Below are 106,755 nucleotides of genomic sequence, written 5' to 3' on the forward strand. Positions count from 1 at the left end.
TGGTGCATCAGACTTTCAACCCCTGCAGTCTGGGATTACTTTGACTTTCCTGAACTCTCTCTAGTTCATAAATGTGCCAGTAGCCATGGCTTCTCTTAGTTGCATACAAACCGGTTTGGTTTGTGTTTTTGTTGTTTTGTTTTTAACATCAACTTCCACCCTATCCATCTTGGATAGATGAAAAAGAATTGAAAGAATTCTCCCATGATAAGACACAGACATTCTTTTTCTGAGAGTTCCTCTTTTACTCCAAGTAGCTGTTTTGTTTCCAGAGTACTAATCGCTGCCTAGTATTCACCTGCTTTTCAAAAAAAAGACCTGAAAAATGCCCAAATCATCACCAACAAACCCAACCGTCCTGTTCTTAAGGTGTGTCTATGTTTTGCTTCTTAGCTGTGATGGGTAGTTAGATACATAAGATTATTGCTGCATCCTGTTCATCACAGTTTGGGTTTTTAATGGGTGCATTCTAGAGTAAGCTGAAGCAGGGTTAGAATCAGCTACACTTTTTTCTTTCCAAGGGCAGAAGGAGATTCAGAACTAGAGGAGATTGCTGGAATTGAGGCCTGCTCACAGTCAAGGAAGCAGAGATGCACTTACATTCTCCACTTCTCCTTTGAAATGAAAGCTTTGAAATGAAGCAGTATAGAATCTGATCAAGGGTTTGGGTACACAGTGTGCATTTGATTTGGTTCCTGAGCAACTTAAAGTCCATTTTTAAAGACTTTCTAAGGTGACACTGCATTGATCTGTTTGGGATGCACAAAGAGTGTGACACAGGTGCCAGATCTATGGGCTGCCCAGGAACAGTCAAATGTGATGATGCAGCAATCTTTTCCAGGTGTGGTGTGCTGTGCTTGGGGCTCTCCGGAGTGTGGTATCAGTTGTCTGTATGGCGATGCTCAAAGTTCTCCTTTTATCCATGTGCTTGGACAGTTGTTTCCAGAATCCATGTAAACTTGGTTGGAAAGGAATTACCATGAGTTACCACTTGCTTTGTGAACCTCTCTTTTTTAAACTTGGTGTCTGCTGATTTGGTGACCCCTCATTCTGGTTGAGACAGATTAATCCGTTTCCAGTATTCCTGTGCCATCTAGACTTTTGTAGGCTTCTTTTCCTTTCCAGGGACTCATTTTCCTTTACCAGTATCTGTAATAGTTGATTCTACTTTTTCTGAGTGCTATTGAACTGATGTTTTTTATGGAGCAGTTATGCAAGGCTGCAATCAACTTCTGGATAATTTCCACAGAAGAAGATTTAGCTAGATGTATAGAGCTTTGATATATAAATATATACATATATATATAAAGCATAAAGGAGGTCATGATTTAAGTCTGCCAGTACAGTTACGTAAAAGCAGATCTCGGGAGAAATTGCATCTGTAAAACTGTTCAGCAGTGAGCTGATCTGTACTGTAAAATATTCCCTACTGTGCCCTGTTAACAGAAGACGGCACAGTCACAGTGCTCCCTTTTGAATCCATCTCTGTATCCGCTAGGGGATGATCAACTCCGACCTTTTTAATTGCAGACAATCACTAAGGGATGCTCAGAAAGGAAAGTAAATCTTTCGCACTGAAGTTTCTTATGAGCAATGGAATGGTCCAAAATTACTTTCGAAAGTGAGCAAAAAATACTACTGCATCTCTGCCAGGGAAAAGCTGTGGTTACCTGCACTGTCAAACTCCTAAGGAATTCATTGGCTGGCCTAAGTGACTTCCACCTTGAATGCACCAAGAAGTTGTAACACCTTTAGGAAGCATCAAAATCACTATTTAACGTGTGCTATGTGCAAAACTGCCACTTAAGTACGTGTTAAGGACGTAATACAACCTCACTAAATGACACAGGAAACACCTCTGGAAGATGATTGCTGAGGACTGATGGGTACGTCAGAATTTTTGCCTGGGGAGTTTTGAGCTCGTGAGTCTCCCTGAACTCCCTACAGGGCTGTTGATTGTTTTATCTTTAACCAGCCCTTGCTGGGGTGGAATGCAGGGAGAGCAATTTGAGCCGCTGACTCCTTTGAGTGTTTCACTGCGAAAGCTGAAGGGGCAGAGGGTACCAGTCAGTCAACTGCGCTGTCCAGTGTAATGGCCGGAGGAAGAGTTACGTGAAGAAGGAAAATACAGTACAAAAGAAAAGAGCCTACTTAGTCTATTTGCATTTGAAAAGGAAAGTAAGAGGCTAATGAATATAAAGGGAAATCTGAGGTGTTGCGCAGCAAGGCGTGGCGTATCAGCACCCTGGGATGTCTTGCAGGCTGTGCTCTGCGCGGTGTGGGCACGCCGGTGTTGTGGAACGGAGTTAAATCCATCGACTCTCTCCACCTCCAGTACCAAGGGAAGTGTTGATATGTACCTGCAGCAAGGAGAGCAGCATAACCCACATTCTCCGCGTTCCAGAATCCACAAAACTGGGCGTGGACACAACTCGGAGGTGCCCTCGGGTGCGTGTTAAAGAGAACTCTTTCCAGCTGCTCTTGTGAGGAACAAATGCCTGGGAACCCCTGTCCTCTAAGTCAGCTAAGTTGTCTCCTACAGTAGGAGATAAATACACTTCACAGCTGATAACAGCGTATTGAAGATACCTGTGAAGCCACTTGCTGTTTCAGTGGATTCTTGATTCGGCTTTTTAAGGCGCAGCCTTAAAAAGTAAAGGTAAATTATCTCAGTAAAGTGTGTAAACGTCGGCGTTATCCCGTCTGCTTACCACCTGCGTCAACAGGCCCAGTTCCGATCAGCCGAGGGTGTTGTGCTGCCAGGACAGATGTTTTAAGTGATCGCTCAGCATCCTATAAACAAGCGAGTATTTGGAGGGTATTTTGTGATGATCTTCCCTGAGAGGGTGTAAATGATTCTTTAAATGCTTTTACTGCAGGAAATACCCTTCAGCAGAAACCAGGACAGAGCTTCGTCTGCTGCCCAGCAAGGCTCGTTTCAGCCACAGCTCGCTGCGAGGCCTCTCTGTGCCTGCAGCAGCCCGGTGCCCGTGGTTGGTTTGCAGGGGGGGCGGCAGCAGGGTGACCCTCTGTCCTGCTGCTGAGGGAAGCTCCTGTAGGAGAGGCTATCCTCTCACACTTGCTTGGTGGGTTATTTTGCAGGGGCAGTGCAGCTCCTGCTGCTCACACGCGGTCAGAGCGAGTCCTGGCCCTGTCACCACCAGACTCAGCCCGTGCCGCCTTCCCCTTCAGACTGCAGAGCTCCCCTTTGCCCACCTCGGGTGTGAGTGTCCTGTCCCTGTGCCGGCGGAAGGGACGAGCTGCCTGCTTTTCCTGAAAGATACTAGCATTGCTGCTTTCCTCTCGAACATGAGGCCGTGTGCTCAGGGTTACACAAGAGGAGAGGAGCTGAGCCACGGGACGTGGAGAGGAAGGAATACAGGCCAGGCTGTGGGGGATAATAAAGGTTTTGGGTTTGGTATGTGGCACTTTCTAGGTCTGAGGTTCAGCTCGACCTCAGGCCAAATGAATGATGAGTTCCTCCACTGCTAGGGCTGAGGTTATCCTCCCTGCCCAGCAAAGGACTGTTTTGATGATGAGCCTACCAGGTCGTGATGAAGTGTAAGCCACGCTTGTTATCTCCCTCCTCGGGGCACTAAAACCAGAATTGTCCACCTGGGGCTGAAAATCCAGCGGTGCTGACCTAGTGAGGGACAGCCAGCACTAACTGGCCCCTGCAGGAATCTCTCCCGGCCATGAGAGAGTTCGGGGGGCGATGGGGCCTCGTGCGCCGGGTCAGTGATCCAGGGATCCCCGCTGCCTCCCGTGGCCTGGGCCTCTGTTCCGCCGCCAGTGCGGAATCCCGGGTGCCAGCCGGGCCCCGGATCCGATCGGGAGGTGACCCCGCTCAGCGCCAGGGGGCGCGCGGGGCTGCCCGGTGCATTCCCGCGGGAGCGCGCTCGGTTCCCGGCGTTCGGCACGGCCGCGGCTCCCGGCACCGCTGCCCGCCCGCCTGTGCTGCTGGGTCCCTCTGCCCCGCCGGGAGCCGCGGCCGTGCTGCTCCTTCCCACTGAGCTGCACAGGATTGAATCCTGGCGTTAAAACACTGGGAAAAGCCGCACGTTATGTTTCTGAATAAGTACCAGAATATTCTCCTAAGCATGTTCCACTCTTTGTTTAAACCACATTTTTAACAGGAAGATACTTGAAAATGTCGCAAATTTTGGTTTCTTTATTCGAACTGCAAGATTAATGGTATGAATTAATGGCAGAAAGTCAGACCTGTGCAGTGGGTGAATCATTATCGAATCCACTCATAGGTGAAGCGTGAGACGTTTTTGTATTTTTCTCTCATTTCCAGCTGACTTGTCTCCATTGATCCACAGACACCTGAGCAGCACGAGAGAGGTGGGAAGAGTCATTCCTGATGAGAATTGGATTTTTTTCCCCCCATGCTCATTATTGTAGAGGACTGTCAGTTTCCCTTGGCAGCCTGTACAATGGGCTTGCTCTCTAGTAAGTGCAGATAGCATTAAATTAATGTTTCATTCCCACAGTGACAAACAGTGGCATCCAGTTCCAGCACAGGATAATTCAACCACAATATGGCAGCAGACATGGACCTCACCTGTTATGGGCTAATCAGAGATGCAGTATTCAAATTGAACTCCAAGCATCCATGTAACGTGGAGTGAGTTTATTAACCTTTATTAGCTGGTGAAAATGAGCTGGGAAGTGGGAAATGAGAGAATATTAATAAAAAAGAAAAAAAAGAAAGAAAAAGATCCAAAATGCATAAGAATAAGCATAAAAGCATGAATCAAATCTAATAAAAATTTTCCTTCTACTCTTCATCTAAATGCAGGAGCTGTCAGGGGAGGGGAACTGTATCCACAACTGACTGCAGGCGTGTAAGCATATGTGGAGATGAAGAAAAAGATCCTTGGTTCATATGCTTGGCTGATAAAGCTGGTAGAAGCTATGCTGGCAGCCTGGGAAAGGATGGAGTTTGGCTTTGTCGTTTCTTGGCCAGAGTTTGGGAACCTCAGACAAAGCAAGGCTGGGGAGAAGGAGACCCAGAGATATTTGGAAACTGTTTCACGAAAGAGCTTCAGTAGAGAAGAGCAGATACCCATTGCAGGGAGACTCCAAGGGCCAGTGAAGGGTGAGCAGAGCCCCTCATCACCCTGCCATGGTGCTGGGAAGGGAGCTGCTGGCCCTCAGGCAAGACTTCCTCTCTGCTTCTCCTCTGCTGCCTTTGTTCCTTCCTGCTGATGTGCTGATGCATGGCTGGTGGGCCTTCGTTGGACCCGACCGTGAATGCATCTTTCTTTTGGAGTTACAGTACATATGGGAAAACACTCCAGAGGGAAGTGGATACTGAGGTTTTTGAGACAACTTGCAAAGAAGAAGAGATTTTGCAAGGACAGGAAATTCAGCCTTCACTTTTACAACATGCCCCGGGATTTTGTTCTGCACATCAGCAGTTCTGCAGGAGGGAAAGGACCAGTGGCAGCCTCTGAAAACACAGGGTTCCCCTTTCACTTGTGCTCAGCTTTCTGGGCTGTGTGTTTCTGAAAGGCTATTTTGGTGCATATGTTCTCAGTGAGAGCAATGCTTCAGTTAGTGCTTAGCATAAAATCTTACGGGTGTTAGTTGCTTTTTACTTTTCATCAGATTAGATATTTAAAAGCATCTCATTTGTGTCCCCTAGAATTAGTCTGAAGATTCTCATCACACTTGGTTTTTTATTAATGAAAGCTCTTGGAGACACATCTGGCATATTTTATTGATCATAATCTCATGACTGGAAGCTCATCTTGGTAGCTATAGCAACAGAACTTTTTTTTTTTTTCAAACATCAACATAGCTCCACAAAAAGTGGAATAAGGGGGAGCAGAACATTTAAATTACTAGACAGCTAATAACTCCTTCTTCTATAATAACTCCTTCTTCTGTAACCAGTTCTGAGATTTCTGATTTGATACAGTAAATAATGGATAGGAACTAAATCTTTTGATGACTACATCTGCTGTGGAAGCTTGTGAAAGCGGAATAGCATGGATGGATGTGGTGTCTAAAGAGTCTTTTTTTGCTGGTTGTCCATTGCTCCCATCCTCTGTTGGGGGGCAGGGATCATGAGCAGGCTGAGGGCACAGACCATGGAGGTGCAGCAGTACAGAGCATGTATTTGCAGCCCTCCCTCTGCTACCCAGTTGGGCAGGGGTCTCAAACATTGCCCACAGCAGCAGGGCTCACTCCTGCTCTCAGGGGAAAGAGGCACTCCCAAAATGTGCCTGGGGGTTAAGGTGAAATGATACAGACTGAAATTATAACCTTCTGTAAGTGTGCTCTGATGCCCAAAGACTCCTGCGAGGTTGGCACCACCAAGTTGTTCTTATCAGAGATCTTCTCCAGTGTGTCTACTCAGGCACAAGTGGGACCTGCAGGTAACCTGGCCTGCACTGTGGGATGGCTCTTCCCTCTGCTTGCAGCTCCAGTGTTTGGCTCTGAGAGCATTCCTAGCAGTGTTTCTTCATCCTGCCTTACAGCAGCATCCTGCTAGCACTTGAAAATGGTGATGCTGGGACAGCCAAATAAAGCAGTGGGTGGATGCTGTTGCCTCCCTTGCTTTCCCTTAGGGCTTTCCAGTAAGTGCAGAACCACCCTCAGCCTCCAGCCAGAGCAGAAAGTCAGATCCTGCTGTGGCTGCCTGACTTCTTCAGGTCTGCAAGAAGCTGCATATGGGTATAACCAGTATTTATAAAAAATTTCTAGACATTCAAACCTCCACATCATCATTTCAGCAATTGAAAAAAATAGGCCTTTGGAAGTGCTGGAGAGCACAGCCCTGAGAAAATTGCAGAGGGTGAAGGGCAGACTCCTTTCCTGGGGCTGCAAATGCTGCCGGGTAGGGGCTGGAAACTGTTCCCACCAGCTCTGTGGCTGGTGAGCAGGGAAAAACACTTCGGGTGTCCTTAACTTGTTTGCCAATTGCTGATTGCATTCCCCAAGTCCCACTCCTGGTGTGGAAATTTTCTGGGCCACACAACCTCCAGCAGGGCTGAGGTTCTTGGCAGCTCCCTACAGGGCCTAGTGATGATGATGGAAATCAAAATCACAGCTGGCAGGCAAGTCATCCAGGGCCTTTGCTGCTCTAAATATCACCTATTTGAACCCCCTTCTGCACAGTCATCTCCTCAACCCCAGCAGCAACTCAGCATGAGACTGTGCAGACACCCTTTTCGCCCAAGAAACTGTATAGATCACCCTCTCCAAACCCAGCGTGGGTTGGGTTTGGGGGTTTTTTTTGCATCATCTCTTCTGGGTTGTGTTAAACCTCCACGCACCCCAGAGCTGCGGGCGGTGCAGATGTCTGGGGCCAAGGCGGGTGCCACTGCCGCCCCGGCATTTTCCCCGTGCAGCCGATGCAGCCGCTCATGCGTGTTAATCCCAGCGCCAGGTCACTGAGCGGGAACAAGGCGAGGATTGTTCCTCGGGAGCTGGGGAAGAGCAGGAACGCAAGGCACGGGGAGGGGAGAGAAAAGCCGCGCCGCCCCATCGCGGACATGGCAGAGGGTGAGCTGTGTTTCCGTTTTGCCGTGGGGAATGCCAAGGGCTGGTCCCTGCAAGGGATGCTGGAATCGATGCTGAGACCTCGTTGCTGCTGAATGAAAGGGTGACTTGGTGCGGGTTGGCGCTGACTTGGCGAAACACGTTTCCCCTGAGCTGCACCCATGGAGCACCCTGGGAGAGGAGATAACTATCGGGAAAATATGCGGCTACGGTGCTGCCAGGGATTTGACACAGCAAAATACCTGTGCTGTTGTGGGTTTCTGCTGGTTGGAGTGCACCTCCCTGCTGGGACAGGTCCCTCAGTGCTTTAACACTTAGAAATTCGGGGAGGTGATGCCAGGGGGAAGCACCAATCTGCCATGTGGTTAAGTGTCAGGTTTTTGCGTGCTAGCTCAAAGAGAGCCCGGAGGTGTAGCCGCAACCCAACTGCACTACGGCAGCACACACAGAGCAGCGCAGGCAGACAGGGGTGCGCTCCTCACCCGCGGGAGCCCTCCCTAAACAGGCTGTGAAGGCACGCAGGCAGAGGAAAAGAAGGGAGAGAGAGGGGACTCTCCGTGTAAGTTCCACGCAGAAGGTTTATTGCGGTGAAACAATGCTGGGAGGAGACGGAGAGCCAAGGATGTGACAAGGGTCCAGGGATTTTATAGTGGGGATAGCAAAGGCAGGGATAAGGATACTTGACAGGAGGCAGGGTTGAGGGCAAGGGAACCAATGGAAATAAGACAAAGGAGGGATTTAGGGAAGGAACCAATGGGGTGTCGAGTACTACAGAACTTTCTAGAATTAATACATATTAACTTAGGGGAAATGAATATTAACAAATTTATACATAAAACGGGAAGGGGAAAACGTGAAGCTATCACATAAAAATATGTGAACTTTGGAACTGGGGGATTACGGTCTCTCACCCTAACCAGGAGTGAGGCATTAAGCTTCGGTGCCTGACCACCACAGCTTGGTGTCTGTTGGATCTTCAGGGGTCAGGGTGGCCGTGGCCACTTGCATTGCTGCAGTTAAGGGTGGGCCCCGTGAGGTTTTGCTTCCAGTTCAGTCAGTCATGTGCACCACTGTGAAGAGTCTGCACTTTTCTATGGTGAGAGCAAATGTGGAAGGATAAGGTATGTCCATAAGAGCAGACAAAACCAGTGTGCCTGAAGAGAATTTCAAAGACAAAATGGCTCATGTGGTTGGGGAAAGTTGAGGGGGCTTCTTCAGAAAATGAGTGTGGTGGTGTACTTCAAAGGAATAAAGGTGTATGGAGTGTTTCTTTCCTCATTTTAATTTCTTCCCCTGCCTTTACATTTCCTGAATGCTATCCTGGGAAAAGTCTTTCACCTTAAGCAAAGGTTTTGTTGCATTAGCATGGCTGAAGGCCTCTGATGGAGCAGAGCTGGAAGAGTTGCCTGGTGCTACTACTAGCAGTGGGTGGCATCACTGACAGGATCATCAACAGAAACCTGAGCATCCACTGGGAAGTTTTGAACTTATACAGACCTCAGATATTTTAGAAGACATTAATGAGGCCACCTTTTGTTTTAATTCCTGTTGTGTCTTTATAGCTGTGCAGATTGCACACCACTCACTCATATCTAAGAGGAGCCTCAGACAAAATCATAACCCAAAATTTAGGTGTGTCACAGCAACCTGCCCTGACCCAGTAGGGATCTAGTTCTCTTATCTCCTGCTTTTCCACACTTGCAAGCATCAAAGTCCCTACCTATCTGTCACCTCCCAGGACACCACAGCAGGGGAGAGGGGAGGTGCTGACCCCTCATGCACCCAGATTACGGCTTGGTGGCCGGGAATGTGCTGCAGGCAACATTACAAGTTACAGTACTTGGTATTCAGCATTTTCAGGAGTCAGGATGGGAAAGGACTTTCCAACCTCTGCTGATGAGCGGTGACCTCTAGGCCAGAGACTCACATTTATGGACTCCATGCAAAAGCAGAGAACTTCCACCGGAGGAGCTGAGAGGGCAACAAGAGCTTGCAACTGCCCTAGGGCAGAAGAAGGGCCGGACCAGGGGTTCCCATGCCTTGGGTATTTTAACCACAAAAATAACTACTAAACCAGTGGGCAAATGTAGCAGCAATGAAAACCAAACCCAGAAGCTAAATGAACTGGAACAGAAAGTAATGACTCATGTATGGTGTATGGGTCTACACCGAATTTCCTACACTCACTTCCCATATATCTTCAAAAAGCTGAAAAACCTCCCTTTTGGTTTTGTTTTTTTAAGTTTAGTTTAGAAAGAATATTTGCAAAAAAACTATTGTTTAAGCTCTCATGAAGAGCAGGGTTGGGCTCTACCCTCCTCAGCAGCTATTCCAGCACCTGCCTGGGGCACACTGCACTCCCTGCACTGGCTTTTCATCTTGTGGGTGTTTACCTATCTCCTTGGCATCCCCTGCGTAGTTGGGATATTATGAATGCTAGTCAAAAAGTTAAATATCACAGGGTGGTATTGCAGCTTAAATAATCCCTGTGACTCTGGTCTGTGCTTGCAGCTAGTTGTGTGGTGATCGTTGCAGGATTGTTTTCCAGGCTTGGAGCCTGTAAATGCCAGCTAGAGAAGGAGAGCAGGGAAATAAATTTAGCTAAGGAGTTAGGTTTATCTTCTGTACATGTTACTGATATGATCATTTGTATTTGACTCAGCCAGCATTCATTTAGTACACAGGCATTAACAAACACTCATTAAAGTCAGGCAGAAGCTGACTGCTGCCTAATACACCAAACATCTCAGGCTACTCATAGCACTCCAAAATGATTGCACTATTTATTCAGGTATATATATATGTATATATATAAACACATATGTATGTACACACAAAGGTGTGTAGATGCATGCATGTGCATGTATGCTTGGATTTCTTATTCCTTATGTTCTGCTGATCCTTCAATACAGAGACATCCCTGTGGATGCTCTCCAGCTGAAATGACCTCACTCAGTTTACACCACGAGTATGGGGTGAGGCAGGGCTGTTCTCACTGTCAGTGCAACCCTGGCCCACACAGCCTGAAGTCAGCAGCAGCCCCACCAGTGCCCGGGTGACCGTGGCTGGAGTTCCTCCCACTCCAGGGAGCAGAGCAGCTGTAGATGAGCATCCCTCTGGAAGGTGGGAAAGGAGCAGCTACTCTGCCCCAGCAGGACATTAGCTGCATAAACCAACTTGCAGACTGGGCCTGGTACCAAGTGTCAGAAGAGCTCACATTTTATTTAGTGTGTCTGTTTCCAAGGCAGACCCTGAGCTGGCTGCAGTCCTACATTGAGAGCTCTTTGCTGTCCACTCCACAGGGCACAGTGAGTGCTCCCCAAGAAGCAAAACTACCCTGAAATTGCAGTGTCTCTCCTAAAACTGTGGTCACACCACCAGTGCTGGCAGCAGCAACCCACCAGCTCCTCCTGCCAGGGCAGACCGAGGGGGCAACTTGCTGTCTGGGACCAGCAGTGGCTGCTGTACTTCTGCACCAGGGCATGGGATAGGCAGCTGCTTTGTGCCACCTCTCTTTCTGCACAAGCACCTCCAGAGGATCAGTAAAGTGGAAGATCTTGTCCAGCACTCTGATTTACTTGGAAAAAGATATGTCACTAAATATTGACTCATTCTGCAATGACACTAATACTTTCCAAACAGCTGCAGGTCTCTCCTACCCTCTGAAATATTCTTGTAGGGGAGTGACGTGGAATATGTTCCCCTCTGAAATGTTATTTTCATTTGATGTGTGTTCTAATGTGTGTGCAATACTGTCAGTGAGATTACCCCAGACTGTCACGTGCTGAAGACTCTGTGCAATTTGTTTCTCTAATGGCACTTTTTACTGCTGAACATTTTAAACTATTTTTTTAAAAGCAGACAAATAAATATTGGGAAAGTATTGCTTGAAACAGAGAAAGCAGCTCCTGTGGGAAAACCGTTTTTATTGTTTTTGGTTTATGGAACACTTCACAGAGGTCAGACTGCTTTTCTGTGTAAAGATTGCACATGGGGGTACAGAATGATTTTTCGAGTCTCACAGTATGTTAGTAGCAGAGGTACAATGTCATTAATTAAGCATTAAATAATTAATGTTAATAACCAAGATGCTGATGGAAGGGATGAGGTGGTAGGGCTGTGTTCAGACTAAAGCTCCTCGCTCCTGGTCTGCCTCTCAAACTGCTCCAAAGCAGATGCACACAACATCTTGCCTCCGCCTGTGCACTTCAGCTGCCCTGACTGAGCTCCACCCTGACCTTCCCTTGCAAAGAAGAGCAGGCTTTTGCCCACAGGGAAAGGAATGTTAAATGAAAACAAAACAAAACAAAAACAAAACCAACCCCCAAACCTCAGGACAGGGCATTGTGCTTTGAAGGGAAGCAGGTTGCTCACCCTCTGCCCGGTGACTCACATCCTTGGTGGCTGTGAGGAGCAGCCGTGGCATGACCCGGAACCAGGATGTTGATGGATGCCACGGGCAGGCGCGGACACATTTAGAGGGAAGGGGAAACCGGGGTAGCTCGGCGGTGGCACACATGGTCCTTCCTGTCACAAACAGGCACACCCCAGGCTCGGCACAGGCAGGGGCGCTGCCTGTGCTTTGCAGGCGCTTTTTGGGTGCCTCTGACTCTTTGCCACAGCATCCAGAGTGTCACCTGCGCTGGAGCCATGGCCTCAATGGCTGATGGCTCAGAAGGTCCAGAGGTGCAGGAGGGGTGAGCGGGAGGTGTCCAGCAGCGAGGCGCAGTGACTCCATGGAGGGTCCTGCAGCTCCCGGTGCCAAGGAGCTGCCCCAGGCAGCTGTGAGTGCCCCAGCTGCCACAGTCCTGCCTGGAAGGAGCCTCGCTGCTCCTCCTTAAAAATTAGGAAATTAGCTTGTGTGAAGAAGTATTATTTACAGTCATATTTCAGTAGGTACACCTCCAAGGTGGCTGTGATGCCAGGAAAGATGTGAGGTTAACAAGTCAGGGAGTCAAAACCTGCTCTTCCTATTTGATGAAAGAATTTATGAATTTCACCCTCACACTGTGACTTGGGGATGGACCTCCGTCTGGCCCTCAGCCTTTTGCTGGCACTACTTGCCTAAGATTCATTGCAACTTTATACTTCTTGAATGGCTGGCTTGGATAGAGCAAATCTCTGATATGTTCCTACCAACCCTGAGTGTGTGAACCAGACGAAGTACAGAAGCACTCTCCAGGACAACAGTAATTAGCTGCAACTTCTGAACCAAAATGCATAATTAATGCTGTGTCACATACTGAGTATCAGTCATGCAATGAGAGGGTTGTGATGGCAATTAGAAATTCCTGAGGTTTAGGGCCAGTGCTGTGTCAAAAATCCTGCTCAACTTGTACAAATTGTCTGGGCAGTATCAAGCCTTTGTGCAGCATCAGGCTGAGGGACTGCTTGCACCTCAGAGGAACCCTGTTGCAACTCTGTCTCCAAAGAAATGGCAGTTCCTCTGTCCTGAAGCACATTTCTAGGTGATAGAGTAACCCTGAGCCCAGGTGAGAGCCAGCTCTCTCCCTGCAAAAAGGGAATATTGAAGGCCCTCCTGCTTACTTTTTCTTTTTTGAAGTCTCCTCCTACACAACCACAAAGAGCTCCCTCTCTCTCCTACGAGCTTCTCCCATTCCATGGAGTGTGGGGAATGGTCATGCCATGGCCCAGGGCTTCAATCTGATGTGTGAACAAAACTGCTCTGTGCCTGCCCCAGTGCCCATGGCATGGCAGTGCTGGGCTCTGAAACCACCGGGTGCTGCAGCTTGTCCATGGGTGTCCTACCTCCAGTGTTGCACATCCAAAATGCCCGTCCAGGGTCTGAGGCACCTTTGCAATGACTCAGCTCACGTGTTGCCTGTCAAAAACATTTGCTGTTGCAAAAGACATCCTGGGCTGATGCCACCCTGTTTTGTCCTCTGGTCCTGTCAAATATTTCCAGCATCACAGAGGCACTGTCAGATGTGTTTGATTTGTGGACCCAAACCAGTATTTACCAGTATTTGGGTTTTCTCAATGGTGGTTAATGTTGGGGCATTTTCCTGGTCACATCTGAACACAGGGAAAGGATGGACTGCCTGCCAGCAGGGGGACAAAGAAGTGATGTCCCCACTGAGGCTGAAGTTTAAAATCACACTGCTTGTAATACCCTAAGGCACTTACTAAAAGAAGGAGGTTGGTGCATGTGCAGACAGCACAGTGTTCCATGCCTGCCAGAGGGAGGAGAGGAATGGTGATCTCCCCAGCTTCCCCATTAGCACCACTCCCACTCTTCCTTAGTGATTTTTAGGAAGAAAACTTTGTTTTGCATCAAATGCCTCAGCCTCTATATCCCACACACTTCATGGCCTGCTGCTGTTTTTCCTGCAGCATTTTGAACTAAATGCTGCTTTCAAACATGTCCCCAAGCTCTCCTGGTACTGCTGGATCATCTTTTTCAGCCATCCACCCCTTAATGGTCCTCTTACAGTATTAATGGTTCACACTTCTAATAATATGAGATTAATCTAACTCTGCATTTTTTTACATAGTAATTGTTATTAAATGTCTGAATCCTGATGAAATATTATCAAGGGCCTTCTGCCAGCTGCTACAGTTGTAAGGCCAGACCTGCAGACCACTGATTTCTTTTGTTTTGTGGAAGCCGTACAGGACTGAAGAAGAACCACATATTATTTTTACTGTAGACTTTCCACAGGTCACTAAACTGACACCTACACTTATCAGACCACCATTATTATTCCGAACAGGGAGGCAGCCCCAACCCAGCATTATAAACTGGTTTGAGAAAATTACTGGTTTTTTTTTCAGTTCAGCAGCTGAACCAAAATGTTAATAAAAGAAACAAAGAAGCAATTACCAGAGTGAGCAGTATGTAAAATTTGCAGGTGTTTCTTTTAGCTAAAAAAAGCCTTGTCCACAAAAACCATTCCATCTGACCCACATTAAAACATTTTATTTCCTTACATTTATTAAAAAAAAAAAAAAAAAAAAAAAAGAAGAAATAAAGGAGAGGCTCCATGCACAGATCTGTTCCTACACATTCAAGGTGCCAGCCAGCACCACGCTGAGAAAACCTCCCTCAGAAAGCAGCTGTGCCTCCACTGTCCTGGGTGAATGACAAGGATCTCACACTGACCCAAAATGCTGCTGCTGTGTCCAACTGACCAACAAAAAATGTCTTGTGATCTCCTGAATAGCCAGGCAATCGCTGTTCCTTGGCTAAATGCTCCCTAATTAGGTGGGGATTCGTTTGGAGCAGATGTGAGTCTCTGATGCTTTGTTGGGTGAGGGTTTTTCAGTGCAAACTGAAACGGCCTCCAAGGGAGTGGGGCCAGGAGCATGCTGCAGTATCCTCTCTCTGTAGTGGGAATCACCCACAATTAATCATGTTTTTGTTTGCTTGTTTGTTATTTTTCCCCACAAATTTGGGTCAAATTTATGAACAGCTTTGGGATAACTGAATTACTTTTTAGGGAGAATTTGTAGTTTCCTTCTAAGAAACTGCTGGGATCTACCTCAGCAGATTATTACTATTAGCAGCTCTGAGGATCCTTTGGGCAGCTGGAGACCATGTAGAAGAGACAGAAGTGAGACTAAACATTTTCCAAGCAAAGATATAATTAGGGATTAGAGAGACTGATCCTACTGCATAGTGTAATTAGGAGATTATGGTGTGGCATTGGCTGGGATTAGATTTGACAGAAAAATCTGTGCCCTGCTATATAAAACCTTCCAGGTTTTGAAATGGAAACCTATTAACAAAAAATCTTCACTGTTTTATACCCGTGTTCTGCAGCAGCCTGGCTGCATGTTGAGGAGTGAAGGGAAACTTGTGTGATCTCCTGGGCAGAAGTCAAGAAACCCCTGACAGGAGGTGACCACAGCTCTGCCTGCTGCTTCCCCTTCCCTGCACAGAAACTGGTCCCAGCTGAGCCTCCTCTGGTGTCCGCAGCACCCCCTCAGCTGAGTCTTTCTTTGAGCACCTCCTGGGCGGCAGCACCATGGGGCAGTGACTTGAGGAGCCCCTGCTTCTCCTCTGGCTTCTGGGCAGGTTCCTGCTGGCATCTCCCCTAGGGTTTGGGAAGAGGCTTGAAGTGCACCTGCAGAACTCAGTAAGTGGGGCCAGTGAAGGCACCCTGTGGGCTGGTGGGCAGGGAGAAAGGGAGAAACTCACCTGAGCACAGCCCTGGTGTCGCAGTGCTCTGCGTCAGCCAAGCCAGCCCCTAAATCAAATGAGCAAAAAGAAAGTTGTGAGAACCAGCTACACGGATCATATTCCCTTATCTCCTACCCTAAAGCAGTTCTAAAATCAGTAACTCGAAAAAATCCCTAAATTATACCTCTAAATGAACCACCAGCAGGATAGGCTTGGTGTGCTCTCAGTAAATTAATTCTTGCTAGAAGTCAATAAAACAGTCCAGTGAAGCATCCCACAAAACCAGCAGTAAGACCAATTCAGCCATTCTGCTGTGGTATCTTTTATGCTGCCCAGAGATGTAGATTCCCTGGGGAGAAGAGGGAAATTGGGAACCATAGTGCCCCCCTGCAGCTCCAAGCACTGTGCCATGGGTTTCTTTGTCACACACTACAGCTGCAGCACCAGGGCTGTCCAGTTCCCACAGCATCTTCTATCTTTTATGTAGTATTAATTCTTCAGCACAGGAGCCACCTTTTTAATGTGTTATATCTATTACTAGCTTTTCCTGGCAGTGTGGATTGTAAATGTGAACAACTCTGAGTACTCCACTTCCCTCATTATATTCTCCAGCACAGGAGTTGGATAATAAAATAATAACTTCATTCTATGGTCAATTAAGAGGAATAAATCTGGGGATGAAATACATGTGACAAATCCCCAGTGTGAGAAGGCCCTGCAGCCTCTGCAGATCGATTTTTTTGTTTATCAAAAATCAATGTATTGTAAAGTTTCAACAGCATTCACAAGAAGATCTTGACCAAATCAAAGGCTTTTCTTACTTTGAGGAGCATTGATTTTAGCAAGGTCAGTTGCCTTTCTCTTGCTTTGCAATCACAGAATGAAAAATTGCAGAATTTACAGAACACGGAGAGTCATCAGCACATCATCTTGTCAGAGTATGATTTGTCTGGAGACAAGTGACTGTCAGATTTCCTCAGCCTAGGAAGTTAATCTGAACACTATCTGTCATCTAGTAATTGTGCTAAACTTCACAGCACTCACATCAAGCCAAATATTCAGGATACTAAAATGAAGATTAAACATGTGATGTTAAGTAAAAATTATTCCAGAGCAAGTGCTTGTATTTTCAAGTATTTTAAATTACTATTTTGAATTGGTTTGCAATTTTATCTCTCTTATGAACTAAATCTTTTTGATACACCATAGGCTTGTGTAGTAGATACTGTTGTTTCTCCTCTACATTGTATTTTCCTTGGTCAGGATTATTACCCATTGGAGTACCTTGCTTAGCCTTTTTGCTATCTGACAAGCTAATTGAAAAGTTACTTGATGTTGCAAATAAAGAAGTAAAAGGTTTAGAACTATAAAAAGTAATCTGTATGCTTCTATAAAAGCATCTCTCTGGGGAATACAAAATGACTGCAACATACAGTCAGGAATAAATGGTAACACAGCAAATCAGAGCTGCAATTTCATCTCCCATTTAGAGATTAATTAATTTTCCTTTGACAGTGATTGCAGCTGAGCTTCAGCATAGCTGAAGTTGAGCTTCACATCTGAAGGACGGGATGTCATCCAGAGGGACCTGGACAGGCTCAAGAAGTGGGGCCATGGGAACCTCATGAGGTCTAGTAAGAACCAAGCTGGGTTGGGGCAGCCCCGGGTCTCCTGTACATGCTGGGGGATGGGCAGATCGAGAGCAACCCTGCTGAGAGGAGCTTGGGGTGAATGAGAGTCTGGACATGCCCCAGCCATATGCCCTTGGAGCCCAGAAAGCCAACAGTGTCCTGGGCTGCATCCACAGCACCATGGGCAGCAGGGGAGGGAGGGGATTCTGTCCCTCTGCTCTGTTCTGCTGAGACCTGTCTGGAGTGCTGGATCAGCTCTGGGTTTCCAGCACAGGAAGGACATCGACCTGTTGGAGCAAGTCCAGAGGAGGCCATCAAGATGATTACAGAGATGGAGCACCTTTCATATGACAAAAGGCTGGGAGAATTTGATTTGTTCAGTCTGGAAAAGAGAAGGTTTTGGGGTGACCTGATTTCAGCCTTCCAGTACCTGAAGGGAATGCATGAGAAAGAGGGAGAGGGACTTTTTACAAGAGCATGTAGTGACAGGATAAGGGGGAATGGATTCAAACTGAAATTTAGATTAGATACTAGGAAGAAATTCTTTACCGTGAGGGTGATAAGGCACTGGAGCACGTTTCCCAGAAAAGCTGTGGATGTCCCATCCCTGGAAGTGTTCCAGGCCAGGCTAGATGGAGCTCTGAGCAACCTGGTCCAGTGGAAAGTATTCCTGCCCATGGCAGGGGGTTGGAACTGGATGATCTTTAAGGTCCCTTATAAGGACATATAATATAAAAGCATGAAAGCTTGTTCTAAAAGTGTTTGTTGACAGTCATCTGTACAAAGTACAGTAGACTTTTCCCCCCACATTTGGCCAGCAGGACCATTAAGTCATTTGCCAGAAGCTGCAGAAATGGTCAGGAGCCCCTGAAATGGGAATTTCATCCCTCTTTCCAGAGTAGGGCTTTTTGTCTTTTGTAAGATGTTGAAGATCTTACTGTTCCTAAAATACTTGCTTGCTTAGGGGAATTTTAAATGCGAGCCTTCTCACTTGTGTTTATTTATTGAACCATTGGGAGAAAGAAGTCTTCTTTTATATCTAACAAAATGCCCTGAAAAGATCTGTGTTTAAACCAGGCCTATTCACCTGCCTGACAGCCCAGTTCTGTGGAATAATCTTGTTGCTTGGGGTCCACCCAGAGCCCCGGGGGTAACTTGTTCCCCCAACACCCCCACAGATGTCACTTGTACTGCAGTGAACCCCAGGTCATCCACCCAATTTAAGGGGCCTGACCAAACTTCCGGGGACTGGGATGAGTTTCCCTGGCAGTGCCCCCTGGCTTTCCAGCAGATGGCAATAACCCATAATGGGTGAGTGGGACGAGCGAGGTCTGTGCAGGGCCGGCACAGGAGTCCCCCCAGCAGCCCTGCAAATCCCTGCGGTGTGGAGAGAGGGAAAAGCAAGGAAGAGAGAGCAAGGCAATGAATAATAGATTACTAAAATCTAGCCAGCGAGAAAGTGCATACACAGGAGAGGGAAAGAGTGCATAATTCATCTATAATTGCTTGGGGGGGGGGGGAGGTGGGCGGATTTTAAATAAAGAAGAGAGCTGGGTTGTACATTCCCTTTGTTTCTCTTTTGAATTTTCCAGCAGTGTAAATGTGTTTTTATTCACCTGCCTTGGCCTTAGGGCTCAAAGGTGACCCAGCTACCATCCTGCCATCTGTCAGGTGATGGGGCTGGTCACACATGAGATACCAAGGTGTGACTGAAGCATGACCTAAAAATGACTGTAGCCTGTAATACTGCAGGCCTAAAGTAGTGAGCGTTGAGGATACACCTTTAAAAGGGCCGGGACAAAATACTGATACCATCTTGTCAATGGCTATTTCACAGCTCCTGAAAATACCCTGAAGGAATTTCTATCTTGTGATTCATGGTTAATCATCCTGCTCACTTTTCAAGCCATAAAATTTAGTGAGGTTGACTTTTGTCACAGCAAATGAAAACCTGTTTAACTTTCTGCAGAATGAACAATGGAGCACAGGTTGGCTAACTTGGAGTCTGTAAAGGATGTTTCCTTGGGAATTGAGTATGTTTGTGTCTCAAAGTGATGCTACTATGTGATAACTTACACCCTGCATTTGTCAAGATTAAACGCCACAAAATTCTTATTTGTGTTACAGAAAGTTACATAAATATAGGCCCATGGTCTCAACTCAGAGTTCTGTTTGTGCCAATATCCTGCCTCTGAAAGTCAAAAAAATTAAGCTCTTCTGGAGGAATAGCAAATGAGACAACATGCCCTGGTTTCCTAATCACTGGGGGAAGGGATAAAAGGCTGGTCTGTGCACAAATGCCTGAGCATTTGTGACTGCTGCTGTTCCAGGGCTACCTGCCTAAAGTGCCTTTTGTTTTCTCATCTTGCTACACTCTTGGCCTCGGTGAAAGACTTTGGCAATAAGTTCCATGTTCTAGCTTGTGTGAAAACCTTTCTCAGTTTCTGCTTTGTAGCATTTCAGTATCACTAGATGTTCCCTTCTTTTTTCTTTTCTTTTTGTGAAAAAATGCACTTAGAAACTTTTGATCTGAGTTGTCCTTTCCATGATGATATATTTTATTTCAGGGTTTCCTGGTACTGATCTCTTCCAAAGATGAATGTCTTCAATGTGATAAAAAAAAGGGCACAATAAAGTGGGAAGAAAGGGTATTCCCGCTCAGAAAACATGCAGGAAAATACAGAGCTACTCATAGAAGAGAAGGCAACACTTCAGTTTTTATGTCTCCCCTGTCCTCTTTCAAGAAGCAAATGCAAAGGACTGAGGAAAGTAATTGTTTTGAGTGGGTATCTGATTGCAGGAGCAATAGCTGAAGACCTATAACTGTTGGAAATTAGTAACTGTTTTCTCCATTGCTGTATCAGCAGTCCTGTTTTAACTTATGCTGTTGTGGCAGCCTCTCAGCCTCCAAAACAATAACCTGTTCCACACTTATTGCTGAATTATGGTGTGTCCAGCACCTAACAAAACACTCAATTTGTGGCATGAACAGAGTACCTGGTCCAGATTACCAGCTCTGCGTTTCTGTTACTATCCTGCTAAGATGGAGCTGATACAGTGAGTGCCAGAGATCACTTAGTGCCAGATGGACTGGCACAGAAAACTGCACTTCGAGAGACTTGCTCAGAAGTAATTGTCCTGCCCTTTATTTTCTGACCAAGAGATGACTGTAGATACTGTGGTTCTTTTAAGGATAACTTGTGATTATTAATGCCCAAAACAATTTCCATTAAACAGAAGTGGAAATGGGTGATATATTTCCCAGTGAATAGTAAATGAACAACAAATTTGGCTTCAGTCATTCAAAAAAATCAGATTTGATCTGAATTCATTTGAACGATGCTGCCTAGGGAGAGCAAAGGAAAAGCGGTGTCATTTATTCCCATCACAGAGCTGGGGGAGGGGGACGCTTCTCTTTGAACCTTCACACTTGCCATGAAAAACACGGGTTCAGTATCTGCTTGAGGGGATTTAAGCCCCCTCTACCACCTCTTTCTCAGTCCTTCATCACCAACAGCCGCGCCATTTAGTATTCTGGGGTGCCTGCAATCCTGTTGCTGCTGTTCCACTTAGTATTAATAATTAAATCTTCACTGCAGAGGGACTGAGCTTCAGATATCTTCCATCCTCGAGGAGTGCTCCAGGTTGAGAAGCATTCACACCCTTTGTTTAAATGACTGCTCATATATTTTCCATACACCAAAACAGTGGCAGTCAGAGGGACCAAAGGTGGCCCATTTAGAGTGACTCTTGTGGTTAGGAGGCTAATCTGCAAGAGATTATAAACATTATTTTAAACCCAGTTTCTGCTTCATTTGAACTAAACTACAAGGTCTTTGTTTTGCTATAAAAACTTTCACATTTAAATTTGTTTTGACCCTGGTCAGGGCCTGGATTTAATTTTGTTCTCCCTCCCCCCCACCTTGCTTTTTTTGTCTCGGCAGGAAGCCTGAGAACTCTCCCTCCCTTTTCATTAATTGCAAACATAATGCTAACAAAACTCTGAGCCAGTGAACACCTCTCACTTGGCTTTGGAGTTTATTCATCCCTAAGGTAGAGCTATTATTGCATAATTGGAAGCACCTTCTAGGGACTCTTTTATCAGTAGTTTAATAGATACTTACAGCTCTGCCACTACTTCCCTGTGATTCTGCCTTGGTGTTAACAGCTTTTATCTTGGCTCAGCTGTTTGCACTTGCTCTGGGGCTCCTCCCTTCCAGGACATAGTTTCATCCTGACCGAAACCAGGCCAGCATCCTACACAGCATCACTGTCATTGGGGCAGACAGGTGCTCACCATATTTCTTCCCACTCTGCAGGAAGAGATCATGACCTCAGTTATGTAAAACAGCGGATGGAGTGAACATACTATGTACTGGTAAAGTCATGACCTAGTATGCACAAGGCTTCTAGACTTTCTAATTAGGGACTGAGCTAATTAGAATTGGCTAAAATGCCCATATAGTGCACATGTTTTTATTTCATGGGCTTCAAAAGAGATATAAGCCTCTAAAAGGTTTAGCATTTATTAAATTGTAACCTGACTTTTCAAATGAAGTCTGTGATTACAGGAATCAGCAATTTTTATGAGAGTTTGGGGATTGCCTTAATGACTTCGATAAGGGTAAGATATTTTCATGAACATTTTAGGGCGTGCCAGCTCAGTGGATGTCTAAGGCTGGGGGAAAAGGCATTAGACCACAGCTGTGGCAGAGAGGTACAATGCAGTGTCACAGCCAACACAGCCTTTGATTTCTCCCTTTCTTTATCACAGAGCAACTGTAATGGTTAAACCATGATCTACCTGAAACATTGCAGGGGATCCTTCACACCAGCTTGGGATGTAAAACTACTCTAGCTGAGCCAAAATACAAAAAAATTCCATTCTTTCTAATGAAACTTCTATTTTACTATTTGAAAACCACATGAGAACAACAAAGACCCAGCCAATCCCCTTTTATCACTTTCTCCCATGGTTTCCTCTCTAGTGAAAAGCTGGAATGACTCATTTCTGGCTAGAAGCAGGTGAGACAGCAGAACTAACAGCAGCGTTGACTGTGACTGTGTCACCTATGGCATTATTGCTAGGCCAGCCTTCGAGCAATGAAATACTTTTTAAGGGTTTCTGTTCACATTTCGATGGAAAGAGGAAGGAAAACCAGCAGGGAAACTTGCAGGAAAGCAAACATAAGAGAAAAAGTGGACTTGGATTCCTTAAGATATCTCTATTTGAAGGAGTGACGGGATTGGAAAGGGTTTGGGCCCTGAACTCTAGTGACTCCTTGGGAATGGCTATGGTATACTGAAATTACTAAGAACTCTGAGCCAGCACATAGTTTCCTTCATACCAGCCCACTCAGGGACTTGAAATAACTTTTTTTTTGTCAGAAACAAAATACAGAAATGAAAGATAGAAACACAGCTTGTCATGGAAATGTTGTGACCTTCTACCTGACTCTTTCTGCAGTAGCTATTGGCACAGGAGGATTGTTTTTTTCTTTTATGAAGCAGAATGCAATACAGAAGAGTTGGTGCAGGGGCTACGATGGAACAGAGGAACTGGAGAAGGAAGAATAAAAGGTGGCATATGTGCTAGTCAATTTAACGTAGTCACAGGTGTTGGAACTTGATCATCCATACTGTGAAATTGTGAAAGCAGTCCTCCCCATGGCTTTGGTGAAAGGCTAGCTTGCCATCTCCCACTGCAATGGGACCATTCCCAGCCAAGCTTTAGACTGTGATTTGCAAGAATGTTTACTCAGTTGAATATCACAGTTACCAGATTAAGTATTTTTCTGAGTCACTGGGATCCATAGAGTGAAACCTCTTCCACCAGGATTGCTCTCTAGTTCAGTTTTCTTCAAGACCACCCCCATGGTGACCAGGCAATACCTTTATGAGAAAAGATCATACTTACATAACAAAAGAATTCAGAGAAAATCTGAAATAAAACATGTGTGTCTATTTTTTGTATGACTGATTTCAGGCAGCTGAAAATTAAAATCTAGGTCACTCATTTTTTTCTCATGAATTTGTCAAATTCTTTATGAACATGAAAACTTTTGGCATTCACCATTTCCAGGGGCAGTGATTTCCACTAAGTACACGAACAGACTCTAGAGGGCAATTGATCTGATCACATATGGGCACCTGCTTTACAATGAGATGCATTAATTTCCAGACTCCTTTGATTGCAATAAATAGACATCTATCTTTGATGTAGATACACACTAATAGACACCCCAAAAAAACTTGGGTAGTATGAACCTCTCCCCTGACTTTTAGCTATGCTTGTTAAGCAGAGATGAAACCCATCCAGTCTATCAGTTTCTGCTGTTCCTCAGAAAAAACCACCCAGTATTAACCAGACAACCTCACATAACTTCACTTTGGCCGTCCACTGGGAACTGTGCTGGACCTTGAGGAGCCTTTGTGGTTGCATGGGACTAGCAATGGGCAGTTTGAGTTGGAGCTTCCAGTTTCAGAACACCCACCAGTGACTGGGTTGTTTACCAAGTCACGCCAGGCCCTTGCACTGAAGTAAATTCTGAACTTGTGTGGTTTGAGGAACCAGAAACTCCCTTGAGAATCTTCCCTAAGCCTGAATTTGATGCAATATAATAAAATGAACTTCCACATAAGTAAAACATTTAACACACTAAGTTTTATTTAATTCTTTTTGCAAAGCTATGTAGTATCTTTATTTCAATACTGTTTATCAGTGGTTGATAACCAACCCTTCCTTTTCATTAGGCAACACATAAGGTACTTAGAAATTAAAGACACTGATGAAGTGCTATCCTTAATTCTCCAAGGTATAAATGGACATTTACATTGTGCCTTTGAATATGAGCATTTTTCATTATAGATTCATAAAAACATGTATTACTATTTAAAGGATCAATTGCCTGTTAGCTCAAACCATGGTGAGATCAAGACATGACTAGCTGTGCAGAGATGACTAAGATTTAGCTTAGGCAAAGGTCTTCGGTCAAGGTAGCACAAAGAAATGTCTGCCTTCACCCACTGTAAGCTTTAGCTATTCAGTCAGAAAATTATTCATTATTTTTCTCCACTTTTAATTCTGTGCTGTGACTCAGAGGTATATTTTCGTGCTGCAAACAGAAGTGATACAGTTTGGAATACTGCGCTCAAGAAGAGAAAAGCGATAAACAGTTTAACTTCACAGGTAAGTGGGAGCCGGGTCTTGGCAAGAGCAGAATCAAAGGATCAGTTTGACCAAAATAAATCTCACTTTGTTCTTTAGTAAGGCTGACAATTATAGTTGCAAAAAAATGTCCTTTACTTGCAGACTGAGACTGCAAATACAACTGTAAATACAAACAATAGTATGTTTGAATTTTTGTTACAGCTTCCACTGGTTGCTCTGAGAGAGATGTGAATACTGAAGATAACAATGATGATGTGGCTAACAAACAGAGCAAAGTAAAAAAGCATGTGTTGGCCACTGTCCACTCTGCCTAATACGATTTGCAAAAATAATCTGCTGGCAAAATGGAAAAACTTTACAAATTCCTTGCTGATTCTTCACAGTAAAACAAATAATCTTCTCTGAACTGTGGATAAAAGTTCCTCCTTAAGGCAGAAAATTCCTTTGTCATGGTGAAAAAAGTTCTTTACTGAACTCGTGAGAAATCTGGGTTCCTTTTTCTATATTCTTTACTTTAGTTGTTCCCTTTTAAATTGATTTTACTTATAACACACAGTTATATAAATAAAAATGGTTCATCTATTAGTTGAGTCAGGAGATGGGGAGTAAATTGACAAGTCTGTGCAAAAAGCCCACAGCATCTGCACTTTGTGAAAAAGTGCTTTTGTAGTGCAGAGAAAGAACAGACAGAAGGAATTGATTCTATGTCTATGTGTAGGTGGTAAGAGTATTTTTAGATAGAGGTGAGAGGCTGGAAGCTGTCAAAAACCTAAGAGTAGGAGCAGAGTACACAGAAGATGCCCCAGGTAATGTGTTCTATATCAGGCAAGTTGAACCATTTTATAAAATACATTTTTAAGTAGTATTAGAAGTAAAATAAAAATATATTCTATTTATATAAAAATTATTTGCTGAAATAAGTGCGTTTGTCTAAATTCAGAACGGTTTCTCTAGAGCATATCACTGCTGAGGTTATAAGACCAAAGAGAGAAAAGGTCTCTAAAAAGGAGTGAAAACTCGAGGAAAGAGCAAAATGAGCAAGGTGGATGTTTGCAGTATCTGCCTGTTAGATGTGACAAAGCTTTTTGTATTTGCCTTCTTGGTCATTTCCGAAAGAAAGAATCAACACAGTTCATAATGAGATTATGTTTGGTAAGGAGGGGTGGCAAACAATGAATAAACAACCCAGATTTAATACCAATCACGTTTTCAGCAGCACATTTCTGCTGGTTACCTAACACCAGTTCTGGCACTATGAGTAACAGGATGGCAGCAGCCACTCTCAGATATGCATTTATAATTAATTAAAACATGACACATATCTAGAATTACTGTGACTGAGGCATAAAATAATGGACAGCTGAACTTGCAGAGATTTGAAATAGACTCAGAAGAAAAAAAATAGAAAAGAAGTAAAATGGGAATTTGCCCTTCAAAATTAATAGGCTCTGCTTTTTATACATACAACGCTAGTACTTGAGACCTTTGAATCTGAGGAGAGAAAGCAACATTTCTATGTCTAATTTGAACACCCAAAATGGATTTTTCCAAGACTGGATTTTCAGAACTGTGAAGCTTGTTTCCTATGGATTTGTGTTTTATCACGGATAGTAACTATCTTTTCTCCACAATTGCAGCATTTATAATGTCACTTTCTTATGTGGATGTTTCTCCACCTCTACGTGGCTGACTGCTTCCACAGACCTTGTGGGAGGTTAACTACCTTTAGGGAACTCCCTTTTGGCAAACACAGTTAAATTTGGACAAAGGTTTTGAAGGTTTGGCATAATAGTTCAAACACTAATGTTTCATAAGGAATCAGTTTACAAAGAGAGAGATTGATGTCATGTGCAAGGAATGATACAGAACAGTCAGAACACATTAGATACATTAATTGAATCCTGTACTTTCTACCATAGCTTGCATGTACTACATAAAGCGATTGTAGTTGGCAGTTCTTTCAATCTGAGATTTGTGAGGTCAGTACATGTACTGGATGTTGCCAAATAATATATACATGTAGTCCCATCTGAGGTATGAGTATGGCAGCATTCCTACATCTCTGGGAAAAACAAGTCATGGTGACTAAAGGTTGTGAACTTCAGCTCTTTCTGCTCCAGTGAAATGACAGAGAAATCCTTCATAGGCAGAATATGCAACAGATACTAAAATTGGAACTTGGGCTGGACAGTTTATTTGTAATGTGGAATCTTTCACGACTGCACTTGGGCAGGGACTCCAAATTACATATCTTCTGGCACCTTCAGCTCTATTATGCCTGTTGATCTTATGTGGGACCATTGGTTCAACACTGACTCAGAGGGAAGAGTGCCTCAGACTGAATCACTAATGCCATATCCTGCAGCACTCTAGTGAAGCCTTGGCAGTAAGGAAGGATAATTACAATGTGGTTACTATGACTGATTTTTAAGATGTTTTTATATATACCTCAGGCATGTCAGCAGGTAAAATGCAGTCAGCTTGTTCAGAAATACCCTAGTGTCCCAAGTATATTATTTGTAACCACAAAACTGGGCATACAGATAGAATCCTTCTAGACACAAACATACAAGAATTATTCTATATCTTTTTCATGAATGTGTAATTTACAAAAGAGTAAGTGTGAATAAAAAACTACTGTCCTTTTACACATTTCTTTTGCCTTTTAATGATAAATAATGGACATCTATACATAACATGTTATTTCCCTTACAATAGAAATGCTGGTGTCTAGTCTGTTTTTCCAGACTCTGTGAATAACTGCTGAACGAGTGGGTGTGACAGTGTTATCAGCCTTACAACACCAACAGAATTTTAATAATTATTTTTTGTGAACAGACAGCCCAAAGTCAAATGGTCCTTGGTGTCAAGGGGACATTCTCACTAGTATTCGGGCAAGAGAAGAAAAATCTTTAAGGTATATGCAGTGTTTTCTACTTGTCTTGCATGTTTGTTGCATAACACATATGAGATTTCAAGGAAATATCAATATTGGAAGTTCAAGATGGATTGCAATTCCATATGAAAATATGTCCCCATGTTCAGTTATGCCTGTTGATGTTGTTCTTATCTTTTCCTCAGTTAAAGTCTGTTTCCCTCTCTCTCTTGCTGGCACTTCTCAGGTCTTTTCCCATTGCTTTTCCTTCCCTCAGCAAACCTTTTCTTTCAACCTTTTGATGGTTTAACTGTCTCCTTCCTTCTTCCATGTGTTAAAATAGTGAAAGAAGAAGTTAGACCAGCATTACCCTTCATTAGATTAATAGAGTGCAGACAGTTTACACATCTCTGTGCCATTGTTTCAGGAGGTTTGCAGATTCATTCAGATACTGCTCTATCAGTTACAGTCGGTTCATGCTTTCAAGGTTATCTTTGCAACCAAGAGAACTAGATACCAGTTTTTCAAAGAGAACGATAAGATTACTTAAAATTTGAAAACGTTATGAAGGCCACCTAAATATTTTCAAACAATGTTTGAAAACTTTTTTTAATTTAGTAAGAGATAATAAGCAATTTAACTCGAAATAAATGTCAAGGACTAATTCTTATTATTTCTCTTTGGGCAACTATTTAAAAAACGTGGTTTCTTCAGGTATCATCTATTAAACGGTCAGACGGATCCCTGTTTGCAGCGAGGAGGGTGTGTGGTTTTTGTTTTCCCTCTGTTCGTTTCATCAGGGACAGAAAGGTCTGGGTATTTCACACGACCACGTCAGTTAGAAGTTGATGGGATCGCTCCAGCAGCCGCAGCGGAGCACTGCAGCAGCCCACGGTGAGACGGACAGCAGGACGGACGGACCGGCCGGTGCGATCACCAATTCCTCACCGGGGGCCGGGCGGTCCCGGGCACCGCCCCCGCCCCACCCCCGCCCGGGCCCGCCCCGGCACGTGACCCGCGGTGACGCCGCCGTGCCCCGGAGCCGACACTCGCCGGGGCCGCGGCGGGAGCGGAGCGGGAGCCGCCGCAGCCGGAGTGGGGCCCGGGCGGCAGGTGGGTGGCCGCGCCGCGCCCCTCGGCCCGCCGGGGAGGGGAGGGTGCGGGCGGGGAGGAGCGCGGCGCTGCCGCCGGGACAATCGGGCAGGGCTGGGTGGCCCCGCGGGGGCACGTCCGCGCCCGGACTGGCGCACGGGGCCGCAGCCCCCCGGCGCCGCCCTCCCTCCTCCCGCTCCCCGGGCGCCTCACGGAGCGCTCTCCGCACCCGCTGGGGGCCCGGGCGGCGCCGCCCCGCGCTGCCCCCGGCGGTGGCGGTGGCTCCGTTCCGCGGGCGGCGCCGGGAGCGCCGAGTTGGCGGCGCCGGGAGGCAGCTCCGCACCTGGGCGCTGCCGCGGGCCTCGCTGCCGGGGGCGGTGGGGCAGGGCCGCCCGCGCTGCCGTGTGCGAGCGGCGCCCGCTCACCTGCGGGAAACAAAGGGAGGCAGCGGCGGCCCCGCCGCCCTTCCCGGGCGCCCCCGCCGGGCCGGCGGGGTCTGGCGCCCTTGTGTGAACTTGAGCGCGGTAACTCGGGGTGGTGGGCCGGGTAGGTCGGGGTGGCCGTGCCGCGCTATTTACAGGCGGCCCTCGCAGTCAACAACTCAACAAAAGCCCGCGCCGAGGAGCGAGCGGGGCTGGGAGCTCGCTCGCCGAGGTGCGGGGGGGGGGGGGGCTGCAGCGCCGCTGAAAAGTTGTCCTGACACTTGTTTAAAATGCATCGCTTATTCAGTGCACTGAGTCATGGGCAATTATTAAATGGTTGCTTATTATGCCTCTAGCGTTTAAAGGTGTTTGAGCTCCGGGTAGGTAGTTTACTTGAAAGTAGTGCTCGATTTCTAACTGTGTTAGTAATCTTTGAGGAAAGAGTGAAGGGCTAAGCTTGTTTTCATACAGGTTCTGAGTTGTCTGTGTTTCGGTTATATATGTTACTTCCATTTGCCTCTATCTGTATGCAACTTTTGCATGCTCTAGATGCAGACTTTGCAGAGGGTGGCTCTTACAGGCGTCGGTGAGGACTGGTCTGCATGAAAATGCTGGCTGCGGAGTCAGGTGTGCTGGACAAGCAGTGGTGCCCCTTGGGAAGAAAGGTATGAATAGGGTTGAAGTCTTACAAGGGACCAGTCTCCCAGGCAGTGGTCATGCAGATACAGCCTGAACTTCTAAGAAAACTGCCCAGGGAGAAGCAGAATCATGGACTCTATTGAGGTGTAGCCAGGCTATCTCATCTGGCCTGAACTGTTAAGAATTTATCTTAATTTAGCCTTCATAATTGAGTTTATTTCTGTATCAGCACTGCAGAAGGGCTCGTTTCAGTAGTCGGTGAAGTTTGATGCTGAAAATGGAAAAAGATTACACAAGTCAACTCCTGCTGCTTTGTAGGACACTGTGAACAAGGTGACACAAAGAAATTTAAGGCAATCCATTAATACTCAGTGGCATTTTTAACAACTTATCATCTGCTTGTATTAGAAAATAAGTAACAATTCCCTATCCCCAGTAAGGGTTTTTTTTTTTTTTCCTAGAGGAAAATAAACAGCAAAAAGTGTTTTAGGTGATTTCCCAAGTCTCAGTTACCTGGTTCTGGAAGATGAGAAGTAAATGGTCTGTGCCTGATAATTTCAAAAGAGAGGATGGGAGGGGATCTTGAGTTCTAGGATAATGCTGAAGGGAGGGGTGATCATATCTCATACAATACGTGAGCATACTATATGTGTATCATATATGATCATATTTATGATTCTGTGTCTTAGGCCCATGCATCTCAAGCATTTGCATGTACTTGAGAATGAATCGAGAGAGCATCATTCTGTAGTTAAGACTGGATGCTGTAAGGAGGTGAGGGTGCAGCTGCAGGGTTTCGGTTGCTGTAGGAAAGGCTTAGCTCTGAGCAGACGTACAGCTCTCCGAACCCTGCCTGTCTGAGGGTGACTGGAGCTGTCACATCGGGTCTAGATAAAAACCGTCTCGTTTTGTGGGGACGCACATAAAATCTAGCTAGAGGCAAGTGCTGGCATGCCGAACCCCTGGTGCTGCGTGTGCATCCGCTTGTGGCGAGAGCTGCCCGGAGCGCTGGGTACGGAGCGGGCGGTGCCGGCCCGGTGCCGGGAGGAGCCGAGCGGGCAGTGCCGGCTCGGGCAGGGGCGCGCCCGCGGGCGGAGGGGTGGGGGAAGGGAGGAGCTGACCTCTGCGAACACCCAGGATTGCCAGCCTTACTCAGCTGGCTGCGTAAGAGATGGGAACGGTTCCATGGCAGCCGGAGTCCGGAGGGATCTCTCTGCCCGGGCGTCGAGTGAAAGCCCTGCTCGCCTGTCTCCCACCGGCTACCGCAGCCGGCGCCGTGCCTGGCATCGCCGGGCTCTGCTCCCGTGGGACAGCGTGACTGCTCCGTGAAATGGTGGTTTGTGTGTCCACGTGGGGATGTGACCCACCTTAGATGAATTGCCCAGTAGCAATTGGGGTTTTCTTCACCAGGAGGAAAGTGAGGCCTGAGTCTGTTTTTTGGTGTTCATGAATAAGTTTTCTTAGTAAGGCCATTTGCTATTAATCTCTTCATCAGATACTGAGACTTTATTTAAGGTATGAAAGCTTACAGATGTTCTCTGTGGAAGTAAATGGTTTTTCATACTTCTCATCCTCTAATTAGGTTAATTCAACCTTCTTTACCAATGTGGGTGCCATCCAGCATGAGAGGTAAATGGTAAGGAGTAAAAAATACCATGAGGTTACAAGGACTGACCAGCCATATCGCTTCAGTTGTTGACTAGTAGCACAATAAAGTCAGTAGTCCAAGTGTCAATATTGTGCATTCACACCTGCATTGTTGTAGGCCCCTCACAGCAGAGGTTTGACCAAGGCTCCCTTGGCTCTTTCAACTGTATTATATGAGACAGCTTCATGAAAGGACATTACAATTAGCTGTGCCCTGGGCTACACAGAGAGTACAGGCAGTCTACCTTTTGTGACACAAGAGCTGCATTACAAAAATACAAGCAAAATAAAAATTATTGCATTTGAATCTGTGAAATCAAGGCCATGGTAGTTGTTTGCTGACCTACAGGGTTAATTTCCCACCTATACAATACATATTTCTTACCTTTTTGAGTTGAGGAGGAGAATTAGAGCCTTGCTCCATCCTGATGATGTGATCTGTTTGTAAAACTGTTTTAGTGTTCTGGCTGAACACAGCCTGTCTCTCTTTTATCATATGTTCAACATTACCAAATGTTTGCTATTGACTTGATAGTTTTGCAGCTTGGATGAAAGACCAAAAATTTTGCTGCTTATTTTTGTTGTTTCTTTTTTGTTGTTGTTTTTTGGAGAGGGATTAGGCTGCAAAACTGACTTCAAAAGTGGATAGAGCTATTTTTGTATCAGTTCTGTTTTATTTGAGTTGTACTCAAAATTTTGGGTTTTTTTTAAACAACATACAACCTGTTGAACCTTTCTGTCTTGAAAAAATGTTAAGCATGCATTCTCAATAAATAGTCATATGGAACCAGCAAGAGAGGAACGAATAAATCCAAGCTTTTAAACACTTGTTAGCTCTGTGGGAAACCAGAGGCTTATGTTCTCTCTTTGGTTTCTGTGTGGGAGAAAGAGACTCTGAATGGATCCTTGTCTTATGTTTCAGCTTTTTGAGGTAACAGAGCTTTGGGATAGACTGCAGCTTGGTAAGACTTGCAATTTCTGGTGTCTGACCTGGAAGCCATGAAGGGGGTTGGTAGCAGCTTTGAAGAAGTGTTGGAAGGAGTCAGGTTTGCTAAGAAGAAAAAAATAGCGTTTGCATGGCAGAGCTTCCAAAACTAGGAAGAGAGTGGGAATGGCTGCAATTCGTTCATGTTTATCTTCTGCTGCTGTTGCTAAACAACTGCAGAGCTGCACTTAAAAACACCTATTTATGTAGAGTAGCAGGTAAGCAAGTTGTTTTGTACAGAGGCTGTAAATAGACTGTGAATGTCACTGCACTGCTTTATGGTAGAGAGTAAACACCAGAATCCTGGCATTCTTTTCTACTGCTTTGTGTTCCTGTTGTCAGCTTTGTTGAATGTGGTACCATCATTCCTTCTGCCAAGTCTGATAAAATTGTCAATCTGACTTTGTGATTCTGTTTGGAGCCTTGAAAATGGTGGTGGCTTCCTGGGAAATGCTTCTTCGAAGTAAAAGAACATGAGCTGTGGGAGAGAGACACAGGTTAAAGATGGGCACTTCTGTCTTGGTGTAATACTTCAGCTTTTTACTTTCTATTTTATCTCTGACTTATGTGGCAAATGTATTTTTTTCAAGGCTCAAATCAAATACCAGAAATGGCAAAAGAAAACGGAACAATTCGTGGTGGTTTCTGCTTTTGATCTCCCCAGAAGTTCTCTTCTGTTGTTATTTCTGTCCTTAGTCCCATTTAGCAGCTGAGTTCACTCTGCATGTGTGTGCCTGCATGGAATTGCATTAGTTCCACTCTGTGGCAGGGTAAAGGCTACAAATCTCATCACAAAGTCTTAACTTGCAGAGCTGCAAGTTTCTACATAAATTTTCTCATTTGTGAAACATGCATTTAAAAATAAAAAGATGTGCTTGTTAATCTTTATAAGACTAAATATGGCAGCATTTTACTTGAATTCTCCTACGTTCTATGTGAATGATGGAAATCTTGCCCTTTACTTAAATGCTTTGATTTTCAAGATTAAAAATCCTACCTTTCATGTTAGTTTACTATATTGTGTTCAGTGCAAGTTGGCAAGACTGATGTTTACCCACCCATGAATTTGGACATTCATGCTACATGATTAAATAGAGAGAATTTGTAGTTTGTGGGTGTGGATGCAGTGGCAGTTGTCTGGTTTATAAAGATGCTGAAAAGTACTTTTCAGAATTTTCATGTATTAGTAATTCCTTCATTATCCATTTTGGTTCATAGTCCTGTTTTGTTACTGTTGAGATTTTTGGTTGCATTTTCGGTTCTAGCCCTTAAACATTTGGTTAGATCAGGTTTTCTGTGAGGTAAATAAGTCTTCTTTGGATTATTTTGATTAAAACTAGTGTAGTAACAGAGTTTCACAAAGAAATTAAGCCTATGTGTAAGCAAGAGATTGACTCAGATCAGCCCCCCCACCAAATCCCCAATGATTAATCAATGTTATTCAGTAATAGAAACAATAACTAATTGATTAATTAAGCTAATGAACTACTTGATAGCAGGAGGCTTGTGTGAATAGGACAGTTAAGTCGGTGACCTAAGTTGTTTTACTGATTTTCTGTTTCAGCACTGATAAAGATATCTGAAAATACTGCATTTTCCCATCAATTAATCTAAGGTTGACATAAATTGAATTGGCAGGATTTTTTAAAAATTATTTTTCTCCACAGTGCTCTTAAACAGCCACTTTATTACATACACTTTCTTTATTTTCTTACAGCTCTGAATATTAACAGGAAAATAACACCGAAACAGAATGTCGCTTACCTTTTGTCTGAAAAGGTGAAATCTTTCCAGATAGAAATGGCTGATAAGGGTGGGAAGATGCTTCCAGGACAATTTTACATTCAAGTGGAGTATGACTATGAGTATGAGGCCAAGGACAAGAAAATTGTGATCAAGCAAGGGGAAAAATACATCTTAGTGAAAAAGACTAATGATGATTGGTGGCAAGTCAAAAGAGACGAAAATTCCAAACCCTTTTATGTGCCAGCACAGTATGTGAAGGAAATACCCCGGAAAGCACTGATGCCACCTGTGAAGCAGGCAAGCATGCTGCCAAATAACACCTTGAAGTTGACACATGGATTACAGAGATCCACAGAAAATGTGAATAAGTCACCAGAGCTTTCTAGTTTTGGGAAATCTTCTCCAGTTCAAGTGTCTTGCTTAGTTCGAGATGCCAATCAAAATCTGGGACCGAACAATAGCCCCTGTCAAACTTTTGGTTTGAGTCTGGACCTTACCCAAAACAATGGAAAACTTAACAATGAGTTGCAATCTCCCAAGGTTTCCAATCAGTTTAGAACCATTTCCATGGGTCATTTCCCATGCCCAGAGTTCTTGGAAATAGAGAAGACTAGCTTTTTGCATGAACAATCTTGTGATTCAGCAGGAGAAGGCTCAGAAAAAATTCACCAAGATTCAGAGTCTGGAGATGAACTCAGTAGTAGTTCCACAGAACAAGTGCAGGTAAGCTAAAAAATGGCCCCCATGTCTGGTTTGTTTTGTTATTGCCGTAATTGTCTGCTACTGTTTTGAGATTTATTCCCCCAAAAATTCTGATTGTTTAAGTAAAAATGTCTTCTCTCAGCATGAAATCGTTACTGAAATCGAAACAGTTGATGTGTCTAGTCCTTGCAGAATTACTGTCCTGTGGGAATTAATTCCAGGTACATTAGCCTGTGGTTTAAAGTTAAAGAACAGTAGTGTTTCTGTATTAAGATTGGTTTAATATGACACTGATTTTGGGTTATATTTTCTTTCAGTGGAAGGGAGCCTGCTGATGTAACTCCTCACTACTTGGCTTATTGAAATAATAGTGCTAGTTACTGTCAGTTTTCCCTGTGTATAGATAGCATAAGAACTGTTAATTAATGTCTTAGTGGGTTTAATTACACTTAAGATTTACATGGAGTTTAATTTCTGGCTTGATCATTTTATTTGTAGACTGTTTTAATGAGTCAGCCCTGCCAATTCCGCTTCTCACAACTTTACTCTGGATTAAAACTCAAAACATGTGAGTTTGTTAATTAGTATGGAAGAATCTCAGGAATGATGTACTCCTACTTCAGGCTAAAACTGAGCATTGACGGCCTTTGTCCTTAATAAAGCAGTTTCTCTCACTTTTTAATTTTTTTTTTAAACAGGCGTCCCCCACCCCCATCAAAAGATTAGAACTCTGACTTAATCAGGTCACTTCTGGTACGGGTAACCAAGTTAATTAGTCTATTGTAATCCAGGTTTGCTCTTAAACCAGTGATGTATGTGTGCTTACACATATATTTATAAATGTGTGTATATGTAGATAGTTCCCCCACCTCACACTTGCCTCTCCCGTCTTTCCGTAGGGACATGTTAAATTATTTTAAATTCTGTTAAAAGCTACCTACTCTTGAACTTAATCTGTAGTGTGAAAGTGTTTTTCCTTGGATAAAAACTGATTGTTATGGTAAATCCCACTTGCCAGCACGTGTTCAGAGTACCAGAGGATCTCAAATCAAACTTGATGCTAACTTTAGACATGAAAAGTCTTAGCACTGAGAGCTGTGAATCAGTACTTTGCTAATAAGAAACAATGAAGACAAAGCTGCTTAGGAATGAGGCAGTGTGGGAAGATCTTAAAGATACAAGATTGATTAGGTGAATTACAGAGTCTTGAACTGTATGTATGTATATTTATTGAAATACTCTGAATCAGTAGCTTTTCCGTATCCTACTGTATTCTTGGCGTCATTCTTGATATTCAGAGTTTCTCTAGTTATGGGACATCATGTCTCTAATATTTGTATGTTTTATGTTAGTTTTAACTTCATCAGCCCTCCCCCAAATAATAATAGGATTACTGAATTTAATTTCTTCAGTGATGTCCTGCTTATGCAGTGTGAGAATCCATGAACCTTGTTGCACTTTCTTTACAGCACTGCCCTAGCTCGGTGCAGTTGATATGAACAGCTTAGAACTTGGCACGATAAAATGATTATTAGATATTTATTTTAGAAGCATGTGTTGGCCTGTTGACTGCCATATTAATCAATTGCCAAACAAATTATGAAAATAATAAGGAATGTTTAGATAGTATATCATACTGTAAAGAGCTTGCCACATTAAAATTTATATTGCATGTTAGGACAGTTCCTTCTTCTGTGTTGACTATAATTTGATGCATTTCCTTCTGTAAAGCAGATGGAATTAATATTACATGGGTGTCTTTTGTCAATAATAAATATATGGCCTGCAGCTCAGTTTCCACCGGACTTTGTGCCTCTTGATGCAGTGACACTTAATCTTTTCACCATTCTCCCCTCTCCCAATCCACCCCACTGTATTTATTCAATGCTACAGCCAATTTATAAATTTGTATTTGAGCGGGGCAGCAATGCATGTATTGCAGACACTGTGTTATGGGAGGTCTGAAGGGGGGAGTTTTCACAGTGTTTAAAAATAACGAATGCTAAAAATGCCACATTTTGACTGTGGAAAATGCTTCTCAGTTTCTGATTGATGTTACTGAAGAACTTGCCAGTATCAGAATTCTTGGGCAACAAGAGTGTGGGTGTTCACTGTGCCTTGCAGTTTGCCTTATTTTGTAACTTAATCTCATCACGTGTAATTGCAAACTCTTTAAATACAATGAAAATGTTTGACATTTAGTAGCTGTGGGGATTAAAGCAGTGGTAGAACTGATGTCACCGTTAGCTCAGTGTAGATGTTCAGAGTGCCAGTCTTCTCACTGGAACAGCCTGCAGTTTTTTTAGAATTCTTTCAATAATGAGCATTGTTTAGTAGAAATCAGCTGTGCAGAAATTAATGGCTCAGAAAGCTGTTTTTATTGCTCTTAGTCTGTAGTGAGAACATCAAGTTCCTGGCTTTCACACACAAACAGGATTTCACTTCACAAGACTGACTGCTTCTCCCTCCTCTGCCTGCTGTGGAGTTCAGTTTTATGCAGTCTGCATTATAATAAACTCTAAACTACAGGTGTTTTCTCTTAAATTTGTAAGATTAGAAGCTAGAATTACCTTAAAAATACCATCATGTAAGTAACTTTTTGGTGGTGTTGAGGTGATGGTATTCAGTTTTAGCCTGACCTTCAGTGTGTTTTTACTGTCCTTGAGTACAAGTATATGAGATACAGAGGAATGCTTCTCTTGTGAGATCCTTCTAAGAAGTGGTTACATTATTCCCTGAAGATTATCCTCCTCATCCTTTCTGGTAATGAAGTGCAGGTTCTGCAACTGTACTGTCTTGAAGTCATAGGCTTGCTGGCTGTGGAAATACTGGGAGATCCAGAGCCTCCAAAGTAGTGCATAAAGAAGGGATTTTTTAGCAGATGAAATATGTGAAGTAAAGGACAGAGAGGTGGCAGTGTGAGCAGAAATATTTGCTGATGATGATGTAGTGAAGGGTCTGGTCAAGAGAAATGTCAGGACTGGATAATGAGCATTCCTGGCATTTTATGCAAAGAAATTAAAACTGTTGGTTGCCACTCTGGTGGATAAGGCATTGTACAAACCATATGTTAGTTTATAGACTTGAACTGTAGGAAGGCTAGAGGTAATTAGAGGAAGTAGGGCTTGAGAGGAAACAAGCTTCAATTTAACCAGATTTAAATCTCTGGTGTAGACAGTAACTGCAGGTAGAATTGGAACTGGATGAAATGGTTTGAGTGAATGCACAGCTGGGTGCATTCATGCTGAGAATATGATGGCACTAAAAGCTCTGACAATCAATGAAGTTCAATGAAATTTTATGAAAATGGTGTCAGGTGTGATGCCATGGTCCCAGGGAAAGGGCAAGGATATGGAAAGTTCTGAAAGAGTCATTCTTTAGCAGATATGGACAGTACTTGAAAGAAGCAGATGGGATGTCTGAGCAGTATGCAGCAGAAACAAGAGACCTGAGTAATTTTTCTAAAGTATATATAAAAAAAAAAAAAGAAACAAGAATTTCATGTTCAGGCATGCCTAAACAGGCAAGAAAAGCTGAAGCAGAAGAAGACGGTATTAAAAGTGGTCTTTAAAAAGCACCTTGGGCAATGTTTGCTGGTAAAATCTACTAACAAGTTTTGAGACAGAGGTATGCAGACAGGGAGAGAGAGAGTTGGGTGAGTTCAGAGATCATGTCAAGAATGTTTAGGTGTTATCTTTGAGGATGATACTTTGGAATAAAATCATTACAGACTGAAATTAAAATCTGCTTTTGGCAATGCTAATTCACGACCTGTGGGAAGTAACTTTGTTTCTGATGCATGTTACCTCCTCTTTTGTCATAGGAGACTTAGAATGTATTTAAGAGTAAATACATGGCACTGTCTTAATGTTACTTTTTATGCTTATTAAAAGTTACTTTTAGCAGCAAGCTGGTTTTAATCATTATAAATATAGACAGTGACCTATTTGCAAAGATTGTTCTGTCTTTCATCCTCTTTAGTAATTGACTATTGCATAAACTGTGAAGCACTAAAGGGGATTATCACTAGGATGGCTGTTTTGCTTTGATTAATTCTGAGTAGTAAAGATTTTGAAGAGCTCTTTCTGTCTTGCCTTTGCAATTTCTGTGGGATTGCAGTAACTTTTTAGTCAGGAAAACAAAATATTTTGTGTTTCTGTAGATGTCAGATCGCATCTTCTGGAGATCTGGGCATTCTTGACTGTCACTGGTGGCAAATCATTGGTGTTAGACTGCCTTGCTGGTCAAACATTAAACCTCTGAAATAAATGGCTATCACTGTTTTGTGGGGCACAGAATTAGTTTGCTTCTACGATAAGAAATTTCATGTTGTTTATTTTATTTCATTCATTTGTCCAAGAGATGAGTAACTCGACAGTGTGAAGGAAGCATGCAAGATTTTTTTCTTAATAAAACTGAACATGTTCATGATGATATGTATAATGTAATAGTTTGAATTATGTTTTAAGTACCATCCTTTAATCTCTTAACTTCTTAAAAACAGCATTTGTTATTCTAATGATGTTAAATGCTGAAATACGCCCATTATAATGAGGCGAAGAATAGCTTTCAATGACAAGGGACTAAAAGCTTTATAATTTAAGGAGTTTTATAAAACATTAATTTAATTTTTTTTTTTTTTTTGTAATTTCAGTAGCTGCTGCTGGAACTTTGTAAACAGCTTGAAATGGTTGCTAAATTACACTAAAAACTCAAAGGTTCTGGACAGATAATATTAGGGAATACTTTCCCTGGCTGGTTTTGTATATGTGGGGCTGGGGGGAGTTTCCTACACAGCGTCAACAGGTCTGGGTAGTTTCACTTTACAGTGGTGCTGTTTGTGACCAGCTTGGTCTCTGTAGTTTTAATATGTAAGTCAGGTAGCAGATAGTTCTCCTTCTTGGTCCAGGTGACTGATTCTGGATTTAGGTGCCCTAAAATGAGAAGCCCCTGTGTGTCACTAATACTGCCTACAGCCAATATCCTGTTTGCTCCTCTGAACATCCCTGCTGCAAATCAGATTGACCTTCCTTAAAAAAATAAACAGCAAGCACAAGAGTTATCTCTATGAGGCAGTTGTCAGAAAATCATGACCTATGAGACAAGTTGGTTTTAGTTGACTGGCTTGTTCTATCTAATACTGGTGTTTGAATGCTCAGCTGACTAAGCTACAGATCTCCTTGGTACATGCAGTTTCGTGTTGTGCTTTCAGAATTGAAACGAACATCTAGTGCACTGTTAAAATTCTGCAAGTGCCAACACAGTCTTTTGACTCTTGCACCCGTATTTACCCTAATATCATGCAGAAAACGATGAAATGGAACTTCCAGTGCACTGACTTACATGAATAAACCTGTGCTTTTAATCCTGGTGGAATTACTTACTAGCTCAAACAAAGCTCAAGCTGCACTACTTAAGGAATAACAGTCATAATATGGAATTGATTTTTCTGTTTTTATCTAGAAAAGTGTAATTTCTAGTGTGTGATGTGAGTTTTGGTGCATGCTGTCCCACCTGCCTTTTCTTTTGAATTAGTGCCAAGTGCCAGCCTAAGCAGGGTGATGACAGAACCTTTAGGGATGGTGGAGTAAATGCTTAAATAGGAAAGCAGCCGTAGGAAAAGGAATGGGTGTTTTGTCTCACTGCTGCCGAAGTTGAAAACAGCTGGAGATACTGGGACTTGCTTTTTCTCTTTGGCAGTGCTTCTGTCATTTGAAGTAGGGACATAGAAAAGACTGTAATAGGTAAAACTCTGCTTGAGACTGTTTTGAGAATAGTTGATCATATCTTGTTCTCTCACATAACTCTGGGTACAAACAATTGCTTTTGCTATGTCTTTACCTGGTTACAATTTAGGCAGTTGTTCGATATTGCAGTGCTTGCCTATAGAACAAAGGTGCTGTTATTCTGTAGAATCCTAAAGAAAGTATCATTTGTTTCACAGCAGTATGACAAAATGGCAGGGAACGTATGACTCTGTAGAATAAAATGCAAAACACTTTTTCCCTTTTTTTTAGGCAGCTCTCTGGAATAGTAGACATTTGTGCTTAAAAAAAAAGAAAGCAAAATCTGTGCATATCTAGCACCCAAGCAGCTGATATGTCTCTGACATGCCTTGCTAGGTATGTTTGATTTAAAAACGATAGAGAGAAGTAGGTTTTGCCTTTATGTGGAGTTTGTTATAAAGCTAAGGACAATAATTTTGGACAAACCAGTCTTTCAGGATAATAAGAACTGAGGATTTTCAATTGACTTCTGTGATTGTGAGTAACTGGACAATGTACTTTTAGATTACGTGTATCAATTTTGAATTTAGCCTGTCTTAATAGGACTTCTGACCTAGTTCTTGGGAAAGACAGTAGATTTCTAATAGATGATGGTTCTATTCTGGTAGATGTGAAAGTGCTAGGTTAGTGCAGAGAGGCATTCAAACAAGCATAGAGAGTGTCCATAGTAGGAAATAGTGCAAAACAAAAATGCAGAATGCAAATTTGGTGGTGTTTCTGTGTTCTAAATAACAGGCAGTTGCTGACCTCTCTCTCGTTGAAAAGGAAGTGTAATAGTGCTGAAAACAGTGTAGAAGAGCACAAGCAGAGACATGGAACAGTTCCTGAAGGCTTTGCAGAAATCTTACATGAGAGTGGGTGCACTTAGTGTGGCATGCACAGGACTCCTGACTTCAAGGTTGTTTGTTGCTGAAATGTCTGAGGGATTGTTGAGAAGTAAAGCAGCCTTAATTTTGGTATATTCCCCCTTCCCCCCCGTCTTTTGATAGTTTGTATCTGCTTGTCCTGTCTTTGTAAACTCTTTTGACCGAGACTTGGAGCTTGTGTACAGTGATGCTGTGAAGACTGTCATGGGTGTTTGGAGTCTGTATTTTAATTCATTCCAGTAAGTTTTGTGAATGAAAGCTAGAAGTTGAGGAGCTGTCTGAATGAATTTAGGATATTACTTATGTTGAGTTTTGATGTTACATTATCTGGCTTCAACTTCTACTTGTAATCAAAATCATGATTAGAAACTTAGACTCCTATTTTAAATCTGGAATTACATGTTACGTTTTGAATTTCAATATGAACCTTTTAAAATGGTTCACCTAAGGCTTCTGGATGATCTTCAGATCATCTAGTTAAATGAAATAACTTCCCTCTATTTTGTTTAAATGCAGTGCTGAGGAGCAGAGTTTTATGTCTGTTTTCTGGTAGTGTGTAGTGTACACAGTTGCGATCTTTTGCTTTTGTGGGTTATTGTTCAGCTGAATCACTTTGCTCTAGTCACCACCTGGCTCTGCAAATATTTATTTCCAGTGCTGCAGGGAGGTGGTGGTGCTGGCCTACGCAGTGTTGTGACGAGTGTGTTAGTAGCCTGTAAGTAACTCCTTTATGGCAACCTGAATAGTCAAAGTCTAGTGCAAAGTCAGCAGATCTGATGGACTCGAGGACACATTTGTCTTTTTAGTGTCACTGATGTGATGGGACTCATGGAACAAGTGTCCTTATGTAATACTGTAATAAAATGTTATGTCTGATAGAAGCAAAAATACAATTAACAAACTTTCTGAACTCTCAACTGGTTGGTTGATGTGTCTAGTAATATTGCATGACGTTTGTTTTCTAGAGAGCTTGAAAGATCACTGGGATATTGTTTAGAAATGATTAATGATACAACAGAAATGTTACAGTGTTGCACATAACTATGGTTTGTCTTTTAAGTATTTAGAAGAAGGTTTATCCTGCAGTAAAGTGTTGTAACAGTAAATGAGGTTCTTGAGTGACTTTGCTTTTCCTGCTGAAATTGAATACAGGTGCTCCCTCCTCCCCCCAACCCCACCACTGAACTTCTATCAATGTGCTTGGCACTATCCATATCAGTTCTTGGTTATCTGCATCCAGTTGGAAAAGCTAATAGATGTTTGTCATGCATAACTGTATTGTGCTTTAGGCACAGGGGACTATGTATGTGTGTGGATATGTAAGTATATAGTTTTATTCTCTGTATATATGGGATATAAAAGAAAATCAGGGGCAACTGTTCTGTTTCTTGATCTTGATTTGCATCTCATACAGTGTGACTACCAACTTTAAGCTTCCTCACAAAAACTTCATGAGATGTACTCATCAGTACTGTCTTTTTTCTGTCATCCAGATAAGTCCATTTGTCCTGGCTGTGACTTTGTACTGATCATCCCTCTTGGGTGCTGCAATCTAACTTGTTATGGCATTTTCATACTTCCCTGAGGCTTTGTGCTTTTCCTGCTGTAGTATGTGTTAGCTCATGGGCACGAGCACCACAGAGAATGCCAGAGGACTGCAGTGCTTCCTCCCGGAGGGCTTTTCACAGCCAGGCTCTGTGGCTGCCTTGCTTTAGGCAGGGAGCTGGAGCTTGAGAAGAGGCAGTGTGGCCCTGTCAGTGGCCCAGTGGTCACACAGCGCTGTCCCTCTGACCCTCTGCTCATCACTCATCCACTCGCTGAGCTCATCTGCTCGCTTGTGCCTGTGGCAGCTCCTCATCAGTCATCCACTGCAGCCTCCTCAGTAAAAGCTACAGCCTTCAGCTTCACTTGCTTTCCTTCCTCTTGCCTTTGCCAGCCTGAAGGGTTACGCTTATGTGACTGCCTGAGAAGACATACAGAGTGAGGGAAGTTAAACTTGAGGTAGTTTTTCTTTTTATTCTTCCATGCTTCAGTCTCAAAGAGATGCCTGTCTTGGTGTTTCACAAGGTTGGGAGCACTTGTTCCCATAGCAGGAATATGGAACATGCCAACCCACAGGTTGGCATCCCTAAAGGTTCTGTTGTCACCCTGCTGAGGCTGGCACTTGGCACTAATTCAAAAGAAAAGGCAGGTGGGACAGCATGCACCAAAACTCACATGACACACTGGAAATTACACTTTTCTAGATAAAATCAGCGGGTTGTGGGTTGTGATGCACCAAGGTGTAAATTCTACTTTCAAGTTTTGTTTACTTTTTAGTTAATTATATATGTAAAAACTGTATTGCATCCCTTTTGGCTGCTGTCACAGTCAGTTGATCAAAACTTAGATACATACTTGGGCTTGTGGGTTTGTTTGTTTGTTTGTTTTTATGGAAAAACAGAAAAATCCAAATCCCAAGTGCTGTGCTAAAAATCTAGCTCTAAACTCTCTTATTCTTCTTTTCTTGTTTTGTAAGTCTTTAAAGCCTCAGCAGATTGTGTCCAAACTTAAGGTGTGATGATACCCTGTACAGCATTTGGGAAGGCTGTAAAAGAGCTCTTTCCAGCTGCTGCAGGTCTTTGGTGTGCTGTTTTATATTAAAACAATTGAAGTGAACGTTGTGGTAGGATGATGCTACACTGAAAAATTCTTTCTCTGCAGTCAATTTTCTGAGGAAAGTAGCTTGAAGAGCTGTATTTAAATTCTGTGTCCATAGATGGTCTCAGGAATTCTGTGTGCTTATCCTTCTCTCGCATCATCGCTGTCTGTCCATAAACTGCTGGTTTGCTTCTCAGAGAATTTTATATTAAATGGTGATTTGAGCCCTGAGCCAACCTTTTATGCTGTCTTTGGTATGGTTGGATCTGCTTGAGTGCAGCCTCAGAATTACAAAGTAAATAAAATTCCACAAATACTGAATCTTTTTATATCTTCTTAACTGCCATCTGAAACAAAAATTGCTGGTTTAATATCTAATTTCATTGAAGTAAAGTGGTAGTTGCAGACTAACATTTTAATGTTGAAACACAAAATTCAATGACAAAGGTATACTTCATTTTCTGGATACTGATTTGCAGAAATAGCTGTTATTGAAAATGAAAGACATTCTTGCTAGTGGAAGGAAAATAAAGGGGAAGAAAAACTGCAGAAATGCATGGCTGAGTGTTTCATGCTTTCTGTCCTTACACTGAGTGCCAACAAACTGTCTGCAAGTAGAGAGAAACAGACGAAGAAATACAGTCAAAGAACAAATACTTCTATTTTCAGTAGTTGTAGGGAGAAAAAAAGATGCAACCTGGTTGAGATTCCTGTGAGAATTTTATTGCTTTGCTTAATTCTGCTGTAAGCAGCTGACTATTTCTGCGATTTTGAGAAAAGTCTTTAACTATACAATTGTGTACTTGCCTTTAGCATTTTAAAAAGCCCTCAAAAGTGATCTTAAAAAAATCTCTAACTTCTTTTAAGTTAGGCACAGTGGGTTGAATATACTTCTAAAAATATTCCTCCTGCTATTCAGTATACTTTTGCAGAACAGTGTTAAAACTCGAGTGAACGTAGCCTGTTCTAGCTCAGTTCAAAGTTGAAAATTGAAAATATCTTAGCCGCACCATGGCATAATGATGTACAGGCTTCTTTTTGTGTGGTCTTAAACTGAGGGAAATATTCGTTCTCTGCTCAAAATTTGAAACACCTCATACTAATACATAAATATGCTAACTGATAACACTTATTTTATTCATCCTATTACATCTTTTAAGGCAAGATTTTAAACTGAAGTCTTGACCTAATGTTCTCTCTATGTCTCCTCTGGCATGAGACTTGGCTTTCTAGTTTATCCTTCATTACCAGAAAAAATGTTACACATGATGTAATAGGAGGTGTTCTTTGTCCTAAGTCATTAAAATACACGAAATTGAGGGGGTTCAAGCAGCACTAACAAAACTTAGAGTTTTGCTTGCATGCTGTAGCATGTATATTGTCTTGAGAATAGAGGCAGTGTCTTGGGAATTTAGAAGGACTTGTGGCATTTTGTCTTAATTCTTTATATCTCTCTCCCCTCCAATATAAATGAAGGATGCCGATAAATGTGGGATTTTTATTGTTTAATTAGAAATTTCAACATGCAAACTAAACAGCTGAGTAATTATGCATACTAGAGGTGACAATACATAAAGAGCCTGTAAAGAGCCCAACTGACAATGGGAATTTAATTTTAAAACACTTCTCTAGTGGAGTTGTGAACTTTATTTCCATAAGTGCCAAAATCGGAAGTATTTTTCCTGGTCAGAGGAGTTTAAAACACAAAACACATATAAAGTATTGGAAAAACAAGAAATATATTCATTTTAATGTCAAGCATTTTTCCCATCTATTGCTTTTTACCTTAAGGCTTGTTTGCTTCAGGCAGGCCAGTGAATGTCCTGCTCCAATATAGTGGGGGACGGAGGATTCCAAAGAAATGCAGTGTCCTAAAATACCAAAGACTCCTTTGAAAATGAAAGTGTAATCTCTTCTCTGAGTTGTTATACAGTGACTTTGTCTTGCACCTCGTAAAAAAGTCTTGCTGTCTGTCATAGAACCCACTAATTATATTCAGCGTTACACAGTAAACATGAGAGGATACTCGATCTGAATACAGATTTAAAAAAAGATAATCTAATACAGGGACTAGTGGGTTTTAAAGATAGGAAAGTCTAATGTGTTGACTGTTGCTTGAAATCTGCCAGGTGAAAATGAATTTTGATTTTTAAAATAATGAAATTTTAGATTATTTATTTTAATAATAAGATAAATGAGTAAGTGGGAACATGATGTCTTAATTTTAATTTAACCGTTTAAAAGATTATTTGTTAGCTGAAATTGTTTAAATATGTTAAAAATTATGAATAGTGTGGGGAAAATGGCTTTTGTATCATCTCTACGCTTCAGTCTTTCTTGAGGGAGGCTTATGTGGAGAAAGAAGCCTATGAAAACAAGCAATCAAAAACATATCAAACAGCTTCTTGGCCTGAATATCCTTCATATTGAAGGATCTTCTCATATTTATGCATTATGCTAAGAATCTCAATAAAGGGATGATTTACAAGTGTGGTTTTTTTTTTATTTTTTTTTTAATTGATACTTTTAACTTCTTGGAGCTACTAGATGCATTTTGTCATAGTATGCCAACCATTACAAGCTCTATACTGCTGTGGCAAAAGGGGGCATAAAACTTCAGTTTCTGCTCAAAATAGATGAATCTGTATGCTAAAATGAAAAGTATGTGTTCTTAGCAGAGTTTAGCAGTTTAACATCTCCCTGCATTCCTCTGAGGGGATTTATGGCTGCAAGGCTCATCTTGAAGCTTGAGGCTTCATTGGAGGTTTTGTTACGATTGCTGTACTGTTGCTGTGCCAGATTGTTTGCCCATCCTCTAATCCCCCATTTCAGTGGCAATCTGAAATGCACAGCTATAACATTTCCAGTAAGTGTTATTTAGAAGATACAGCTAATCACCCTCCACACTCAATTACTGCTCTTGTGGAGACAAAAGCATTTGCAGCAATGTTAGCCTAAAGCCTATTCAGGCTTTATTTATATAGACTTAAATTTCCCAACAAGGTTTATATCTTTAATATACCTATTGTACTATGTGACTGGTGTGACTGAACAGCAGAATCGTAACAGTCATCGAGCAGAATAAGCTGTACTGACAGCAGTGTTGCAGAAGGCTCTCTGGGCAGTGGACTGGTCAGTTTTCAGCACTGTTACTATACAGATCCTCGTGGGACCTGGAACCTGGAGCTCCTACAATGCCTGCAGTTGCATAATTCACCTTTGTATAGGAGCTGAATGGAAATCTCCCTGGAAAACAATGTAGAAATCAATGGCAAAGTATTCTTGTATCCAGTAATTCTAAATACATAAATTTTTCTGTCTGTTTTATTAATGGAAAAATTGTTTTTCCAGAAATAGCAATGCTTTAAATGTCACTTGTTTGTCATATTCTGCTTTATCTAAATAATCAAATAAATGCAACGGGCATCTGAAGGTGTGCCATTTACTCATGACCATTGTAGAAAAATAACATGCCCTTTATCCTACTGTGTATTTCTCTTGGATGCTCCCAGCAAGTTCAGCTTCCATTCCACCTGTGTTTTTTGCAGATGAACACCTGCTTTCTGTCAGCTTGCAAGAACAGCTTCATGTGCTGAGCATTACTATATACTCTAGCGTACATATACGTCCTTTAAAGCATTTTTTTTTTTCCTGACAGCTTGGCAGATAGTGCTGCCATACTTTATTATACTTGTAGTTTCAATGAGAATGTTCTCTAAAGGCTGGTGGCTCCAGCTGATCCGCTGAATGCTGAGCACGGAATTATAATTCAGCAGCATGGGGGAGGGCTATGCTTGCTGTGGCGGGCGCAGGGCACCGCTTACTGCCTGTTGCTTAATCAGCATGAAACTATTAGCAAATTCTTGCCATCTCAGCCATAATGTACTGCTAATAGGTTTGCTTTATTGCATAGGACACTCAAAAAAGCCTGGAATGTTTTAGTAATATTGAGTAAGCACAACATTCTTCTTAATGAAGTTTGACAGTGTTTCCAGAACTCCCTCACACTGTGTGTCAAGAGTACCGTAATGCATTCCTGTGTACAAAGTGCTGGTAATTTATTTGTGTCTTTCTTAATGCAAGTCTTCTTGCATGAAAGCTTTTAACATAATTTTAAATTCTAGTGTGTTTTACAAAATAGATTCCTGGCAACAAAAGCATCTGTATATAATTAGTCCATTTAAACATACTCTCTACATTTAGTCACAGTTTTACATTTGTCAGAAGACTTTGTAAATCCTACTTCAGTGAAAAAAAAAATCACAGAAATTATTTGGGGTTTTTAAAATTAATTTAGATTACATCTCACCCCCCAGTATTTTGGAACATGCTTCGTAATCTGGAGCATGCAGTGCACAGGGGAATGTGTGTGCTAGTGTGGCCTCTTTCACTTGGATCATCAGGAGTAAGTTTCAGAGTGGGTTAGTGCCAGATATCTGAATCTGACTTCCTTTTTCCTTCCTGTCTTTTGTTTAGGGGCAGTATTTTCTTTTTAGGGCAGTTTAATAAGTCCTTCATTTTATTGATGAATTGGAATGAATCTCTGATGTCTAGGGCTTGAGATGATTTTCAGTTTTTCTTGTCAGCAGTGAAAAACGGTGTTGCATGGCAGAAAGAACTCAATTACATCAGTTCATTGTACTTTTAGTGAGTCTTACAATCATGGGAGAAGTGAGAGGGATGACTGTGTTTTCCTGCTCCCCGGTGTGGTACCAGTCAGCCCAGGCGGTCTGCATGATGGGCAGGGATGTGACAAAGAACTCTGCTTCCTATTTTTATTGCAGGCTCTGGTTCACTTGCAGCTGCTCTCGCTCATTTCTCTTACTTCTGAGAGTCTTATCTCATTCCTGGAGCCCAGAATGCCAAAAAGGTTTTATGGTGTTAATCCAGCAGTGCTGCTCGTAGTCAGAATGACTCCACTTTGAAGGCAGTGCCGTCCCTGGGAAGACCAGATGCAATCTTTATGATCAGTGCATCTTTAGCAGACCCTGTCTGGATTGATACAAGCGTGACAGCAGGCCTTGGGAGATGGAGTCTACTTCAAATATCAGTATATTTGACCCCCTTCCCACACACCACCACCTCATTTCTGGCAGGCTGTTACCTCTTTGTTTCAGCTCTTCATAAGGGGTCTTTCATCCTCAAACTTTGAGAAGGACCTGCAAACAAGCAGGGGGATTTCTGTTAAACATTTAATTACAGTAGATGTTCATGCTTGTCTGAGTGAAGGAAGTCCACACAGAAAACTGGGGTAAGAGTTTTTGTGTGTGTGTGGGTGTCCTGTTACTTACACAGTTGGCATCTACAGCAAACACAGCATTTTATGTTGAATAGATAGTACCAAGCTCTTTAATTGTTCAGCAGTCCATGTAGGACATAAGGGACTTTTGGAACATGTTCTGACACCTGTTTTGTAACACATACCAATGGACATAATGCAATAATTTTCTGTGTGAAACCTGTAACTGGGTTATATTTAAGGAATATTGTTGGAAGAGGAGAGATACTCAGATTTAGTTTTGGCTTTTGAGGGTGGATAGCTGTGCTGAGCTTCTAGGGGAATTGTTGATGTGCCCATTCATTATTGTTCTTTGAATATTGCGGCATATGCTCTTTCTCTCCCCTTTTTTAAAGTAAGTTTCTAGACCATGTGACACGCTGCCTTAGTCCCTTCACCAGTTCCTTCATTTAAGATAGAATAGACATGCTGTAGGCAGCATGCATAGATGCTATTTTGTGGTTCTTTCTCGGTTACTGTGGTATACAATCCACAGCATTTTCTTTATCCTAATGGCAACGTAGAAGTTATATTTGAACTGTGAAAAATACAATTAACTGCTTCTCAACAGATGAATACTGGATTTTAGATTGCTGGATTGCACTGCATTTCTCAGAAGCATAAAGAAGTTAAGCAAAAGCCCCAAAGCCCAGTTCATTTAATTTGCAAGACCTCTATTTTGTATTACAAAATGCAGCTTGTTTCATCATTTGCTTATTTGCAACTTCTCAGGGAAGAAAAATGACTTGAAGTTTCCTGTCAGTGCTGCAGCTGTGAAATCGAACTGGGGGAAATGGCCACAGGTCATAACTACTCTTAATTAAACATGTGTGGTTTGCCAGCTCATAACATTTTGGGGTTGTTTTTGCAAATTGTACGTGGGAATTGACTTAACAGCTGCAATTCTGAGGATAATGAAGTTGATAATTCACAGTCAGGGGAGAAGCACAGTTGAAGCACAAGCATTCCCACTTGTTGGCACATTTCAGGATATTGCTTTGGGTGACTTAAATTCTGTGCTGGAAAGTTTTTTAGTATAGAGATGATTTTACTGCCTTTTTGATCATCTCTGAACATGGAAGTGGGTTTTTCCATTGTTGAACTTGCTTGCTCTGAAAAAATATGTATTAATCCCACAAAGTATAGCACTGTGTATATTTTCTTGTCTGATTTGTTTTGCATCTTATGAATTTTTTGGGGTTAACCTCAGTGAGCAGGACAGGATCACTATAAGGTTGACATGACTGAAAATGGGGTTGTGTCCCTATTTTTTTTCTGAAATCGGAGAAGTTTGATTGTCCGTAACTCATCCCTCAGATTTGTGGGAGTGTCTGAAATTGGAAGGATGACTAGACCCAGTGGCAGCTTCTTGTTTTATCCATGCCAGTTTTGCTACAGGTTGAAGAAAATTGTCCTTAAATTTTTCTTTTGGGGGGGAGGGGAGAGAAAATTTCCTCTTTCCTTACTGGTATGATTTTATAACACTTCTGGGCTTTAACTTATTTTGAGTAATGAGATACCCTAGTGGTTTGCAGAGGAGAGGAGAATATGGCACCTTTCCCTGCTTAAATTGATTTAAGATATTCCCACCATTCCTGACCCAGGTTTTTCTATTAAAAATTAATACTAGCAATATTTTTTAATTTTTCAAGAAGCTGTGAGGAAAATGTTTTATTTTATGCTCCATAGGTAAAGTATTCCACATGTTAGATTTCATGTTAAAACAGTTTTTCTCAAAATGCTGACAAAAACATGTTCTTCAGAATTCAGTGTTGGCATTCCAAGTGCGGGACTTAAGCTAGTAAACAAAATATCCTTCTCTTTTCACTCTTATCTTTCATCCTACTGCTGTATTCTGTACTCTGAGGTGACAGGAAGAGCTATCCTTAGTCATCTCAAAAATATTTGTTATTCTCTGCCTGAGCTACTTGGGGTACTTATTTCCTTCTTTGACAGCATGAGGCCTCTTCTACTTCAGTTTTTTAATGCTCCAATCACCATGGTACTGTATTGTTCTTTCTTATAGGCTGCTGATTTTCCTTAAGAAAAAACAAGGACTAAAACCTAACATTTCAGTTGTGCATACTTGTACAATAAATCAGCTTCTTACTGTACACTTTAAATAGCTTCTCCATTTGTTTCAAACTTCAGATGTGAGCGTGCTGCTTTTCAGGATGAGGGTTACAGATTTTAATGTAACCTTGTTTACAAAGCCTTGTGAGAGTAAGGAAAATGGAGAACAGCTGCATTATGGTTCTTTCTCACTGCATAGGGACAGAAGCAGGAATACCATAAATGCTACTGAAGGTTGTGGGCTGAACTGCACTTAAACTTTCAAGGAAAGTTCCCAGTTTTCCTGATCAGGGTGTTGCAAAATTTAATTCTTTGTTTGTTCCATATATTTTTTTTTTCCTGTCCCTGCGAGAAATAGACATTTCTTTACTTATTATTGTTTCTATAACTGATTCTGGTTTAGTTACTTGAAGATAATTCCTTGTCTCAGCCACCTTTGGAATTTAATTAGGCAGCTAAACCTCCTTAAGAACTAACAGAGAGGTTCTGAAAGAGAAGGTTCTGCTCTCCTGCTGCCTTAGTCAGACACTTCAGAGGTGTCTCTGGCTGATCTTGCAGTGACCTGCAAACACCTAAGGAGTCTAAATATGGGAGGGATTTTTGTTTGTGGGTTTTTGTTTGTTTTGTTTTTAAAGTCTCAATGGGGTTAATTTATTGCCATTCCTGTTTCTTTCCATCCCTTTCCTGCAGCGTCACATCAGCATCAGGGGTGCAAATGGCAAGGGAGATGGGATTGCTCCTTTTGGTAGCCAGTGGCCAGTAGGCCAGCATAGCTAGGTCTTAAAAATGTATCATCAATCTTTTCTTTTCTGAAACAGATAAATTTGTGTTTTTTCTTGTTTCTAAACTGTGAGTTTAGAATGGCTGAGTCCATTGAACTATGTGCTTTATTAATTTGGTTACATGAACCGAATTAGCAAAGGCATTTGCTGAACTCCTGGTATAAGCAGAAGTGTCAGTGTTGCTTCTGCATTCTGCACAAAGGAAATTCTTTGCTTGTGTGCATGGGTAGTTAGGGTAACTAACACATTTAAAATGGCAAGTTACTTTTCTCTTCGCTTCCCTTTCTGCTAAGATGAGCAAACCAGTTTTTTCAAAAGGAAAAAGTGAAAAAACGCTCTTTGTTTTTTCTAATAGTAGATATTCTGATGTGTTAAAAAGGATAGCTCATGAAAAACATTGCCTGAAGTTAGAAACATGGACTTTGTTTGTACAGACTTAAGAACATCCTGAGATTCTTATTTCCCTAATCCAAGTTTTTTATACCAGTGTGTGAATACATTACTTGATGAACAGATTTTATCATGATTTTTCTAGACTTTGGGTGTATAATTTGTGTTTTGGATTGTAAAGGTATGGAGTTAGCATTACAGTATGTCAAGTGTGGTTCTTCAAATCATGTATTTTGAAATTGTTCAGCCAGTCAGGATCCCTGGAACATGCTTTTTCAGGTGTTGCTGTTGATAAATTGAGAAGTCTTGAAGCTTGTTTCCCAAGATTTTAATACGATGTTTATGGAAGTTAATGTGAATAGCTACAGCTACATTGGCTCTTTCTGAAGTTTATTCCCAAGTGGGACAGTGTAATCAAGGAAATTGCCCTCTGGAGTTTTGGGGTACATGAGAGGTAGAGTAGCTTGTGGGTGGTAGTTGCATGTAATAAGCTCAGGGAATGCTTGGAGAGGCAGATGTGGAGGGTAGCAGGGTATAAAGTGACTGGAGCCTACCAGTTGCACAACAGAAAGTATTACTGTTAATATATTAGTAAGGCAAATCAACAGATGCCATTCTAGTATCTGATTTGATACTTTGCTTCCTAGGCCAGATAACTGTGTTCTTCACTGGGGTTTGCTACCTTAATTAATCCCCTAAGATATTTCCAGTATTCCAGTAAGTGTGCTCATACATCAGCTTTGCTCATACTGTTTGAATACTGGTGATGTTCTGCAGCTGCATATGTTACTAAAAACTTCTAAGTGTTGCAGATCATAAATAAGCTCAAGAAGGTATTTTGAAATTATTCTAACACCTAACAAAGCACTACTACTGTAACAAACGCTTGCAGAATTTGCTGCCACGAACAACATTTGGTGAAGCAAAGTTTCACACAAGTGAAATCTGCTTTTGCAGCAGAGTAAAAGGACAGCAGCTGTAAACTGTGTGGGAGTTGTGCATTTTCTTTTCAAGTGTTTGGAATTAAATACCCTTTCTAACAGAACACAGATTTGATGACTGCTCTGTTTTAGAACTGTCTCTTGCAAATTGTTATTTTCTCTATTTTTTCAAGAATCCCCAACTATCTACTGTGAAAGTGAACCATTATAATACACATATAGAGGTTAAAAATTCTTAATTGTTCTGGGGTTTTCCTCCTATTTCTAATAGTAGACTATTACAGTTTTTGCTCTCCTGAATGAGGGGATTTGGTAACTTGTGTGGTAGTATTTAGACTTCATTCTGTTTGTTCAAGTGGTTCTCAAACTATCTTTTAGGGATTTGAGCTTGCTCAGTACTACAACTTCAGTAACTTGGGGAATTTTATCAGAGGTGGTGTTTACTTTCCCATCTACACTTTTCATGGGTTCCTGGCTTTACACTACTTTGTGTAAGCACTGGACCCTCAAAAGTACACTTAAAGGCTATGGGATCTGTACTTTTGAAAATGTAAAGTGTAGAAAAAATTGCTATGCAGTTTGAAGTTACTATAATGGAAACTTTTTCGTGACCTTTAGTCTATTACGAGTTCAATTAATATCATTCTGCCCTATTCCTACAGTAATATTTCATAGGAGCTAACTTCTTAGATGTGCTGTTTCTGTAATGGATACAGCATAGAAGTGTTCCATGAAGATCTTAATAATCTGTCCTTAAGAATACTTTCACCTTTCTGAGGCAAATGAGATGCACAGCTATACATTAAACCAGTTAAAATAGTAAATGGTTTGATGAATGAGGAATCTCCCCTACTTCTGAAACTTTGATTATTCTGCTGTAACAGTTCTAAAACAACTGAACAGCTTGTTGTGCTCTTGGGATACTTCCTATCTGAAAAGCAGTACCTATTGGCCTATTGCAGGATAATTTTACACTGGAGAGAGCAAGCTAGGCTTTTCTTGTGTTTTCTTAGTGTATTATCTTGGTTTTTATAGAATATGTCCTTGAGAGACATCACAAATTATTCCCAACAGCTTTATTATTCTCATGTCTGCATTCAGACATGTACTGTGGTCTCCACAGAGCTCAGGAATTGACAGCAGTTAAATAAAATGCAGAAGCAACTTGAAATTAACTTCCATAAAAGTGGAGAAAAAATAAACATGTAAATCTCCTTCTGTATGGCATATCCAGGTTGTTCAAGATACGGACTAAATTTCTGAATTAGGTTACAGATAACTATATTATGTGTGTTGAAAGTATCAGTATTTGATCTGGTGAAGTGAACAGGGGGGAACAGGAGTGGAGGAAATTTACTGTCTGACTTTCCAACATTGTCAAATTTGGCCACTCTTTCCTAACTGGGGTCAGCTTGCTGTGTAAGCATGTATGACATAAAAGTGTTTCATATGGTATTGAAATTTTCTGCTATAGGAAAAGTGGCCCTATGTCCTTGGACAAAAGCTTTTTTATGGAAGGGAGAAGCTAGATTGTGCAAGTGGCAAAGTACGAGTATGGTAAACACTGTCATCTTTGTGCATGTTTTACAAAGGATCCCATTGTAAGATCTTATTTCCATTTTTTAAAATATTTGACATCACTGTTGCAGTCCTACAGTATACTTTTTTTATTGCTATAAACTTCCTACATTCGTATGTAATAGTTTGCTCATGCAGTGAGCAACTGCAGAAATTTGAATGGGAAATTTGCAGAGCATGCAGGGAAAAAAGGGTTTTCCATCAATTTTCTTTGATCGGTCATTTATGATGGATGATCTGGGAGTGGTCTCTGGTACTCCAAGACCCAGCCAAGTGCTCCCTCCCATCACAGGCTGTGTCCTGCTGCTGCAGCCAGTTTCCATTCAAGTTCCCAAGTGTTGTGAATGTGGTGGAAGCAGCCACCTTTAGCTTTCTGTGCTGCAGGATTTTGCAATACAATTAAATAAATCATTATCTTGATGAGTATGAAAATAATTTAAGTCCTTTCTTTTGGCCCTAAAGGGAAGGGAATGTATTTAGTTTGAGGGGCTTTTTGTTATGCACCTAGATATTGGTAGATTGCAGTAGCACTAGATAAAGATTTATATTTTCACCAACTATAGGAATTTTTTTTTGTGTTATGAGAGAGCTAAAACAGAAGGGAACCTACATAGCTGAAATAACACAAGTACATTCTGGGAACCCTGATGTCCTATGTACTAAGACTCTGTTTAATAATATGGTTTCATTAAACAAAATATTAATAGAAATAGATATAATAAAATTAATTGTATGCAACTATCTCCAGTAATAGAAGGAAGTAATATTTCAGCCTGTAGTTCAGTGTAAGTAACATACAAAATTTCCGAAAGATAAAATTAGCAAAGGTGAACCATACTTAACTGTTTCCAGCCTAATGAAAAGTTACTGACTAGCCATTAAAAAATTATTTTGAATCTATCTGCTTAATTTTTAAATGAGACACTTCAAACATTTAACCATTGAATGGCCTTTATTAGGCAGATATTTTGAATGATTTGTATGGGATGATTTTAATTCTGTATTGCTTTTCAATGTCCTATGTTTTTCTTACGCTTTATAACAGCAAATCAACTGAGCACAAGAATTTCAGTGCAGTTAAATAACACTTGCATTACTATAGCTTGTCTGAAATTTATTATCGGCTGTTAAGAGGCTTATAATATTTACTCTCATTGTTTTATATGTTCCTTAGACTTACAGTGTGAATTATCCAGCCTGTGTTGGAGAAGGATAGAGCATAAAAAATTGTTCCAGTTCCCCTTTCAAATTGGCTCGTTAAATTAGTTTGCTCTATTCACCTCTGAGGTAGTAGAAGACTCACTGAAAAATCTCCCCCGTGGGTTTTTGGGTATAAATTGTAAATATAACTGTATCTGTTAGAAAGAAAATAGAGTCCAGAACATGTTTGTAAAAATATAAACCAAAAGCAGAAAGAGGAAGGAAAAGATGAGCTAATTATTCCAGTCGAAGCTGTCATTTTATGAAAATGAAACTGTAGAGTTCTTGAGATTTCTTTTGTGTCATTCCTGTTGAATAAAGCTGGTATTGAAGTCCCCGGCCTTCCTAAAAGGACAATGGCAATTCCTTGGCAAGAAGCTCAGTTGTTGAGGGAACTGGGATGCTTCTTTCCCAGTCTCAGGATGCTGTGGGATTTGCCTGTTCTCCTTTCTTCAGCTTGCTGTTGCTGAGACAGTATTCCCTTACTTTCTTCAGTATAATGTTGCTCTTTTGCATGAGTATGGACAATCTGTTGCTTCTAACTTCATAAAGGGTATTGAGATTTGCCTTTACTTTTTTTTTTTGAGGTTCTTAATTTTTAGCAGTTATTTACAGCAATCTGAATGCTGCTGCTGGAATGAAAGCTTTTGCATTCAGGTTTATAACCTTAGGAGAAGCTGCAAATAGAGGCACGACAGCGAAAGCAATTCGATGTGTGCTAGGTCGTGTTTTGCAGGCTAGCATTGCAGTCATTCTTTAGGCAGTTGTTATGTTCTAGAAGTTTTTGTCTTGAATTTATGTTCTACAAAAGGAAAAAGGTAATTACCAGTTACAAGCAAACTTTGTTTTCTGGCTTTTTGTTGCTGGCATACTATGCTCCTTCACAAGGTACTTTTCATTACCAGAATGTGTACATTTGCTTTCCATTGCACTGAGTTCAGGTTTCCAGAGGCCTGATAGCATATCTGTGGCCTTTGTTAAAAATGTTGACTGTTCATTCATGAATGATTAACAGGTTGTTTGTTTTTAAAGGCCTATATCTGCTTCCTACTGTGCCAGTATAAAAACTGTGTTCTGAAAATGCTGTGTGTGCAGTCTCTGTTTGAAGAATGCTGTGTGTTGATCCTGGAAACTTTGTCCTGCCTGCATGAAACTCTTCCTTATCAATTAGCAAGGATTTAGTGCTAGCAGACTTTTCTGAGAGACTGGGGTTAAATGTGGCAGATTTCTACAGTATTATACACAGCATTACTGAGCTCTGGGAGAGGTCCTTATGTTGTTGAAGTTGCCAGAGTGCTTAATGGCTGCACAATTTTCATTCAGGTTGTAGTGTCATAGAAGTATTTTTGCTTTCTAATTTTCCTACATCACTTTTCTAGCAAGAGTCCTTCACTGTTCTTAGGAGGAGAAAGCAACATGAAAATGTCTGAAATCCATATCAAATAGCAAATGAATGTTGAAATGTTTGGAGTATAAGGCATTTTGTGTGCATGCATGGGCATGTTGAAGGACGTGTTCTTGCAATTCTGATAGTGTGAAGGCACGGAGTCTCTTTGTGAACATTTAATTCCATGTTTATGAGCATTCAGAGTTTGATAGAGCAAAAAAAGCCCTCAGGGAGGGAAGTTCTTGCTGGAAGTCCTGTTTAGCATTTAGTATGTATTTAAATCTTGCTTAACTGTGTATGTCTGGTTTTGGGCATACACCCATGGAAGTGATCAGAAACTCTTTTAATCTAGGTAATGCTTTGTCTGTTCTTATTAATATGGTCAGTGAGTAATGATTTTGATAAATGAAAGTTAAATTAATGTGCTTTTTGGTTTGAAACTATTCAAGTTCTTTGCAGTACTCAGTTGTGAACTCAAGAAATGTTCATCTGAAAGGAAAGGGGGAGGTGGTGCAGTGCCCGGGAGCTTCACAGGGACATCCACTCTGACCTGCCTGTGGAACTCCCCTTCCCAGCTTGAGGGTTCAGGGCAAGGAGGGATTGACCTTCCAGCCATCACTGGCGTAGAATGTACGCTAATGATGATTTCAGGAAACTCTGAACTTCTAAAAAACTGTTTCTGTTATCAGTAAATAAGAAACTCTTGACAAAATCAGCCTTGGTAAGGTTGGTTGCTGTTGAACTGAGCACAATCACAGACACAACAGCATACCTCCTTGCATGGCTTGGGGTATGAGGAAGTTTCGTTGTGTGCTACAAGGTTATTTAAAATAGTTCCTGATAACAAAGTCGTATTCCTCAAAGATGTACTTACGAGCTAAGCTGTGTGTTTTAGTCAGATTGGTGGCTTTGCATTTTCTTAATGCTTCACTGAAAGCAGTAACTCCCAGGTACCTTTCTAAAATCATGCAGTTCTCCCTGAAACATCTGTCAGAAGAGAAAACAACAGGGAATAAAAGTAGCTGGAGGGTTGTCCAGGCAGGACAGCTAGCTGTCTTGTTTGTTGCTCAGGACAAAATTGTCTTTTCCTTGAAAATCAGGAATTGGCATATTGAGTTTGGAAGCACTAAGCCTTCAGAAGAAAATCCCTCATTACACTTCCATATCTTGTTGCTGTTTTAAACATAACTATGCTGCCCAAGTTATGTGGCGGTACTTCAGCTGCGAGCTCCCAGTATTGGCTGAGTACATCTGTGTCCTGCCGTTTCATCTGGAGTTGTGCTGGTTATAATGCTGAAATGGTTGAAAACTTCAGTGTGAAGCCTCTGAGCCATACTCCTACGTGTTGCTTGAGAAAATGCTTGAAAAACTATACCAAGCATTCTGTGTCACAGGCTTTCTATTTGGAAAACACTTCTATTAATACACAGAACTGTTCTTTTAATGATGGTACTTAACTGTCTTAATTAAAGCAAAAAAGCAGCTGTTAAATGCGGGCCAGACAGGAAAGCTGCCTTACTGCTTTGTGTAGAAGAGGAGGAGGTGAGGGTTGTGCAAGCCACCAGCACCCCACGGCAGCAGCCAGGGTGCTTGGTGGTGCCACTTTTGCCACTTCCTTAAAACAGAGGAAGGAGCTGGAGGTTTGTGCGTTCTGTGGAGTCATTTCAATGACAAACCCCGTGGTTTCATGGCAGGGTGGTTCGTGTGGGAGATGCAGCTCTGCAGGCTCTTAGGACACCAAGAGAGGAACAGTGCTCTTGAACGAGGAGGCATCAAGACTACTGCTCCAGCATCGCAGTGAATTAGTTCATCCCTGAAGATGGTAGTGGTGCTTTGTTCACAGTAGTGTTGTTTATGCTCTTAGTGCTCTCAAGATCAACTCTACTAAAGGCAGCTGTTCTACCCTCCTCACAAAAAAGAAAAAGAAGAAAAAAAAAAAAAGGAAAAAAAAAAAGGAAAAAAAAAATAAAGGCATGTGTGACTTGGATGGTAGAAAAATAGCCTTTTATTTTAATCAAGTTTTGTTACAGATTTTTCCTAGATGGTTTTGGCTCTCTGATTTTGCCAGGACTGCAGGGTTTTTTTTCGGGACTTGTGGTTTGCCTTAGATGTACTGTACTTGCTATAGTTAGTAAGCTGTGTTGTCTCTTTTAAAGGCACGCAAAACAAGCCCATGCCCGTTATAATCTCATTAAGTTCCTCTCTAGATGTTTCCCCCTTTGGTTGTGGATATTGCCCATATTTGGTTCTACCTATGGTGCAATCAGTTTATATCTGATTGTGTGGTATGATATTCTGTCTTGCCTGAGCAAACCCAGATAATTTATGATTAGATGTGGCCTAGATTAGCATCTTATGATTTTAATGTTTAAAAGTACATTATAAAAGATCTTTTATGTAATGCAATAACAACAGGAGGCACAAGGACTTGCCTACAGCAAAACTGCTCATTTAAAACCAAGGGGATGGTATAAATTGTATACATCTTTCCTTTAGAGTGCCTAAAAATTGTACCCCAGAATATAGAAATGGCAGTGCGTTACCAGGAAACTCTTTAATTTGATTTAATAACTAGCTGTTTTCCCAATCTTATAATCACAGCTCTCACGAAAACACATGCTCTTATATTCTGCCTGGTGTGTTTGTATTAGACTTTAAGAATTGAACGTCTGAAGCTTTATTTCTCTTCTAAGCACCATAGTGGCTCACTTGGAAGTACTTGTGGTTTCAGTAAGTTCTGTGGTGTTTTAACTGTAATTTCTGCTGGCTGTCATGTTAGCAAACTGCTTATTTATAAGAAATTGTCATTAGTGTTTGTTTTCTTGTAGGTGTTTGTTTTACTTTTGTGCATGTATGTGAAAAAAATCAGGTGGATAAGAATATCCACTTAATTTCTACAAGAAGAGAGGGCTAATTGAAACACTTGGTGATGTTGCCCAAAATATTTTTAAGTAAGCATGTTTGAAAAGGCATACAGGTAAACCATCCAGGTGTTTTTCAGAGTTTCTTAGTCGCAACATTGTGCTCATCTTTCTGACTGAGCTGCCTCTTTAGACCTTGCTGAGAATACAAAAGTGCTGCTTTACATTCACCATCGCTCTATTAACAGTGAGGTGGAAAGGTTGGGGAGCAAGCTTTGCCTAACAAGTGGCATCTCAGAAATGCTGTGTATTGTCTTGAACAAGATCACATTACTTACAGTTTCTGAGCAATACTTGAACTGTAAAGCTGAAGTTTTTCTGCAAGACATGACAAGCATATAATTTTTTGATGACGATTCCAGTGTATTTCAAATCCACTGTAAGACATAATTATCAGCTGTCATCTGCAGAAATGCTGAAAAATTGGTTCAGTATTAAATAAATATAGTTTGTGATATCTACCTTAGAATTAAGAATCTAATGTTCTTTCACCCCAGCATTTTGTGGCTGTCCTTTGTGCTTTTGTACTTAACCAAAAAAAAAAAGGAGTTTGTTGGTTTGTTTTACTACTGTATTCTGATTTGTAAGGGAGCACTCGAAAATTCATTTGCTCGTTAACAGTGCATTTCTTCTCTCAATAGCCAACTACTCCACCAAGCCAAGGGAGGCCTGATTCACCAGTTTATGCTAATTTACAAGAACTGAAAATATCTCAGTCTGCACTTCCACCACTACCTACAAGTGCTCCAGTCCAAATAAATGGGGAATGGGAAACCCATAAAGATACGACAGGACGCTGTTATTACTACAACAGAGGATCACAGGAACGAACCTGGAAACCTCCACGGTGGGCCCGAGATGCAAGCATTAATAAAGGGGATTCCCAGAGCCATGCAGATCATGAGGTAGTTCCTTCTGAGATCAAAAGCAATGAGATTGTAATGCATGTGAATGGTCTTTTGCTGTGGAATTTGGTACCTGAGTGTCAAGGAGTGTCTTCCTTTGTCTTTTTGGTTATATGTCCTGGTATGAAGCAGCCAACAGTTTCCCTTGAGTTGCTTTTGTGTACAAGAGTGTGTACATAAACTGTGTGCAAGAGTAGTAACTTGTAAAAATGCCTGTAAAGACAGCCCCATAGCAGATATTGCTACTTTTGACTAGATTATGTTCAGGCCATTAACATATTCTTTAGATATGTCAATGGATTCTTTTTCATTATGTAAAAGTTTTGCTTTTGCAAAGCCTTTTGGCAAAGCTTTGCTACTGATCTTGCTTGAGACAGTTGAAGCTCACCAAGAAGTTATTTATGTTAAAAGATGATTTAGACTAATATTTGAGGTGCCAATTTATTCTGTGCAGCCAGTTGCTAGGGAAAGCCTGATGGTGGGTTGTGTTTATCTGAACTGCAGTGGTTCAGATAAAGCAAAGGAGTAATTGGAAGATGGATACTTCTATTTAGATATTCTTAAAGTAGTGCTCTTGTGTCCAAACAGTATTGAGGTTAACCACTTTCCTGATGGAGAGAAAAAGCAAATATTTATCAAGAACTCTTCTACATATTTCACTTCTATATACCCTTTTCAAATATATATACAGTTTTGGTGAATTTTCTCCTGCGCCAGCCGTATATAGTCTCTCTATATATCCTATATATATATATAAACTTTAAACCCAGAATTTAGTTTTAAAATTTAATTGTGGACTGCTCAAAAATTTTCGATTGCTGCAGGCCTGTCACAAAAGTCTACCTCTGGAAAGGTAGTAACAGGAACAGGAGAGGAAAGGGAAAAGGAAACCTTTCATTTCTTTTGGCAATGGCCTTCACAGCAGCCATGACATCCACAAGCATTTAAATAGCTAAATTTTCTTGCCACAGGAGAATGGCAGCAACAGGCAAACAGATGTAATATTTATGCCTGTCCCTTTGTTATCTCTGGCGATGGTCTCTTAATTTATCACTGACTGTTCTTTTGCTGGATAAGACTGGTTTTAGTCCGGATAAGGTGGTTGCTTTTTTGAGTAGTAATTCTCCTTGTCGTAAGTGTAACTGGTTTTCTCATTGTTGTAGTTCTTCCTTCTTTTCATGGAAGGACTTGCAAGAATTATTTCTCCCTCCCCGTCTGCAGGCAGTCCCTCTGACTCTTGCTCATACGTCTGTACCATCACTTCACCACATGGTTGCATCTTCAGAACACTCGATTTTTTAATTTATTTTTTAAAATTGCCCATAACTTCTTTCATCTCAGTTCTTCTGTTTGTTTGTGATGCGTCAGGTATCACAAGTTGGCCATCAGACAGTTATGTCTATCAAGTTTTCAGTCTTTGTGAAACTGATGGATGATACATGTTTTGTTTTTCAACTAGACACTAAGTCTGTATTTCCAGTAGCATAAGCTCCTTAGGTAATTTGTGTCTTGACTGGGTTATCAAGATACGAGTCTGGGGAGAGATACATGTTGCACGGTCATGTCAATCCACTTACCAGCAGTCATGTGTTGATTTTGAAGCTGTCTTTCCCCCACCACTCTCCCTTCTTTCCCTTCGTGTTCTGCATTTGGGAACATACTTCACACCCCACCATTCGTGTTCCCTTTTGGAACCTCTGGGTACTTAATCCAATACAGAGTGTAAAGGTTGAGATCCAAGCCTAAGCTACCGTAAAATGTAGGGCATCCCAAATTTTGTCTGATTAGGAAAAACTAGAGCTCACATGTCTTAATAATTATAAGTTAGCTTTTATACTAGTCTGAGTTACACTCTTTAAATAAAAAAGGAGTATGTGCAGAAGGATTAAATCCTAGTTTCTACTGATTGTCCTTAGAGGAGCTTGTGTTGTATTAGGTAGCAAAATGAAAAGTGATATAAAAGTGAGAACTGAGTGATCACATATGCTAATATCTGAGTAATACATGAAACGTGACATAGTTTATAGTTGGTCTTTGAACTTTGTGATTCGGAAATTGAATTTTATTGGATAATTAGAAAGGGGCAGAATTGTACCTTATTTGCCAAAGTAGGTGGTCACAGACATGGCACAAAGAAAATAGTTGTAGGTCATGACAGTTAAATGGATGTTACATGTTACATGGATGGGATGTGGGGAAGCAGTGAAGTCCTATCAACAGGGCCTGTAGGAAAGTGTATAAGATTTTGGAATTACAGATAAAATGTATTAGAGGCAGTGACTTGTTAATGTATTTGAGGAAGGAGTGCTTAACAGTAACTAGGAGAAATGAGTCAAGTGAAGTGATTTACTTAAGTTGAACTGTGAAAGGAATGAGATGTCACAATATCAGAGAAGGCAAACCCCTAATACCTAGATAGAAGATCATAATATGAAGTAGACATCCACAAATTACCCAACAGCTATTGAAAAGAAAATGGGATTTAACTGAATATCAAACCTAGAATTTAAATCATGTGACCAGAATGAGATTTCATTCCATGTTTTTTTGTTTCAAAATAAACAAACAGTAATAAAGGGATGGTAGCTTCCTTAATTAGTATTCTTCCTGATTACTTTCACTTTCACAAGTAGTAGTAACATTAAAAGCTAGACTGGTTAAGTGACAGAAGGAAGACAGATAGCTGTTCCTATTAATTGCATGGGGATGAACTGGTCTCTGCCCCCGGGAATTTTTTATGTAAATGGAAAAAAACCCAGAATGACAATAGAAGCAATGATGTGGGGGACTTTTTCTATAATTCCCTTTAATGTCACAGCAAAGTTCTTATAAGGTGTGAGGGGCAGCTGTCTGCTTAAGATGGCTTTATTTGTGGTGTAGTATAACTGAGGATGAGACAAGATAAAGCATGGACAATATGAAAAAAACATGTAGGCAGTTAATGCTGAAAAAGTGTTGAAAGTGAAATTGAAAGCTGTGGAACATGGTTTTGCCAGTGTTCTCTAAACCCTGTTGATGAAGCTTTAGTAGTTGTTCCTGACAGCTGAGGGACAAGGAATACCTTAGCTTGGTAAAATCTGTAACAACTCAGGAATTTTGTTGAAGTTAGGTCTGCAAGTGTACAGGATATGAGTTAAGCTTTGCAGCATCTAAACTACTATTATATGGATGCCATGCAGATAGACACATTAACAGTCATTCCTACTATACAACAGTGGTTTTTCTAGGAGAATTTTCATTTTTAGGTCCAGTGTTTACTTTTACCTGTGTAGGGTGTTTCTTCAGTATCAGGAGTGGCTTGGAAGAGGCAAATACCAATATATTATATTATTAGGTCATATCTCTGCAGATAGTAATGATAAAAAACGTCCAAAGTCTTCTACACTGATTGGCCATATGTCAGTTCAATTAATATTTAACCATTAAAACCATGTAAATTTAAATACATGTATACAGTGTAGCTATCCCATGAAACTGTAGTTCAAATGGGGCCAATAGCACCCTTGGCAACTCTTCAGTCTTAATTCTGCAAGTATAAAAATGGGACTGAAGACACCCCCCACCCTGCTCCCTCCCCTTCCCACAGTGGTTAGGAGTTGGCACATGAGCATTTCACTTTGCCCCATGTGCAAGAGAGGTAGCATTGGCTAATCCATAATTTACTTGCTTACATGTTCTGTAAGCTGTAGAGGACATGTACATTTTTTCATGTTCCTTAATGGCCTAAAAATTTCCTGTGGGTTTTGCTGTGCTTGGTAAGTTGGCTCAGGTCAGTTGAAGGAGTTTGTGCCACACAAGTGGTGGGGTACTCAGAAAAGTAACACCAAAAACCTAGGTATAAATCACTTGGCTATGTCACTAAGCATGCAGTCTTCAAAGCCACTGACTTCTTAAATTCTGATAATTGAATATTTTTTGTAAGACTTAATTTTTTTGGGAGAGGTTGTTTCCTATTTAAAATTGAAATTGTGTCTCTCTTCTGCCTTACAGTTTTTACTCAAGACCCTTATGCCAGTGTTATTGACCCCATAGTATTTTACTCCTGTAGTTTCTGAGTAGCAGGATGTCTTAAATGTTGTGCCTCCTGCTAGCTGAGGGTCCAAGACACTGATAGAGGAAATCTGCATAGAATTCCTCAGGAGACCATGGCGTAGAGATGTTGTGGGAGATGAAAGCAGAGAGATTTTTTTTTTTGATGCATGCAATGGATGCTTGTGTTAGCAAGGGGATGAAAAAGGTTTATGGGGGAACAGAAATTGTTTGATGTGTGTGTAAGATCTTTTCTCTGTGTTACACACCAAGCCTGTTCCTAACATCATAATTTACTTCTACCTTCAGAAAGCAATTTTTCACCTCAGCTAGCTGTGCCTGGTGGAAAGCCTTGCTTTTGCAATGCTCTTTGTCATATGTATCAGAGTTGGAAGGAGGACAGAGGAAATTTATAATATTTTTAAGATGCATTGGGCAAATACTGTAAAATGCTGGGACCTAAGAAGGTGGAACTGGAGTTTCAAGTTGTCCTCAATCACTACTGTGTTTCCAGATGGATTTGAGGAAAGGAGAAGGATTTAGGTGTGAAATTTGGGATGTTGGTAGAAAACCAAGGTAGCAGGGCTCCCAGGTTTTTTTAAGGCAATGCAGATTACTAAAGCTAACTTTCTTCATCATTCAGTAATGTAAATTTGTAGGAATAAAATTTAGATAGGCAAAACCCCTGGAGTTTAAATTTGACTAGCTGAAACATGGTATAGTGGAAATAAAAAGAAATGTATCAGTATAAGCTAGTTGTTCTGAAAATACTTTGACTTGTTGGTTCTGTAAAAATGCTTCTCATTCTCTCAGATAACATATAAAAATGTGAACTCCCTGATTTCATTACTATTCTCTTTCTAGTCAAATAATCTTTGATCTTTCAGATTTTAAAGCACTTTCATTCTCAAAACTGCCTTATATGTTTCTGACTACTTGTAGCATCTTTCATCAGAAGAAAACGACCACAGTTCTTGTTACAGCCAGTCAGATAGTCAGTATGGTTCTCCTCCAAAGGGTTGGTCAGAAGAGTTGGATGAACATGGTCAAACCTTATATACCAATGACTATACTAATGAAAAGGTACTTTTTCCTTCTTCTCATCATGTGTTCTAAATCTTTTCCACTAATTCACTTCTAGAAATGAAACCTGCATTTCCAAAAGTGAAGAGCATACCTCAGTAGTATCTCCTTTTGGTTTTTTTTAAACTATGCATGAAGCTTTAGCAAATGTACTGACTTTTTTAATGTATGTTTTTTGTTATTTAAATTTAAATTATTAGAAGTTTTATTTCCAGTTGCATATCAGATTATATTAAATGAACATACCATGTATATATTTTTTTTTTTTTTCGTTCTTGTCCTCTGCCGTCCTCTTGGTTATGCTTCAGGAATGAACTTCATACCAATAAGTTTTTCTTACTGTCTTTTAAGAGCTGCTCTTGTCTACATAGACCTTCCAGTTAAGATGTTTTTAAACGGAATAGTGCTACTTTATCACTTCCATAATTTCCTTTATTAGAGATTTTCACTACAGCTTTCAGATGTAGACAAACTTCTTAATTAAACTACAGCCATATCAGCAGATTTATGCCCAGCTCTTATTATCTAGTTGCTACTGACAACTTACTGTGATTCTGGGCATGCTGTAAAAATTTCTCCCACATAGGATAAATTACAGTATTTGTTTATATTTGTAAAGCAGTCCATTTTTTTAAGTTGTTCACTGAAGTTGCATTTTGAGTTTTTTAAACTTCTGAAGTGTTCAGTGAAACAGTACTTTGTTTATCATATTACAGCACCACCTGTTCTCCAGTTAAGTATGCAAGTTTTATTTGCAAGAAGTTTCTAAATAATTGGATTTATGTCAGTTGTAGAATTTTATCCTCTTTAATCTGTTTCTGACAAATGTCTGTAAAGCACATTCCTATGTTTTAGCAAAAATGCAGCCTTCTTTTTTAAGTGCACTGGGATTGACAAAAAACAGCATTTCCTACCACAAACAGTTATAGGAAGGCAATCTTGTGAAACCTGCTTGAGCCAAGAGCCTTGCTGTGAGTGTTTCTGTATTTTTCTGCAATCATCTTGTTGATTTTTGCTCATTAAAATTCTTTTTCTGCATGACCAGTCCCAGTTGTCATAGGTTTACCTCTTTGTGGGAGGTGCTTGTAGAGATTAGAGAAATTATATTGTCTTCTTCAGGATTTCTCTAGGGACTGCATCTCATATTTCCATTGATGTTTTTAAAAGTTGTTCAACAAGTGCATATATCTCTCAAACTACCAGCAGTTTCTGGTTGAACTTCTTGTAATTTTATGTATAAGATCCTGGTGCAGATCTGATGGAAAGATTGTGCCTCCCTAAACTGACAATGTAATGTTGATAAGAATGAGATATGGCAAAAAAAAATCTGTTTATCACAATCTCTTGTGTGATATTGCAGGACTTTTTTTCTGAGGAGTTACAGAAGGAAAAACCAGGATGTTGGAAACTCTTGCTCTCATTGCAGTCTAACCTTGGTTAGTTAATGGAGGCTGTGCATTAGACACTGCTGAAGTGGATGGCACTTAATTAAAAATTAACTTTAAATCTCAGGTCTCAGAGATGTACTGTTGTGACTGTCATTCTGATTATGTTTTCTATCATCACATTTCTTTCTGCAGTGGATAAAACATGCAGATGAACAAGGTAGACCATACTACTACAGTGCTGATGGTTCCCGATCAGAGTGGGAGTTACCTAAGGTGAGTGACCTAAAAAAGAAACTTTAACAACTTGGGGCTTTCCCCTCTTCCTGAATACGTGTTCTGTCGGGCCTTTAATGTGAGGTATTAACCTCACAAGGACTCAGATATTGCTCTTTGTTATTTATTACATTTTTGTGGAATTTCTGATTGTGAAGAGAAAAAAAAATATGCTCAAGGACATGAAAATGGATGTATCTTCGGATGTTGAAGGAGATCTGGTGTTTTTGCTGAACTGAGCAAAGGTTTTATGCAGGGCCGCAGAATAATATCTGTGATTTTTGCTGTGATAAAGAAAACCTGTATAGGAAAAAGAGAAATCTTCACTGAGAAATTATAGTCTGTTTTTAGTACCCTCCAAAGTGCTTATACAGGCAAGTGTTGAAAAGCAAAAGTTACAGCAGAGTTTTGTGGTGTCTTTGAGGATGACACAGTTTCACCAGAAGTGTGTTCTGGTATTTATTAATTTTGTAGTGAAAATAAAAATTTGTAGGGAAGTGACAGACCTAGGGACACTTGGTAGTCTGAGGATGTATCTAATACTATTCAATTCTCATATTCACTTTGAGAAACTGTAGGGCATTTGTCATATGGATGTTGTTATATATGTCTTCCCTGCTATTTTTTTGTCCAATACTACCTAATAAGGTGTGACCATTAAAAAAAAATTGTTTCACACAAAACTGTATCCATAAATACACGAAAAAGCATGTTTCTCCATTATTGTTTTATCAATACAAAAATCAGTGTCTCAAGTCACTTCCACTTAGAAAGGAGCAACCTTAATAGGTAGTGCTTTCATAATATTTGTGATAAAATATTTACATTGAAATTTATGAATGACATTATATACTAAGCTGGTTTTTTATGTCAGTAAAAGAATTTGCATCTGAGTCACTGAAGAGTTAAGTTGGCTTTGATAATTCTCCTATGTTAGTCTGATGCATTAGATAACTTAGATTTTGTAACATGCAGAAATGTTACAATGAGAGTTCAATGTAACAATATAATCTGTACCTATCAGTTTTAAAAGTTATTTAGCTTTTGATTAGTTATTGGATTTATTAGAAGTCTGAAAATCTGATAGACCAGATTTTACCAGAAGGAATTATTATTTCAGTATGTATAATTGAAATTAATTTTGGGGAATAATGTCATGGGTACTTCATTCTACAACTTCTGCTGTGTTGAAAATTTTAACTTGGAAGAAATTGTGTTTCACAAAAATAGATTGAGTTTGGATTTGAATTAAATAGCAAATGGCCTTTAATCACATTAGAATAAAAGTCACAAAGGTAACCCAGAACCGCTACCGGAGGCATAAAGGAGTGGGTTCCAATATTTGTTTAATAGTGCATGTTATTCTAGTGATTCTAAACAAAATCTGAGTTCTGTTGTATTAGTAGTCACCTCCAAAATGAAACATAGCCTTTGGTGTGTAATTTGTGATCTGATATGTTTTAGTTCTTGTTTATTTAAAAGTGATCACATATTGCTGTTAGAAATTTTCCTTAAAAATTATTTCTAATGATCCATTTGGGCAGAATGTACTTTTTAATTCTTTCTTGAAACTAGTCAATCTTGGCTGGCAGCAATTACAAGGTTCACAGAAGAAAATGAGCAATTGACTCTTAGATTCATGATCCAAGAGTCTCTGTATTTCCGGAAATCCTTGGCTTTTAACTTAAAATTCTGTGGAATAGATTAAATATTTCAACAAAAGATTTAGGTAGTTTATGTAGCTATATATTTGAAGATGTTATGCTTGTGAGTAGTTAAGCATGATTGAGGATTATTCTCTCAAAGATCTTGATGAAGCTAGCTTTAAAAGTACTTAAAACAAACAAATTAGAAAGACCACTCAGACCACAAAACTTTTTTGAAAAAGAAAATCTATACAGAAAACTCTCTTGAGTAGTGAGAGAAAACCATAGAAGGATCTCAGCATTGTAACACTTGCTTAAATGAAAAGTAAGTTACTAGGAAAAATCCTACTCTTGCTTAGTTTTTTTTTTTTCCAGTGTATTTTGCAAAATATTGGGTTCCAAATCTTGTGAAATAAAGTGATGGAATAGCATGGTCATGTAATGCTATTAAACCAGAAAAAGAAGAGAATCCTTTTGTTAGATAGTTCTTAATAATCTGGATTTCATTAGAACTAAAAATGGTTCAGAGGTTTCTGGAAATAGCACACTAGCTGAGCTAATACTATGACATTAAAAATCTTCTGAGTAATGGAATTAACTATAAATGTTCACATGCTTGGGAATAACACACTGTTCTTGTATATGTGTTAAAAATTGTGAGGGTATATGTTGGGAAGGGGGGGCAGTTACAAAACAAATTACTTTAGACAGTCTCGCAGAAACCCCTCCAGTCATGTGAATTTAAATAACATCTAGGAATAGCTGGATGCCTCTGGCTAAAAATGATGTTTCAGTTGGAGTAGCTTTGACAACTGCTGAAAAGTCTATTAAGGCTCATGATGAGTGTGACCCAGCTTTCTGCAGTGGAAGAGAAGCACATACTGAATTAATCTTTAAAATGGATAATAATATTTTAATCATAGTTTCTACTAGATCTTGCAGAAGACTGAGATTTCTGATCTGCAGCATTCTACTGTATTCAGGTTTTGGTTCTTGCCAATTATTAAAAAAAACCAAACCAACAAAACAATCAAACAGCAAAAAACCCCAACAAACCAGCAATTAAAAGTTAGATCACTATAATGAAATACGTTTATTTCCTCTGTAGGTTAAGGAGGGCTACAACCCTACTCCAGAAACCTAGTTTTCTAATAGGAGTTTTATGGCTTAAGCAAATGAGAAATCTGTATTAAGGGTGAAGGGAATTAAATTCATCTCAGGTGTGATAACTCTATAATTTCTGAAGTTTTAAAAGTTTACCTATCAAAATGACCAAAAGAAAGGGTGGCAAAGCTATCTAATAAATATTGAAATAAATAGATTAGAGGGGAGTTAAAAAGGACAACCTAATAAAAAGTAGAAATTAAAAATCTCTCTGATTTTCAAAATGCATCCTAGTCCAATACCTGGCATAAGAGCATGATGCTTGGCCTTCCTCTGAGCGAGCTCACTCATTGAAGAGTAGCCTTTAGAAGAAAATGTGTGTACTATAACCCTCTGGAGTGAACTCAGTTTTAGTGTTAATATTTACAGACTGTGATATTGCAATTGCATGTGTTCTTCTCACAAGTTCCTGCAGCATAAACTCTCCTTGCTGTATCCACAGAGGAAGCAGTAGCTGGAGGACCTTCATTTTTGGCAGTGTTACTGGACCAGCAGTCTGTTAATTCACTCTGTGCACTGCCAGCATGGGGGCCTCAGTTCTGATACTTGGTGAATGGTTTTCCTGCTGGAGACCTGAAAACTGTCAGACAGAGCATGATAGCTGAAAAAATGACAGTAAAACAGGGTGCAGGTAATGTCAGGAATATATCATGCAATCAAATAGTGAAAGAAAACAAATAGGAGAACACGTAAATAAAGCTTGGTTGTCTTACGACAAATTTGTCTTGTTCTGAGCTGTGCTGCTGGATTTGAGGTTACCCTGTGTGTTGGCATTTGAGTCTACTCAATAAGATCTAAGTCAATGCACTAGGCAGTTTCATTAGCAACAGTGAACCAGCTTCACATTCTTGTCCTAAAATTTGGGATTGGCTGGCGAAAGTTGAGACAGCCTCAGGTGGTGCAAGGATCCAGGTGGTTTTTAGTAACAAAAGTGATACAACAAACCCGAGTTAAGTATGAGAAGGCAGTCAGATTTTTTCCCCTTTCTCTTTAATATGTGTATTTCTACTCACAAAGCCTGGTCTCATCTTCTTCATTTGTCCTGGGGTTTAGTGGCTCCCACCTCCCCCCAGCTTTTGCTTGGGCATACAACAGGACCTGTGGCAATCAGCAAGAACTTGGGGCCGCTCATCAGAGATGAGTGGTCTTGGTGACCCTGAGGATTAAAAGGAGAAGCAGTGGATGTCCAAGACAGCAAAGTGAACAAAATATGCTATCCAGAGGTGTCTTTCAGTAACTGGTACATTTGAGCTAGAGCGGCTTGTTCCAATGGTCTCCTCATTCTGCCTGGGTTCTGTTCCTTCAGTGAGGCTGATGCCTCCAACTTCTGCCACCCTGACATTCTGTGGCAGAGGAATTATCATTCCCTGGGGAAAGGAAGGGAATGAAGTCCCTTAAAAGGACAAAAATAATCCTTATTTATTTATTTATGGAGGTTTAAGAAAAATGCGTTACTGATTTAGTTGATAAGAAAAACAAAAGCTGTAACATAGGTTATATCTGTCACAACCTTAAAAAGGTTTATTCAAAACCAAGGACAGGTGGAACACTAGAAAGTCGTTTTGTTCTGAGGCAGCTTTAATTTTTTTAAAGAAGATTATTCTGTTTCAGACAGTCTATTGGGACAACTGCAAATAACATATATGAGGTGCTAAAGGGTACTAGGATAGCACAGTATTTTTTAAATGCTGCTGTTGTGATCTTTAATTGCAGTAAGGTAAAATGCTTCACTTCAGGTCTTCACCAACTTTCAGTGTTGGCTGCTTCCCAGTCATTTCTCCCTTTCGCCCCCCCCAGTTCCTTCATCTGGCTGAGGATGTTGCTAACACAAACCAAGAAGAATCTTTTTTCTGTTTCTTAAAGCTGACAGATCTGTGTCACCTCTGTAAGAATGGGGACAACTGCTACAAATAACTTGGAGGTGTTGCATTTGTTTCAGCCACAATTAGGCTAGGACAGAGCCTTGAGCCATGCCATGTATCAGCTTAAAATTAAATAGAAATCACTCAACCAGTTGAGAAGGTTAGAAAATTTTATACTGAGACAAAGAAAGCCTTTAAGTAGCTGGAGAAGGTATTGAACAAATTCAGCAATGAAAAGAATACTGTGTGATCTAAATTTACACCACTGGTGTCCTTAACCTACAGGAAGAGCTGTTACAAAAGAATCCCTGCTTTGCTTGGTGTGTGCAGTCAGAGAATGAACAATTTGCTCATGTGCCCCCTGTGTGATAGGAGATGCTCCCAATGAAATGGGGAACAAGCTGAGGTGATGTGCCAGAGGGGTTGATGTAATGGGGCAAATTTGAATTTGTGGAGGATTTTCAAGGAGCAGTAGTGTGTAAATTTGGAGTTGTGTGCTACATTTTAAAATGCTTTAGAGTTAGAAAAATAACATAGCACCCTAAGAAGATGCTGTCAAGGCACATGGTGTAGCAGGGGTTGTCCCACCAAGGCAGTGTGTCGTCTTGAATGAGTCAGATTTATTGCAGTGGACAGCCCTTGCCTGATCTCTGTCTTCAAGATTACACCAAGTCTTAGGCATAGAAAGTCTGCTTATGGCTATGTAAAAACAAGATTTTGTGTGAGGGAAGGCAAGCCCAACCTAGTTTCTGGTAAACAATGGTAAATACTGCAAATGCAGGAGGAGGGACAGCAGCTCCTCCGCAGGCAGGAGTCCTGTAGAGTGTCAGAAAGAGAATCGGACCTGGAGCTGTTCTGCAAGGCTTTTTGACCTAAGATTGGGTGGGGGCAGAGCAAAGAGTTGCAGGGTGGTGTCATCCAACCAGGTAAGGCTTCCATCTCTGGCCACCTCTCCCTAGCCAGTGGACTCTACCTGGCCTAGAGGGTGGTGAGTTCTACTAGACAATGTGCAGTCTGGAGCAGTGTCTCTGTCTTCCTCTGTTTCTCTTTGGAGATCACAGACCAATTCATTTATTTTAAAAGTGGAGACTTGTCTTGAGCCCAGAAGCACAAAACTTTTAATTTCCGCATCACCCTTCTCCCCGGTGTGTTTTACTGTTTACAATGAATAAAACAAACAAACAAACAAGCTCATAGACATCTGAGAAAAAAAAAGATTTACTTGAAGTTTCTATTGTGAGAAAATGGGGCAAAAATGTCAAATGTTCCCTTTAAAGACTTGTCAGTTTATTAACACTGTTTGTATCACCAACGCAAATTATTTAAGCTGGTAAGATGCATGGAGCTCAGTGTTCCTGAGTTGTTAGCAGAGCTTTGCTGATGAGCTCCATATAATGTTGCTTTGTTTTCTTGTTAAATGTTTACTAAAACTGGAATTTCATGTTGTAGTTCCTTACTCCTTCAAGGTGGGGCTGTTAGAGAAGTTAACTCCTGTTGGCTTGTGATAGTACCAAAGGCACCGTTTAAATATAGATGACCTGTGCCCATATCCTAACTTCTAAAATGTATTAAATTCAAGATAAATTACTATAAAATACATACTTGTTTATTCAATTCCTTGAGTTACTCAAATGGAAAGTGCATGGAAGATTACCATAAATAATGTATACCAGTGTCAGTGATGTGTAAATCTGTTTCTGAGACAAGCAGTTCTGTTTCATAGCAAGAACTGTGTTTGAATCGCCCACTTAAATGGGTTAGAGCTGCTGCAAGAAATGCTGTTTGTTGCAGCCTTTGTGATTTAGACATAGTTTCACTGAAAACTGTTTAGATTTTAGTTGTAATACTGGCAGGCAATTTTGCTGCGTGTTGCTCAGCTTTCTGCCGTGATTTGGGTTGGAGTAGCACAGTCAGAGTGGATATTTCCATAACAAGAAAGCCTGCCAGTACTAGGGTCCTTTCAGCATGTATCATGGCTCAGCTTTGGATTTAACAAGGAGACAAACTGAGAGGTGCTTAAACCTCACTGCTGTAAGGAAGCAGTTGTCATGTGAGTGGAAATGTGCTGAAGCCAGTACAAAAGCAGTGCAGGCTCGGAAGTGACTTTCTGCAGTGACAGCTGATATGCTTCTGTCTGTATGTGAACTACCAAATTTTATTCTTGCACTGCAAGATCCATTCACTTGGGAGTGTTTTACTAGTTTTGTGCATATTAAAATAATGTATCTGAATGCTAGTTATTTAGCTTTTAAGCATCTGTTATCTTATTGGAGCATCAACTCTGTTCATAGTAAAATACAAAGCTACCTCAAGCATCATGAATGCCATGGCAGTAGCAAGGCTGGTTCCTTATTTGGGCAATAAATATAACTGTATTACGCAATTTTGGTTAGATTTGGCATTTATGTTGTTTAGGTTAAACCTTGCTATGCTTTGTTGGTATGTGCAGGTATATGTTATTCTGTCTTTGAACACCTGAGGCTCTTAGGTTACAGCAAGAATCAGTAGCAAAACTGTAGAACTTGGTGTCCTTGCAGAGATTATTGCTTTAGCCTTCTCAGGTAAAGGGGGCACTTTACTTTTCTTTGTTATTTCCTACCTAGTGGATTCTAGTGCTTTACATGACTCCACAAATGCTGCCTTAAGTTTCTTTCTATGTGCAGATTTTAGTCTTTTGATACTGACTAGAAAGAATGAGATTTTAAAAAATTACTTAAAACCCCCATACATTGATGTTGTCTTTTCTTGTTTGTATTTTCAGTATTAAACTTGGTTTGAAATATTTTTAGAATTTTTTATAACGTATTGATTGTGATGCTGTAAAATGGCAGCACTGTTAATGTAAAGTATGCTGCAATTCTGAGATCTAGTTAAATGCCATGTCCTTCTCATGACCCTCACATTTTTTCAGTGAGTTTGCATGCTCTTGAGTTACTAGAAAACCTGTTATGACAAATATGGTCTCTCCTTGGTTGTTACAGCTCTGCTAAGTCTTAAAATTATTTCCTGCCAAATATTTATCTCCCATGCTTGTGGTGTGTACATTCCACAGCAAAAAATTATTTTATTAGCAATTTGATGTGTTTATTCTGAAAAAGCAAGTTCTCACCCTTGTGTCTCCTCTCCTAGACACCCCAAATCTTTAGGTTAAAGGCAATTAAATACCTTACTGCAGGATAATTGGGTTTTCTTTTTCTTACGCAAGAGCTAGACAGGTGCTGTAGTACTGTCAGTGCAATATGAAGAGTGAATGTTTGAATCTTGTATTTACTGTAATTCCTTGGTGGTTCTCAATACCCTGTTGGGTTGCAAAATCAGCAGTATCTGTTGCAGAAGAAAACAAACATCTCTCTGCCAATTGAGAGTATTATCCCAACACGCCAGTTTGGGTTACTGCTTCACAGAGGACTACAGGAGAAAGGACAATTCTGAAGACTAAATGCAAAATAAAACCAAGGCTGTTTTCACACCCCTGGGTGGTGACATCAGGAGTCTGAAAGTTTGGACTGTTTAGGCATATGAGTGGTATATCCAAGTCTTGTTTGCGTGAATTAGATTCTACTTAAAATTTTATTTTTCTTTTCTTTAGTATAATGCTTCACCACAGCAGCAGAGAGATATAATAAAGAGTAGGAGTCTGGACAGGAGGCTACAGGAACCAATAGTTCTAACAAAATGGAGGCACAGCACGATTGTGCTGGACACCAACGACAAGGTAGGAGCAAGTTATCAGCATGCTGAAATGCCACTTGTTTCTGACGTGTGACATATTTAATGTCCCAGAAATGACTATGCCTGAATTTCTGAAAGTCCTTTTTTTTTTACTGTCTCTTATATCATTGTGTATAACATGCAGCAAAACCAAGGGCTGTTCAATAACTTCACTACTGTTACTTTGTGAATAGTAGCTCTTTTCTTGTCCTTGAAGTATTTAAACTAGTGTTAGTTCAGGGGAAAAGCTGTATGTGGTTACAACAGGGTTGTAATATTGTTATTGAAGGGCAGAGGACAGTACTGAAAGTGCTGAAACACTTGGCTTTGATCCTCTCCAGAGCTGAGCTGGTGTTTAATCTGAAAAATGCTGAGAGTCAGTAACAACAAAAGCTGTTTTCTGCCCACTCCTAGGGCATGTTCGTGTTAGTCTCTTTGGGCTGTACGGTAACAGATGCTGCTTACACCAGCAAGGAGACAGGGCCTCTCCCTTGCTCTCCCTCTGCTTTGACCTTTTTCCTGCCATTTCTGCTTTGTGCTGGGCCATTCTGGCTTTGGGTGAGGAGAGCTGACGTGAGCTGAGCAGGGAGGAACTGAATCGGGTGCTGTAAGGTATGATATGCTGGTTTCTGTAGCTTCTCTGCAGTCCGTCCCAAGATTCATTGAAAATGAAATACTTGGTAGTGCTGAAGTCTTAGCACAAACTTCTCAGAATGAAATACCAGGAAATGGCATTGTAAGCTCCCTTTTCCTAAAATTCCAAGAAAAAAGTTAAATGAATGCAGATTTGAAAGTATTAAGGAAAAGCCTGTGAGTGGCCATGTGTAATCACAGATGTCAAAACCAAACTTGAATGGACCAAACACAGTAGTTGGAATGACAATGGATCTGCTGCCCGGGACGTTACTTGCTTGACCTGTTGTTTCCATTTTAATGGACTTGCTGTTCATGAGTTGACTTAGCTCTTCAGAACAGGATTTATTGGATTTGATCTTGAGCTTTTGAGTTGTCAGTTTAGGATATATCATGTGTGGTGTTGAGGAGGCATTGGGCCGTGCTTGGCTGGAGACTTTGCACCTCTCGGCATTAATTCAGCTCGAGCGATTCTGAGATCCCCCTGCTGCTCCTTTCCCCTCACTCCTCCTCTTCCTCTGCCTCACACATCCTTCTATACTCGGTGTGTTGTGGCACCACATGAGACAAAGTGTAGATGGAGCCCTGATGAATGAAAGCTGAGTGGACACTTCTAGCCTCATGTGCAGTTTATGCTTCATAGGTATGAATGATTTTGTTGGAGATAGCTTGAAGTTCTGGCTTCGCTTTTAAAGGAAGACTTAATTTTATTTTTTTTTTTTTTTGGCATAAGAGTTACTGCTGTTTTGGTAAGAACTTTATGCAGTGCTGTACTGAATGAAGAAGCTTTTGTAGAACACTGAATAAGTGGAGCTGTTTACATTTCTTCAGGGCTCAGTGTTCACATATCAAGAACTTAAACCTAATGAAACAAACATGGAAGTGCACAAATGCTATGGGTAATAACCAAAAGGAACTCTATTTGAACTGCATTTGTGAAGTCTTAAGTCAGCAGCCTAAAGTTCCTTTAACAGTTTCCAAGCATGTAGAGAGCATGTGGTTTTTATTGGTAAGGAGAAAATAGTTTATATGAAGCACAACATTAATGCCTTGAGAAAATTAAAAACATGTAGTGGTGCAGTAAACTAATGTTTTGTGGAAAGACAAATAATTTTTAATGCATTAATGCAGCTGTTTTATTACCACTAGCAGGCACACTGTTAATATATTATTACTATGTGGAAAGGGAATGGTTCATTACCACAAATACTGGATTTCTTGTTCCAGCGTTGCTTTTACTGTATGAAAGCTATCTCAAATTCAGAATGAAGCAGAAAGGAAAACAACTGGTATTTGTCTGGATGGGCACATGAACCCCAAGCTTTCTTTTTAGCTGTCTCCTAGGGAAGTTTTTTTCTTTTTATTTTCTTTATTTGTTTTTTTTTTTTCCTGGAAAAACAACACAACTCAATTGCATGAAAAACAGCTAGTCAGAAGGGTACTTGAAATGTGTCAGGGTGAAAGTATGGGTTGCCATGGCTCATGACAACTTGATGATACCAGACATACTGGTTAACAGTTTATTGTTTGTGGCAAATATCTGGATATAGCCATCAGCTAAAAAAATTTATATGCATAGGAAAAAATAACTTCCTGGGAAGGACAGTTGATCTTCTTAATTTGAACAATTTTTTTTTTCTTTGCATACATCTGAAAATATGGAACATTTAGGCTGTTCTACTTATGAGTGCTGAAGTTCTCTGTTATTATGCTACTAAAAGAACTAGTGGGCCACTTCTCTAGGTAGATTTGCAAGTGATTTTAAAGCGCTAGTGTGCAGAGTGCTATGTAACGCTGCAAAAGCAAACTGGGTTTAGGAGAGCTATCAAGGGATTTAAGAAGAGAGAGGGAGAGAAATGTGTTAACAGTAACAGAGAACAAGTGATGTTTTTCTTCCATTTGGAATTCTTCACCAGATTTTCAGGCAATGTGTTTGTGCAAAGCAATCATTACTGCAGAGGAAATGCACATGCCTTTTTTTTCGTCCAGATGGGCAATTTTTCTGGTTTTCAAAGATTCAGTATTTTATTTTGGTCTGTAGTTAACAGTTCAAAACAAAACCCCAAATCTCTAGTCATTTTCAGTGTTTCATTGTAAGGAAATTAATGATCATGCCTCACAAAAATTAATAGAGTTGGTGTATCTTTTTCTACATATATTACTTTTTTTAATGCTAATCTTGTATTTACTAACCACATAGAAACGTATTGTTTAAAATCTTAGTATTTATTATATGGTACCTTGTAATAAACTATTATTTTAAATATACTTCATAATTTGATAGCAATGTCATACAAAAAATCTGCCCCTTAATAAGGATGAAGGCTTTGCTTGAAGCTGATGCAGCATGTATTAACATCTTTTTTTCAAATGCTTGTGTACTAATTAACCCAGTTTGAGTGTTGTCTGTAAATCTTGTAAGAGCACTGTTTAGTAAGCAAGTTTAGAATACAGCTGTCTGAGAATATTATGAATGCTTAAAAGAAGTACTTTTCTAATGTATGAGTGTGTAGAAAGAAAGAGAGAAAGCGTCTTTACATTTACATTACAAAAAAAAAGTATGAACTTTTTACTTTACATTACAAAAAAAAGTATGAAAGATAATAATATTATCTGTTGACATTGACTATTTGAATTTTATAGGAATCATCAACTGCTTCTAAGGCCAGTTTTCCTGAAAATGAATCATCTCCTTCTTCACCAAAGCATCAAGCCACAGTCAGTATGCAAAGTGTTTAAATAGATAAGTAGATGTTGTAGAAACTGGGCTATTCATGATTAGAGAATTGAGGGTAAGCCTTCTTGTTGGGAAAAATAATAGGATAAAACTGTTTGAAGGCTTTGCATTTTAAAAGGAATGTATTACATCCAACTCTGGTTTCAGGAAAAAATTCTGAATGTCTTTGGCTTAAACGGAATTTACTAGATTAAGTTAAAAATTCACTGTGGCTAAATTGTGCCAAATTATGTAGAACTCAGTTTGCTTCCTCCAACAGTCACATTTTCTCACGTAGCATCTTGAAAGGTAAAAACAGGAACAAATTGCCCACCTTCACAGAATCCCTCACTGTTAGTAGTCAGTAATAGTTTGTAGTATTTGATATTTCTAATTCTGGCTTGTGTTTCAGTCTTCTTAAAGAGACATAGGGGGACCTGGAATAAATAAACTGTCCTTTTGATTTAGTAGAACAACTACTGTGAGAAAAACCTAAGCCTGCTAAATGGCTTTTAAAATTTCAGTTTGTATTTTAAATGTGATAATTTCTTTTTTAACAGTGGGAAATGGATTTTAAAAAAAAATTAATTTTTTTTTTTTTTTAAATTTTGGAACTGTACTTCAGTAGCAGTGAAATAAGTAACTTGGTCAATTTTACCAGCCCCTTGGTAGGTACATCAGGGCATTAAAGGCACAACTTGTCCTGTTCCTTTCTTACTCTGTGTGCAGGGAAATAATTCTCTGGCTTAGTCGTGATAATCCATTCTTACAACACTTCAAACAGCTTTTCACAATAAAATAAGCATTTTTTATTAAGCAAGCATAGCTGATAGCCTTACACTAAAGCAATTACTGCTGCATGTGATTTAATTTCTTAAAATAGATCTCAAATTTTTGAAATTGTATTTTGCAGAAGAGCTCACTCCTGATTTAGATAATAGAAAAAAACATCTGTATTTTCTTTAGCTGTCCCCTGGAATTTAAATATTCCAAAGAATGCTGGTAAATTTTTGGCAATTTTGATCCTTAAACTGCTTCCCTTTTCTTTTTCCTGATTCCATTAATTTTCCCGTTAGTACCCCCTAGTGTTGCTGCTAAGTAGGGCAGTATGATACTTTTCTCTGAATAATTCTCTGGAGCATCCCCCCTGGTTCCACTGTGAGTAATTGATTAAAACAATGATTTGTTTCAGGAAGTGAGCACAGGTTGCTCAGTCACTGTGAAAGTTGGTGACAGTCTTGTTCTCATTGTTAAAGCCAAAGGTGGGTTAGAAGGGTGCAGTTAGAATGGTTGGTCCATGGTCTGCGTGCATCACAAATAAAACAGTCTAAAGAATGGGATAATTCATTTGGCTTTTTGGAGAGTGGATGAGGGAAGGGACTCATTTCTTCTGTTGAAAATACCAGTTTTGGAAAATAATGCATCTGTCACTGACTTGGGAAAGCATTCCAGCCCAGTGAAGATATTAGACAGTTACCATTGGACTGAAGTAATGTCTGATCCACCAGATAAACACCTTTGTCCTTGATAATGTGTCTTTTCTGTATTTTTTGTGCTGGGCTTGAAACATGTAGGTAAAATTTTTAAGGTCCATGAACAACAGATCTATGTCTCTGATAAGAGTGTTGTCTATGGCATTCCAGCAAAAAAAATTTCTTCAAAATTCTATTGTGCAGTTATGGTCCATTTAAATTTGAGATTTAGAGGAAAATTCTGAAGAGGATTTATATTCTATTTTCATTTGATCTAGAATTGAGGTCATTTTTTAAATGATAAAACTAATTTGGATTCATTCCCTAGTTGATTGTTTCAACTAATAGCTTATTTCATAAATTAGGAACTGTTAGAAGCTGTTACTGAAAAGGAATTGGAAAAAAAAATAGTGTTCTTTTAGCACCACTGACTGGTAGGACAAGGCTGGGATGACAGGAGAAAATGGTAGAATTTGATACCTCATCTTAAGATGATGGTTTAAGTGAATCTTCTTATCCTAGAATGCTTTGTCAAACATTCCTTTAGTTTATTATTTTTATACAGAAAGTAGAAATATCCACTCCAAGTATTTGAAACTTGCAAACAGCCTTCTTGTTCAGCAGTGTTCCCACCAATCACTGACTGGTCTCCAAAATTTTTTGTAGGCATACTAATATAGATGGTTTTCATCAACAAGACATAACTAAGTAGTTTAAAATTCTACTATTTTCTGTGGGGATAGGAAAAAAAGAGGACATCAAAGAAATGCTCCACTCCTCTGTTTTTAACATGAATATGTTAATATTTTTATGCACTTCAACCATGTTTTATTTAAAATATGAAATTATGTTAAAATTGCTTGGAAGAATTTGTATGGAAATTTAGGCTGGTTTTTTGTCAGTCGCCTCCTTTTTTACTAAAGGACTACTGTGCTATTACACAAATCATTATAAATTCACGTTCATAATTTTCACTGTCTACTGTCACAAATTATTTAGTTTGGCTTGTCCAAAGAACCTTGGTCTTGATGAAGGAAAGCTTTTTACCCTCTGAATGGTCATAAGTACTTTCCCAGAGGAATTTTGATTTTGCTGATCTCTGAATATTTAAATATGCTTAAAGACAGTTTCTTGAAGTTATAACATGAGCAAAGATGGCTCTTTGCCAGAAATGGATTATTTGGGGGATTGAATTCTGTGATGTTATATTAATAGAAGCAGATTTTCTTTTATATTTCTTATGTCTTACTCTTATCTTACAGGGTCAAGAAAAGTATGGGTTATTAAATGTGACAAAAATTACAGAAAATGGGAAGAAAGTTCGGTAAGTCCTGGACTTGAAAGTGCATGTGCTTAGGGTTTATAAAAGGTCTTTTTTATTAGGACAGGGGTTTGCAACTTCTTACTTTTTGTCTGAATTTGCCTTAGAGGTTTTCCTATATGACACAGCTTAACCGTAGCCCATGTGTTTGTCCCAGTGAGCTAAAGGGATTGGGCTGCAGAGAGCCAGAGGCTCGTGTATCAGGGATTCACAAAGGGCAGCGATTTCATGAAGGTGTATTGATGAGAGACAGCTTTTTGAAATGGAATTAATTAATTGATTGAAGAACAAATCTGTATAGGTTATAGCGTGTCTTGTTCCTTGGATAAAATCGGTGTAAGAGGAGCTTTCAGACTTTAACTTGCTGTCCTTTAACTTCCAAGGAGTGAGTGTACATCCATGTGCTTCCTAGTTCTTCCTTCATTGTGCTTGTGAAGGCTTTGGAGCAGTGTATTGCCCAACATCAGTCTCCTGTAGGGGACGAGTGATGACCTCATTTCTAACTTTTCTCTGCATCCCAGGCAGCAATTTGCACTGTAAATCATAAGGTGTAATCAGGTGGTGCTGTCTAAATGCATTTCTGGTGTTTTGCAAAGAATCAATGGCAAATACTGCAGAGGTGTGGCACATCCTCAGAGTTAATTTAGGTTTGCTTCTTGGCTTTTTTTTCCTTTTTTCATTTATTCCCTTTTTAAAATTTGTTTTTCAGTTTATTTAATCTTTTAGATCTAATAGTGTGTTATATCTAGTTCAGTGTCTCCCAGACTTGTGATACATGAAGCATGCTTGTCCTGAAGATTAAATAGCCAACACCCAGCTGTTACTGTAGAGCCACCCTGACCTAGTGCAGTGCAGCTGGGCAGCACATGAGACCTCCAGTTTGGTTCCTCAGAGCTGCTTCTAAGAGTTTGGTAGAACTGGGTGGACAGTGGCTTGTGTAAGCTGCTGCTGGTACAATGTGCTGTCATCATTTACGTTGCATCTGTTGGAATCATTGATCTGGATTGTTGCACTGCTGAACAGAAAGATGCAACGTGGCTGTCCTGTCACTTTGAGAGCTGTTAAGTAATAATTCATGTTGGGCAATGGGAATTCAGAGCTTGTCAAGATTTTATTTTCTTTATAACCTCAGGAGGACAGGTCCGCTGGCATAAAATCAAATAGTCAGACAACTGAAACAACTCATCCTGTCTCTTAATTTTTTAGATGTGTAGAAAATACTTTATTGCCAATGTAAATGAGCTTATTACATAAACATGGGACACTTGCATCTCAGGTCAATGAATTTCAGAATTATGCAGTACTTTGGCATGATCTGTTAAGTACACAGTGGGCTGAGTGTTCCAGATTAGCCCCTTTGAAATTATAATTGCATGGTGTTTCTCTTGGTGAACTGCTTCTACTACTAATTAGCTTTGTTTGATTTAGACTTTGATGGTCAGGCTGGGATTGTTAACATATGTTCCCTTCTACAAATATGATAGCAATTAAGACTTACTGATGCCACTAATGACTGTATATGTGCTTAAGTATATTAACATACAGGTCAGCTGAGCAACAATGATCAACGGTTTAAATATCTGTTTTCAGAGTCAATTTATTTTATGTTTACGATTATTTACAGAAAGAATTGGATGTCATCATGGGCAGTGTTACAAGGGTCATCACTGCTGTTCACTAAAACCCAAGGAAGTGGAACTGGCTGGGTAAGCCCAGGAACAACCCCCACCCTCACGGAAGTGTTAGTCATGTAAAGCATAATAAACTAAAACCCTCTTATTTGCAGGGCCCAAAAACCTATATATATATGCCTAATTCAGAAAAAACTAACTGTGTATAAGTTGGCAAGAAAATAGTTTAATGTAACAATTATGGTGTAGCATAAGAAGAAAGCCAGTTGTATGTATGTATGTTTGACAAGCAAGAAACTAATAACATTCAGGTGCCCCATAGGCTTGAAGTTTTTTCTCCAGGCTAAATATTTTATGTTCCTTATTAATGTGTTTGTCTAAACAGTTTGTTTGTTTTACCATTCTTGGATATTTTTTCATAAACTCCAGGTAATTTTGAATGTGATACATGTAATAAAGAAAATAATCTGACACTTGGCTTCTTGCATTTGCCTATTTGAGCAATGCAGTGTTGTTGTCTTATGATTTAGTCTTTGCCTTGCTGGATTCCATATTTTGTTCTGGATCTTCATAGTGCATGACAAGTACTTGTACTTACTTTGTCTGATGAAGACCAAAAGAGAAACATCACACTGAAGATGATGATTATTCAATTTTTTTATCACCTCTAGTGTAATAGCACTATAATTAAATTTGCTATATTTATCTGGCTGCATTCCTACATTAATAGGTATCAAAATAGCTCTTTATCTGTGGCTTACTTAGCCTCTTTTGGAGGTCTGACATTAAACTGTGTGGATCTCCTGTAATAACTAAAGACAGGCCAGAGTCAGTGTTCATTATTTCCACATATTATCATGCAAATTCCAGCAAAATTGCCTCTTACAGATCTGTGCTATCTTGCTGTGCTTTACTGATCTTTCTCCCTTGCTCACTTTCTCCTGCTGCGCTTCATTATGGGTAGTGAGTTGAAATTGACAATTCTCTTCTATAGTATTGAGTTTTTTCAGACCTGTAAATATAATTCTTCCCCCTTCTGTAAAAGAGTTGATTGGAAAAAAATTGGTGAGGATGGATAAATAAAGTTTGGAGTAAAGAGAATGAAAAAGGTAAAGTTGGGCAAGGTGGTCAAGCAGAGGGAAAAGAAAGGAAGGAAAAACAATAAAGACAAAAAGGCATTAGAGAAGGTAAATTGCACTGTATGGCAGGAAGTGGATTTTGGTGACTTCTGTGGTTGACTTCTACAGCCAAGGATCCAAGAAGTATTTTAGTTTTACAGATATTAATATGCATGTTTGGAAAGTAAAACTTTTGCCTGGGCAACAAGTCAAGTTCCAAAATCTCAATTACAGCTACTAATACTCTTAATTCAAGTGTGGCTGTAAATCAAAAGAATTGTCTTTTTCACCTGTGTTGATATCATTAAAACACACAATGCTAAACTGTTCATGAATATATGATAATTGTTTGGGCACACAAATGATGTGTGCCCAAATTATTTATCCATAAAAGATAAGCAGTAAGCAGAGTTGCATTATTTATGGGCACTAGTGTAAGTTGTGTTATGCCATCCAGATAGAATAATTAAAAATAATCAGAAATCTAATAAATAAATTTTAAAATAAAAATATGTAAATTCTTTTGATAATTTAAGTGGAGCAGAAGTCCCATAGTCACAATATTTCTGTGAGACACTCAGCTGTGTGTACTGTCAAGCACTAGAGTAGGGTCAGCAAAGTAAATAACAACAGTATAAACAGAATAAAATGAAGCTGGCAATATTAAGCAAGAATCTCTTTCAAGGACTTAATATTTTACACCTGCATAATCACAGCTGACTTTCTAGATATGTAATTAAGTATTCAGCACACACCCTTCTTGGTCTCTGTGGGAATTTTTTATGTTTTTAGGTATTCAAAATTTCACTTCACCTCTCAAACTTTGTTCTGTGTCCATATTTTAATAAGGTGAAGTCAAGTCTAACAGTTTGACATATGATAAGAATTACATTTCTTCTTCATCTTACAAGAAGAATATTTAGCATTTGTCTAGTGATTGATATAACCATATCTTCTTTTTTTGTGCATTGTTTTGTGACTTCATCACTTTTCTTCCTTTTTCTCATCAAGTCATTTTGCCAAGGGGGCTCAATTCCTGAGCTCTTGCTCTCGCTGCTTTCTTCTTGGAAAAATGCTCTCAGTCGTCGACCTGCTGTCACCTATGTAAACTCTGCCCAAGTTTCAGCTATCACTGTATGTGTTCTTGTTGCATGCCTCTTGTCACTGTAAGGCTATTTGCCACTAATCCTGAAAGTAAACTTGAATTTTTCCAAGATTGTTTTGACACTTCATATAACACCTCATATATCTTGTTTGTTGTTTTTGAAAGTCATCCAAGGTGCAAATTAACACAAGTTTATTGCAATAATCCTGTAATTGTTCCACTGGAATAAAGTAGAAAGTGTATCTTTTTCATTGGTGCCAGAATTATAATCCCAAATTTGCCTACTATTTGAACCACTAGTGCCTTGACTAATAAGCAGCATGATATGCTGAGTTTTTTAACAGATATTTTGTCTGATTCTTTCTAACACAACTAATTTAGAATCTTTGTATGATGCCTATGATACCTTTGGTGGTACAATGGTGTACATGTTGTTTGATAATTCTAGCTGTAATTGGAATACCCAAAAATGTAAATGTTATGCATGAAGAGGTGAAAGGAAAAGAGCACAAGGATGTTCTAGCTATATTCCACATACAGAAAGCTGATGTAAATTTGTAGGACTCTTTGTATGTAATTTAAGCATCTGTAGTTATGTTTTGAAAATGCCAAGCACAGAAGAGCTGCCTATCAAAAATGCATAAATTACCTTGTGTTAAAAATGATGCAGCTGTCTTTTTCTTGTTTGTCAAATTAATTGCTCTGTATGTGGAAGCCTGGAACAGATCATTTGTGAACAGTTTGGTAACCTTGTGAAAGGCTACTTTTTGTAAGGAAATCTGGATTTTTTTTAAAGGTTTTTTCACTCAGTTTTTGGTGTGAATGAGCTGTATTAGCTATTGTCAAATTCTAGTGACTGAAAATAAAGCATAAAGCACAGTAAATGGTAACTGCTTAGAAGGATTCATCTGTCAGCTTTCTGTAATAAGCACGTCCTCACTGACAAGTACAGTGGTGGCAAACCAAGCCTGTAAACTTCCCAAACATCAAGGAAATAGATGCTCTTCAAGATACATCTGAGCAAACTCTTTTTTGTGTTTTACCACTGTGATTTTAGCCAAGGATGTAATGTGTACGTTACTACAGTTCATCAGTACTGCACTGCTGATTATACAGGAGCTCCGATGCTCACAGTGAAAACTTTTTGGCATGCAAATGCTCCTATCAGTCTGGTTTAAAAAAATCCATTGTTTTGCTGTGACAATAAAGAATATATTTTTCTTCTTTTTTTTCCACTTTTTTTTTTTTTTTTTTTTTTTTGGTTTAAGCTGTAAGTTTTGAAGCTCCCCTGCCAGCCAAAAAGGTGCATCTGTTTCCACAGCTTTCTTTCCACAGTCAGTCCATGGATGAGGAGGACTTGGAATTAAAACATCCTACCCAGCTCTAATTAAAAACAGAATTACAAGAATGCCAGGTGTCATTTATACATCCAAAGTCTTCCCATAAATAACTTCCAGTTCTGTTTCCAAAGAATGCTAGAATGTGTCATAGTACAGACTATGTGATTTGTCCCTGTGCAGGCTTCCAGGACTTGGAGAAAATCCTGAAAAGATTGAAAAGGCCTTCTATTTATTGACATCAGTACACATCTTCAAGGCTGTCTTAAGCTGCACAGCATCTACTCTATCTAAAGCAAAGAAAACACCCTATTCTTTCCAAAAAGTTACCTTTCCCATACAACCAGCATAAGCACATCCCATGACTATGTTTTTTTGTCTAAAAAAAGCTGTCAGAAGTGATTGTAGGACAGCTTCATATCTAGGACAGCTGGCAGCAACGTGTATAGACCACTCCCTCTTTCTGTCGTACATTGCTGCCCTTTCCAAAATTCTCAGACAGCTCAAAAGAGAAATCCGGGAAGAGTAAAGGGTCTGCTCAGTAAGAGCTGGATTTCTCCTGACTGGTGCTGACTAGGTAGCACACCCTATTTTGAGGAAGCAGACTTAGTGTCTGTGTGGCAGCAGATGCAAAAGGGAAGGCTTGCTTTTTACCTCTGTCAGCAGAACCTGCTGGCTTCAGAAGGGTTCGATTGCCTTCAGCTAACCTTTGTGTGCTGGGCATCTCACCAGCCCTGTGCAGCACTTGCTCCTGAAAGCTTTAAGGAGGGAAATGACTGCTGGCATCTCATTTTCGTAGACCCAGGAGCAGAAAAGGACCTTGACAGGAAAGCTCAAAGGAGAGCCTGCATGGTAAACTTAAAAGATTATGATGAGTATGTAATGTTTTGGTGTATAAGAAGAGCTTTGCAGGGTAGCTGAATTATTTGCCTGGGTTTCCCCATCCTTGGATCTTACACAGCAGTTTGGCCACCATTTGAGTGAATGAGTGGTGAAAGACTTCTTTTTTTTGCCTTATTTAGCTTTAATCTTTGCTTGCTTCTGTTCTCTGAAATGCTGAAGGGAGTCAGGTCAAAAACATGGGTAGAGTGTAAAGGTGTAGGAGGTAGTGCTGTAATTTGTCAGGTATGGATTCAGCAAGCTAGTGTATTGGAGGGCTTTTCTTTTGGTCAGAACAGCACTGACAGTTCACATTTTTTTCTTGTTGTGTATTATTATCACCTGTAGCAAGTCCTCTCCTGTGATTCTCAGCATCATCTGGGCCATAGTTTTAACTAATCACCCCTCTGCCCCCAGTCCTGTAGAGGACTTTGGCACTAGTTTCCTGTTCTCTCCAGTGCCAAGCTCTATAAATTGATTTAATTTTTTTTCCAATACGCAGCAAGATTGATCGAGACTGCCAGGAAGTGCGTGTCTGGGACACTTTGGATGTGTGTGCAGCAGTTACGTGACTTTCTCTTGAACAGGCAGCTGCTGCAAGAGCCAAAATGGCCCAGAGATTGTTCCTGTGGACTTTGCTGCTGAGCTGGGCCTCCCTCAAAAGCTCTACTATAATTAATAAGAAATGTTCTTGGATGAGGTATCTGAGAATTAAGTTAGAAAGCGGAAGGTGGTAGGGATTTTTTTCCCAAGTACTAATTGGCATAGGGTAAATTAGAAATACAGCCCTGTTCTGGTATTTCATGGGTAAAATAAAGAAGTTAAGATGCTACTTTCCATTCAACACTTCATTGCCCTTAGGACTCTAGGCATTGCGATTTTCCAGTGGTAAACAACTTTTCTGAAACACAATTAGCATTAATTAACATCCATGCTGGGAGTTTAATCAGAAGCAGCAGATTAGTCCTGTTTTCTGTACCATTTTTTCTCCCCTTGGATATGGCTGTTCTTGTACAGGCTTAGGGGCTTAGGTCCCTCAGAGCTGTCACAGAAACAGCATTCGCAGATCAAAGACTTCATAAAGAAACAAGAGAAGAGCCTTTCTGAGGGAGCAGATGCTGCAAGCTTTCCCTGGAACTACAGCATGAAATTTCTGTGCTATAACTGAGTGACTTAGAGCTTTCCCTGTTCCATATTTTACTCATGTCACTCACAATTGGAGCTTTTTGTTTGTGTGGGCTACTGAATTGGTTTCCTTGAAGAATTACATTTCAGAGCTATGTGGTGTATGTTGAAATGATAGTAAAAGTACTTTATTTTAAAAAATTCTGATACCTAGTATAAATATGAAAGTAGGAGGTAAAAATAACTCTGTGATGTTTTCTTCCAAATTGTTTGAAGGGTTACTTGTGGGTTAAATGATTAGGGGTTTTTTTTCATTCATGTTTTGTTTATTTGCTATTTGTTTAGTAGACAGACAGCGAGTTCTGTTTACTTGGTAGGACATGCTCCAGTATTGCAGTAGAAGCACTACAGAAGAGTATAAAAGTGTTGGGGGGGTGTATGTTTATAAAACCTATAAATAGATAAAAGTATATAGATAAATGTACAAACTGAGGTTGTTCTTTCAGTGTGGAGGGATGTGATTACTCTCTAGGAAACCTGCTGTTTCTGGTTTGATTTTTGGTTGTACGTACAACCACTGGTTAAGTGGCAGAATTGGTCTTGTTTTTGTACAGTGACTTATTAGCTGGTTTTGTTTAAAGCTTGGGACTATCTTGACTAAAATCAAGCTACAATCAAATATTGTATGGACTTCTACCATTTGTGATAGGAAAAAAGCTCAGCTGGAATCTGATTGGCATATAAATTTATGGAAGTCTGAGGGCTTTAAGCTGAGCAGCTTGTAATAGACATGCTTAAAGATTATTCTGTGGAAGGTTTTTTGTTTTCCTGGTGTCATGCCTGTTGATTTGTGGTGAAGTACTGTATCTGGTTTTAAGTTGTATAGACTGTAAATAATACCTGTTATATTTAAAAGATTGCAAGACTGTAAGGAATTTCTTTGGGTTTAATTTTATCATCATTGTTCCTATTTTTTTCCAGAAGTTTGGTGTCAATCAGTCTAAGCCAGAATTTACAGTGGATCTCAAAGGGGCATTGATTGACTGGGCCTCAAAGGACAAATCCAGCAAAAAGAATGTTATTGAGGTAAATTATTTTATTTAAATGCAGAATTATATGCACTTCAATTACTGATGTAAGAAATTTTCTCTAAACTTAAAATCAAGAACTCATAAAACTAGGTTTTATCCACTTCTACCTGCTTAAATGTAGATGTTATCTTAGTACTTGCAAGAAATGTCCATTTTTAATATGTCTCTATGGGATATGCTTTTCAATTTTAGGCAGACTGTTAATGGCTATTTTCACTGGTAAATGTTCTTGAGTGGCTGTGTATCAGCTAACAGTTCTGGCAGCGAGAAGTTTAATTTGATTTAGATAATTTTGCTTTTGAACTGTAGTGTGTTTATCAGTTCTGATGATACCTGGTTTTATTTCTTCAAAGCTAAAAACCCGCCAAGGAACTGAGCTGTTAATTCAATCAGATAATGACAGCTTTATTAATGAATGGTATAAAGTTCTTAACTACACCATCAATAATCAGGTATGTATTTAAATCATGAAGGTTCTACTTTCATGGTAATATTATTAGTAAACTAATTGATGTAACAACTTCTAATGCTTCATGTGCATCTTCATTTACTGATTTTCTTGAGAGCAGGCAGGAGTTTGAGGATATGGCAGTTCCAGGCAGTGGTGAGTGAAATATAATAGTGGCAAAGGAAGATGGTCCACTGGATTAAGATGCCGGAGGCGTGGTCTGACGTCCCATTTCAGAAATGAATTTACTTCTGTGGCCGAATAGTTGTTCTGTCTTAGTGACCTGGAAGGTTCTGACAGAGAAGGAATGAAAGGGGGAGGATGGCCAGGGGATGACTTCATGGCATATATTTATTAGCATTTGATACTGCTCTTCACTTACTATGGCTGCACTGAAGTGCAAATTAAAAGCCCTGCCAAAATACTGTACTACCTCTTTTTATCTGACAACATAATGCCATGTATTTAATTATCAGAGAAGTGCTTGAGCATTTGCTTTTGATTTTGCCAAGCAAGAGTAATCATTTTTTAATTCAGAAGTTAGAGGAGATCTTGGAGAAAATGTTGCTCCCATATCAAGTTTACTTCTTCATAGTTCCAGGCTTGGCTGCTGTCCATAAGCTCCATTTTTGTTGCTTTCAGTGCCAGTCAGTGGCCTTCATTTCTCCTAGCTCTCCTAGTGTTTTTCACATATGGGTGTTTTCCACCAAAACACAGCAGGCTAATGTGAATGGTTCCATTTCTTTCTGAGTGCTCATGGTTTAGGTTTCTAATCTTCTGCTCTCTCCTCATGTGATAATGTCATGGCCCTTAATAACCAGGCAAGGCAGTGTCACCCAGTCTCTCAGTGACACCCTTCTCCTGTCTGCCCTGTGTAACACGACTGAGGGCACTTCTTCCCTTGTGAAAAATGAGCGAAGATGGAAAGGCTGAGATACGCTGAGGTGCGAGCGAGGTATTGCATGCTAGGTTGAGGAAGTGAATGGTGGAATAAGGAGTTTGTCAGCATTCTGGATGTATACTGCTGGGAGCTGGTAGCCAAGAGGCCCAAGATTACAAGGCATGAGTCAAAAAAGTGCATTAGACTACTTGATAATTTGAAGCACTGAAAAGTTGGGTACAAAAAGCCATCAGATCTAAAGTCAACTTTAAATTTTGGAAAGTTTGTGGTAATAGTAGCTGTGAATCTCTTTCCCATGGCCGAGGCACTAGTTCTAGCATGACAAGATCTTCCTCAAAAGAAAGGGCAGATGAGATTCTGTTCTCTTTGCTCCTTCAGGCTGCTGTTGTGGCAATATCCTGTACAAGAGGAACAGCTACCTGCAAAGTATGTGGCTGTTCTCTTTCAAATACAGAAATTTCCAAGTTATTACTTTAGACTTTTTGCATAGTATAAACTATACTGCAGGTGATTTTTTTATAAAGCGGTGAATAGTTTTAAAATGTGCCAATCCTAAAAAGCTTTGAGGCCTCTTGAAGAGTGGCAAAGGATCCTTAATGGGGACATTAATTGGGCAGTTGAATATATTGATCTTTGGTGCGTAAAAAGGCTATCCAAAGCTTTTGAAAATGAATAGGAATGAAGGTTTTAAAGTTAACACTGCTCTGCAGGTTAAAGCGCAGCTTAGTCCATGAAGTCATGCTGTTGCTCACTCAGCTCTGGAGTGCACAACCATGTCTCATTTTTAAAGTTTCCTTCCTTGTAGCAGCAGACACTCTGCAGTCAGATTTTGGCAACTGCGTAGCCCTTCAGTTGAAGGGAAGTAAGACAAACACAGTTTGGGAAGGGAATGTGTTGTACTGAAACTGAGGAAGTTTCTTTTCCCATTTCCTGGTATGTCTGCAGTCATGCACGTAGCATGGGTACGAGACTGCAGGTAGGATCAGCAGACTCTGGTATCTGCCTCCACACTTCAACATGATCCATGTTTTTTACTTGACAATAGTTAATAAGAGTATGCTGAGATAGCAGGATCACAGGGCGAGAATTTTAGGCACTGGTACACTTACTGTTTCAGAGTGAGTTCGGTATATAAATATACAGTAGTGAGATTTTCCAAATGATAGTTCTATTTTCTATTAAAATTTTATTTATAGAGATAACAAATTAGGTAAATGATCTAGAATTTTTTTTTTTTTACTGTATCAGTCAGGTATTTCTGTGGCAGACCATTAAATAGTTGATGTTTGTCTATTGGATTTGTAAAATAAGCCCAGCCAAAAATCATTTGTGTTGTTTATTGATTGATGTAATGAACTGTTATCATGAAAGGCTGGTTGTACTTTGTTCAATATCCAGCAACATTTTCTTTTTTGAGTTTAATTATGAAATAGTCTTTCTCAAAGTTACACACTCTGCCAGTGAGAATGGTGTTGTCTCTGAATATGTTTAATATCTAGAGTTCAGGAAAGAACCAACTGATTGTCATTATAGGGGGGAAAATTGTATCTTGTAGAACTGTCTGCAGGAAATGTGTGTGTTAATGCTGTATTCTCTGAACTGGCAAACTGAGCACTGCATATCTTCTTGAATTCAACAGGTAGTAGAGTCTGATGAAGCATTAGATGATGAGGTACCAGATTCCCCTGGAGTGGAAAAACAAGACAAAGAGAAAGAGAAAGAAAATAAAGACTCTAAGAAACTTCGTTGTGAGTTGAAAATTTTCCATTAAATGATTCTACCAATGCCAGTTTTCGTTTTCTGCATCTTCAGTATTATGTGTAAATAGGGAAGAATTCAAAAGGACAGCTAAAAATGAAACTAGTGAAGTTTGGAAACAGGCTTAATATAGTTCATTTTACGTATTGATGCCACTTGGTAATTTTTCTTCCATGTTTTATTAATCATACTTTAAAAAAGGAAGAAGAAGAAAAGAAGTGTGAAGTGTCTTTCACTCCTGCTGTATGATGTATTTAAAACAGGGGAAAATAAGTGGTGAAATGAATTATTTTCAAGGTGTTGTCAAATGCACAGAAATAGTATCTGACTTTTATAGTTTTAAATAAGAATCTTTTGTCATTTTACTGATTGGGGTTTTTTTTTATCTGTGGCACAGCGTCTGTAAATATTTGCACTTTCAACTTGAGCTGAAATTTCGCTAAGTTGCTGCTAATGTACTGGCTGTTTAGAGAAACAAAACATTTTTAATTACACCTTCAGAATTTTGGAGCTAAATGTCTTTTAGATGCAGAAATTAACTTCCTGTGCACAGAAATATATTAATCAGGCAGACAGTTTTCTGTCTTTTCCTTCCAGGCCCTATATGTAATTTTCAAGAAAGTATTTATTTCTTTGAAAATAATTAACGTAATGAGAGGCAGGACTGGTTTTGAAACATAGCTGGGTTTTTAGATTTCCACAGCAATCCCATACATAAGCTACTGTTTAGTTGGTTTTGCTAGTTTTTAGTGACAGGGTTGTCTCTTGGGAGTTTGAAAAATGGATGCTATTTACAAGGAGTTCCAGAAAGTTAAGGAAAAAATTAGGGATACATTGCAAATTTGAATAGGTTTTTTGTGTGTGTTTTGGAGCGTAATTGTTTTTTTCTTTTAATGTTGGTTCCTTGGCTGATAAATGCAGTGTTGGTCCTGTGGGTAGTAATGATAAATGTGTTTCTCTTTTCAGCAGTGAAAGCACCCAGCAATATAGATTCCACAGATCAGAAAAAGACAAAAACAAAGCTCAAGAAGTTTCTTACACGGCGCCCTACATTACAAGCTGTCCGTGAAAAAGGCTACATTAAGGGTAAATGAACCTTTTTAACAAAGGACATAATTTGAAAAGCTGAACTTACTAGTTCATGTGTAAAATGGGGTTTAAATGGTCTAGTTTCAGAGTAAAATATGTGTGTATAGTTGGTTTAACAAAAGTCTTGGATGTATAGTGGAACTGGTGATTGATTGCTGTACTTCTGAGTGCTGTTACTAGCCATTAAATTGCTCGGAGGATGCCCTCTCCTTCAGTTCGTTGCTGACCAAACTGCAGTGAAAACTGAGGGCCCAGGAGCCCATTTGGACTTGGACTCTCTAGCTAAGAAGCACTGCATTCTGCCTTTCTGAGCTGGAAATCCAGATATCTGACCCTCATTTGTGCAAGCAAGGGAAAGAACAGCCCTTTGGGTACAAGGCTGAGTGCATGGGCTCACCCATTTCACAAGGGTGTTTTAGTCCATGTGGAACCAGACAATCATGTGCCATATCATAAGAAATGAAATATTTAGGAAAACCAGGATGAGGTTACAGGAGTGTTAACTTAAACCTCTTTTTCCCATAACCTTTTTTGAATGTACACATTGTTTTAATTGTTTCACAAAGAGTGTTGCAGATACTCTTGAATCAAAGTTATGAAAGATTTCCTTTTGTCACACTTGTAGAAATTTGAGAGAACAGTATTTGCACAGGTTTAAGTTAATGTGTTTGTGTAAACTATTGACTTGGTACTCATTGTAAAACTTCATTTATTTATTTATTTGTATGCTTTAGCAGGACTTTTAGGTGGTGCTCTACTAGGGTCAAAATAGCATATGGGTAGGCAAATACCAGACCAAATCCTACTGTGATTTGCCTCACTACATACTTTAACAGGTGTGCTTCTGTTGCATGTGGCGTTTGATATATTTGTGTATCTGCAAATATAATTTACTTGTAAATGATGGAAATTTTGTTTGGGATAAGGAGGCATTATTCCCAGACTTTGATGGTTTGCTCTGCTTTACAGCTTAGTATTCATGTCATGGCTCAGTGACATAACTTCCGACATTGGCAACAGTGAACACTAAGCCAAGTTTAATTTGTACATGTGCGTGCTAATGATTGGATTTTTAATAAAGGCGTTAAGGAATGAAGAGTTTGGTTTTTATTTAAAAGCATGGTGTAAGTTTTAAAAGTTGGATGTGCACTGTATAGTTTTACGTTTATTGTATGAATGAAGAATACAGAAGTCTTCACTTAAAAGTCCAGTGTACTTTTGTGGCTACTACAGAACAAGCTTACTAAATGGAAAGCTTGGCAAATCCAGTATGAGCAGATAAAATAGTGAAAAGTTCTAGGAGAAAAAATCCACTTGAAACAGCATGCACTACGTGGAGAAAGAGCTGTGCTAAAGTTTTCTTACATGGAAAATCAAAAGTACAGAAGTTACTTTTAAGATGAGAAAATAGTACTCCTGTGTATGTTGAAATTATTGAAGTCAAAGGCAATTGTAGCAAATTACTTTGTTATGTGCTACTATTTTATTCTGCTACCTAATCTGCACTGCTTTACCTGCCACAGCTGCATGCTAGCCTGGCTTTCTGCTGCGTGGGCTTTTTGCTACTTTGCTCCTTTGCTACTGATTCTGCTTATAAAGCTCGCTGCGTGAGTAGCTGCCACAGCACTGAGGTGGTGTGGACCACTGGCCTCATCGTATCCAGCTAATAATGCCATAAAATGCCCATTTTCATACTGTAAAATGGGTTTGGTGTGCTGATTGGGGTTCCCAAAGGACTAGTCAAGATGCAAGAGTTGTTAATCTACTGAAATGACTGAACACGAAAAATAGGCTAGATGCTGTGCATGATGCAAATGCAAGAGCAGTCTCTCTTTTGCAGAAGCTCTGAAGTAAGACACACTAGATTCTGGGAAGATGGCCACTTTTGTACCTACGTTAACAGAGTAAACAAACCAGCAAACACCCCTTCTCTTTAAGAGTGCAGTCTTTGCTTCTCTGTCTCAAGACCCCATGTCACCCTCATGCATGTGAACAGAAGAGGCCATCTATTATTTGGGCATCTCTGATGAAGGCCACAGAAATGGATCTGTCAAAGATTTTGGTGATACAATATCTGAGCAAGAGGAATTAACATGTTGCTCAAATTCACTGAGATGTTGCAGGCTTCTCATCTCTATGCAAGCTGATTTTCATTTTTGCTCCACTTTATGATAGAAAATACTCCTCCTGGATTGTATAGTTCTAAAAATAAGACTCAGATTTACCTTTGCCCATAAATACCTGTATTTAGATTCCAGCCTTGCAGCCAGGTTGCCTAGACATGGTCAGACTTGCATCCATTCAGAGCTCTGAGGTAAAGGTCTGTCATTTACAAGTTTGTGTCAGAACTTAAAAATGTCAGAAGACTCTACATTAAAGTAAATGAATACATAGTGCTGTGTTAAACAGTAGGTGCTGTGGAAGATGACATTTTGCACATTTTTTTCCCAAGCAATGCCAAAAGCTTTCACTCTGGTTAAAGTTCATCATCTCTGTTCGAATTTTTAACAAAGATTGCAATAAATGCACGTTGAACTTGGGACAGGAATGGAGTGTAACAGGACACATTTGAATCCATTAAATTTCTTACTGCAGTATTGACCAAATTACTCTTAAAAGTATCACCTGATGGATTAAAATTATTTCAGTAGCAAAACTTCCTTCCTTGGAGGCTCATGTTTGTGTAGCTGCTGACCCTCTTTCTTACTGGGAGCTTTTTCTTGCTGGGAGCTGCTGAGAACTCTTTTCAAAACTTTCCTATTTCCTCTCCAATACTGCGACAATTGTATCCAGTAGACTTTGCCCTTTTTAGAGGTTTGTTTTAACCTGAACTAGTTCTGTCACTTGAGTCCTGTTCCACTGTAAATCAGTCTCTTTACTTGGTTCCAGATCAAGTTTTTGGTTCAAATCTCACCAGCTTGTGTCAAAGAGAAAACAGCACGGTGCCAAAGTTCGTGAAGCTGTGCATTGAGCATGTTGAGGAACATGGTATGGTTGAAGTTTTTTGTTTACAAATCTCTTTTGCTCACACTCCTAATGTTGAACATTTTAATCTTAAAATGCTGTTGGTTTATTTGAGGAAAATAATCTGAAAGTCATATCTGGAGTTAGCACTGGGTTTTCAAGAGTGAGGACATAGGTGGGATTCAAAGTGGGGAGAGGGGAGGAAATCTTTTATCTGAGAAACTGATCTGCTCCAGTATATTCCAAGCTGAGGAGAAGGCAGGAACAGCCTCCTGGCAGCAAGGCTCTAAGGGAAAAGGATTACCAGAAGTAGTAGAAGAGCTCAGCTCATCAAGTTTTTTTTGCAGATTAAAAGTGAGACTATCAAAATGCAACCATTCATTTTTGGAAGGTTTAAGCATGCTAACAATCACTTGTATTAAAACTTCCTTGAAACAAACTTCTGGGAAACAGTTGTGTTCCTGCTCTGTGTATGCACTGACTGCCACAAGACCAGTCTGTTGGTTTGATGCCCTTCAGCCAGTTACACCAATTGCTAAATTTTATGCAATTTTGCAGATTATCAGTGTCCACATATTGACTCAGTTTTTGTTTGCTTTCATTGAAAATATGTATTTCCTACCTAGTAACTGAGAACACTTTGTTTGAAAGCTGCATGTGACATTCTGGGTTGTCTGCTGTAAAGCACATCTTCACATTTTTGTTGAAAATATGTTGGTTGGGACTCCTGACTTGGCTGTAGTCTCTGCTGGTGTTCTTGCCTGTTTCTTGCTGTTGTCTTTGCCCTATCTCTTGGAAAAGATGACTGAGAGGGGATTATGGCATCTCCATAATCATCATTCAAATACTTACCAGTCCGTTAATCTGAGAACATTCTCTTGAGAATCAGGGTAAGTGTTACAGGGGAATACATGTGAATTCTAAGGCATCTTCCATGGGAACTTCATTTAGGATTTTGTTGCAGCCTGTAGTCCTCTTTGTCAATGCTTCTATCTTAAGGCCTGGGAGGGGAAAAAAACTACTTCCATTGCATTACTCCAGTTTGACAAACTGCCACCTTGATTGTGGCAGCAGGCTTTATTCCATTTGTGATCTAAAGATTGTGAGGAAGGGGTTATTTTGTTTTGTTCCTTTTTTTTTTCTTTATTTGTTTTTTATTTTAAAGACAGGACTGCAGTGAAGATAGTGAAGTTTTCCTTTTTTAAATACCTGAGGGGAAGCTGACAGAAATGAACAGCTATTTTTTCCTACCTCTCCAACTCTTCTTCCTTCTGCCTATATACTTCAAATCAGTTCTTTCTGTAAAGGAATGACTAGTGGATTATGGGGAAAGGGATATATCAGATGGTGCTGGTAACAGTGCTGTGTTGCATCAGACAACTCCTTGAGGAGCTACAGGGACTTGCAGGTATTCTGGCAACACTCACCCTCTCAGTGGCACTGACTCACCTGCTGCATCCAAGTGGCTTTTCAGATAAATTCTTTATCTCCTAATCACTGCTGAGTAACTGCAGTAGCAACCACAGAGACACAGTTTTCTTCTTTTCTGGTCAAGTGTGCAATCCTGTAAGGCAAGGGCTGCCCATTTTAGTTCTGTGGGCTGTTGGGTAGCTCTGAGTGTGCATGTGTATCATTCCTTCTCCATGTAAACCTGGTCACTTGACAACTTAGAGATGCTCTCTCTGCATGACTTGATTGGGTTTTTCTTAACCATACATTAAAAATTGAACATTATATCCCCCAAATATTTGATTATTGCATGTTGGACTCCCATATATTCCCTGCCCACCCACCAAGAGCATCTTAAACAAGACATCTGATCTCACTGGGGAAACTTGGAGCTGTTGCCTCATTACTACTTGAATAGGAAGTTTTAGAGATTACTTTGAGCTCAATGCTGCCAGACTTGCGTCAGCAAATTAAACGTCCTCTGTCTTATATGCCCTGCTTATCAAAAAAATCTAGTTTTAGGGTTTTTTCCTTTGTTACAAGGTGGGTTCCCTTTGCTTTTAATTTTGCTGAGGAGACCTAAACATATATAAGATATTAAAATGGATTTATCCCTTTGTTTCAGGGTTGGATGTTGACGGCTTATACAGAGTTAGTGGCAATCTTGCAGTGATACAGAAGCTGAGATTTGCAGTCAATCATGGTAAGCTTCCTCCAGCTGTATTGCAATGGCATGTATGTTCAGATTGGTGAAGTTCATAGAAAGCTCAGGAAAAGGATTTATCTGTAGCTGCAGTATATCATGAGAAATGATTGTCATCTTTGAAGTACAGTTACTTCAGAATTGTGAACTGATTGTATAATGTATGTCACCTGAAAAACCTGATGTACTGGAGGTTTAGTCTTGTGTGGACCACAGAGGCATTACTAGAACAGAATTCTAAAGGAAGGTGGTAATAGAATTTGAGGAGGGGGGATTATTTCAAACAAAATAACTCACTACCTCATGGAAAAACAGCAAGATGTTAAGCTTCCACTAGCATTAAAATTGTAAGCTACTGGTTTTTTAGTGAGATTTGCTACTGACTTTTAGGGGGGGGAGGGCATAGCTCCTCTTCACTGTACTCTGTACATAAAACTCTTTCTTTTGGCAATCTCTTAGTGTTTTGTTCAGTGAAACCAGGAAGAGAACAGTAGCCCATCCACAATCTGACCTCTCCTTTCCTGATTGACAGGATCTAACAGTAAATTTAGTGTTATGTCAGCAGCTCCTGTTCCCTTCTGGAAAATGCCCTAGGAGTAGGGGAACTGTATGTAGTGCATTAGGCAGAGTTTGGCCATCTCCGTCTGCTGCTGAATGGGATACAGGATGGGGTGAGGTGGAGCAAGTCTTCACTACTTTGAAAGCAATAAGTACAGAAGAGTAGTTGAGTTAATTAAAAAAAAAAGAGCTTTTATAGTTGAAGTATTATCATTAATTATTTATTTTTGTCTCTCAGATGAGAAGCTGGACTTGAATGACAGTAAATGGGAAGATATACATGTCATCACAGGAGCTCTAAAAATGTTCTTCAGAGAATTGCCAGAGCCTCTGTTCACTTACAACCACTTCAATGACTTTGTCAATGCAATTAGTAAGTCTGGAGAACTTGCATATGGTGTTTGGATAAGTCCTGCACAATTTTTAAAATTTTTTTGGACATGAAAAGATCGTGTTTGTTATGAAGGGGGGTGACTTGTCAGGAATTGCCTGTCCGTAATGCCGGGGCCGGCCGGGAGGTGGCAGTGTCCTATCTCGGATTAGCACTGCAAACCGTGGCTTTCATTCCCAGCCTCTTAAATTTTATATTAAAGTTTTAAACAAAAATACTGAATTTTTGTTTCTCAACCTCACCCTTTTGCAGAGCAAGAACCAAGGCAGCGTGTCTCTGCTGTTAAAGATTTAATCAAACAGTTACCAAAACCAAATCAGGACACGATGCAGGTACTCTTTAGACACCTGAAAAGGTAAGTAACAGATAGAAGGAAAGGCTTTGTGTTGCTGACCCTTCCTTAAAGAATCCAATTAAAAGTACCAAATGACTGTTCTCACTGCATTTTTTTCCCTGTATTGGACTTCATAAAAGCAATGTATCCATCTGTTTGGATATGAGGTTGCAGAGCACCAGACTTGAGACAGTATGTTTCATAGTTGTGATGTTTACTGCCAAGTCCTTTTGAGGGACTGTGAGGGGACCAAGAATGGCATTTCAAAACAAAACTTTTTTCACAGAGAGAGGAATTACAGCAGCTGTATGTCCTAATAGCAAGACTACTCATTAAATACATACTCTGAATAGCCATTTGCTTTGAACTGTGTCTTTTTCTGTCATCCTGTTGCTCTAACATTGATAAGTCTCTTTTTGTGTATTTTTTTTCTCTTTCAGAGTTGTAGAAAATGGAGAAAAGAACCGAATGACCTATCAAAGTATAGCAATAGTTTTTGGTCCAACCTTGTTAAAACCAGAGAAAGAGACTGGTAACATAGCAGTCCACACAGTATACCAGAATCAGATTGTAGAGTTAATTCTACTGGAATTGAATTCCATCTTTGGACGCTGACATTTTTCTTGGAGAAGAAACTGGAAGTGATGGGTTGGCAGTAGTACTCCACCAGAAGGAAAACCTCTTTCTGTATATGATGTTTTATGTTTGTGGACCAAGCAGCAACTTGTTTTTTGCACTTTTGGGGGAGGAGAGAAACAGGAGAAATGTTTGACCACTTTAATGCAAATTAAAGACAACACTTCAGATTTCTTTGAAAAGTTCAATGTAAAAAGTGAATTAAAAAGTTTATAGTTTGCCTTTTTAAAGTATCATTGGAAAAATGTAATATAGGTTCATACACTGGATTTCTTTGAGAGTAAAACTAACAATCTCAAACTGGATAATCTGGAATTTAATCTCAAAATTCTTCCATTTGATGGGGAAAATTCCTACCATTTTTCTTGGTATGGAAAAATTCAGTGAAGTTACATGTTAAGCTTGTTTATTGCAGCCTACTCAGATCTGTATGACACTTTTCCAAGGGGTTTCTGCATGCAGTGACTGTCTTAGACTTACACTAACAGTTTGGTTTAATTATTCAAATCTAATTCTTCGCTTGTTATCTGCTGCCCTTTTTTCCTCTTTTTCTCCTGTTTTTCTGTTGTTGGTTTTTGTTTTTTTTTTTTTTTTTTTTTTTTTTTACTTCTTTCTTTCTTTTTTTTTCCCCAGCAACCTCTCTGGAAGTTCTTTGCTGCTTCATAGAGCAGCACACTTATTACACTATTTCAAACACTGAACTTGTAAGAATATCCAGCAATGGATATGTCTTGTGGCATAATAGAAGTAATATTTAATAAACATGTTCATTTTTTCAGGGTATGTCCTGAGCTAAGTTTTGTGTTATACTGATCTAAAGCTAAAGTCCTAAGTAAATACCGACTGTAACACTGTATTGAGTTGTTGGTGTAATGCTGAGGTAGTGGAAGTTCATTCTTGATGTAAATACAGGCTGTCCTTCTGATTCCTGTATATAATTCAGTTCCTGTATAGTGTAAGAACACTTTAGTCACACATTTCTAATCATGGGTAGATTAGCTACAGTAGCATAATGTTTCCAGTGGATGTCTGGGTTTCAGCAGGGAAACAGGTTATGGGGAGGGAGGGAGATCTGTGTGCACTTTTAGATGTTAATTACATTTGCGGGCAAATAACTGTAATGCAAATGGTACTGGAGAAATACTGAGTGTGCTTGCTAAATTGTTAATGCACTACAAGAAGAGCCTTTTAGGTTATTTAATATGTACAGGAAACATTAGAAAAATGTATTATGAATTCTAACATCTACAAATAGTGAAAGTGATGTTTTGATAGATGGATGTTTGATCGAATCCACAATTTACCAAGCTAAATTTAAGATTTTCTTTTTACATTAATGTAGAATAATTTGTAAAATTGGTTTTGAAAGATTTTGTTACAGGGAGCATGGTCTGCTGAAGATTTTTTAAAATGTATTTTTCTAGACTAACTGCTGTATCTGACATATTTGTTATGTCTAACCTGAATAAAGAAAACCAGTAGTTCTTTTAGAGTATACCATACCCGCTTCACAAACCCCCTTTAAACAAGACCAATGTCTCTTACCACTTAGCATGGATGGATACCACTTGTGACAAAGAGTTGTCACACTTGATTGAAATATGAATGCCTGCTTTATAACCTGACAATTTTAGGAACTTCCCAGCCCCCTTCTTTAATAACTTGAATTCTAACATAAGGTTCAGAGAGGGCAGAAGTAATTTATGGGTAGAAATTTGCAGTCTTTAAAACACATCCCAACTTGGACCCCACTGTACAGGAAACAGTTACGCTGAGGAAGGGACTGTGTGTCAGTGTCCTTAGATCTGCTGTGTCCCCCTCACACACAGCCCTGGCTCACAGCAGAGGGGATGTGTGGTGACACACTGAGCTGTAACCAGATTGATGGTATGAGAATTTCACGAACATAGGGCTTGCATGAAAAGTTTTTGGAGATAAGAGAGAAGTTTAGTAACCTTGTGGCTTTCTCAGTGTCTTCTTGTGGTAATGGTGAAGTCTTGTGGTTTGTTGCAAAGCGACCTGGGTGAGAACTGCGAAAGCCCCGTGTCGGCGGTGTCGTCAGCCTCCCTCTGGGCTGTCATGCCAAGCAGTGCTGAGCCTGTGCCCTCACCTACTAGAAAATATCACCAAAGTTGGAATCTGTGGCTGTACATTATTCAGAACCTGCCTTTGGCTGTAAAATAAGAAAGAATTCCTGCTGCTACATGAGAGGGCTTGTTCACCAGTCACCTTTTGTTGCGAGTGTTACCTTTTTCAAAGGAAGAATGCCTTTTTAAAGCAATTTGATAATGAGGATGTCACGCTTTTCCTTGTATTCCCCAAAAATAAAGCATTTTGTTATTACAGTATCTAGTATGGTTTTGTGCAGTGAAGTTGTCTTAATCTAATGTTTAGTTTGGGGAGGGGAGAGTATTCTTTTTAATTGAAAGAGGTGCAGGCAAACACTTGAGACATTCAGGAAGAGGAGGAAGTACAAGCTGATGGTACATTTGTTGTGACCAACTTGAAACTGTATATGTCACCACGCTGGGTTTCTTCACTGCTTGAAAGATCTTGTCTTGTTCCGGCAGGTAGCTTTCTTTTAAATAATCAAAATGAGAGATTTGCACAAACACACCAGGGGAAAGCTATGTGTATTAGATGAAACATAGTTAATTTTATATATTCCTCAGTTTATGCTCTGTCTCAGATTTGGTTCTAGTTTAAAGTCAATTTCAAGCTTGAATATAAATTTTTTGGGGCCATAACCACTTAAAAGATATTGGAGGTCCAACATTATGTATTGGTGCCAGCTGAATTTTTTGTTCCAGCACTAGAGCTGTGTTCAGGTCTGTAGTTCAGCTGCACAGTGGTACAGTACCAAGCAACTTTCAGCCATGCTTGATCTGTACCAGTGATGGGTTTCTTCAGTTTGAAGCTGGAGAGAGAAGTGAACACAAAAAAGACAAGACAAATATGCACAATCATTTCATGTAAATTTTAAAAATTAATTTTTAATTTTTAAAGTCCGAGTTGCATGCAGGAAGTTTTATTTACTTGCAAGTGGATAGGTCATGCTTACTGCCCAGGTTCAGGCTTTCCTCCCCATCTTCACAAAAATCCATGATAAATTCCCTTTGTACTCAGCACATTGTACCTTGGCAAGAGAATCCTGGCCTTGCAGCATGAGAGAGAAGGGAGTTTATAGGTAATACAGTATCAGTTTATTCTAAGGCTGAGCCCTGACTTTTTTCCCCTTAAAGGGAACAGCTTTATTTAGCCCTGAAGTAGTGATATTTCAGAATCAATTGGTTAATTCATAAGCCATAATGTAACCCAGGCACAGAAGGGCATTCTGCTGGGCCCAGGGGGAGGGACAGCATGTCTGATGAGGCCGCCTGCAGCCGCTGGGGAGAGGAGAGCTCCTCTGAAGAATCTTAATTAGCCTCCACAATTGTGAAGTTTTGTGGGCAAGCAGCTGGTAGGACGGGATCAGGCCTTTACAAAAGTAGCCCTATGTGAATGTGGGACTTAAATGAACATCCCCCCCCGCTCCAGCTCCCCCAGCATTCTTGTAAACAGAGCACTTGTAAAACAAGCTCACACTGTGTAACAAACCAACATGAAAGACATTCAGGGGCAACTTGGCCTCTCAGTCCTTTTTATTGCCTTGAGAATTAAATGGCAGCTCCAATATTAGTTTCCTACAACTTCCCCAAACAGATTTGAGTTTAAGGTATTCAGCTGCTACTTTAAAAAAATAAAATCTGTGTTGCATTCAGCAAACTTAGAACTGCAAAGTGGAAAAAGCAGGGTTTTTTTCTCATAGAATCTGACAGCTTATTACACTAAAATGTAGTTGGCTGGGGAAGGGAATAAGTAAATGCAAAAGACTGCAGGCAGCAGACAAAGCAGGTGTGATGGACAAGCAGGATAGCAAAGAAACATTCACTTGGAACTGCAGGAATCCAGGCCAGAGACCTGGGAGAGAGCCATGCTGCCAAGAGTGTGGGTTGGAGTTGCTTTTTTTTTCTCTTTTTCTTCCTTTGCATGTCTTACAATACAGATGAAGGCCCGGCTGTGTTTTTTAGGGGTAATTTGCTCTGCAAACAGGTGGAGTTAAGTAACATTGCAAAAGAGCAGTACCCACCTTTCTACATCTTTTCTGGGGTGGCTTCTATGTGTCAGCTCCTCAGGGATGCACTTGTGTCTAACTTCCCTGGACACAAACACCTGAGGGCTAATGAGAGTCAAAAACTATGTCCCTTCAACCAGCATCTGTACAATACAAAAATAAACTTCTTCTCAGTTTGGCAGTGTTATTCTGGTGGCACTGAGGGCCCCATCCAAGATCCGACCCTTGTGGCACCAGATCCTGAGAAGCACAGGTGGTCCTGTCTGTTACAACCTCAGCACACCAGAAGAAACAAATAATGAAGTTCGAAAGTGGGAGTATGCAAAGAAAAAAAAAGCTCCAAGCTAAACTGTCTTCACAATTACTTTAGATCTGCAGCACAGTACAAATCTGTTCAGAATAGCATGTTAATTCATAGTGTGAAAGAAACAGCTGTCCTCTAAAAAGTTAATACTGTAATTAAAAGCTGTCATTTCTTATATCAGGCATTGGTCAGCCAGTCTAGTTCATC

General features: G+C 40.1%; 1 protein-coding gene across 12 annotated transcripts; it reads left to right on the forward strand.

Annotated features, from left to right (window-relative positions):
* Window positions 1–28,365: 28,365 nt before the first annotated feature.
* On the forward strand, window positions 28,366–104,478 carry ARHGAP12 (Rho GTPase activating protein 12). Of its 12 annotated transcripts, none has more exons than XM_082284148.1 (19): window positions 28,366–28,448; window positions 33,838–34,589; window positions 61,052–61,315; window positions 66,287–66,427; window positions 68,008–68,088; window positions 76,350–76,475; window positions 79,748–79,822; window positions 82,555–82,616; window positions 84,238–84,319; window positions 86,374–86,496; window positions 90,790–90,894; window positions 91,253–91,351; window positions 93,888–93,996; window positions 94,973–95,092; window positions 97,985–98,083; window positions 100,134–100,211; window positions 101,008–101,142; window positions 101,413–101,515; window positions 101,935–104,478. In XM_082284148.1, the coding sequence occupies exons 2-19, from the start codon at window positions 33,921–33,923 to the stop codon at window positions 102,107–102,109; spliced, it is 2,646 nt and encodes an 881-aa protein (XP_082140274.1). In that variant the 5' UTR covers window positions 28,366–28,448; window positions 33,838–33,920; the 3' UTR covers window positions 102,110–104,478. The 12 variants fall into 12 exon arrangements, with proteins under 12 accessions (XP_082140274.1, XP_082140278.1, XP_082140279.1 ...); XM_082284152.1 differs by having other exon boundaries at window positions 94,976–95,092; XM_082284153.1 differs by having other exon boundaries at window positions 90,793–90,894.
* Window positions 104,479–106,755: the final 2,277 nt, after the last annotated feature.

Source organism: Coloeus monedula (assembly GCF_965178545.1).
Source record: "Coloeus monedula genome assembly, chromosome: 1".
Lineage (NCBI taxonomy): Eukaryota > Metazoa > Chordata > Aves > Passeriformes > Corvidae > Coloeus > Coloeus monedula.

Excerpts from the sequence above, each read along its gene's own strand:
- ARHGAP12 (XM_082284148.1), top strand. The coding sequence starts at position 33,921 with ATGGCTGATAAGGGTGGGAAGATGCTTCCAGGACAATTTTACATTCAA. Across the intron at positions 66,428-68,007 it reads ATGACTATACTAATGAAAAG|TGGATAAAACATGCAGATGA; the intron begins GTACTTTTTCCT and ends TTCTTTCTGCAG. Across the intron at positions 93,997-94,972 it reads AGACTCTAAGAAACTTCGTT|CAGTGAAAGCACCCAGCAAT; the intron begins GTGAGTTGAAAA and ends TTCTCTTTTCAG.